Source organism: Acanthopagrus latus, chromosome 22 (genome assembly GCF_904848185.1).
Source record: "Acanthopagrus latus isolate v.2019 chromosome 22, fAcaLat1.1, whole genome shotgun sequence".
Classification (NCBI taxonomy): Eukaryota; Metazoa; Chordata; class Actinopteri; order Spariformes; family Sparidae; genus Acanthopagrus; species Acanthopagrus latus.
Genome location: NC_051060.1, coordinates 2,335,084 through 2,479,262, shown reverse-complemented (window position 1 = coordinate 2,479,262; position 144,179 = coordinate 2,335,084). Strand labels below are relative to the sequence as shown.

The following is a 144,179-nucleotide window of genomic DNA, read 5'->3' as shown; positions in this document are numbered from 1 at the left end:
AAGACACAATAGGGCTGGCTAATAGCATTCCTGTAATGGCAGCAGAAAAGCTGTGGGCAAACATTTATAGTTGGCCATACTGAGTTTAAAGAGCCTGTTTTCTCCTCCCGCCTTGTCTAATTCAGACAGGTTAGTGGGCTCCTCCCTTGTGTTTTGTGCAGCACCATTCACAGTGCCTCCAACTTTCTCCCCTGTCCTCTGCTCACTCAAGTGAACAACTCTGAACCTGGACAAATGAACTCCAAAGAATGGAAGAGTGTTCAGAGCAAGACTGGGGGGCTGTAAGAGAAGAAAATAATGTAAAAAAAGATCAGGAAGCAACAGTAGGAAATGGGAGTTAACGTTCAAAGTTAGAAAGACAATATTCAATTTCATCTGTTGGGTGAAAGCTTCATAGCACACAAAACATTTCTGGAGCTTCACAGCAACAACAATGGTGTAGCATTCTCCTAAACAACTGATACTGATGGGGACTTGTTTGAAAACGTGAAAAGCAAAAGAAAAAAAAACATAAAATGGCTCCATACAGCTTGTCTGGTTTAATCCAAGTCTCTGGAAGCCCAAAGGTCCCAAATTGATTTGAAAGACATTATTTACGCCTGGACCCATGGTAAACCTCGTGCAGGCACTTCAGATGGTCTTAGTTCAGCAGCTACAGTGAAGAATTTAGCTTAAAAATGGTAAATGTTTGACGACCGCGAGAGAAGTTACTTCCAACAGTGATGGCTCTCAAGGAGGTTAGTGCAGCCAGGGCATTTTTAAGGTCCACACATACCAAAACGATCTTTTTTCCCCCCTGTCATCCTTGGCATCATTTCAAGAATATTTGCATCCAAACGGAACCATTGTAAATGACTCAACACACAAAGCTTGAACGCTGTATACAACAGACAGAAGAAGAGAAACCAAACACAACAAGAAGAAGAAAATGGCTAGTCGGTTGTCCATAATCCGTTATTGCTCAGCATAGTGGCAGAGGAGCATAATATTTTGCCTTAGTAACCCTGATAGGCTCAATATCTTCTGCAGCACAAACTCAAGCACATAGTCCGCCACTGTTGTTGTTGTTGTTGTTATGAGACGTCACAGGGTTAAGAGGTCGAAGGCTAGAGGTCGAGGGGTGGGGTGCAATGTATGTGGATTCGCAATCCACATGAGAACGCAGGGGCAGCGTTTTTGCATTTTTTTCCACCCTGAGACCAGGTTTCAATAAAGTGCATTTACATGCAATGCGTTTACAGGATCCAGGTGGACGATCAGCCTAAATGATGCAAAATGTGCATTTACACAAAAAAGCGTTTCCATGTGGATGGCCCCTAAGTATTTCATAAGTGTGAGTACCTTGGATACGTTGAGGGGGGTAAAATTTCAAGCTGTGTTTGTTACGACAAAACCAGGTATTTTAAGCCAAATCATGACATTCTCTGAACCCTAATAACGTTTTTTGTGCTGGAACTTCAGCAGCAACAACATAGACAAATTTAAAGTTTCAACATATTTATGAAAACATACATTGCCATCATTCACTCTGGTGGTTAGGTTGGTTAGAAACTTTGAAACTTTGAATGCTCCTTCAAACAGCAAGAACCTGGGCCGCCAAATCTAACTGTACATTTGTTAAAATCCCTGTCAATTCCTTTATTTTAAGGTAAATGGAATGTCTTACTGTCTGACTGCTTGTGTTTCTTGCACAATTGGACATTGCTGATGCAATTTTATCTTGAAATGGTTTGCATGAATAGATTCATGTGCTTAGTTGTGTTTGTGAAGTTTGGCAACCTAGCTGGATGGCCCGTGGGCGAGCTGTGGACTGACCAAGTGGTTTCTGTGTCTAAACCCTAACCAGAACAATCACACAGCATTGTCTCAACATAAAATTGACATTTCAAACTGAAGAAATGTCAAGTTTCAACGTACACATCTATTCCAGTAATTGCGTTGTGGATACACATTGCCTTACAGTACGTGTTGTCACACTGGCTCATCCCTATCAGTCTGTAAAATGTGTTGACATGTGTAAAGTAATCACGATATCAGTCTGTGAAAGAGTCTCAGTGAAATCTCTGTCATGGTAATGTCTGTCTTCCTCAGTAATTTGTGCTTAGCATTTCACCATCATCAGTTTGAGGTGACCGCCAGGTGTCTATGCATCACACAGCCTGCTCAGCAGCTCAATGGCAGAGAAGTTCCCTTCCATCTGAAACTAGATATCCTGTTTTTATTGCAACAATGACTCATGATCCACATGTTCTCTTTCAAAACAACATCCAGTTGCTTTTGTTACAAGTTCAGCTAGGAAGAAGGTTCAAGCTGCTTCAGCTGCAAACAGCAAGCCTAGACTGACTTGAGCAGGTTTCTGCCACTGAAGAAGACTGGAGCAGGGCGCTGAAACCTTCACAAAAAGCTAGAGAGAAAACAATACACAGGCACAGGGGTGCCATATTTTTGCAAGCCAACTCTTAACCCTTTAATCCTCAATTGGGGGACCTTGGGGTTTTTAATCCTAACCCTTACCTAACCCTAACCCTAACCCACCTTTTAAGCCCCAAACCAATTTCCTGGGGTTAGGGTTAGGGCAATTCATGAAGTTTGATGTGTAGCTGTTTATTTGAGTAGTGTTTGGGCTGTCTTAAAGTCATAAAAACATGTTTTTACATGTTGTATCCCAGCTTCTGCTGTTTAATTTGATATAAAATATGACTGTATTCTTTCATAATTAGTGCAGTAGTGGCTCTGTGGTTGCTCTGCATGTCTTAAGTTAGCATCAACCTGGCTCCCTCCACAAAAAGCCCATGGGATTTTTCAACTGGATTTTGGATTATTGGAGGAAAAAAGCTCTGTGGTAAAAACAAGTTTATGATACATACACATTTCTGATCAGAAAGATAATCTTCACAGATCACTACCACTCTGTATTATTTGAGGTGAGAATGCAATCACTAACTAAAGTCTACCTGTAAAGACGGATGCTGAGTAGGGACGTATCTCTGGACACATTCCTGCGGTGCTCTACTGAAGAGAAATATAATAGAAGAAACAAATTAAACTGTATAAGGAAAGTAACAACAAAAATGGCAAAAAAGACAGGAAACCACAATCAAGTAAATTATAGAGGATGCATAACATATCCATACATTGCTTAGTTTAGTACTTTGTAGTACAATTCTTGTGTTGTGGAATCCTCCATAGTTTTATTTTTCATGAAACCCATGAATTAACCTTGCATCTTTTAAAATCCTTGGGTATTCCCTGTATCGTAAATGTTTAATCTTTATATAGAGACAGCTGAATAGTTCTTTGAACCTCTGGCTTAAATGGATGAATCGTTGCTAGTGAAAGCTAGTTTTTGTAGGTTTTTCCACAACACAAATCAAGCATTTTTCAGATTTGATTGGTTGTATTTTAAATTGCAGAAAATATAACAATATCACAGAGCTCAAATGTTGTCTGACCCACATTGATTTTTTTTTTTCATTTTTATTTTTTTGGCCTTTTTGTTAAAAATTATTTACCAAAATTATTATTTTTTACACATTGTTAAGGTAGTGTTAAGAGACACATCTGTGTTATTACGCATCAAAGTTCATGTGGTCAAAGATGCTTTCTAGCTTTTGTCAAAGTTTTCAAAACATCTGATAACAAATGCTCCTCTTCAGTGAAAACTGTGTGAACAGACTCAGTTGACAACTCAGTCGACCCTGATCCTGTCGATCAGTTTTCCACTTTCTATCACATTGTGAGATACGGCATTTACAATACTTTTGTTATTCTCTCAGGGAATAATGCATGGATCTTAATGAATTATATAAAGAAAAAAAAAAGAAAAAAATCTTGATAAAAATCTGGAACTAGTGGATTTAAATGTTTTATTTGATGATGTAAAAGGCTTGAATGAAATAAATGGGACTGTTGCTGCTTTGGCAGAAATGTGAGCTTTGTTTATCTATATGTTAAACTAAGTTTTGGAGCCATCGGTTGTAGTGTTATATTTGATTGACTAATATTATCAAGACTTTTGGTTTGGTTTTCCACCCAGACAACATGAAGGTAAAAAGGATGTTGGTGTCCTCTTATGGACCCTGTGCTATGCACAACTGTAGATGCACACATAGAGAGCAGGTCGTTAACAGAAACTGAACCTGTTGTTGTAGTTTGTATCCAAGGTGGGAGCATCCCAGTGCTGTTGATTTGCATGACGCTTGAAACAAATTTAAAACAGCAGAGTGAAACTACACCAGGAAGTCTATCTCAGTGTATTATGTGTCGGGTGTGTTAGCATTTGCATTGCAAATATAGGCTGAGGGGCCTGTTTGAACATGCACATGGTCATCACCAAGATTAGACCCATTCACATTGCCCTTTCAGTGCGGGAATCATATGGCAATTCTCTGCATCGCTGTCTGTGTGAAAGTTACAGATGTGGAGAGGGGGGACAGTTTCACTGTTGCTCTGATCCGCCTCTGGAGGTAGCATCAGAGTGGCAGCAGAGGTGAAACAGCATCTGTTTGAAAGGAAAAGCTGGAGGTGCAGGAAAGGGGTGTGTCAGTGTGATGGTGTTCACAGTCTGACAGCTAAACAGATCATTTAATTAATGTAATAAAAACAGAATTTCCCAAAACTTCTGTAAAAAACCTTTAACTCACCAGGTGTATGTCTCATTCCACTGTTGTATTGTGTAAGTGAGGGTAAGCCCTCCCGACAGAGACCATGGTGAACTTTCCACCAGAAAACAAAATTTCATAAAAAGACCATTTGTGATTTTATTTAGAACCAGTTCACTCAACATATATATTTTCATTTTATGTTTTAAATGTCCCCAGCTACTTCAGCTGAGGTCATCATGTCTTTTGGATTTGGTCTCTCTTTCCTTAAGAAAACTAAAAAAAAAAAAAAAAAAAAGTATGTTAAAGTTCGGGTGGGATTTCCAAAGGATAGACTTTTCAGTTGGGTCCCTAATATTCTCACCAAATCCAAAATGTATGCAATGATTTGCATACATTCTTAATCTTAGGGTTAGCCCTTCTCTTCCACAGGAAAATGTCAAACTTTTACAATCTATTCAGGTGTTCACATTTGTCTGGAAAGATGAGTTATCATGACATTACTAGCAAAAGAAAGACTCCAACTATAACTTTAACTATGTGTGGTGTTTAGGAATCTTTTATTTTTACTGTACAGGAAGAATTACACTTATCTTTGGTTTCATTTCAGTTGAAGTGTTTCCATTTGAAATTCTGGAGTATTTTGATAGTATGTTTTAAATTTTCAGCCTTGTCCACTTCGGTTGGGAAACTAGATTTTCATTTGAATGCAAAACTACTCATTTCTTGTTTTGGTGAGATGTCATATCAGTGATATTTTTAAATGCTGCCATTCTTAAAAATGCATTATTCCTTCCTACCTTAAACACAGCGCTACAATCTATTGTTCAGTCCCTTTCCCATACCCCGCCCACGCTGTGAGCGCAAGCTGTGATTGGCTGAATCCGAGTGTGGTGCCGTCATCGCTCAGAGCGCCCATTCATCTCTTCACTTGGGCGTTGGACTCCGCATCTTATTAGCAACAAGGGAAATTTCTCCATTTTGCAGCCTATCTACAGCGACTCGGCCAGCGATCTGGGATTTTATTACTTCTCCTGACCTGCCAGATTTTTCCTGGTATTTAAAAGATTCCTCCTCGTTCTTACTGGACGACTTGTCATTTTCCCTGTCAACTTTCTCTCCGTGCAGAGACAGGGAGACGTTAGCGAAGAGCTTTGAGTTTCAACAAAGAAAGCTTGTGGGTCTTTGTTCGTTTTTTGGATCGGTTGAGTTTCTTTGTTGGAGCGAAAAGCATGGGAGCGCAATTGTCCAAGACAGCTGGAAAGGCTGAAACCGCGACTGAAAAACCCGGAGAGGCTGCTGCTTCACCCACCAAGACCAACGGACAGGTAAATTATATTTTAACGCCCAACTCCTCTCATCCTTCGGAGAGAAATCTGCTCTTTTTGGAAGGGGCTGCGCTCTGCGGGCGCAATCCGTGCGTAAACGTGGAAAGATTGAATAGGCATCCGCTGTGGGAGTTTGAACCAAATGGAAAGACTTGTTTTCTATTCTGAATAGATTCTAGTTTATGAGCAACAGTTGATCATTGGAGATTTCTGGAGTATTTTTCGTGGGAATCTTTTTGAGCAGGACGCCACTCTGGTTGGACATTTTGTTATTAAAATCACGTTGATTCATAGGATTTGAGTTGCATCATGTGTTATATTGGTTGATTGTTAAATTTACTAAAATAAATGATGAAATGCTTTGGCTTTATTTATGCTGGCTCTTGCTCGTAATTGGTCAAATTGCTGAATAAGACAAGAGACACGACGCCAAAATGGGCTGTGTGCGCTCGGAGCGCCACTCCTTTTGTTACAGATGCTCGAGTAGAAAGTGGAGATGGCAGCCGGCTATCACACAAGAGGGAGGCAGTGAGAGGCGCCCCGGAGAGAGGGCGGAGGGCTGCAGTTCGGAGTCGCTCCTTTTTAAAGAGTACATTTGGGGAAGGGAAAAAAAAAAAAAACATAACTCAGACCCCTATTTAGATTTTGTACATTTTTCGGAAATGTGGTCTCCGTAATCTGCTGTCTTACGAGCATCTGCTGTTTTAATGAGCAGCTGCTTTGCTGCTGGAGCGACCGGACACCGACCCCTTGCGGTCTAGTGGAGGCATTGCGCTCAGTGTAGCTCAGGGTATGAACACAGTCCAAGGCGAAAACCTCTTCAAACATGTTGCAGTTTTCGTCTGAAGCATGGCCAGTTTGTGTTTGATCACTTCCGTATAAAATCATAAAATCAAAAATAGAAGGCAGCACTCGGCAGCTTTTGTCAGGGCTCATCTGACAGTGTCTGTTGCCCCTGGTGTCTGTCAGTAGCATCGTGCGTCTGACTGTTGAAACCATGCCGGCTCTTTACATGGCATTAACAGCTACTGTTTCCATCTTTAGGAAAACGGACATGTTAAAGCAAATGGAGATGCCTCCCCTGCAGCGGAGAATGGGAAAGAGGAGGTGCAGGCCAATGGCAGTGCCACTGCAGAGGAGAGCCCCAAGGAGGAGGCCGAGAAGGCAGAGTCCGCTCCTGCTGACAAAGAGGCTGCAGATGAGGAGAAGGTCGAAGCAGCATCTCCCGCTCCTGTTGAAGGAGATGCAGCAGCAAAGGCAGAGGACAGCACTTCACCTTCCACCAGCAACGAAACCCCCAAGAAGAAGAAGAAACGGTTCTCCTTCAAGAAGTCGTTCAAGCTCAGCGGCTTTTCTTTCAAGAAAACCAAGAAGGAGACGGGAGAGGGAGCAGAGAATGAGGAGGGGGCTGCAACCGCCTCCACAGAGGAGGCCAAGGCTGAGGGCACAGAGGAGGCAGTGGCTGCTAGTGAGGAGGCCAAGCCTGCTGAGGGGGAGGCAGCACCTGCTGCAGAGCCTGCCAATGAGGAGGTAGAGGCCAAACCAGAGGCAGCGGCACCAGTACCAGAAGAAAAACCTGCTGAGGCCAAGGAAGCTGTGCCCACAGAGGAGCCAAAGGCAGAGGAGAAACCGGCCGAGGAGGCGCCCAAGACAGAGGAGGCTGCCCCGGCCTCACAGGAAGCAGTATCAGCAGATGCTCCAGCTGCAGCTTCAGAGGCTGCTGCTGAATAAGCTCACAAAAAGGAAGAAGTTAGAAAAAAGGAGAAAAAAGATAATCAAAGAACATTTCCCTGTTTGTGTGTTGGAGTGACCGCCAGCTCCTGGCTTTGAAGAACTTGTCTACAACCAGGGATATTTTAAAGCTTTCCTTTATTTTGGATTTTTGGTTTTCATTCCCCGTTACACAAAACCCTACCCAGTCCATTGTTACTTCCACCCCAACGGGCTAGGGAGGTGGGTGGCTTCAATGTACAACAGATTTAATACATCCACACTGCCGCATACTTTTCATCAGTATTATATATATATTTTTGGGGGGAAATTTTATACAAAATGTAAACAAAATGGTATGGACATGCCCATGGTATGAAGAAGACTGAGGTTTCTAAGGGGGTGGGGGTGGAGGGGTCACGGCGGGGAGGAGAAGGCCTGGGAACTGTGCCACAGACTATAATGACAAAAGTAGTCTAAAAACTATGAGACCAACAGCTATACAAACCATATGGTTTACAACACTAAGGCCTTTTGAAATACAAGACATCCCAGAGTTAGGTTTATAGGAAGACATATAAACTCATAGGAGCTCTTCACCTCTCATTAGCTGTACCAGTCAGTGATTCAGTAGGAATACAAGTTGTATAGGCTTTATTGTTTATTGTTGGTTTTATGACCTTAATAAAAATGTAAGTATGTATAGGCGGGGTGTTTTTAACTGTGATTATTGTACAAAATTAAATTTTGTTTTCAAGAAGCACAAGATGTTTGCAGCTCTTTTTCCACTCGCTCATTTTTGTAAGATAGCAACACTCGAGGAAAAAAAAAATGGAATCTCGGAAGATCTTCTCAAGCGATTTTGAACTCAAAAACCAAGCTGTGATAGGTGGAATGGTTAACTGTTTATATACTGTGGTATGTTTCTTAATTACAGCAGGCAATGGTTTTTCAGTGGTCTCTTACAAAATTTAAGGAATCTATCAGATGCAAATGTTTGTGTAGCATCTTGACTTGCTCTCTCTTCCTCTTTTCTTTTCATTTCATAAATACTGGAGAAGCCTTGACCAGTCTGACGTAGAGATGGAATGTAACTTTGCTTACAAGAAATGCTATTAAACTCTCTTGCTTAAGGTGTTCTAATTTTCTGTGAGCACACTAAAAGCAAAAATAAATGTGAATAAAGTTTGAGCTGCATCTGTCTTCTATTTGTGTCAAATAACAATTTGACTGATGAGGTTTTAAAGGAACAGTTAGACTTTTTAAAACAATTTGTGATCTCAGGGCATCAGGAGACTTAGATTATGCTGGATGAGCTGTATGGAGCCATTTTAGTGTTTTTTATATTTTGTGTGTGATTGTTTTTGGCTTTTTTGTTCACATCTTAAAAAAATAAGTATTCAGTTGATTAGGAGAATGTTATTTTGCTGTGAACTCCAGAAATGTTTTGTGGACTATGAAACCTCAACCAGACTCTCCATTCGCAAGCTGATAGGATGACAGAAGTTTCACATGTAGATTAACTTTTAAAAGTAGATTAATGCCATCCTAGGCAGGTTATTTCTATTGCAGCAGCTCTGCTCCTTCCAATTATACTTAATGTCTGTGCTTGCACATAAGCGACCACGGTACAGAGCGCTCACACTAGTCAAACAAACTGGACTTTGGTCATTCAAGAAATAAACAATATGTGATATGTCTTTTTGAAAAAATGGCCATTAATCTGTTGTTTTAACAGCCACCAGTCAACTGGGAATGCCTTTGGAACCTGTCTGCCAATTCAAGCTTATCTCGAAGATGTTGGATGGGGTCAGTATCAGGGGTCTGTGCAGGCCAGTAACATTCTTCCACACCAGACTGGGAAAAGTCTTGATGGACCGGGCTTTGGCCTTTTCATGTTGAACATACGTTGAACACACTTTTGGTCATATAGTGAAGATGACCTAGATCATTGCAAGCTCGTTCATATAGAATATTGGTCTCGCAGATGGTGACGGAGCCCAATAAAGTCTGTAGTGATTTAGTGCTAAGTCACTCACAGTGAGTAAAAAGAGTGTGTTGTCACTTGTCTCCTGGTTAGAGCAGGCCAAACTCCACACACCAGCCTGAGCTATGTCTGATGTTAACATGACAATGACTTGATTTAGGGAATTTCATTCAAGTTGGTTTACATGATGTGGTATACAAGACTCTAATCATCAGAAGAAAAACAGATTTGAATTTGACTGAATTAGACAATCAGGCTCATAATATTTAATGTATACATTCATGTGAATTAATACATCATTTACTTTTACTTGTACTCTTGATACTTAAGATCATTCAGTATCATATACCTCAAGACTTTGACTCAAGTGCTATTTGCTTGGTTTTCACCTTTACCAAAATAGTGTCTTGTTCTAATGTGGGTTGTAAAGAAACTAGAACTATTACATTGTTAACTTTTTTGATAAATTATTTCCTCCTCTAGGACAGTAAACTGATTGTCTATTTGTTATGAAAAAAAGTCATTTTGAGGATGTCATCTTGGGATTTGGGAAACACTAAATGACATTTTTATTGCATTTTATTATTCAAACATTTAATTGGTTAATTGACAATAAAATGAATCATTGGTTGTAGCACTACTGAACAGAGCAATGACAGACTGTAATCCATGAGAGGCACGTTGCACTTTGTAGTCTGCTGGTAAAACTACATAAAAAAGGCGCATTGCGTTTCTATGAGCCAAATGAACACATGAGGTGCTGTACATGTTACGTTACTGCATTACTGAGAGAAGTAACACAAAACTATATAAGTGCATTTAGGCCTTTCAAACACTCAGACTCACCCAGGTAATGTTGTTTTCTCTAGCTTACTTTACTCCAGAGTAGTGACTAAAACGAAGGAGAAGAAGTTTTTCAAGATGTGCCTGATAGTTGGTTCCTCTACGGGGTAAGGACAAGGCTTCCAAGGCTCTCCATGGGCGCACTGGATAGCAGCAATTTTTCCAGTAACGGATTACTTTTATGAAAAACTAAAGTAAATAATGGAATACTTGAATTGCAGACCTAATGCATTAGATTACAACAAAGGTAATCCGAGTACACAAACAAATTACTTTGTAACAAGTTTATCCAGCACTGGCTACGATACAGGTTCATCTTTTGACAAGTGCAGCCAGTAGCTTACTCATCATGGGCAATAACAGATTTAAAAAAGAGAAGGTTAAATTGATGACCAAACCTGAAAGTGGTGATGCTGACCAGAAAAAAGGAAGGGTGGTAATAGTCTTGAAATTTGCCCACCCACAGCAGACTTACTAGTGAGGTAAACTAGTTAGTTTACCCTCAAGTGAATGCATGTCTCTAGCCTGGAGCATTTTCCTCTGAGCCTTTCTGGTGGCCTTCTGCTTCACAAGAAGAGCCTACTGTATCTACATATGCAAATAATTAGGGGATACTTTACCATTCAACATACCTTATACAGACGAAGAGGACACAACTTTGAAGTTACTTTCAACTATACTCCTATATACTATACCATCTATGCCACAGTTTAAAATCAACTATGCCATCCAACCAGCGATGATGGATGGTGGGATTGAGGATTATTCCAACCGATAAATTGTGTTTCAATACATTTTAGTCATCCTCATGTAGCTCTCTATCTATTTAGCCAAATGCACCAGGAAAATGTTTTCATGTCAAATATGTATCATACTGATATTTATCATTAATTAGCCAGGTTATAAAAACATGGATATCATCATATGGTTTCAAAGGACATAATATGTCAAATTCAAGTGGTGGATTCAAGAATTCCACTGTTACACTTGACAAAGACAGAGAATTCACAAGAGAGATATTTACAAGCCAATAAGAATTATGCTTCTGGTTTTGGTTCAGTGAGGAGCTGGATCCTTGAGAAGGGACATCCCCGTCAATTTATGTAGGGAGGAAAAGAAAAATTCCAGCACTGGCAGTCTGCTCAGTCTTCGTACTGCCAAACAAAAATGAGAGTTGGTCGTAAACAGTAAATACGAATTATGGTCAGTTGAAGTTTTGATCTTGAACTTTTTGAAAGTTCCATGTGTGCTGATAAAGACAATGTCAGCGAACAGTGATGCCTGGATGCACATTGCAGCTGCACAGCCACACCTCATGATTTACAGTCTCAAATGTATGCAAGTCAAAGGAAACAGTGTTACTGAATCTGTATACTTTTGTTTAGAATTACCAGATTAAATATAGATGTTATTCTGCAATAAGTTATAGTTCAATAATTCTATGTTGTCCAAAAAGTTGAGATATAAAATATTTTTGCTGACACAAAACATTTACAATTGGTGAGTGATATTCATTTAAGTAAGAATAATATTAATTAAATTGATATCATGAGGAAATGTTACTTATGATTACATCTCACTAATGTACATTGTTGCGTTATTCCACTATTCTTTGAAGCCTCTGTCATTATCAGTCACATGATATTCTTAATTAGATAAAAGCTCCAGCACAATGTATTAAAATTGTGTGTTTCACCATTCAGAGCTTTGGTATCATCACCCATCTCTAGAACAAGTACACCCACACGCTACTGTCAGATATAAAGACAATGCCTTCACACCAGTGTGTATTTCATTGTAACATCAACGTTTACATTTCTGCTTTACACCAAACCTTATTTTGGTACTATGGCTTATTCTTTTTACTGTATTTATGATACAATATACTGCTTCCTTTCTTGGTGTGTGTCGGTGCATTTTGACTGACAGTGCAAAGAGGACGGGCTCTGTATATGGAGAAGCATAAATGTGTCTGACTTTTGTCAATTTCCTGACATTCTACACACACATCAGGGCTCCAGTCTAACATCAATCACCACCGTCAGGAAGTTCATTATTTTTTTACTATCCCAAAGATAATGTAAACCAGTCCAAAATCAAATTGTTTTTCTTTTCCATTACCATTTCTAGCTGAATTATGAGTCTGCAGAGTACTTTTTATCTCTAAACTGTACATAGCTGAAGTACTTCAGTGCATTTTCTTACTGTAAACTAGGGATGTCATGCTACACCAAATTTCACAATATCGTGATAAAAATGCCACGCTATCATGGGTCTGTGGTGATATCTAACAACCCATCATGTGGTTATTCTGCTGGTAAAGTTCATGGATCTAACAAGGCAAATTAGTATGAATGATTTCTCCTGTCTCCTTGTTATTGCACTATTCTGTTTGAACAGCAGAGGGCACAGTCATATTGCCCAAGGAGACAGACTCATTCACACAAAGACCTGCCTTACTCTGCAACTGATTGGTTGGCTTTGATGGTTTAGTTCTGTTATGTAATGTTAGCTTACAGAGACAGTGATGTCCATGTTCTGCGATGTTTGAGCCCTTGTAACACTCTAACCTCTTCACTTATTCTGGAGCTGCTATCCACTGCAAGAGTGACACTAGGCTCATCAGTTAGATGAAGCAGGCCATTGGCGCACAGGGCAAGCTGCTATGCTGCTGCTCCACCACCGGTTGCTTCACCTCACAAGCCTGAAGACACAGCAGCTGAGACAGCCAGGCAGTGTGTTTACCAGCTGCAAAACTACAGCTCACTGTCCACAGCGTCAGCTCTGCTGATGGTTGCTTGATTTTACAAGCCAAATACAAGAAAGATTGTACATAGTCCAATGGCTGCTTCTAATGTGCAGCTTAAGGACAGCTCCTTTTATTTTACTAAAGAAGGAAAACAAAATTGTATACAAATAAAAAATGATCATATATTATTTAAAGGATACTGTTCAAATAAGTTGAAATATTGTTATAAATACCGTTCCGTGGACTATATATTGCAGTAAACTTCGTCCCCTGGCTTAAATAAGTCGTGATGATATCGTACTGTGTTTTTTAGGTATCACAATGTCTGTTTTTGGTATTGCTTCATACTTAATAAATAAAATGGGTAACATCCTACTACACTATGTACACACTTTAAAGTCCATGTAAAGCAGCAATACATGTGTGTTATGAGTTTGTCACACCACAGAAACATGTCATTGACCACTGAGCCAAATGTGAAAGATTGAAGAAATTGCTAAGTATACACTGTAAAGAATTTCCCTGTAAAAGAAAAACAAAACTGTAAAATACTGGCAGCAGGGATGCCAGTATTTTACTGTTATTTTACAATGCAACTACTGTTATTTATTTTTTACAGTATATTACCATTTTTTTGGATTACAGTGTATGACTGTAGAGTAACAGTGGGTGTTGTGGTTATTTTACAGCACATCCACCGTAATTTATCTAAGAGTATAATACTGTTTTTTGGATTACAGTACATGATGGTAGGATAACTGGGTTATGGTAATTTTATAGTATATACCAGTGTGTTATAAAATCTGTTACTTTTGCATTTGTATAAATCCTCACCAATTTAAAAACAAAGTATGCAGGGCTTCTCAAATACCCAGCCCTAGGCTATCACACTCATCTTGACAGCCAGTCGACATCCAAAAGGCCTACAATAAACACACAAATGTCTTGCCTTTTAGTGCTTAGAGATTATTCAACTTCAACTTATTCAACTGATAACTAATTTCACTTAATAACTTATTTATCATCATAACTGAATTGATTAAATTTTGTTCTTATTGCCAATCATTCTTAACCTTGAATAAATATCAGATGCAGACCTTTAAGTAATAAGTTTGAGAACCCTGGTATAGAACACAAGAGAATAAACATTCCATAACATTGCTGTAGTTTATTAAAAAGTGCTCATTTGTACAGCAGACTTTGTAAGATTAGTAACATTGAGAACATTTGTATTACAAAATGAGAAGGTATTGCATTTCCATATTTGGAAGAAACTGTCTCCAATACAGTCATTAGTGATAGGCTTTACTGGACTCATGAGCATAACCTCAGACATTGAATTGAAATAGCATCTAGAACAGTGTAACAGTCTAGCTTGAAAATAAGTCTTTTGCACGTGAACAATAACAGTGGATGTTGAGAAAGAAAAGGGGGGAGAAAGAAAGAGCGAACAGTGAGTACTTGACAGTAGCGTTTTGCTGGTCTCCTCAGTCACCGATGACGAGTGCCTGTAAATAAATAAATAAATAAATAAAATTAGCAACACAACATCTCTGGTAAAATATTAAAATATGACATATTAATGGAGGGAGTGAAAGAAACATAAAGATGAGGGGAGAGAAGTGGGCCAGAGCAATAAACTGTTCAAGGGAGAGAGAAAATGGTTAAAGACAGGATGAAAAGTGTAAAGAAGAGAAAAGGAAGAGACAAAAAGAAGAGAGGGTGGTTAGTTATAGTTTAGGGAGGGTTACCTCTGGAAAACTAGTGTGCAATGAAGTTAATTAAGTTAAATTAATAAATGTTAAGAAACTGACACATCAATTTTACAATAAAAAACTTTATGAATGTCAGCAACACCTGTGGCTAATTGAGCTCAAGCTCGCTACAGAGCTTGCTTCACTTAGCCCTATTTAGCAACCTGAACTAATGAAACAGACCTAATGAAACATCTGAAATGTCAACAGTTCAATAGTCATGCAGACAAAACACTGGATTTTGGGAGATAAGCACAATTTTACTTTAGCTGCTCTGTTGAACTCCACATGGACTTCTCTGGCTGGAATAATAGGCCAGAGCTGTGCTCTCCAAAGTTAAGTTCAGTATTAGCCAGTTAGGTTACATATTGTCACTCGAAAATGAGTAGTTTGATCAGTTTTGATCAGTAAAGAAGTGCTATCATAAAAATAGAAACATAAGCCCACAATCATCAGTAAGATGCTGATGAATAATGACTGGACTTGAGAAGGGATGTTAGCACAGGTCTCCACTGCTTGACAGACAATACTGTTTTATGCTGTTAAATTACAGTTTCTTATTGTTAACTGAGCATTAACTGTTAATTTACATGTGAGGGATGAATATCAGTACTTTAAAATGATTATAAAATACAGTAGGACACTATTGTAAATCCACTGTAAATATACAGCATTTTGTTACAGTGTATAAAATTAGGTCTTGAAATCATGGAAAAGCAAGCACTTCCCTCTGCTGTGAAACGCTGGGGGCGTGTCAGTTAGAGGTGCTGGAACCACGCCCACGTGCAGGAGAGGAGCCTCCTCCTTGTACTTACTTTCTATACTTCTTTCATACAGTTACTTTTCTGATAGTTACTTTATCACCACAAGCTCCCCAATTACTCCGTCTGCCCAATTTGTATCAGTTGTGAGGGATAATACCAGCTGTGGAGTAGCTTTATTTATATAATAATTGAATCATGTATGTGCACAGAAAATGATAACTCACATATTGACTCTGTCTGAGCTAGCTGCTCCCGTCTTTCTCTGTATAAAAGCAACTAACATCTGTGAAAAAAAAAAAAAAAAATGCGATCAGGGCGCTCATTTTAGGTGTTCCTCGGTCCGTGTTTTACATTACACACAAACATAAAACCCCAGTCTACATACAACTCCTTGTCATAGCTATATTGGAACACATAAAATTTTATCTGTGGATTATCATTGTGCTGTCATATGGACTGCGCTCAGGGAATGAGGCCAAATCATGTCATGATTAAATGCAATAACATTTGCTAATAGTACATGGGCATGACAGGATGCACGGTGTAAAATCACTTTCAGGATTTGCACCTTCAGCAAAATGCATTTAATTGCCCAAATGTACAATATTTATGACATGAGCACTTACACTCTCTGGCAAGCACATAATGCTGGTGGCGGAGATGAGAGCACCCGCTGCGGCGGGACGGAGAGGGTCGCAGGCGGGCACATAATGCCGGTGGCCGTGATGGTGGCACCTGCTGTCGGGGGACAAGAGGATGCAAGCCACGGGTGGAGAGGGTCGGGTCAGCCCCACTGACCAGCGTCAACGGACTCTTCAGGAATCCAGACTTTACCTGGTGACAGTTGCTGTAACTATCAGGGGTAAAGTGGACACTGCAGAGACAGGTGTTGGTGGTGATTTTGAACTCTCCACACTAGCTCCGCTTCACAAAATCGATCAACCGTTTCCTTATGTTGTAGTCCATACGAAACTTAAATAAGCTAAGGGCGCCGTTACCCTGCACACTGTGGCATCCAGGAAAGATGAATGAGTGACGTGGAGGACACATGACTGTTTAGCTGACTGGCTGACTGGTTAGCTAGATGCAAGCTATGGTAAGAGATGCTAGCAGAGACTTGAGAGCGAGCACAAAACCACCAAAGCTAATGCGCTGAACTTACTTATACCACTTCCGCTACTTGGCAGGCTTTATGCTAATGATGGCCATGTTACGTAATGCGGCCATGATTTCTGCCCTGCCCATTAAATCCTGAACTCAGAAACTTTGAAACACAGTTTGTGAGCCTAGCTCCACAATTGAATTCTAAATGGTTGAATGGCCCCTTACATGTTTTTAAGGAAATACATGCATGACCTATTTAATGTGATTAGAAGAAAATGGTGGAATTTGCTTTACACAGACTTTAATTAACTAGGAACTGTTAAATGGCGGAAGATGGGACTCTGTACTATATGATAAAAACACAACTTACACTGGGGAATCTGCTAGGAAAGAAATCATGCAAAATGAGCACTTATTTTTAAATTAATAACTTAAAGTGGCAACAGGCAGCATTCCCCTCTGTTAATATGCGTTTCCAAAGGATATTATTGTTTGCGCCGCTGTTGCAAAGACAACTGGATTGTTTCCATTTCTCTTCGAGTGACAAATTACAACAAGTCTATAACAGAAACTGATCACCAGTCAGCCCTCCTTTTTGCAGCTGGCCCTGTGTCCAGTGGCTGGCAAAATTGTATGGTGATAGTGAGGGTTACTAATGTGCTGGCAGTTTTATTATTATATGTCTACAATCAACATTTACTTCATAGTGATATGTTGAAGAAGAAAATTGTCTATTGCTAGTTTAAGGGTTAGTTGTTTTTTTTTTTTTTCTGCCAGTATACTACTACACTTTAGGAATAGAAGGATGAATGCTACATGTCCACACCTGCTGCACTTATGTCACGCTGAAATGTGCATGTGCATCTTTTGCATGTAAACATTTAAGAAACTGAAACTTAATAACAAAATTTCAAATGGCCGAAAAATCTGTGCTCTCCCTGAGACATCTCGCTCCAGCAGTGAGGTTTCTCTCATCTCCTTCAGTGGTTCAGAAAGAAAGGTCTACAGATGTCATTGCTCCGGACAGCAGACACTAGCTGGGTTAGATGGGTACATATTAAAACACTATCAGTCTATTACAGCATTCAGGCACTGTAAACTAGACCTGAAAAGGAAGTAAGTAAGTGTGTGGAAATACACAAATACAGAATAAGAATGCGCGTGAAAAGCATTTGTTAGTCTGGTCATCTTTTACAATCTGTCTTCTCTGCATGGCTGTCCTTTGTTTCTGTTCTGTCCTTTCTGTCCTCTTGTAGATAGAATGCTGAAAAAAAAACCCCGAAACTGACCCACATATCACAGATATATCTGTTTTAGATATACATTATCAAATACGAAACTTTCTTTTTAAAGAGAACACAATGTAAAACATGCTTGAGATAATTTACAATAATTAAATTAAACTACAGTGTTTCAAAATAATTAACAATAATTAATTATTTTTTCTTCACCAGTTTTACTGTGGCGAGTTGGGCCTGCAGTGTACCTGCTCTGGAGTAGGGCCAAGCTGCAACCACCCCACCTCCAAGCAGGCTGTGGTGACATGGCTGTTCTTGTGAAGACGTTATAGAAAATGAAACATGTTAGCAACTGAATTAGCAGAGCCACTTTGTTAGCGGTGATTCTTTGATAGCATTGCACAGATTGAGACAAGCTTGTCATTCAAGTGTGTAGCCCAGCTGTAGTGGACATGCAAATTGTGGCTGTGCTGGGCTGCAATGCAGAGTCAAAAACAGTCAAGCAAGGCCAGAAAATATAATGGAAAAATGCAATAGTCCAAGTAGCTGCACCATAGTCTCATATTGATCCAAAAATGTTTTTCACCTTTCATGATAGCGCTGAAGATGTCTAACGTTTCACCCTGTTGCTTCAGCAAAGTGTCTTTCATTCCCAGGAAGTCGACCCGAGTGTTTACAACTTAAGTGAGGTGGCACTAGCTGTATCTTCTGGTCATGGACAGACACAAATATCATAAGAAAGACTTAGAGGACAGTGTCTCCCACAGAATCAGATTTTTATTGTCATTGGCTGTCCAGCTGGGGTGCCATAGAGAAATGCACACTCATGATTTCCACCAACCTTGTCGGCTAAATTCCAGTTCAGCGCAGAGCTAACTTGGATCGGTATGAAATGTAATCTGGCGGCTCCTCTAGACTCCAAATCCCGTGGGCACACTAAACTAATGTAATTTTGTTCAATAAAGTTTGTTGTCTGTTGTTCCTAATACATGCCTGTACATACTTGATCTTTTCCATGTGCGCCTGCATGTTCTGGTTGATCATGTTGGAGGGGCTGATGTGTAGCTTGAAATCAGGCCCAAAGTACTCAAAGTAGTCATTGTATGGAAATTCTGCAACAGAAACATCATTGACAAAAGTAAGCAAACCAGGTACAGATGAACACAGCTGGAATAAATTTCACAGCAGGTAAAACAAATCATGAGGCATTTGGAATGAAAAAGTAGTGATAACAAAGGTGTTAGACTTATTCAGTGAGGCTCTATAACCTGCACTGATCCTCACAATGGATTGGAATGCGTGGGCAGCTCAGTTAATGTCCTGAAATCTCATTAAGGGAACTGCTGGTCCATTTGACGGCCTGTGATTACATCCCCTCTCTTTACGTTACACACACTGACTGGAACAGACAGTCTGCTGAGTCAGCTCACTGCAAACAAAGGTGGCAATCAGGCTTCCCTTTGCAGAGATATAATATTCCCTTACAACTACCCCGGGATAAAGCATCACCTCCACCCTCCATCCCAAACAGAGCTGGAAGGAAGACAATCAAGGCTTCAGAGACATTTAAACTTTTAACAGTTTCTAGATTGAACTCTGAGCTGATCCTCATTTTGATGCCTCTCACTGATCGATGAGAAGATATTCCATTGCATAAGAGTCAGTTATCTCCCTTGTGGAAGATCTGCATATGCTGCGTTTCTCTGAATTTAATGAGGATATTGTTGACTGAATATGAAATCTGAAACAATACCTTTTTTCAGATATTCTGAAGGACAAAGGTGAGTATGGTCTCAGTGGTTCTTTACAACAGAATTTGCTGTTCTATCATACATTGGCCAGCTACAGAGCCCAGCGGTAGTAATACACACAGTAAAAACACATTTGAGGTGCAATTCATGATTTTTAAAAAAAAATATTGTTGTTAATCTGTATTGTTTTCTCTCTATTATTTAATAAGTAGTTTGGGCTGTAAAATGTCAGAAAAGTTTATCTGTGTTTCCAAAACTGCTTAAATGTCCTGTTTTGTCTACACTTCAAAGATATTCAGTTCAATGTTATAGAGGTGTGATTAAAACAGAAAAATATTCACATTTAAAGTTGTAGTCTCTAACTATTTTTTTGTTATCTTTGCTAAAACTGTAATCATGATCTGACAGTAGAATGAGATACAGGTCAGCTGTGTAAAAATCCACTATCTGTGGCTCCACCCAGTGGCCATAATTTGATTTGCAAGAATCCACTGCTCCAGGCTCAACACAACCTATCAGTGCCAGGGAGAGTGTCTGAGAAGTGTTAATCATTCTCACGCATATGCTGCTAGCAGCCCCCCTCCCTCGTGCAGTGCGTACTCGACGTGTCTGCTTTCACCTGGTCAGATACGTTCAAGCTCAAACTGTAAACGATGGTGGAGAACAGACAACAACAACAGAGCTAAAGGATGCCCCACTTTTGCCCAAACAGAAGAAATAATAAGACTGATGAAGAAAAGCAGTGTAAAAACAAAGAATTTCACGGAGCCACAGAGAAAACAAGGATAAATATCGGAGCATGATTTCAGAGGTGGAGGGAGCTGCAGGATTTGTAAAGACTCAAGAGTGATGCAGAGTTAGCAGCTTTTCTGCTGGACAAGTAAGGACCCCTGCTTGATATGTTTCATTCTATGTTTTAACCACAAGGCTATGGTGGCTATTGGTGGGTACAATAATACTTGCAATAGCGCATATGGCCATATGATGCATTAGCTTGTATGCTAATTCTGGTGTTTAGCTTTGTCTTTATTTATAACATTAGTTTGTGTTCAGTGCGCTCCAAAGTGAATTGGTTTAGAGAAAAAAGTTACACATACTTCAGAGAGGCAGCATAGCATTGCACCTGGTAATGATTACCTGGTAAATATTGTTTGTTACTTGGGATGTATGCAGTGATCTGCATGAGGCACTTGTCATTGTAATTTAGTTGCATTGATCAGAAATGGAACAATCAGGGCTTATGTTGTTGTTATTTTAAATGCGCAGTCTTGTTATCTGGCGTCCTCTGTTACCTTGGTTACAAGCCTGTTGTGCACAGCAGGCTCCTCTGTGGGAGGGGCTTTGAAGGCAGGGCTGCACCACAGCAGAGAGGAAGAAGGAGGGACCTGAGAGCTGTGCTCATTGAAATTTTTTTGGCTAAGTTTACTTTTTTCTGAAAACTCCAGACTGCAGCTTTAAGAAGGTGATATCAGAGAACGCTGACATTTTTCAGGGAATGAAATGACTCAAACCAGTTAAATTTTTGTCAAAATAGACAAGGGTAGACAAGGTATTTTTGTGGAGTCACAAACTGAACCATGGAATAGGAAAGATTATTCAAGCCTTATTTTAAAGTATAACCCTCCAATTCCACTGGATGCATGTCCGTTGCAGAATGGCTCCCTTACAGTTTTGCTCTGTCGTCCAGCTGCCTTTTGAGGCCCCCCCACACAGCACCATCGGACAGCTTGAGTTGCAAGACTGAGGAGATCCCGCGATAATTGCATCATCACGCATGATGGCAGTTATACATATGTGTTATAAACACAACAGCAAGAAGTGTTTAGAAGGATTAGACTAGATTAGATTAGATTAGATTAGGATTAGAAGGATTAGAGGCAGTGCTTGTGCCTCTAAGATTTGTCTCTTTTTTAGATTGTTGTGCTGCCCAGCTCCATGGCCTCTGCCAATCTGCAGGGACCTTCTATCTCAGGCAAACTGAGAAATATTTCATCCCCGTCCAAGAGAAACTAGCTCTGTGGGCCTGGCCCATGAGTGGTTCAGCCTCAGGACAGTGGGCCTCCCTCTTGGTTTAATTCAGACAATCCAGAATTGATAGGGTCCCCTCAATGAGGTCCCTTTTTTGACAGAAAGTGGTCCATTTTTGAGACATGGTGCTCATATTTATAGGACATTCCTTTCCAGTATTCAGTAGCTGTGATCTTGGGTTTATGACAAGATATGGTGGACAGTGGGAAGGCTTTCACTTCAATTTAAGTGTACTTGGCAGCTATCTCTGCCTGCCACATTGGTTGTGAGGGAGTGCCATCGTTTCCCTTCATAGGCTCCTGGTCTCTAAACATTTGGCTCCATCCTGGTACCTGCCCTCTGTTTTAGATGTCATTTTAGCCCCAACTTTTGAGCCACTGGAGCAGGTGCAGCTAAAAAAAAAAAAAGGTGACTTTACAGACAGCTTTGTTGCAGTCTCTCACTTCAGCTAAACGAGTGGATGAGATGTGTGTTCTTTCAATAAACCAAGCCTGCACAAAGTTCTCCTCTGGGATTGCAAGAGTTTACAACCTAACCCTGCCTGTGTGCCTAAGGTGTTGGGGCGATGTTCATCGATGATGTCCTTTTATGCCCAGCCATTCTCCTTGTAGGAGCATCAGCAGTTGCATATGTTTTGTCCAGTGTAGGTGGTACACATCTACATGGATAAGACTAAATACTGTAGGAAACATGACCAGCTTATTGTGTCTTGGACAAAGAACAACTTGGGGAAACCTGTCTCAAAGCAGTGGCTCTCTTGTGGGGGTTATTCCTTTAGCTTATAGCTATGTGGGTTTGCAGCGTCTAAAGGGGTGGTGTGCACACTCTACACCCTAAATGACACTGATGGGCTTTGCTCAAGAAATCCTGGCTGGCAGAGTGCAATAGGGGCTCCTTATAAGGTCATGCTGAAAGCATTCCCAATGTGAGACAGTAACTCATGCTTCTCGTGCTAGAACAGTAATGCAAGTAACCTAAAGTTTTTACGTTGTTTAGAATTTTACAGGCCAGTCTAAATTACTCCAGTGTTAACGTAGACCCGTTATTGTGTGCTTTTTATAATATCTGTGTGTCGTATGTTAGGTCTCCACAGCAGTCACACAATATTTATTCTGTTAACAGCATAGCCTAAACCTTTAAAGTCTCTCAAGTTCAGCAACAAGTTTCCATTACACAGTACAGGCAACATCTGGGCACCTTTTAGCTCAGTTGGTAGAGCGGGCATCCCATGTACAGAGGCTTTGTTCTCACTGCAGTGAACCTGGGTTTGACTCCCGCCGGGGTCACTCCCCCCTCTCTCTCATCCTGTTTCCTGTCACCTGACCTATCAAATAAAGCCAAATGCCCAAAAAATACTAAAAAAAAACAACTAAAAAACAATCAGCTGTTAGATCAGTTGGCAGCCAGGTGTTCGCAACTGCAGCGCCTGGCTCCAAAAACTGCAGCCACCTCAATCTTGTAAGATTAGTGTTGCCCTGGTGTGCATGATCTCGAACAAGCCCATTGTGTTTCAATCACAGACTTGAAGATTTGTTGATATGACACATCATCGATGCCATCACGTAGGGGGAAGTTGACAGCATAATATTTGCCTTTTCTAGCTCCAAAATCCTGAATACAGAGAACAAAGAAAGAGATGAGAGATTCTTTTAATTTTCATATGAAATTAGTGTGACAAAAAGACAATGCTTTCAAACATGAATAGAAAAATTACAACACTTAAAAAGCATTGTGTTCTCATTCAGTTTTTTCTCATCCTTTCGCCCGTTTTATTCCCGTCTACTTGAATATGTAAAATGAAATGGTATTGAATGGTATTCAATTACAATTTAAAGAGGTGAGAGAAAAAGTTCTTCGAAGCGAAGGTCCTGACTATCATAATGTCTTACTCAAAATATGATTCAGTGCCATATACAGTACTTTCCATTTAAAATAGTTGTTAATCATAAATAAATATTCCTGACGTGTTTCAACTAAAATAAATAAAGAAACATTTTACAAAAATAAGTACGTTGTACTTTGATTTTCCTTTTCTTCATTTTTAACTCATTTTCACATCTTAACATCCTCATCTACCTTTAAATAAACTATCTTAACAAATCTGACAGCTGTACAGTCTTTCTTTCCCAATTATTTCTCACTCCCCCACTTTCTCTTGTTCAGTGAGAGAAGTGACCTCATACACAAGTCTGACCGAGACCATTTTTTGTTTCAATGATGTCAAAAGTGGAGAAAGCTGCCTTTATTTTCCACGCACTTAACTTCAATTATTAGAGGCAGCAATGAGAAAAGCCATTGTCTCAGAACATTTGAGACAAACTGGAAAAAATTCACATGAAGGATCCGTTTTTGATTGAAAGCTCTGTCCATGTTTGTTGGAGCACCATTTGAAATAGAAAAGCACCACCAATATGTAATAATTATCAGTGTTTTATCAATTATAGGTCCAGGTCCTGATAGGATAGTGTCTAGTTCTGGACCCAGCTTTTAGTAATGACCTCTGGTGTAAAACAAATAATTCAATGTTTTGCTGTCTGGTGCAAGAAGTGGAGCTTGTTTTACAGTAAACAAGTATTACAATATTAGTATTAGTATTGATATTAGTACAGTGGAACCCCGGCTTACGAAGACCCTATTCAACGAAAAATTCAAGTTACGAAGGCACTTAACGGCAATATTTCTGCATATTTCTACAGCAAAATGCCCGCGTAATGAAATCCCACAAATACAGGAAAATTCACATTAATTTCAAATTTGCCGCGACCGAAATGAAAAAAAAAAAAAATTATAAAATAGAAAATTAAAAAAAATATTATAAGTTTAAAAAAAGTTTAAAAAATATCATTGCACAGTGTACGTACGCACATTAATTAACGTAAATGTAAGTTTTAGTTTTAATGTTTAGAATTAAATTCCATAATGTTATGTACATGTACACGTACGTATGTATGCATGCATACGTATGCTTTCTTCAGCCTCCGCCACCTCCTCCTCCACCAAGAACTTCGTCTTCAGCCAGCATCGCCTCACTCAAAAGGTACATACATAATTTATTTTATTGATATTTATTAATACATTTATCATTTATAAATTATTTTCTTCATTTCAGATTGTATTTTGGAATATTCTTAGTGTTTTTTTTTAAAATATTAAGTCATATTTGTAGAAGAAATGCACGACTGGTAGGGGGCCTGGAACGAATTAGGCTATTTATAGGGAAAAAGGTGCTTCGAATTTTGACTTACGAAAGACCCTCTGGAACAAATTCACTTCGTAAGTCGGGGTTCCACTGTATTAGTATTAGTAAGGACAAAGGTGGAGGCTCACCTTTAGGTCTCCAATTCCAGGGAAATAATCCCCTTATTTATGGAAGGACACAGTCATGACTCTGTCTGTGGTGTAGAAGGCCTCCTCCACTCTGTCCCCATGGTGGATGTCTATATCGATGAACAGCACCCTCTGGTGGTACCTGAGATGGATCATTCATCAACAGTAGTCTGGGATCATCATCAGACACAGCTCCAGTGAGGAGGAGGAGGAGGATGAGCAGCTAAGTCAAGCGGTGCAGAGGGAGGTCCTGTAGTGTTTTTGGAGAACATCCTCTCTCCAAGAAGGAGAATCCACTGCCATGTTGAAAAACAAATACAGCACGATATCAAACCTTGGCAAAGCTGGCAAAGTCGTTTCTGCATATCCCAGCAACATGGACACCCTCAGAGCGTTTGTTCTCTGCTGCTGGGAACATCGCTTCAGAGCGTAGGGTGAGCCTTAGTTCTGAGCAGGTCCATTCTCCACTGAAATCATATGCTCTTGTAAAGGCTTGCAGTTCCACACAAATCCATCAAAAACAGTGAGTGAGTGTGCTGAGCGATGTGTGTGTGTGACAGCATTTGTGAGCTATTTTTCTATCTTTATCTCTAAATGTTTCACATAGTGTAGTTGTAGGTGTATTTGGTGTTTATTGTGTTGGTGTGTATATAAGGTGGTTTTAGGGGTTTTGTGCGGGTTTTGCGGTCGGCCATAGTTTTCGCTGGTCGGCATGCTTAACGCTGGTATGGAGTTTACCAAACTCAGCAGGAAACATGGTTTTAACATCTCCCTGAGTTTCCGGTGGTCACATCAGCATTACATCTGCTGCTCAGATGAACGGTGGTCATCTTTATGGATGATATTAAAAAAGTAAACAAAGTGATCGAGATACTTTTGTATCAATGTCTCCTCTCAATACACCTGCTAAACGGGTCATCATATGTGACATCCCACCATTTATCAGTGATGATGTGTTGTTGAGGGAACTGTCGAGGCACAGGAAGATTCACCCTATCAGCAAGCTGCCTTCGGGCTGTAAATCTCCGCTGCTGATATATGTTGTTTCACACAGACGGCAGGTTCACATGATCCTTAATAAGAAAGATGGTCTTTAACCTGAAAGCAGACAACTTTGAATATATTGTGTTTGTGACAGCGGGGACTCTGATGTGTTTTGGCTGCGGGAGGGAGGGTCACTTAATCCAGGCCTATGAAAGTTTCCTCTGATGATAAAACAGAGAGAAAGAGGCCAGAGGAGGCACACAGACACAGACTTAAATGGTGATGGGACAGAAAAGACACAACAGAGACAGGAAACAGTGAGTCTGGAAAAGATAAACAGAGTGAAGCAGCAGTCAGTCAGACAGAGGATGAGACGGATCAGACTGACTCACAACTGTCTGCTGAATCACTGCAGCAAGGGAAACATTATGAAGTAGAACAGATAAAAAAAGTTCCTGCAAACAACAAAAAACATGAAAAAAAATTTTGCAGACAAAGAATTGTTTCTTCTTTCTGCCTGGTCACAGATGAGAAGCAGAGGAGAGGGAGGTTATTCTGACCAGGAGATTTACAGACTGAAGAAAATAGTCCAGAAACTCAAACAGGAACTTTACAATGATAAGGACTCGGAAGCCAAGTAGCACAGTCTGTCTGATGTCTGTGTTATTCTGTGTGTTACTTCTCACATCAGAGATTATAAGTGATTTATAAATGTATATGCTCCCAACACAGGACCTGACAGAGCTCAGTTTCTAAATGAACTCAGTGTGGTTTTAAGTCAGTGTGGGCCTGAAGAGTTTTTTATTTTTAGGAGGAGATTTTAACTGTACAGAGATCGATCAGGTGGACGGAAATCATATTGAAGCTCATGCTGCTTCAAAATGTGCCATAAAACAGCTGGTGGAGGTTCACAAGTTAACTGATGTATGGAGAGAAATGCATGACAGACACAGACGGTGCATTTGGGTCCAACACAGAGAGAATCATTTTTCTATGGCCAGATTAGACGGAGTTTATTGTTTTAAACATTTTAGTTTTTAAAGGGTGCAGAATACTGCCTGTAGGGTTTACAGATCATTCCATGGAGTCTTGTAATGTCTTCATTGCAAATGTAAAACACAAGTTTGCGTACTGGCACTTAAACACTGTTTTGTTATTAGATGTACATTTTAGAGAAAACATTATATTTTTTTGGAGAGATTTTAAGACTAGAAAAGAAGATTTTACATCATTGAAGCAGTGGTGGGATTGTGGGAATGTCTCTCGGAACATAACCAAATCTATGAGGGATCTGGAGATTGAAATAGTGGAACTGCAGAGTTCTGCAGATTCCACAGGAAATCGAGGGTGCTTTGAAGACCTCAAATCCAAAAACGCCGTACTGGCAGAACTGCTGGGCTCTAAAGCACAGCAGGCGCTGCTGCGGTCTCGCTTTCAGAGCACTGCTCAGATGGACTCACCATCAAAGTCTGTTTTCAGCCTGGAGAAGAAGAATGGACAGAGCAGGCTCTGCGCTTGTCTTCAGGACAGATGCTGACTGAAGCTGGTGGGATCCGGCAGAGAGCTGTGGACTGTTACTCCCATCTGTATAACAGTGAATATGCAGAAGATGAGGGGGCCTTTAACTCCTTCTGCAGTGGGCTGCCCAGAGTCCCAGAGGAGACCAACAAGGAGCTGACTGAAGAGGAAGTGTACGCTGCGCTGCATGCAGGGGGGGAAGGCCCCTGGGATCGATGGGCTTCCACCAGAGTTTTTCAAAGCTTTTTGGAATGAGCTGAGAGAAGATGTTCTAGAAGTCTTCACTGAGAGCTTTAATGACACGTCTCTGCCGCAGAGCTGTAGGAGAGCAGCCTGGCTCTGTTACCAAAAAAAGGTGACCTTCAGGATATAAAGAACTGGCGGCCAGTCAAGAGGTCAGGCGATCTGCAGTGGAGAATTCTGCAGGAGGAACTGGCTGTTAATAGTTTCGTTTCTAAGACAAATTTCCATTTGTCTTTTCCATTAATTGTCCTTTCTGCAAATATACAGTACTAAAAATTCACCAACTGTTTGGAGTGAATAGTTAGTGTGTTATATAGTGTTTAGTGTTTAGTGCAGAGACACTGAGGTAAGGTCAGTCCAGGGATGGGGGATATTCTCCCCGATGCTTAGCGAGAGAAGACATTGCTTGTGATGTTGATGAGATCCTGTGGCCAGACCCCAACAGACGGCAGGATCCATAAGCCCACTTGCACACAATTGTGTTTTTCTGTTTACAGTAGTGTATTGTTTGTTTTATTTTGTTCTTACTTTTGCTTTATTTTTGCTTGAATTTACTGTACTGTAAAATACACTACTGTAATGTAATGATTTTGAATTGAGTATTTCATTTTTTGGTTGTTGTGAAAATGTGCCTTCTGTGGAACTGAATCAAAACAGTGAAAACGAAAGACTGCAGTGTTTTGTATAAAGTAGACTAGTGTGTTGCTGCTGATCTGAAAGTGTATTCATATGATGCAAGTGGGTATCATTTTTTCATCAGAGTGACAAATTGACAAAGGATTGTTAGGTTTGATGGCAGAGTTTTAATTTGCCATAGATGTGAATGGTTTATTTCCCAGTGTTGTGTCTTATTTGCTTGTGTGTAGAGTTTTGACATGATGAGCAAAGTTTTGCAAAACGTGTTCAAGCAACGGGCAAAAACTGTAATAGATGATCATCAGGGATAATCATTAATTATGATAAATAATAAAATCCAATTTACATTAGATCACCTTGGGGCACCGCCCTTGAAGAAGGGAAAAGATAGCCAATTCACCAAATCAGTCTCATGAAAAGGTACTAAACTGTCTGTAACTCTGATAACAGTTTTTGCTGAATGCTTACACACATGTTGCAGACTTTGGCTCACTGTGTCATAACTTAACACACAGGCCAAGTAAGACGCAGCACATGGAGATAAACTCCTAACTTATACGGCAAAATGAAACTCTCAAAACAAAACCTAACAATCCCATTTCAAAACTGTTTTGAGCATCAAACCGATAAACACATGTCCCTTTGAATTACTCTTTCCTAGCAGCAACAACACACAAATAAAAAAAAAATACTTAAAGACATGGTACAGCTAGAATTTTCTACAAAACATAGTGTTGTAAGGGAATGGTTGGAAGACATTTAGGTTATGGATCCTGTCTCCTGTTGGCATTTGGCCACATCACCTCATCCACATTACAGGCAATGTCCTCCCTTGAAAAGCAGTGGGGGAAATATAGCTTTGCATGCCATATCCAACCCTGTATGGACCTCACCTGAAGAGGCTAGCGGGCATGTGGCTGATGGTCATAAACTTTCCAGCGCCATGCTGAAAGGAACTCCTCAGATGGATTCAAAAATGGCGTGTATGGTAGCAAGTTGAGAGCAATGAATCTATTATGGTTGCCTGCTCCCTTTCTTCGTCCTCTTCCTGGTCCTGCTGCTGCTCTTACTCTCCCTCTTCCTCTTTCTGCCTCCATGTTTCCCAAGTTGGCACAAAGGAGCTGAGCTCACATCAGGTGTATTTGTAGTTCTATGGCTTAGACTGATTGGTCTGCAATTACATTTTAAATGTTTTCATGTGCGTAAGTCTGTGTGCTTTTCCAATTTTAGTTGTGTTTTGTATTTTACAGTTTTTTTGGATTGCATAAACACTAAAATCAAAAGTCGTACACAATTATAAAAACCTTACACTCAAGGAGCAAAACTCCGGACCAGATTAGCACAACTATAAGCACAATGTCAGCTTCACACTTTTTGCAAATGACTGCACACAGTAAACTGCAAAACACTAAACACACTTGTATACATCAGACACAGATGCATATCATGATGTCACATCCTTGCAAATTCCAAAGCAGTGACTTTAAAATGACCACACTCATTATCTAATTGGTTAAACACAACACTCAGGTGCACCAACACATGATTGCTTAATTGTAGACACACCAATCAGGTTCAAGAACTACAAAATGAGTGAGTTCACCTGTCTTCTACCACAATGGAACGAGTAAGACGAGGAAGAGTAAGAATGAGAGGAGGAATTCAAAGAGAAGCAGAAGGAGGTGAAGGCAGAGGCCATGCCAGAGGTCAAGGCCGAGGTGGAGGTAGAGGAAGAGGAAGAGGAAGAGGAAGAGGACAAGTCAGAGGAAGAGGAAGACCGGAAGCAGGAATACATGCCCTAAGAAGGAGAGGACCAAATTTATCAAATGAAATTCGAGCAACATTAGTTGACCATGTGGTGAACCACAGACTGACGCTGAGGGAGGCTGGACTGAGAGTTCAGCCAAATCTTAGCAGATATACAGTGGCATCTGTGATCAGGACATTTCGACAAGAAAACAGGTAAAAACAAATCTTTCTACAAAAGTTATCAACTGCTTAGTATTTACCATATCAGCACTGTTCATACTGGTTCCTGTGACATCCTATGTATTTCTCTCCACATAGGATTCAGGTTCGAGAGCGACAAGGAGGGAGGGGGCCTATTTGCACACAAGAACAAGAAAGAGCAATCACAAAATTGAAATTTTGACTGATTTAGATAAATAAATCACTCTTCAGCATTGGTCTTGTGTTGTATTTGGTAATTTTTAGTATTGTATATTTGCACTTTCTCTGTGTACTTCACTTACATTACTCAAATAACTGAGGAGTAGAATTGCTAAAAGTGTTTTAGGTTAAGTGCAGCAGTGTGTAACTGGTTCAGCCAGAATTAAGTCATATGACACGTGTGTGTTTTCATGTGGTAACAAAATATCATTTTTATAAAGTAGTGTATAGTTTTTATAATAGTGTTTCATTTTGCAAAGGATGTGAGGTGTTCTGCTAATTGTGTGTAGTGTTTTGAAAAACCGGGCCCTATATTCAAAATCGTGCTCAAGCAATTGAAAAAAACTGTAACACTACTGTCATCACCAAACCATTGTATGGTTTTGAGGGAGGTAGATGCTGTACCCATTTTGTGATCAGTCATCTACCAGGCACGTCTGTTCCTTGCTGCAGCAATAAAGCTGTCCATTGTCACCTAATCCAGTCAAAGGGGTAAGTATGTAGTAGCCCTCTAAAACAAGGGTGTCAGACTCAGGGCCACATTAGCATTATGGCTGCCCTCAAAGTTGTTGTTGGTTGACTTCATAAATGTATTGCCATATCATATTATTAATAAGCTCTCTGACTTGTTCTGCAATATTGTTTCTTGCCAAGATGACTCTGGTCAGGAACTGCTTCAAATATAAATCTTCTGAAAAACACTTTCACAATTGATTTCTTCCAACACAACAAAGCTTTCAACATTGTGGCATTTTGCTGCGTATCATTTGTGAAGTAATTGTGTTGAGAACACAGTCTGCCTTTTAATCCTTTGACCTTTATGTTATAGTTAAGCAAGTTTTCACCAGTTGGTGTCAATTTGCTTTGGGCCTTATGTTTGACACCTTTTCTCTAAAACCACAGATTGCCTTTTTTTTACATTTCTGTTTTAGTTGGAATAAATAAAAAACATGCAACATGTTAAATAGTGCACTTACAGTTTTTTTCAATTGCTTGAGCACGATTTTGAATATAGGGCCCGGTTTTTCAAAACACTACACACAATTAGCAGAACACCTCACATCCTTTGTAAAATGAAACACTATTATAAAAACTATACACTACTTTATAAAAATGATATTTTGTTACCACATGAAAACACACATGTGTCATATGACTTAATTCTGGCTGAACCAGTTACACACTGCTGCACTTAACCTAAAACACTTTTAGCAATTCTACTCCTCAGTTATTTGAGTAATGTAAGTGAAGTACACAGAGAAAGTGCAAATATACAATACTAATAATAATAATATACTATGATTTATTTATCTAAATCAGTCAAAATTTCAACAAAAGATGTCCATGCTACAACAGTACTGTGCATAACATCAAAAAAAAAATAAATAAAAAAAAATACACACCCAATCAAAAACAACAACAAAAAGAAGATACTATAAAAAATATGGGGGGAACAAAAAAGAAAAGAAAATCCAGCAGGGAAAATATTAGGGATTATCTCTTCGCCGAGCTGCATCAGGCCAGAGAATTTCGTCGACATTACAGGCGATATCTTCATTAGCAAGACAATGAGGGAAGAACCGCCGTGAATTTCTCTGAGAGTTACTGCATCATTGGCCAGAACCATGTTTGTGATTGCTCTTTCTTGTTCTTGTGTGAAAATAGGCCCCCTCCCTCCTTGTCGCTCTCGAACCTGAATCCTATGTGGAAAGAAATACATAGGATGTCACAGGAACCAGTATGAACAGTGCTGATATGGTAAATACTAAGCAGTTGATAACTTTTGTAGAAAGATTTGTTTTTACCTGTTTTCTTGTCGAAATGTCCTGATCACAGATGCCACTGTATATCTGCTAAGATCTGGCTGAACTCTCAGTCCAGCCTCCCTCAGCGTCAGTCTGTGGTTCACCACATGGTCAACTAATGTTGCCCGAATTTCATTTGATAAATTTGGTCCTCTCCTTCTCAGGGCATGTATTCCTGCTTCCAGTCTTCCTCTGCACTTCCTGCCTCTTCTCTACCTCCACCTCGGCCTTGACCTCTGGCATGGCCTCTGCCTTCACCTCCTTCTGCTTCTCTTTGAATTCCTCCTCTCATTCTTACTCTTCCTCGTCTTACTCGTTCCATTGTGGTAGAAGACAGGTGAACTCACCTGCTGCCTTTTTGTAGTGCTTGAACCTGATTTGTGTGTCTACAATTACGCAATCATGTGTTGGTGCACCTGAGTGTTGTATTTAACCAATTAGATAATGAGTGTGGTCATTTGAAAGTCAGTGCTTTGGAATTTGCAAGGAAGTGACATCATGATACGCATCTGTGTCTGATGTATACAAGTGTGTTTAGTGTTTTGCAGTTTACTGTGTGCAGTCATTTGCAAAAAGTGTGAAGCTGACATTGTGCTTATAGTTGTGCTAATCTGGTCCGGAGTTTTGCTCCTTGAGTGTAAGGTTTTTATAATTGTGTACGACTTTTGATTTTAGTGTTTATGCAATCCAAAAAAACTATAAGGTTTTTTTGTTTTTTTTTTCACTTTTCACTCACGCAAGGGTAATCAATGCCACATATCAAACTGGTATCAGTCTTCTTATCTATTTCCCAAAATGTTGAACAATTCCTTTCAATTGCACTAAAAGTAAAAAATAAAATAAAATAAAATAAAATAAGCAGACAGAGGTTTACATGTACTTTTAATGTCAACGTTTTTAACAACACACATGAATATTTGCACAGAAACAGACACATTTTGCTACTCATTATAGAATGAACAGTTTCTTTGACAAGAATAATCAGAGAACAGCATTTTTTTTCACTATAGCTCTAAGTACAAATCTTGATTGCACATTAATTTTTGGTCAAATTAACAACATGGTGGGAAACAAGTGAACAATTTTGTTGTTGATCAAATGTCATTTTATCATCTTCTAAAAAAGGTTTTAATGAAAAAGGCTAATCTTTTTCATTTCATTTTTTTAGGAAACAATAATAGTGGGTGAATTCATTTTTTTCACGATCAAGTGCTTTGAACTGAATATCTTAGTCAAACCATCAAACCATTTTATTTCATTATTCACACGTAAAAACTAACTTACATCAAGCTCCTTTTATATTTGGTAACATTGACTTTCTTGTATTAAATTCAGTCAAAGTGCTATTAATATCTTTTGAGATCTTGTAGCTTGGCATTTGAAAAAAACCAATCCAAGGAATCTCAATGAGGGAGTCCAAAGCTCATCATGGCCAGCTGAATGTCCTACCAGTGATCTGGTAAAACTTCTGATTGAAGGGGTGAAAGAACCTCTGCAGTTTAGTCACCACCGATGGGTCCACCTCTGGATGGATGCGGCCCTTGCTGCCTGCCAGGCACTTGTTGAAGACAATGTTAAATCGCAGACAGTAAAATCCCCTGGTGGCATTGAAGTACAGGTTATACCGGGTGATCCTCGAGGGGAGGTTGAGGAAGCGCTCGACTAGCTGCAGCTCCGGCAGTGGGTCCGTGATAAGGCGGTCCCCATCCACAATGTGGAACTGCTCCACAGGAAAGTACTTCAGCCAGCGCTCCAGATGTTTGGTGTAGATGCTGGTCCGCACTGCTTTGTACTTTGTGTTCACCTCACAGGTGTTTGAGTCAATGGCCAAATTCTCAAACTTGTGGTAGGTCTTGTTTTTGCGTTCCTTGCCCTCTAGCACTTGTGTGTAGTCTGACACAGCTCTGGTGGTGGGCTCGCGGACAATGATCAGCAGCTTGATGGAGGAGTTCATCTTAAAGATGCGTTCGGGGACCTCCTCAGTGATGAAGTAGGCAGGGCTCTTCTCAATGGTAATCTGATGAGGGAAAGAGAAGGGCATTTTCTCTCTGTACCAGTCGATGCCCCGGGCATAGTTTTGGTCATTGTCAAAGAAGTGGATCTCCTGTGAGGCCTTGACCACTGCTGGATGCAGGTTGAGCATCTCCAGCAGGGCGCGGGTGCCGCCTTTGCGCACCCCAATGATGATGGCCTGAGGGAGTTGTTGGACAAGGTTGTGCAAGTGGATTTGCTCTTTAGTAGCATTGCCCTTGCGTAGTTCATGGAGCAGGCCACGCTTAAATTGCAGAGTACGGAGAGGAATCTGCTCTGGCTCAGGTGGGGGCAGTCTGCTCTCAATGGGGCAAATTGGCTGTAGCCTGAAAAGAAAAAAAACAGAAAACTGAACACAAAAAAATCATTCAAATGAACTCTTTGGCAGGTTACATTACTGATGCATAGGTTCCCTTGGAAACTTCTCAGTACAAAATATTTAGAAAGAACTAAACACATGTTTGCCTTGTAAATTAGGTTGACAATGCCAGTGTTGACTGACTGCATGTAATTTAATTGTTTTTAAAATAGCTTAAACTTAAGATTGAATGTTAGATTTTTACCCCCGCCAAGAACCCCCTTGCTCCTCAGAACAGCGTTACAAGCAGAAGGGATTGAAATCTCTCCCTGTGAAATGGAAAAACCCTTCAGGACCCTCATATTGCAACAGGAGTCAATGATGGTATTTATGTAAGTAGACACAACTGAAAAATGTGGTGATTTCTCCTGTGTTACTGTTGCTATCCTGGTATTATCACAATTCCATTTACAATTCATCTGATGGAGATTGAAGTGTGGATGCGTGCAGCTCCCTCACAGCTTCACACAATGCATCAAGTCATCAAATAAATAAGAACACTGATTCATTATCTGGACATTTGCAGTGCTTCATAGGCTAAAATTAGCATTTGCTGCCAGTCTGTACTGACTTAGAGAAGCAGCAACAACTTTATTATTTCGCATTACCATTTAAGAAATTAAAAAAATAAGATTATTACCCAAGTTAGTGTAAATAAAAGTATGTATTGTGACAGAGATTACTTACCTATCCAAGGTCCCAACCCTGGCCACAAGATAGAGGACACTTCCGATAGCAAGGCTGCCCAGAACAAAGAGCTTCTGTCTCAGCAATGCCTGCTGTTTGAATAGCATGGCCCTCCATCAATCTTCAGGACTGTGTCTTCAGCCTGCAGAACACATAAACCACTAATCACCAGGGGAAGAGAGGCAGCCTAATTTCTATTAACACACACTAAATCAAGTCTTACAAGTGATTAAGCCACAGTCACACATGCCTGAATAGTGCTGCAGTGCCATTAGAGAAAATGCTAACCCAACAACCATAATTTAGTTACATTTATTTATCTATTTCTGCCAAATCAAGGATTAGATTTATTCTAATGTACAGCTTTCCCAGCTTTCAGACAGGAACAATATAAATAATGATCATAAAAAAAGTTTTGGTATGAAATAAAATTGAAATGATCATTAGATATATCATAGTATTATATTATTTTACAATTAATTGGCATTTTTGTAGCAACGTTTAAAAATCCACTATTGGTCGACTTTCCCATTGAGATTTTTTGGTGAGTTAAGTATTTGCACTTTATTTTGAGTTGATGCAGGCAGCTGTTGAACCAACTTTAAACTACTTGACAAAGACTAAATAGCAAGCAAAACTGTCGACTGTCAAGTGAACATAGTGGAGTATTAAAGACTCTCAGGACAGGTGTTGGTGGAGACATAACTGAATAAAAGGAGAGTGACAATTAAACCTGAAAATAAACAACCCCAAATGGATCCTTATGTTATGTAGTAGGGATTAATCAATGTACCAAATTTTGCTATTAAAAACATGTTGCAATATTGTCATGAGACTGTGATGACATTTACACCTGGCGATTTAACAAAGCAAGGTATAATGCATTCTTCTATTGCTCTATGTCATTGTATTGTTATGTTTATGTTATGTTATGTTTATAATAAGTATTATATGCACAAAATTGACTTTCTTTAACCACTTTTTGGCCTTTGCTGAAATGCACTTTAGCTGCTGAATGCTCTCATATATTTTCTAGCAGATCACTTACTTTATTTCTCTGCCATCAAGTGCTAGGCAGCTATTGTGCAGCGATTTTACAGGTTTACACTGATTTTAATTGGAAATACTGTAGGTGCCTGTTTCTGCTTGTAACCACAATAACAAGAGCAGTGACAGTCACTCAAAACAATGAAGTTGCAGGCCTTAAAAAACAAACCAATCTGCTAAAGTTAGCAAAATTGCCCCATAGAGCAATGGGGCATAATTCATATTACACACAATCATTTGCTCTGGTGTTAATACGATATATTGACAAGTGCAGCTTTATTCTTTCAGAAAGTTTTAACTTCAGAACTAGTCAAAGCCAGCACCAAATCACTTCCAAATGAGACAAAATCATGCATGAAAAAAGATACACAGTCAAAAAATATCGTTTTTATACTATATAGAAAATAATGAGATATTCTCACAGAATTGATCTAAAGCCATTCTTCTTTTTAACCCCATCTATTGTTTAATAGAGGTCCCAGACCTTAAAGCATTCTTGTCTTGTTTACTTCTCGATCAATGAAAGGATGGATTCCACAATCAAGCCAAATTAAGTTGATGCTTATGGCTGTTTGACCTACAATGAAAATGAAAGAATTCATCTCTTTATCCAAGAGAGGGCACTACATCCTCTCATACAGATGATGTAAATGTTTGTCTCACTGTAATTAAAGAAAATTGTTTCTTTCAGTGTTTTGCAGATTAATAGCTGGGCCTTTCCTGCATCTACAGTCACACTACAGTGTGACTGGGAAAATCCCATTTTGGAATAACAAATCTATACAGAAGTCATAGCACTATAACAAAAGGACCAAGTGCACTCTAATCCAGCCTCTAAGTTGCCATTGTTCTACTGCCGACAGAGCAGATTGAATAGAGCATCTCATAAACAAGTAGAGAGAGCTTTTGACCTCAGTGTGACTGGAAAACATTTCACTCATATTGCCTAGTGGTGACTTCTGAAGGGAGACCAGCAATTTCACCAGTTTGATAAAGCGGAGGAATAATGCCAGTTGGCCAGAGGCCAGCCCTGCGTTTGTTGAGCCCCATTTAGAAAAGAAATGTTTTTCATTACAGCTTGTATCTCAGAGTGAGTCATTTATTTCATGAAAATCTTTTTTAAAAAAAAGGAACTGTCACATTATAAAACACAAGACGACAAAAATTAAATCATATTTGTGTCTATTGAGTATATTTATGCTCTTTTTTTCTTGCTGCTAAAGCCTTCTTTCTTCTGGTGTTACTGCTTATGGTGGCTAATGTTGGCTGAATGTTTTTCAAGATAAGATGTTGCTGCTGTGCAGCGGGCATAACTGTCAGTTTGCAGACCTCTCCACTTACTCTTGCTTTACTTTTATTGCTTTTCTGTATACACCAGTATCCCATAATGGAAGGCCTATTTATGCCATAAATGGCAGAAACATTGACAGAATATCAGTACACACTTTTGTCATGTTTCAGTTCAGTTGTCACTTCCTCCTTTTGTGGGATTTCCCACCACTTTTCAGCCTCAAAAGCCACCAACCTTTAAAGAATGACCCAGCAGACACCAGCACACAACTTACAGATATATGGGTCCATCTATTTTTTCTTTTGGATAATAACAACAAATATCAGGGAGTCCACAAGACTATATACACACAAGCTGGCTAACTCAGTGGTTTTCATCCACCCAGGGGGGCCCAGGAGTTATGACATGGTGGCGCGGCAAGGCTAAATAAAAATGACACATCGTTCTTCTGCACTGCTAGCTAGCAAATCAATGGACACATTTGTGAAAGGACTGCCAGGGTAACGTGATGCAGAAGATGAATCTACACCAAATGTCACAACTACCAAAACAAAGACAAGGAAATATGACGAGGCATATCTTGCCTCCGGCTTCACCAGAACTACGGTGGATAACGGGGAGAAACCACAGTGTACTGTGTGTCTTACAACATTTGTTTCTGACAGTATGAAGCTGAACAAGTTAAGACGCCACTTGGAGATTTCACATCCTGAACACAAAGAGAAGCCCACTGATTCCTTCAGAAAAAAACTACTCAACTGTCATGCACATCAGAGTGCGCCTTCTACAAAGACTGTATATTAATAGGATACATCAGATTCATTGATGGCAAAGATTTGAGGGAGGATTTGGTTTTCTGCAAATATGTAACTGCCAGAGCTACTGCAAATGAGTTGTTCTCAGAGGCTTGACATGTACAAAGGGGGGACCTGGAGAAAAAGTTTCGGACCCACTATGCTAACTAATTGACAAGCTAATGTCACAGGCAGTAAGACTGTTTTATCTTGGTTGTGCTATTTGTTTGTTTTTATATTTTATTGAGTTTTATATTGCCTGTTTTACTTGTGTTTTAATTGTTTATTGTGGAAATTTTTGTGCATGTGTTTGGATTTTATTTTTTGTACTGCCTGTGACCAGGCACCATTTTATTGATCAGCTACACCTGGGAGGTTCTGCCTTTGCCCCTATTTTAACAGCCACCAATCCAGGCCCAAGACAGCAGAGACACAGAAAAGAGAAACACAAGAGACACGCCAGAGAACACCAGGTCTGGTCGACAGAAATAAGAGGCCTAGTACAAGGGCGTAAGTATGCAAAGTGACATTTTCCGACGTGCCCTCTAATCGCAGTCTTCAGGTTTACCTGCATGGCAACACGTTTTTATATGCTGCCATTTGATTGGCTTTTTTTTCTTTTCAGACCTTCTTAGCAACTCTATTTCTAAAAAGCAACCAGCGACAAATTTAGCGACCTATTGAGATCATCAGGGGAAAGGCGAGAAATATGTTATATTGTAATTCACATGCTGCTCAGAGTCATCGCAGTCCACGGCTCCTCTGCAGCAGCGTCGGGTCTCTCCCCTCTCATGCAGCTGTGCAGGCGGCAGGCTGGTGTGTGTGAGGGCTGGCTGGGGCAGCAGGAGCGACACCTCAGCTGCTCACTCTGTGGATTTGAGACCGGATAGCTGCCGTTTACGGTTTTGATCTGTTAATTCCCTGACTTCTTAGTCTTTGGCGGTTCCACTGGTACTTTACTGGTGATAACCTTAAACTGCTGAGACTAGATCACGTTTGATCTTCTCTCTCTACCTTTTTCCAGATTAGGATGTTCTGCTATCTTGTAAAAATGTACATAGTTCGTTTGATCTTCTCCCTCCCTTTACTGTTTTTACTTCAGATATATTTGTCCCTGTAGTGAGCTGTGATTATGTGGTAAAGATTTCTCTATCAAGCTTTTATGGCTTAAAATAATCTCCCCCTCACTGCAACACAGCTCCGGTGTTGCCCCCTCACACGGACTGTCCGGCCCCTCAGTCAAAATGTAGTATTTTCATTTTTTTTATATATTGCTTTCAGTCTATGATGTGTTAAAACCCTAATGAACAGTTTTGGAAATTCCGAGTTTCCAGTGGTCCTTGAACCCATCACGCGCAGTACGTTATATCGTCAGTGCATCATCCTGCCACAAGGAGTAGCCAGCAGCTACATTTTCATTCACAATGGACATTTGCAAATGGTTGAAAAAGCCAAAAACTACACCGTCGGCGTCCCTGCAGCCTGGCAGCGGAGAGCCCGCCATCACACTCACAGCAGCAGTGCAGTTTACTGGAGGACCTCAGAATTGACAAGCCAGTTCAAGTTTGTCTCCAGCAGTTTCCAAAGAAACAACAGCATAATAATGACTGTAAATGGTCGTTTTCAGTTAATTGGTACAATGAGAGAGACTGGCTTGAATATTCGCAGCAAGTAGATGCTGCATTTTGTTTTCCCTGCAGGAAATTTGGAGGGAGTGACTCCGTTTTCACAAGAACTGGGTATGTTAATTGGAAGCATGCTAATGATAAGGCAAAGGGATTTAGCAGGCATAGTAACATTTCTTGTCTCAAACAAACTGCCACTGTAGGGTGACATGGATTCAGTCTATAGCAGAGATGAAGCGTGCAGCGGACTGTTTCTCACACTGTTTGATTACACACTGAGGCAAAACCAAGAGCTAGCAAAGGCTTTCAGTACAATTCCAAAAAACGCAACTTACACATCACATGATATTCAAAGTTACATCATTGAATGGATGAGCACGATCGTAACAGAGCAAATTGTTAAAGATGTTGGGGAGTCATGGTTTACACTCAAGGTGGGTGGAACTAAAGACCCAACAGGCAGTGAAAATGCCACGTTATGTAAACAAGGACTTAAAAGTGCAAGAGAGGCTGTTATCAATGCAGACAACAGGTAAGTGTGATGCCCGGTCATTCACTAATGTTGTGCTCAATGAACTATCAAATGCTGGTCTTGATGCAAACAAAATTCTCAGTGTTATGACGGAGCCAGCGTCATGTCGGGAAGAGAGAGAGGCATACAGAAGCTTGTTCAAAATAAGTTAAACAGAGAAGTGCCTTACATTCATTGTTTCAACCACCAATTGCATTTGGTGATCGTGTATGCTATTTCCTCACAGAGCGCAGTTGGGGATTTTGTTGACGTGTGCAATTCCCTTTATAAATTTCTGAAAAAGCCCACTGTAGCAGCACAGTACAAAGGAGAGAAGCTTAAAAGGCTGTTAGAGCAGCGATGGACTGGACACCTTGACACAGTGTCTGTGGTGCTGATGTGAAAAATGAAGCTGTTGGACTTCACAAGGCTATCACAGAACGGAGCTTCAAATTTCTCACCTATGCGATGCACAAAGTATTGGGGCAGATGGACCCAGCCAATCGGATGCTGCAAGCCGAAGAAACGGATCTAATCACTGCAGTCTGACTCATTCAAAGTGCCTCCTCTTGCATAGAGGACCTACGATCAGATACTGTGGGCTGACAGTGGGGATGCAGGTGATGGCGCGCCTGCTCCTCCAAAACGACAGTGGCAGGCCACCAGGAATCTTCAAGACTATGTGGTGAGTGAATGCCTTGGGCAGCGTGAAACAGACATTCAACAGGAGGAGTGCAAGCGGCTGTTTTTTGGCATCATCGACTCTATTCTAAATGAAATGGCTGCATGCTTCAGCGAGCGTAATGGGAAATACATGGCAGCTTTGAACGCTTTGGACCCCGTCAGTGAGAATTTCCTGGAGGCCAACAAAGTGAAACCACTACTGGATTTAACAAACACAGAAATGGTTGAGGCACAGTTCACAGTTGCACGGGAGTTTCTGAAAAACAGGTGCACAGACCAGGACGAAGAGAAAGTGACTTTGAGTCAACTTGTTGCAAAGGAGTACATGGTGTTCAGTGCCATGCCAGCGGTAATGACTGCATTCAAACACGCACTAACATTCGGGGCATCAACTGCTACGTGCCAAAACTCATTATCCACGTTGAAGAAGGTATCTACCGAGCACAGACTCTCGCCCGTCAACTGGTCTATAGTGTATTCAGTCCTCCTGTTAGGATAAGCTCAGCTTACTTGGACCATTAACAGAAGTGGTACAAAAAATAGTACCAGATATCAGGTTTTATCCATACTTTACCAATAGAAAAAACAAAACAGAATGGTTCCAAGCAAAGCGTACCATGCAGTGGAAATTAGGAACATGAGTCAGCCGTGTAATTGACCGGTAACCTGTCCAGGGTGTACTGTGTCTTTTACCCAATGTCACCTGGGGTCACCTCTGCAAATCTGCCAAGTTACAGGTATAGCTAATGGATAGATGGCTGACTTGCAAATGGGGTGGCAATGTACTGAGATGAATAACTTGATTGACCAAGAGGAAAGATCTTGTAGTGTCCAAAGTGAAATGGGTTAATCCTATGTGGACCATAAATGTGCTGTTGATATAATGGCAATTTATCAGGCTGTACCAATAAGTCTCTTAAGACTCTCCAGCTGATCCAGAATTCTGCTCAGCTTGTATGACACAAACTAATATTAGGGATCATATTTTTACCATATTAGCCTCGCTGCACTGGTTTCCTTTAAAATACAAAATCGAAGTTAAATCCTCCCCCTCAGATACAAAGCACTTAATGGCCGGGCACCAGCATATCTTAAAGACCTCATAGTACCCTATTACCCCCTTGAAAGAGGCACAATCTTTAGCTATCCTGCTCCTCTCCTGTGGAAACTGCTTCATGTATTGGTTTGGGAGATATACACCATTTTCTAAGTTAAAGAGTAAGCTTAAAACTTTCTTTTTTTGAAAATGCCTATAGTTAGGGCCTGCAGAAGTCCTTAGTTAGGCTGCGATAGGCTTAGACTGCCAGGGGACTTTCCATGATGCAGTGAGATCCTCTGTTTTATTCTCTATCTATACACATTCATATCCCATAATGCATGTTACTACTTGGCATCTTCCCCGGAGTCTCTGCTTTCTCATCTCAGACATAGCTGTTACTACTGTCATGGCCTTTGTACATCTGCTTTTTTCCCTCTACTGTTGCCAAGTGATTGCTCATGAAGGAAATGCTGGGTCTCTGTGAATAAATCAATCGAAGAGTATGCTCTAGACCTACTCCAATTAAAAAATTGTCATGAGTTAACTTGTGTTGTGAATTGACAACATACAATTTATTATTTAATTGATTGCTTTCCTTAAGAATTTTATATTTCTTGAGTTACAGTGGAAATATTTAATATTTATCTATTGAGGACAGACAGGAGATCCTCAAAACATGGATTTGTCATCATACATAATCACAGTTTATTTAGTTGTAATATGATTGCCTTTTTCAATCATGGACGAATATGTCGAAAATGTTGTTCAACCTTATTTTGCACTAGGGTGTCACAAAATGATAAAGAATCCCCTTCTGGGGATCATGGCATTTCATTGTAATCTGCTCTGCAGTTGACATGTTTATCCCTGCCACTAAACGGCGGGAAAAAAACAGAGATCCTATGTAATTGAGAGACTTTGATTGAATAATTTGACATGATAGATTGTATCATTATCCGGTTTGCCATGAGGAAATTCATGTAAAGATGTGTCTCAGTGACTTTACATGCATTTTAGGGCAGAATTTTTTCAATTTCTCTCATTTCAGCTGACCTCAAGCCATCATCCTGCTCTCCTCTATGTTTGCTACACTTAACACAGAGGTGAAATAAAAAGCAGGTAACCAGAGGTGGGTAGTAAAGTTGTACACTTAATCTTTTAGTTTTTTTGTGATAACATATACACACAATTTATCATTTAATATAGAATGGTGAAATATCACAGACAGAGCATTATGTCCTAACATACCTAAATACATCATTCAGCCATGTCTTTAGACTTATTGTCTTCATGTGTATGGACAGTGCTGGATATGGGGTCTCATAGCTGATTGTGATGGTAACTGGGACTTGGGACATCTGTAGTGGAATGACTGAACTTTAAGGACCTCGTAACATGTGGACATAAAATACTGTAGAAGACAGAACGTAAAAAGAAACTTTTTTATAATATTGTATAAAAATGTAACAGTTTGTGATCATACTTGAGCGATCCAGATTGTGAATATGATAGTTAATGTGGCAGACAATCTAATCAGGAAATGATGATTTGTTATTGAGAGAGATAGATACAGGTGTCTGTTCACTTGTTTACCTGATGAAATAATTCCAGTCAGATCCACATCAAACAATGCTCGGGGGAAAGGGTGCTAACGTTAATCTTTGTTTTAATTTTTGAAGTTACTCACTATTCAAGTAACATAACCCCACTCCCCCCCCTACATTTGTCTTGAATGATCAATCATACAGAAGCTCACAGCTTTGTGGGCTAATAGACTGAGAAATGATTAGAGACATGCTGACAGGCTTTCTTGTATGTAATTAAAACACCGGAAAGCAATGCAGTTTACAGGCCTGATAACAACTATAATTAGTTTCCAAATACTACAATGTGGAATATATCAACATGATAAAAAAGTGTCTATTTGTGGTGACACAGCACAAAAACTGGTTTAGTTATGAAGGCACTGGCTGTGCTGCACTAATAATCTGTAGTGCTCTGTTCTCATTTCTAAAAGATTGCACTAGGGAGTTGGTAAAAATAGGCTATTTTTGTAAGACACTATTGTTGGAATAGCAAAGCAGAGTAAAAGGTCTGTAGTATCGAACACACGCACACACACACAGTTAAGTGTGGTGCCTGGAGACCTTAAAAGGGACTCATGCCATATAGTTAAAGTAATTTGCTGTCACTTTCTTTCCATCAGTTGGCCGCTGCTTTTTTAAGCAGGATTGTGAATATAGAGGAGTTTCTGTGTGAATAGTTAAATGACCAGCCATATGAATACATTTCTAATATTCACTCATTTCATTCCTGTATTCCTGTCATCTTTATCAGATACAGCTAGCTTTTATTTGGAAAGTGTAACCAGACATTGCTTACTATGTATGTATGTATTTTTGCCAAAGTAAGCCCTTCATGGGTAGACTGACAAGACAAGGAATAATAAATTCTCATTAAAGCTTAAAGCTGGGGTTGGTCAGTGTGTTCAGAAGCATTCTTTATCATATTTGTCTAAAATCTCTCAGCGTACAGCAGCTTGCTCTGACAAACAGAGCAAGAAAGGGAAGACCGAACTGGAGATGGTCACAAACAAAAACAAGTTGAATAGCTCAAGAGGTGAAACGAGAGTCCACATTGAAAAAGCTGTTCAACGATGGCGACAACTGATGGATTTGAAGGCCTGAAAATGGACGCCATGGTAGCTGTGTCTCTGTTGGATGGGTAAGAAGCTGGTTTGTTTTGGTTGGGGGGAAATGTACTATTACTCTACATTATGTAGTCAACGTTGCAAACATTAGCTCCTGTGTTTGTAACGGGTATGGAGTGAACCCAATAGCAGCACAGATGAACCAGGTATTCGTTTTACACAGATTTTATTCAGCAGGTCATCATCAGGTGAAAGCAGGAACAGGCCAAGAGACAACCAGCCACAGGCAGACGAGGAACAGAAAACAGGCAGGCAAACTCGTGGTCAGGGACAGAGGGCTGGTGAATTTACCGGGGCAGAGACGAAAGGCGATGGTCAGAGGCAAGTTGGGTCGATACCAGGTCAGCAATCCGGGAAAAAGTGCTGGAGAGTCAGGCATGACACCTGACATAGAACGGTCTCCAACATCCTGAACAGGCGGGGGCAAGGTGCAGGTCCCTGGACGAGCTGACTCATTAGCTGGCTGGTCGGGGTGTTGCCAATGAAAATTGGTCATGAGGGTGGAGTCTACAATATGGCGAGCAGGAACCCAGGACCTTTCCTCTGGACCATAACCCTCCCAGTCCACAAGGTACTGGAGACCTCTATCCCGCCGGCGAGAGTGAATCAGGCGCCGTACTGCATACACCGGACCACCATTGACGATACGTGGAGGGGGAGGTGGTGGTGCCGGAGGGACCAAGGGACTGTTGTGAACTGGGACAACCAGGATGAGGGGTTCTGGGAGGCCATGCACCGTAGGGCAGTTTCCAGTTCTTGGTTCATGCGCGCAGTCTGTCCATTGCTCTGGGGGTGGAATCCAGAGGACAGACTGGCAGTGGCCCCCAGCAGACTGCAGAACTCCCTACAAAACACAGACGAAAACTGGGGACCACGGTCCGACACCACATCCATGGGAAGGCCGTGCAGGCGAAATACATGGAGCAGGACCAACTGAGCAGTTTCTTTAGCAGTGGGGAGCTTGGAGAGAGGTATAAAGTGGACCATCTTGCTGAAGCGGTCCACGATGGTCAGGATAACAGTGTGGCCATCAGAGGTGGGAAGACCAGTAACAAAGTCCAACGATATGTGGGACCATGGGCGATGAGGAACAGGAAGAGGTTGAAGCAGCCCGGCAGGTGGCTAGCGGGAGGATTTGTGTTGATTGCAAGTTGGACAGGGTTCAACGAATTCCTGGATGTCTTCCTGCAAGGTGGGCCACCAGAAACGTTGGAAAAGGACAGAAGAGCTTGGAGGAGTGGGCCCACAGTAGCACATCTGACCTCAAGGCTGGAGGGACGAAAAGGCAGTTAGATGGGCAGGAGCCGGGACCCAGCTGTCCTTCTGTGGCTGCTCTCACCCTCTCCTCTATGTCCCAGGTCAATGTGGCAACAAGGCAAGACGTAGGAAGGATGGACTCAGGTTTCTCATCAGAATCCTCTGTCCTCTGGAACTGGTGGGAAAGGGCATCGGGCTTAACATTGCGGGACCCTGGACGGTAAGAGAGGGTGAAGTTGAAATGAGCAAAAAACAGGGACCAGCAGGCCTGACGAGAATTGAGTCTTTTGGCGGAGCGTATATACTCCAAATTCTTGTGATCGGGGGACAGGCGCTGAGAGAAGAAGGCACAGGGATGGAACTTATGGTCAGTACCAGAGCGCTGAGACAAGACGGCCCCCACCCCAACATCTGAGGCGTCTACCTCGACCACAAACTGCCGCTCAGAGTCAGGCATCAGGAGGATGGGTGATGATGTGAACCTATCCTTGAGGATTTTGAAGGCTGCTGCAGCTGGAGGTGACCACTGGAAGGGCACTTTGGAGGAGGTCAGGGCTGTGAGAGGGGCTGCCATGGAGCTGTAGCAGCAGATGAGAGGCGATGGTCAGAGGCAAGTCGGGTCAATACCAGGTCAGCAATCTGGGAAAAAGTGCTGGAGAGTCAGGCATGAGGGTGACGACAATCTGGCAAAGAGTGAGTGGAGTGAGGCTGCATGTATACTGGCTTGATTGGAGATGGTGAGCAGGTGAGAGCAGCAGGTGAAGACTGTTAGACTGATGAGGGGTGTGGCTGAGCAGCAGAGCAGGGGAGGAGCAGAGCAAACTGTGACAGTGTTAGTGTTCTTAGCGACTTATTCCGGTCATTCAAAGTACAGTCAACGTGATACATAATATGCCACGATGGTTAATGTCCCACAACATTTATAAGAAGAATTGCAATATTTTGTTAACCTGTCCATTAGTATTGTTTAGTTGGTTGACTCAGAGTTTCTGCAATCAGTTGGTCAATGGTACCCATCCAACAGTCTTTCAATGGCATAACAGTCTCAAGCGGCACATGCCGTCATGTATCGGTGGAATACCAGCAGATTAACAGTTTGGATATTAGCCAGACAAGCTGTATGTGAGAGGTGGACTAATTCTTTTGTGCTACACATGTGAAAGGCCAAGTCACTTACGAGAAGAAGTCCAAAGTTGGAAAACTATGATAACTGTCCATTATGTATTTAATTCCTGATAGTTCAAAGACAGTATATTAGAATAGCAGTATATCTGCTGGCTCATCTTTTATTTCTTGGGAAAAAAAGAACAAATAGAATAATATACATTTGGCTCTTTTTAAGTTAAAAAAAAAAAAAAAAAAAAAACACTCTCCAAAGTTGGATGGAGACAGACAGACAGATAGCAGCAGCAGCGTACTGTTACTCCTACTGTTGGATTTGTGTCAGCTGGGGACATTGTGGCATGAGGAGAGGAGGACACAGAGAGAGGGCAGAGCATTGATGAATAATTCACCACTGTGTGCTTTTTTATTGTTATTGATCTTTGCTTATGCACAAGGGAAGGATTCTTCTGTTCAGCTTGGCGCTCCGCCCTCTGCTGACCTCTGCTCAACTCTATCAAACCAGGGGCCCATTTTGTGATATTACACCTCCATTATTTATCACCTGCCTCTGCAGATCGCTTTGTCTCCAGCTGTACTATGGCATCCTGTTATCCATGGCACGTGTGTGTTTACAAGAAACACCCTCAGACACAGGTGTGCATTTAAACATGTATCTCCTTTATGCCCTGCCACTACCCAACTGCCCATATCTGAATCTAAGTAACTTAATCCATACTTCAAAGTGTTCCTGTACGTGCACGTGAATATGGGACGTGCACTGGCAAGCATGCACAATGTAATGTCCTTTTTAACAGCGTGAACTGTATGTTTTTTTTAGCTATTCCAAAGAAAGGAAAGGACATTGTTGCCTTCATCCTTACTAGTTAATTGTAGCTTTTTGTTTGTTTGTTTTTTTTGAACAAAGAGTTATAATTGTTATGATTGGACTTGGTGGTGGCTTGTCTGAGGCCTATTTTCAGTGCTTTTTGATTCAGCGGTACTTGGTGAGGCTGGGCGTGGCAATGCTGCTGGTCAGAGCTGTGCTGGTACACACCTGCAGCATACTGAGTGTAATCAGCTCGTGTACCCAGACCTTCCGTCTGCACGCTGCTAGATTATTGTTGCCAGCTCCAGTGGTGCAAGATCTCTCCCTGAATCTCTAGAATCAATGCATTTCATAAGCTTTCTTTCGTTTACTCGCCAGCATTTTAATCCTGCCTTCCTCTTCTTTCAGTGTGACCGGACCATTCCTGTGGAGCAACTCTTCTACCACATGCCACCCAGCACCTCTGCCAGCTCTCACAACCCTGATTGCCAGAGCCTGCCTCCTGTGTAACCGTGAGTCTCCACCTGCACCACCCTGGGAGCCACTGGCCTGCCCTCGAGCTCACCATCTCTTCCTACCAGCAAAAACCTTTTGTGGTCAAACACTCACCTCTCAAATTCACTACTGGTTTGGCATCAACTTTTGGGTCCACTGGGTGTATACTCCATCTGATACAATAATTTGAGTTAATAACATATTATGATATATATTTGATAATGTATACATATTCTTATGGTAAAATATAATTATGAGGTAAAAAGTCACAGTGCACAAAGCTTGGACATGTCACAATTCAAAGTAATGTAGGTTAATAATCTGTTGGCTCAGGTCCTAAGCGCAATTATGGTTTCTGTTCCTGTGCTGTAACTCTAAAGCTACTAGTTTTGTGTGTGCAGGTCAGATGAAATGCGGCCCCAACCTAACCAAGTATTTTTGGGTGATCTCAAGTATGTCCTTAGTGTATCTTTGGCAAATTCATATCTGTACTTCGAGCTGTCCACTTCTGATTGGCTCACTCTCAGAAGTTCATACCAAGTGTGAAAAGTGACAAAAACAATGGGCTGAAACTATAAAGCTCCATGAAGCCAAGACGCTACAAATTTAGCTGGTAATCTAAACCGGTAACCAATTCTACACTGTTGGTTATTTGATACAATGTAATTCTAAGAAAAACATTTTTTTATCGTTGAATTTAGTTCATATTTAAGCTTTTTAAATATTTACTTAATTGCCTGACTTCCCAAAGGCAGGCGATAATAATTCACCCTGCCAATATTACATGCCACAAATCTTCTGGCAGTCCCCGGTGTGATTTATAAACTCTCACAGCATGATGACAACTGTCACAACAGACAGATATCAACATGATTAGCTCTCTGGCTCTGCAGCTGTGAGAACAGTTGACCCTTGTTGTGATTTTTTTTTTTTAATCCCTGGACATAGGAGACTAATTACTACGTCTAAGAATGAGCCTGTGAGTTGTCTCTGTGACCTTCAAGCACCAAATCAGACAGCAATCATACACTTTGAGACAGCAGACATATCAGATACATCCCCACAAGATTTGTGCTTTTTTTTCAAGGTCCTGTGTGTAATGTGCACTTACTCCCATTTTAACAAGCAAGTTCTATACACAACACAAATAAGAGCGCGCGCACACACACACACACACACACACACACACGCACCCAATACACAAAGACAAACACAAAGACACTCTTTGAGAAGTTCAGATGAATGACAGATGTGTCCTCACAGAGCTGTGAGAACATACAGCTGAGCACATATCACTTCAAACATTATTCTGTCATCATGACCTTCTCTTCTCTTTACTTTCAGTTTTTGAGTAGATGCCACAAGGGCATGAAAAGAATTCCCAAAGTAGGCCAGTGTTGAGTAGAAATGAAAATGGCACTTGACAGCATCATGTGTTGAAATTAACCTGAGGATCTTTTTCATTTACATTCTGATCTAAAAACAATTGTATTTTATATTATATATCCTAATCATAGGTGTACATTAAAAAATGACACAGAAAACACAATAAAAAACAAATGCTTAATATTCACTAAGAAAAGGAATCTTTCCAACTCATTTCCACCTGGTATAAGCATTAGCCTGGAAATCTCAGTCTTGATAAGTAAAAATCATGTAATGACATCATCCACGTGACCCCTGGTCTGGGTTCGTTTTAAATTAGATGAAAATGTATTAATAGGTGAATCAAAATTATGTGCTGGTGCACCTAAATAAAAAAGGTAGGCACACTTGTGCAACCAATATAAAAAGTCCTTTGAGAAGTTTCCATATGGTCCTGGAAATAAAGGTAAAACAATAATTGATGTTATTGGTGTCTTACGTTAAGCTGCTTGTGTGGCTGTATTCTGTGACTTTGTGCCTAATAAATGAGAGAGTGAGATACAACTGTTTATTACATCTGATAAGCACCAGCAGGAATCAGTGCTCATAAACTATAGCTCTAAAAAGATAACTGTCGCCTGCAAACATACTTTATTTCTGTTTGCACAAAACAAAACTTGTGCATTCCAATAACAATCTGTATGCAGTATTATTATTATTATTATTATTATTATTAGTAGTAGTAGTAGTAGTAGTAGTAGTAGTAGTAGTAGTAGTAGTAGTAGTAGTAGTTACAATGACACAGTGGTTTTAGCAGACCGGAGCCACCAAAGTGTCGGTATTTGACAACCTGAGTATGAGACAAAGCAATTCAGTCTCTCAATTGATTAAATTAGAGTTAAAGCCTTGCTTTAATTGTCCACCTTTTTGCACATGCACGGGCTTGCTTGGCCTCTCTGTTTTCTCTTCTCTCTCCATGTGTCTGCTTTGTTGACAGTATGTTAACTGAGGCTGCCCAAAAAATTTAGATTAGGGATTTTTTTCACTCATAATTCAGTTTTCATAACAGCTGATAAACCATGTATTGAGCCGGATTGTCTTTAATAATTTAGCCTATCAATAAGACAAAAAAACAACATACTGTACTGTAAACCCAGATTTTGTTTCTAATTAAACTTACAAGTAATCATTCTTATTCTTTTATGTTTAGTCAAAACCTGCTGTCATTACTAAACAACATTAGTTTAGTTTAGCTGAAAGCTTCATTACACTAATCAGGTTTAGCAGAGATAACGTGGTATATTTTCTTTCACAAGAAAGGGGAGGGGGCTACTTCAAAAACCTGCCTGGTCACGAGACAAGACCAGCGTCTTGTAATGTGCGTCCAAGGGGCTCTAAACCTGGTGGGACGAGCACAGGCATCAGCAGCAGACGGTACCCTGACCAGGAAGCAAACTTACCCCAAGTCGATAAAATAACTATTGAAGCCTAGTTATCATTGTGGGAATTTCAAATAACCAGAAGCTTGCAGATAATTTGTTGACACAGCTTTTTTTTTTCCTAATGTTACTGTTTGAACCTGCACATGGTGTTAATACATGCTGATTGCAAACACTAGCTAATGTCCACTCAAAAAAGTGTCAGCTGAATGTTAAAGTTAGCTTAGTGTTAACAGTCTGAGGACGGCTCACATGCCTGCGAGTTTGCTGGACTGTATCATTTATAACCGTCTTTTTATGCAATAGAAAAGCGATTCAACCGCTGTCAGGGCAAAGAAGTGTAGCAGGCGCTGTGGACGTGTTTATGTTGCAGCGCACTGATCCACTCGACCCGTCCTTAGCCGCTCTCTTTTTCCCTCTCACTCACTCACTCTCATGCTTGTTTACATGCTGGTTTTCTCTGTAACACAGGCGTCGTTTTGGTTCTATTACCTTATTGTATTTAACAGTGACATTGTTGTGCTGAGTAGCTGAGCAAAACATTTTCTTGTTTTCTATTTTTACAGATCCTTGTGGTGTGAGGATGCTGTAAGTATTGCGAGTTTATGTGTAAGAAAAGGGGTTACCTTTTAAAACATTATCGGTTAAAACACAGAAACTATGGTAGAACTGTCCCATTTCCCTGTTAGATGATGATACTTTTCATTTAAGCATCAACATTTCAAATCATATAAAAAGGAAATTCATGGATGTTTTTCAGCACTACTTTGCAGATGGCTTAGCTGCCTTGTATAGTTCAGTTGATTTAAGTTCAGTTTGTTTGGTTTTTTTTCCACTGTATTTTTCAGGTGTTCGTGGAGTTCAGCAGGATTGTGGGCAAGAACACCAAGCAGGAATTCTATGAGAGCATCAGTTGGTACAGTCCTCGTCTCCTCGAGTTATTTCGAAGAGAGGGAATGTTGGACAGTTGTTGACACAGACCAATGTAGGTCCATACACATTATGTACTTTGCATTGTTTTTCACAGGTTTCGTAAAAAACATCATATCACAATGCTACTCTTTTACTTGTATAATTCAATCCAAACATTGCTTGGTTTGTTAAAGCTTTCTTATAGATCATTATGTGTTTTTCATTTTAGCTATCTAGTACTATGTTTGATTCCCAAAGGACTACAGAGCCAACTGTGATCCAGACACAGGTGCTCAGAGGGTTCGACCCCACAAACTTCTTCAAAGCAGGCTTTGTTCTTGCTTTCTTATAATTTTCACCATTATTTAGTTTTCACCATGACACTCTAATATTGATTAAAGTTGTTTTTCCAATGAGTAAATCTAATGTAATTATTGTCTTCTTCTGTAATTCTTTATTAAGGAATCTGATGATGATGATTCTTTCATGACCTTGACATCAGGATACTTCTCACTGAGTGTGAAGGTGCTGTGCTCACATCTTCCCAGCATCTCAGTTTAGCCTTCATAAAAATCTTCATTGAGGGAGAAGTCGTGATGGGAAACATTCAAGATCTGCCAAAAGCAATGTGCATTCTGTTTGGACTCGCATATGCACTTCATCTTAATTACCCCAAGACTCTGAAGCTCACATTTCAGTTCATCCAACAGGTATCGCTCTTTAGGCCACACTGACCTAAAGCTGAAGCTACAGACTTTGAAAAATCAGCTTACAATGTAAATAGATGTCAAGTCTACTGTGAGAAGCTGTTGACTACATTTTTTTTTTTTGCCACACCAGTAAAACACTTTCTGACCTGTGGGGTAAACCTTTTAATTTCTGTAAAACAAGCAGATGAACAGACACACGTAAAATGCAGACACACACACATACAACAGACACGTTCAACACCCACACACAATACACACAAAAAACACAGACACATACAACACCTACACATAACACTGACACTCATACACACCTACACACGCTAACTGCTTTGGAAGTGTGCTTAAGGATGTGACTTGTGTGAAAATTAAAACTGAGAGGAGTTGTAGCAGAAGGACATTATTGTTTCAGTTCTTCATCAGTCTGTACTGTAGATATTGTTCATTCTCTGGCCTTCCTTCATTTAGGCAGATGAAACAGATCTTGTTTGTACATTTGAGTGGGATTTTTTGTGAATTTTGATTTGTTTATGGATTTACCATTGATGCATTGGAGCATTAAGAGGTGTTCCTTTTTTCCATACAATTTAACTGAAACAATGTTTTATACCATATTTAAAATAAATAAATAAATAAATCCAAATCTAATCAAATTAGAGGAAAATACAGTAATTGTTATAAATGATTAGTAGCAATAACAAGTCACAATAACTAGTTTTATCTAATGATTTTGAGTACACACTACTAATAAATATAACTACTAGACTTTAAGCTTCTTTGTTAATGCAACTTCACATTTAGTTTCAGCCTGTGTAAAAAGTTAGGGTTCCATGTTAATACAACTTTATATATGTCTAGTTTCAGCTTGTGTAAAAACTGAAGTGGTACAGAGAAACAGGTTTCCACGTGATTAGCGAGTGAAGTCAACTAAATCGGTTAAGAGCAGTGCCGGCCCAAGCCTTTTGGGGGCCCTAAGCAGAATTTGATTTGGGGCCGCCCTCCAACCACTGCAGAGTCACCTGTGCAATTATTGACACAAATGAATTGGCTTATTCATTCATTCATTTATGTCACTTCTTCATTAATTCATTTAATATGTCAATAAATAAATAAATAATATTCTTGATTGGGGTTCCCCTGGTGGCCAGACATAGCAACATCCAGGCTTTGATGAATAGACTGTATTTTATATTTGTAAAAGTATACAAGGAAAGCTGGGGGAGACGACAACCAGCCAGCTCCCTGTTCTGTTTTCTAGCAGAACAGCAAACAATGCTTTCAAAATATGTAACAGGAGATACTGAAACATCCTTGGTGCTTATCTGGAGTCAAACCCCAGTCCGCTGCAGGACAAAGCCTCTGTACATAGGTCGCCTGCTCTACCCACTGAGCTAAACAGTGTCCCTGGTGCTTATCTCTTGTTCACACAGATGTACACACATGTACACAGACACACCAGGGTGAACAACCCCTTCATCCCTTTGAGGCTGAAGCAAGCACAGCCCATCAACACAGGTAAAAGCGTGTCATCTCATGTCATAGACCAGGCTATGAGGGGCATAGAGGGAGGAAGGTAGCAAGCAGAGGTTAAAGCTGAGTAATGTGTAAGTGATGAGACTCTGAGTCATGGAAACACAGCAGGGATCGCTGAGATATCTCCCTGCTGATCAACCAGCTCACGCCATTCACCTCCTCGTTCATCAGCCCAGCCTCTGATCTGCTTCTTTTTATTGACTTGAAATGCAGCAACCTTGGGCCATCCTTGCTGCGTAGCTTCAATCAAAGACTCAGCCATGGATATTTTATGTGTACGCCCTTCGAGAATAGACCATATCAGAGCTGAAGTGCGTCTATTTGAAAAACTCACCTGTAAGTGACGCTGACACAGTTAGGATGTTAGCAGGGTTTTTGCATGGAGCTAATTAGCCACGCAGCGCATATAAACCTCTTAACTGTTTTTCCAGACAACAAACACCATTTGATTCCTTCTGACAGGCCCCTGCTCTGCTTTCCAAGTGTAAGTCTTTAAAATTTCATCCACCTCTCTAAGCCAGGGCCCATGACTGTCCGCCATCATTTTCCCATCAGGCAGCTGGAATGTAGCATATCAGGTCATACCTGTCATCTGCGTTTTATTAAGCTTTTTTACATTGTTCAGATGGTTCAATAACATTTATTGGGAGACAAATCAATATTAAGACTTCCCTTCATATGAAAATGAAAATTTGTGTTCCATCTCTTAGGGTTGTTTTGATACCATTTTTTTCAAACTGAGTATGAATATTTTCATTTGAGTACTTGCTGATACCGAGCACCAATACTGATATATCTACCACAAAGATAACTACAAGGTTACAGATGCACTGAACTGAAAGACATATTTATTTTCCTCGCTGCTTGTTACAACAAATGATGATACATTAAATAAATTTCCTGTTTCAACAAAAAGCCTCCACATGGGCACTTTAACAAAACTTGACAAAATATCAATGACATTTGACAAGTTGAACAATGAAACTTATTACACAGTTAAAATAGTCAACTTAATATCTCAATTAAACTATTGCACAGTCTCCACATTTGAGTCAGTGTGATATATACTGAAGTAGCCTAGTAGTTGTATCAAGGTCTGCATGTAATGACAAACTGACTGTCAAATCAAATAAAGAAAGAACATTTCAAAAATATCGTCACTTAACATTTAATTATACAGATATATAATACTGTTGAAATGTGTTATTTTCGTCGCTCTTTAAGGAAAAGAAGGGCTGCATTTAAAAATAAAATTGTGTAAATAAATAAAATAGCTTTTTAAAAACTGTCCATCAAAGCTAATCTAAGTAACATTACACTTACAAAGTTATTTGCAGGGATTTAAGAATGCAGCAACAAAACATGCAAACAATTTCTATGCCAATTAAGTGATTGGATGGGTTTACTAGAGGTCTACAACAGCCTACTGGATTCTTTATTCCAGTGGGCATTTGATGTATTTATTGGTGTTGAGTTGTTTCTCCAAATATAAAAAAAAGCCTCTAGAATAATTTTACATCCATTGCTGCTAGGAGGTGATGTAATTGAATACTATAATCTCATTTTACTATGCTTGTCTTCTAAAGTGTAAGTACATTCTGGCTATCAGGTGTCATATAGGTGTGACTCAAGAATACATCATGGACAAGAATTAAACCTTAAGGTTGGTTGAATTTGTATTTAAGATTGCTCACAAGAAGGTGCTGTGAACACAGCCCAATGATGTCTTTATTCAGATGATGAGCTCTGTTCAAAGAATGCTGATCATATTCAGCGCATCTCTCAGGTAACTGACATGTCCATATGAAATATAGAGTGTCTGCCTGATAGGAACACCATGTCCATATTTCCATTAATAATGTTAACATTACATTTTCCAAACCAGAGCATTCCAGTCTGTTACTTCTCATCATTTTCTGATGATTCACTAGATTGGGTCATCCAGTAATAAGAAGGTCGCTGGTTTGATTCCACAGTTTCCCCAGCGGGATGTCTAAGTATCCTTGAGCAAGATACTGAACCCAAAGTTGAACCTCTGCTGCCATCAAAGTCTAAATGAGTGTGTGTACGGATTAATGTGACAAGTGTTCTAAAGTGCTTTGGGTGATCAGTAGACTGGAATAGTGCTATAGAAATGCAAGCCCATTACCCTTTTCAGATGTCCTGGGCTGATTGCCATTCCTTTGAATTACATTCACATTCAGCCAAGATTGATCCACAGACAGACAGGGAAGTGAAGAGGAAGCAGCACAGCATCCTGCTCAAAGACACTGTGAGAGCACACTCAGCTGCAGATAAATAAGTTGTTTGTTGCAGGAATCAAATCAGTGATTGGTTAATTAGGGATCTAACAATACACCAACACAACCAGTAACACTCTGAAAAATGCTGCTTCCATTCTGGGACAGTGACAATGTCTACCAAGTGTCACGTGACCATTTTTCTTGTAAAGTACATGGATTTAACCAGAGAAATCGGTTCAAATGCATTTTCCTGGCTCCTTGTCAATGTATTGTTCTGTTTGACCAGCAGACCAGCCCCACTCCACCTCTGATTGTTGGTGTCACTGATTTCGTTCTCTGTGCCTCACTGAAACTGTTTACTCACAGAGGCTTCTGTAATGTCTGTTTACAGTGGTCGTGACACACATACTCTTCACTTATTCTCTGGGGCCGCTTTCACTGAAAAAGTGACTCTAGGCTTTTTAGATAGGTGAGGGCAGATGTGCGTTACCGCTGGGCTGCCATGCCACTACTCTGGCACATCCGGCCTGTCTGCTTCACCTAACAAGCCCAAAGACACCGCTGCTGTGACAGCCGGACGGTGTGTTTATAAATGGGACAACAATGGCTCACACTCTGTTGTATCAGCTCAGCCTCTGGCTGTTTGTTTTTACAAGCCAACTATGAGAAAAACACAACCTCAGCCCAGAGACACCAGACAACCACTGAACATACAGTTAGAAAATAAGAACATGTCAGTTATGCTGACAGAGACTTTTAGGGCTCTGGTAGTCTGCTGGATGACAAGAGAAGGCGATGGGTTGTACCCGCTAACTAGTGCCTGTTTTCTACTGTCTACCTGTGTCCCCTCCACCTTGATGCTCTGGTGGTCCCACTGTACAGCCAGAGGGAGAGAGGGATTGCTACTGGCTGCTGTATTTTTTTTTATAATTAATCCAAAATAATCCAATGGCTACTTTTTTACACGTGTAGGTCACTTTTATTATACTACAGAAGGAAAACAGAAAGAACTCAAGAAAAGAATAAAACAAAATGTATACACATTATACACACCATACACATCACATTTATCATTCAAGGGACATTGTTCAAGTCATTTATTCTTTCTTTTTTCATCTTGATAAATATATCGTGATAGGTCCAACTGCACCACCTGTGTGAAAATAACTTACAAAATGTGTAGTTTTGAGTGGTGGGATGCTGTGTTGTGTACATGCTACATAAAACCATGCTTTGGGCTAACAAAAATGCCAATGAAATTAATACATTTCATCAGTCTGATCCATGAAAGGTGAATGTGTGGCCAAGCTCCTTAACATGAAGTTTACGTCATCTTTATATGCTTACTCATCAATTTGTGTTACATGTTACATACAAGCATGTTTAATTCTTGAGAATTAGATCTGTTGGTAGAAACAAGGCCAGCTGGCCCCCTGCTTCCTGTTTTGATGCTTGAGCCACCATATTTAACACAGAGATGTAACAGTGGTAGCCGAGGTAGTGATCTTCTCATCTGATTGTCAGTAAGATATAGAGTTCAAAGTTTCCTGATTTCCCAATTTAGAGACTAAAAATACTGAGAATATTGTCAGGAATTCCATGGCAACCTTCGACATGTGACCGTTTTTAAAGTTGCTGCTTACCCAGCCCAACTAGGTCTCTCCTGGTATGATCACTTAACCCTTTAAGCCCCAAGCCAATTTTTTAGGGTTAGGGTTAGGGTTAATACCCCAAGGTCCCCCAATTAGGGGATAAGTGGGGATAATTGTAAAATGTAATGTAATCTCACATTCATCTCTGCATAAAAAAAATGGTTTCTAATAACTACATGACTCACAAAACCACAGGAAAAAGCAGCTTGGCTATATGCACATACTGGATTGTCAGAATATTCCAAGAATTTTCAGGAAGTCTTAGCCTATTGAGAGCATTCTTTTCAAATACTCGGTGATAAAGGGTGTTAGTCATCAGTTGTTCAGGGGTGAGTAGGTTCTGCTGTGGTGCTGTGTGTTCAGGATCCTGTCTGGATGTGAGTGGACACTGCTGCACTGCTTCACCTTTATCCTCCTCTTCATCTCCTGGGAAAACTGACAGTGAGTTTCCCACACAGGGTGGAGCACATCTGGATGCAGACCTTTTCAGGCGAAGGACAGACACTCAACGTTTGTGTGTGTGTGCACTCTGCCAGTTCGGACTCTGAATCAGTGAGTAGAAAATCTATGAGCGAGTGGCTCTTGAATGGATTAATGATCATAAATACATCACCAGGGTGTTAGGAAATACAGTATGGGCAAAAACGCCAAGCAACAGAAACAGACTTTGCGCTGCCCAGAAGAAGCAGTATATCTGCATATGAAGCTGCTAAAGCCCTTCCTGAGGCAACTCTGGAAGCACACTTTACGTCTGAAAAGTCTTTAAGTGGGAGGTGAAATGTAAAGGTCATCAAAAAAAACAGAGTGCTTTTTCAAAGACTCTGCAGGATCTCACTTCACTGCTGTAAGAGCAGAGAAGGCATCAGTGAGCTGCACATCATCTGCTCAGGGAGCCAGTCAGCTGTTGCCAGTCAGGGTAAGAAGCTCTGCCTGGTTAGGCACATTCCTCTTCACATGTTCATTTCACTGTGTCTCCTCCAAAGCCTCAGCCTGGCATCACTGAGGTGTGAACTGACATGTCCGAAGAGATGTCAGTTGACAGAAGAGACAACAGCAAACACCAGTGCTGGAGAGTTTGCGAGAGATGTGTGGAAAGTAGAAATAAAATACTAACCTACCTTTATCTTTTAGGATTATGCTACATCACTATTTTGCAGAAATCTCTTGTGGACTATGAAACTTTACCAGACTTTCCGTCAGCATGCGGGTGAGAAGATGAATTTTCATCTTTGGGTGAACTCATCAGGCTGCAGTAGACGGTACATGCAGTCACAAGATCATAAGAGGTTCACAAATGTGCTGTGGCTGAAGCTGCGCACACTGACACTTTATAAGATGCAAATAAGCTTTGAAGACGTAAAAGCATTCCTGTTGTCCTTAAGTAAAAACTATATACAATTAAATTGCAGAGGTTGAAGGTGAATACATTCAAATATTCCAGATCTCACACAGCCAGACACTGGGAGCCTTATTCAGGTACAGAGGAAACAAAGCTTAGCTCAGTTATTAATGGGCTCAGTCTGTCTCAGACACATTTGCCATTTCTGTAATGTCACAGAGCAGTGAAGGAGGATGCAATAAAACACGGAGCCTGGAAGCTCTACTTATTACAATTAATAATTCATTTGACTGCATTAACTAGGCAAAATCCACAATTTCATATGGCAAGAGTGGAGTGTGTGTGTGTGTGTGTGTGTGTGTGGGCACACAACCGCCAGAGCAGAATTGAAAAGCCTTGTTAAAGCCTATGACGACTGCAGCAAGCACATGAGCCATGAATAATAGATGGGATACGTTGATATTGAACAATGACGCGCTGTATCTTTTTCTGTCTGAATGTGGCACCCTGGACATTTTATTAGTTCAAATTATGCCCAGAAGTAGTATTTTATTAGTTCTGTTAAGTAACCCACCATTATTTCTCTTATTAATTTAATTTAAAACTCCTTGTGTCACCACAAAAACACAGGAGAAACTCACCTGCTTCACTTTATGTACCAGTTGGGCAATACCCATTTTTGCCAAAGGTGTTCAGTTGCGAAGTTGCGAAGTTGCGAAGCGAAGGACAGTCAAGACAGCGGCATGGAGAGCCTATACTCACACAAAGAAGTGCACAAGTGCCCTGTTCACTGATGTTAAGTTTGTCTGTAACTTGTGGTACCATGTTTATATGTTTAAGGCATCATAAATGTCATGAAAGATGCCGTTAACAATTGCTAGCCTAACAGCGGCAGTAAGCTCAGCTGCAAATCATAGGACAGTCAGGACAGCAGCATGGAGAGCCTTTACTCATACAAGACTGTCTTTTTGTTGTATTTGCAGTATTTTCCTTTGCAATAAAGACAATGACACCTGGATGGACACTGTCATCACTGTGCAAGTGTGTAACATGAACACAGCACTCAGAAAATGGTAAAGCTACATATAACTTGTTTTCAAAGTACCACTTCAAATATGAAAGTTGCAGACAATGACAGACACCTCACACTGCAAAAAACACAGATGATGGTACATGTACAGTAATAGTTCACATACCTAAATGGACAGTAAAATAGACCTTAGATCTTTATAAGTAAATCCAGTTATTCACATTGTATTAATTTTTCACAGATTTTAACTTACACAACCAAAAAAAATCATAGAGAAACATTGTTAAAACACAAGCAATGTCTCATTCATTCAGATTAGACAACAAGCTACAATCTAATTTTCATCAAAATGAACTTGGCAAAATACATCTAGCCAGTGTGCAGAAACCTCTACAAAGTACATGTGAAAATGTTAAATTACTTCACATTTATGCAGTGTTGTGTCCCTAAAATCATGTCATACATGCGTGGTGAATGCTGCTAAATGTATGCAGGGCAAACATTGGTGTGGATGACACTGTCATCTACCTGCTTGCACCTGGAGAGCACTGGGAGCACAGTGTTTTTTGACTTCTCCAGTGCTTTCAATACAATCAAGCCATCACTGCTCAGTCGTCTGGTGTGAACTGCACATCAACACCAGCAAGACAAAGGAGGTGATGATCAATTTCAGGAGGAAGGCTCCTCTAACTGCACCAGTGAACATCCAGGGTTTGGACATTGAGATTGTTGAGGATTACAAATACCTGGGTGTTCACTTAAACCACAAACTGGACTGGACACACAACACAGATGTCCTGTACAAGAAGGGGCAAGTAGTAAGTAAATTTCCCTGATGTGGGATGAAATAAAAGTCTAGAGTCTATCATTAGCTGCGATCAAATTCCATTATTGTAAAGTCGTCTGACAGCAGAAAATTGCAGTTTAAAAAGAAATACACTTTAACCCCAAATAAACGACATGCTGATTCACATGTGGTAGGTTATTTTGTCCTGGGATTTTTACCTTACTAATAATGGACATGATGGATTCACATGAGATTATTACTAACTCCAAGAGGTCCACACATGTCCCATGCTAGTAGAGCTAGCCAGTAAATACTCTCCCTTGAAAAATAAAATGTGTTTGATTGCCCAAATAAATGGCTTTTTGCAATGGCTAGGTTCTGCATATTACATATGTTGCAACTTTGCATCTATATATGTTGCAACTGTTTGACTTTTGACTACTTTCAGGTTGTGATAATGCTGTGCTAATAGTCTGGTTAGGTTTAGGCAACAACAACAAAAAAAAAGACCTTCGTTAGGATCACGAAAAGACCATGTTTTCACTGAAAAACCTGGCCAAAAAAGTCTTGGCAAATATATCTGTTTCTTTCTGTTGCCACAGACACAACTACATATTGTCCACAGGTCTTGTGAAAGATATATACAGTAAATGTTGAAACATAGTCTTGAACTGTGGTCCCTGGCTTGGCAGCCTTCTTACCTTTACTTCCACATTGTAATGATTGTTAAAGCCATTAGTCAAACTCACGGGTGTTGCCAGGGAAACAGTAAACAGTTAAAAACATTTATATTTTAAGTTTAAGTAGGATAATACCCCTTTGAGGTGTCTATAATCGTAAATGAATGGACTGTGTCCATTAATTCCTGATAATGGACACATCATAGGGTATTCTGCTTTACATTACCAATTTGATCAACATAATAATGAGTTATGTCACAACTCTGCTGCTGTCAGTGACATGACAGTGTGCACAAAGGTTAACCATTCATTCATACGCCTAAATATTACCTAAATGCATATCAAAGCAAACAGAATGATTTTTTCGAAATTAGAGCATTCTAGGATCAGCAAGGCCCTTAAATCAGTGTAAAAACTTTTAATGTAAAAACTCAGAGCAGGAAGGGTTGAGTTTCACTGACTAATAGTGATTTTAAAAAATGGCAATGCAGAAGCAATTGGTATCAACTGAGTATAACACGGCTCAGTTATTGCACGGATGGCATTTGTGCTGCAGAAGTCTAGATCATTATACAGATAATAATGAATTCATAAAGAGGGAGGTAGCTATGTTCAAGCAAACAGGATCCACAGCAGATTAAAATGGTGAAAACAAGCAGGACTCTTGTCCAGGGCCTGGTTCTCACTGAAGTTGAAGTGAATAAAAAGGCCCTCACAGCATCAGCATATTCTACAATCATGTCAAAACTAACAACACACTGAACTTAAAGACAGTGATAAGTGCTGCAAATATTAGAATATCTGACTGGAATTGCATCACTGTTTTTCGACACCAGCCTTTTCTTAACCACACTGTTTTCTATTCTTGTCTCGTCTACTCTTGACTCTTGTCATCAGCACAATACAGGCTGAAATCAGCATAGACAAAAATTACTGTTGCTGAAAAATAATGGGCTGGTGCTACATTGTGTCCCCTGCCCGGCATGCACTTCAAGTAGTACAGCAGTTCACCCAAACAGGTTGAGGTGAGGCTGATGTTATTTTTTACTCTCTCCGTCGATCATGTTATTGTCCTATGAGTACATCTTAAATGGTGACAATGCCATTATGCCACAGTGCTGGAGTCAAGGGCTTGTGTGAAGGGCAGTGGTTTATGTATGTGTTTTGTTCTGTGTGTAGCCTGGTGGCAGCAGTTTATCAAGTGTACAGGGAAGGTGACTGCGGCTACACTGGTGTGTCATTTGGCTGAGATGACCCTGCTGCATTCCCTTCATGACTTACGCATTGCTCCTGTCCTTTAATATCAACTTCAATTATAGTCCAATACCAGCAGCTTGTCTGAGTTGCCCAGCGGTGATATTCCACAATAAAAAGCCACAAAGCCTAAGGCAACAGCCCTGGATATTGCTTTTGTGTGGCCTCCATCACCATATTTCTGCCATTTATTTCAGCAGGTGAATCATCTCTCCAGTAACAGCTTGTTTGTAAAAACCAATAAACAATTTGAAAGAAATAAAGATAAATATTAGATTAGTTTGCCAGCTGATAGTGTTTGATATGTCTGATATTCCACCTGTGTTGGTAAAAGGTAATCAGTTATAAGTTTACAAAATAAAGGAAAGTGATGTCTCTCGCTGATTTCACAGTGGACTGGCTGATGGGGATGGACCTTTATAGTGTTGTAATGATACTGTAATTTTTAACTTCAACACAATATCATAAAAAAACTAAATCAATATTCGATACAATTTTCGATACCACAGTACTGTACTGTAGTGCAATTTAATATGTTGTACTTTCTTGCAATAGTTGGGCCCAACCAAGTAGGGTGGGGGGTCAGTGACCTTTAGTGAGCCTAGGTCAAAGCTGTCACTACCCTGTTGCTAACTCCATTCACTTTAATCAGTAGCAGCTAGACACAGCTTGGCTTAAATCTTCAGGTGTGTAGCATTTATTCAACAGACTGTACACAAACCGCACCGCTACATTCATCACTATGACGTTTCTTTATCCCTCTCTCTCAACTGCACACTCGCTAACATTACTAACACAACCGTCACACTGATTTTTTTTTTTTTCTGAAATAAGTTTGCTACACGTTTAACATGTTTTATGTATTTTAGTTTAAAAAACATTATACATTTTGTGGAAAAAATCCAAGATGCTCTGGTGGTAACCCTGATGTGTGTTTGTGTCAAATCACTGTCAGAAAGAGCAGAGAGCAAGAGAGCCCGGCTGGTAACAGTATTAGTATTGACACTGTTTTAAATATTCAGAAGAAAATAAGTAAGTATATAAGTAAATAAGGAAACCTGATATTTTGACGACACTCACCTTTACAGTGAAGATGTGGAGGTTTCATTCAAGAATGAAATAAAACTACCATAATTAAAAAGAAAATATCTGATTGTTGATATATAGTCAACGGCATGTCTTTGTATAAGAATTTAAAGCTGCAGTACCACTATCCCATATCAATAATGAATCACATGATATGCAATGTGAAGCGCTGCTCGAGGTAACACACAGAGAAAAATCCACAGCTATGCTGTTTGCCAGTGCTCTACACAGTGTTTTTGCTTCTTTCGAACAATTCTTTTGGTTTTTCAAACCACAACTTTACTGTTTTTGTTCACTAACAACACTTTCACCAAACACATCTGCAGTAGCAGATGGCTGTGCAACAATGCCATCGTCCAGCGTTTGTGACATGGGAGATACAAATAAACAAACCTGACCAGTCAAGTGAACCCAAGACACTCAGTTACATTGGTTCAGATCGGAATTGCTTGGCTGGTGATTGGAGAAGATTTTTTTTTTTTTTTTTTTCCTGGAGGTTAAAGGTGGCGGCTGTAGCTCAGCAGATAGAGCAGGTCGACTAGTAATCAAAAGGTCTCTGGTTCAAATCCCGGCTCCGGGCAGGGCTGAGCTGTATGTTGAACAAGATACTGAACCCCACATTGCTCATCAGTGAGGGCCCTGCGATGAGCTGGCGACTTGTCCAGGGAGTACCCTGCCCTCGCCCTGAGACAAGGCTGGGATTGGCTCCAGCAGTAACACCCCGTGACCCCATGGAAAGGCATAAGAGGTTATGGACAATGATGTGACGAGGTTAACGGTTGCCCTCAAAGCGACAATAGGAAAGCAGCCCTGCCATATGGCAACTCTGAAGGGAGACTATTTCAGATTTAGGAACATATAGTTGACAATCATTGAGGTTGTCTGTAGAAATCTGTTGAATGTTAATTTAAAGAGCAGAACAACTCCCTTCCTACAGCACTGTTATCCTCATATTGTTGAGTGGCACAGCTGCAGTCATTTGGGCTCCATCAAGCATTTAGATGTGGGCCAAAGAAGTCAGCTACAGGGAATGCACTAAGCCTCTATGCATTAAGACTGAAAAGGCCAGAACACATATAACCCTGCAGACTCAAATAAGCATGGAACTGGCAAAAGTAGGGTAAAGTGTAAATAGAAATACAGTAAAATGACTTAACCTACATTCGGACAGGATGGCCATCTTTGTTGTCCTGGGGCTGATGGAGTGTGCCGTGGGTCTAAGGTTCGCCACAGTGTAATATTTGCATTGAATTAGAGGTAATTGTTTAATTTGAGTCATTTCCACTTGCTGATTGTCAGTGGCCTACAGGAGGCAGAGGCTTGAGTGAGGACAGGCAGGAGTCAGAGTCAAAACCAGGATTAAAATGATGAATCCCTTGAGAACATGCACTATTGATCTCCTTTCAACTCTGGAACGGCTGGAAGAAAGATGGAAACCAAACAAATGCTCCTATATGCAGAAGTAAACAATATTAAGCGGAACGGCAAACCTCTGATGTATAGCATCTCCTCTAAAAAAAGAGTTATGAGCATTGATTTTAACATTTTTATTTTAAATGAATAATGTTGTCCGTGGTTATTTTTGGGTGTGTTCATGAACAGTCACTTCTACTACTGCTACACTGCACTCTAGCTGAGCAGTTTATGAATTCGGAAAGCTATTGGAGTACACTGTAGGAGGGAAGGAAAATTGATGGCTAGGCCGCCATTGCCTGTACTTTATGATGGGTGGAGATTTCTAGGCAGATCTGAACATATCAATTCCAGCCCCTTCAGAGTCAAGCTAAACTTGTGCTGACAGGTGATAATTTAAACACAGTGAAACTAGTTTCAGTGCCTACAGCCTACATACACACACACACTGACACACACACTCACACACAAACAAAAACACACACATACATTCATGTGTCTCACTTTCTCTATAATCCTGCAAAACATTCTGTCACTACAAACTCAGAGGTTGTTGTTGCAGTACTTTTAATTGATATAAAATGAATGGTTTTGAGAATTGATGTTGTTCTAACATTAATTTCTGCTAAGAAATAAGTAGGCTGTATGCATATCCTGTGTATTTGTTTGGACTTCTGTATCTATTTGGTCAAATTATTGTGAGCTTTTCATCCAAACTGACAGACTGTTAATACTGTAATTGGATTGGCAGAATGATTATCACTTAATTTCAGCTTCACTTCCAATTACAGTAAACAGCTTGGTGCTTGACGCTTCTCGCCTTGTATTACTGTGTATGTTAGATATATTGTGTTATGATTTAAATGGAGTCGGTGAAATCCTGCCCCTTCCAGTGCACCTTATTGGACTTTATCTCTCTATAAAAGCAAGGTGTGTGTGTGTGTGTGTGTGTTCCTCAAATATCTCTGCAGATCAGGATCAGACTGGCTTGAGAGTTTCAACATGGCTGCTGCGTGGTTCAAGGGTGTGCACCGTCGCATTTGTTTGGACTGCAATGATATCGTTACTAATTTATTTTGTAAATGCTTTACGAATTCCGCTAGCATTGCTAACCATAGCCACCACAGTCACGTGCCCACCAGAGCCAATCACTGCAGAGCTCAAACCCACAACAACAAGTGGATTTGTACCTGCAGCGGCGCGAGCTGGACTGGGGTATTGCCTGCATTTAAATGTAAATAGTTACATATAACTTTGTACATTTTTTAAAAATGTATGCACATGTTTGGCAAACAACAATTTATATTTGCATTATAAGTAATAAAAAATAGTTTGTTAAACATATTTGTGGTTTTCACAGTAAAGAAAAAAACTTTTTTCTACTCGGATATTATGTTTCTTTTTTGTGATTTTAGGTCCATTGTGTTAATACAGTATGTCAAAATAAAAAAAAACAAAACAAAAAAAACTGTACAGTCACACATGTGAGGTTGTGCTGAAAATAATGACACCAAGTAAATAGTTTTTGAGGTGAAATACAGTTGCAAAATCAAAAATAGTCAAAAACAGCCAATTATACCCTGGAATATCGGATTTCACAACAAACCTAAATATCCCTGATGTCCCATCTTGAAACACAGCCTCATTTGGCCTCCATGAAAAAGCTACTTAACCTGCCATTTTTCTATAGGAATACATATTTCCTACGGGCAACGCACTAGTTTAGGTAAAAACAAATATGCAATATTCAGTGACTAGAGACACTTGACTTCACGTCATGGCAGTCTTGAGCTCCAGGGATTTACTACAACTCTCATTTTTCTGTGATGGAATGAGTGGAACACATACTACTTTGTCACAAAAAACAAAAAACAAAAAAAAAACATTCATTAAGTTTCAGTAATTCATTTATTATAGGTCCTCTGAAAATGTGAACAAATCTGCTGGGTCAAATATACATACAGCAATGTGAATGGTCAGTTTTGGTGATTATACAAAGTTGTATCAATCAGATTTGCTTTGTAACATGTTCTCTTAACTTCCTCTGAGTGATTATGATCAATAACAAATGATTGCTTGTCTAGGCCCATTTTAACAGGGCTCATTTGATACACCGATAACACTTGGCCACAAACACTACAATAGGAATATCTAGGGAGCTCAGCGTTGATCTGAAAGAGTGCATTATTGATTTGAACAAGTCGAGAAAGTCACTTGGAGCTGATTGTATATACTTTCAGAGTCTTATCTTGGGTAGCTGTAGCTCAGGAGGTAGAGCGGGTCGTCTAGTAATTGGAAGGTCACTGGTCACTGGTCCTCCTAGTTGCATGTCGCATCTTGAGCAAGATACTGAACCCCTCCTGATGAGCAGTTGGCACCTTGCATGGCAGCCTCTGCCATCAGTGTGTGCGTGAATGGGTGAATCTGACAAGGGCTGTAAAGCAGCTTTGAGCGGTCAGTAGACCGGAAAGACTACATGCATATTTTTTTCTGAAATAATGTCCAATGGTGGTCCATTGGAATGGGCGTGACTTCACCTCTCTATTACTGGATAAAGAATGGAGAAGTAACAGGTCTACTCATTGCTGTTTGGGCAGTTGCCATAGACTAAGTTTGATCCGTAAAGGAGAGACAGTTATTTCTAGCAAGACTGCACTCCTTTGTCTGTGAAGAGGGAATCTAATTTCAACTTGGAAAAGTGGGGGATAGTTAATATAGCATACCAGCTGAAAAGTAGTTAGTCTGGCTTGCTAGCTTTAACTTCACAAGTGTAGTACAAACTTAAAATTTATGGCTTAGAGCCCGACCTATTTTGGCCCTGAAATGGCCTATCACAGACATACTGTATTATTATCAGCATATTAGTTTTACAATATACGCTGACATGAAAACTTTACAGACCATATATTGCAGAAATATGTCCAGAGTTGAGGCAGAGCAGCTGAGGGACATCATAAATCTATAGAATATGATGTAGTTTCACCCACACCATTTAATGATTTTATATGGTTGTGTTTTAATGCAAATCGTAAAGTTGTGCTTTTAAACATTAGTCCGGCCCCCAGAAACATTATGCTCTGGAGTCATCCTTCAACAATTAAACATAGATTTCAAATTCAGGGGACATTTCAAGCAAAAAGTTTCCTTCTAAGTATCAACCAAGCACTCATTTGGCAACATTTGTGGCCCATACTCATATATAGTGCTATGAGGTTTGCAGTCAGTAACACACAACAGAAGTTGACCTCCACTCCTGATACGCAGCCTCTCAGATGACGGTCAGCCACTGAAACCACTGTTTTTCACATCAGAATATCAAAAAATAGCTTTCTTTTTTTCTCTTTTATTGGGTTGGTAGATGCTATATCCACAATATCCTCGTCAAAGCTTATCCAAATCATGGTATATTTTCTTACACACAAGTGAAGAGAATTCAAATTCCTTTTGACTTCAGGCAAGTAAGTAAATGTCTTTTAGTCTGCATATTTTTAACTGATATATGCTTATATTATTTTCTTGCACATATAAATGCAGTTGTATCAGTGAAATGACATCTGAAGATTTACAAAATGCACCTTTTTATTTGATAAATCCGTGTGTGATTTATGGATAAAATTTTTCAAGAACATCACAAATATCATCAACAGTGTCATCTGAGAGAAGCTGGGAGAAGACTGATGTTGAATCAACTTGAGAGACTCGTCCACATAAAACAACCTTTCAATAATACACTGTCAACAAAGTTTTAATTAGAGATTTAGGCATCACCCTCCATTTGATTTATGATTTTGGTGTATATTTGTGTTGTTTACACATGCCAGCAGTCTTAATTTGGTGATATTTCAGAGCAGAATTGTCACTTCATTTCACTATAAGCCTATAAAGTAGTGGAGGTGCTGACACATGAGAAGAGATATGAGCGGGAGGATTAATCATGGGCAACAGAACGTGTATAAGGAGGGAAGTAGCTCAGCTTAGCTGGAGGCAAAGAGACAGAGAAAGAGGGGAAGAGCAGTGACATGGGCACATTGATGGATGTATAGAGCAGATTTACTGCTCTGCCTACCTATGCTCAACTCAACTCCCATCCAAGCTGAAGTTGGTACTAAACTAACAGCACATGCCATGTAAGGCAGCAGTAGGTCTCATCAGCTATCTAAGCAGGACAGGTAAATGAAGAAAAGTCAAAAGCCAAGGTCAGCTAGTGAAGTACAGTCACCTACTGTGTACCGGTAAACTACATCCATATATTAGTCTAATTTGTCCACCTTCAACATGATAGAGCTTGTGGGACTGTTCCTTAATAGTCCACAAAGTATAAATATTAAACTTCTATACAGATTTTTATTTTTTCCCAATTTATTCACAGGAAATCCTGCAAGGAAAACAAAGCTCAAGGCAGTCTTGACAGTTAATTCATGTTAATTCATTTCACTTCGGAAACAGCAGTTGACATAGACCCTTTTTGCTAACGAAGAGTGCTCAGAATAATCAAGTTTGGACATGTCCACTTCCATCACCTGATGAATAGGCCATGATATGGCTAAAAGCACCAGAAAAAGCAAATAAATGGACCTTGAAAAGTGATTGTTTTGTCCACTGCTTTTCCCTCTCAGTGTTCAAACACCTTGAAAATAAGAACAGCAACATCAAGAATGCTGTCAGTCTATTTCAACTCAGCATTCAAGACAATCTCAGCAATGAAAGTCACTGGCAATATTTATACTCAAATGTACTAGATTTGAAACTTCCTCACAAGCAGAAACCACAGTGTTCCAGTTGGCAATTACAATTACCATTAAAGCTGCAAGGAGCAATGAACAGGCCCTTGGAGTCCACAAATGTTACTTGCAAAGGTTGGTGCAAATCAGCCAAATGGCCTAGGAGGAGTTGGAAAAGGTATGTTTTTCCTTTTTGGTGATTTTGCAAATGGCAACTTACCGCTAAAGTTGGCGTGGCCTACATCATACAATTCAGCTGAATTTTGGGAACGCGTAGCTTTAACGTTTAAAAATGTCAGCCATATTATGTAGGAGTTATTTGGCACCACCTGCTGGTCATTTTTGGTGTGTGAGTTACAGGAGCCAGTCTATACCCGGCCTATAAATTTCATTGACATAACAGTTATTGTGTGGGCACAGTGCCAAATATTAAATTAGACTGCCATCAAAGTGCCACCTCGTGGTGGATTGGTAACAGTTTTGTCAGCTCAGGATGGCATTGGCAAAAATTTTACCAAGTTTTGTCTTAATCTGACCAACCAATGTTGAGATATAAAATACTTCAATCTAAAGAGCACCACCTAGTGGTCATCAGCCAAAATTGTAAGGCTAAGGCTAAACTTGATTGCTGGCTTTAATCTATGTGAAGTCTTGTCTGAAGAGAATTAAGATTCCCAACAGTTGGGTGAGGATGAAGGACTGTATAATATTTAGATGGATTTTTTGGCTTGAATAAATGAAAAGATTTGAAGAGAGAGAGTGCACTCTTACCAATGGATATATGGCTGTGTGTGTGTACATGTGTGGTTATGTGTGCACATTTACGAGTGCATATTTGACTACATTTGTGTGTGTGTGTGTGTGTGTGTGTGTGTGTGTGTGCGTGTGTGTGTGTGTGTGTGTGTGTGTGCCACTGTGTTAAACTGACTCACTGATAAATCTGTCTCTCTGCGTTGGCCCAGTTGTTCTCCTTTGCCATGGTGGTGGTAACCAAGTTAGTCATGGTAATGCCTCAAGCATTTACAACCAATGATGAAGAAGGAGGTTTGTCTCCAAATTCTTCAGGGAAATTTAAAATCATCAGCAGAAGTTTTGCTATCAGGTGCACTTGAGTGTTCCAACAGGACATTGATCCAAACACACATCAAAAGTAATAAAGGAATGGCTCAATCAAGCAAGAATTGAGCTTTTGGAATGAGCTTCCCAAAGACTTGAACCCCATCAAGAATATGTGGACTATGCTGAAGAAACAAGTCTGTGCCTGGAAGCAAAAAAATGTCCCAAATGTCTCCCAAGGGGAGTTCAGCCAGATGGTGACCAGAAGCTTGTCGAAGTAGTAGGTTATACAGATTATTCTGGATTCTAATGCTCCTTCCTACTATTTTGAGATATTCGTTGATGTACCTCTCTGTATGGCCCCCTTAATATCAGAGAAATTGAGTTTGTTTAGCTGCTTATCAGGTGTAAAGGGTGTGGTAAGTGTAAGTAAGAGATGTCAGTACATACCCTCTATTCCTCATGACTGCCAGAGGCGATGATTTGGACATGGATACTTCTTTATGCACACACACAGGTCCAGTATCTAGAATACAGAAAGTAAATGTCAGACTAAAGCCAATGAAAAATCTTTTTTTTTTTTCATTTTACCTTCAAAGAACTAAAGAACTTTGGTGAAGAATACAAAGAACATAAAGTTAAATTAAAAATGTCCTGCCTCTACCCATTTTGAATTACAAACCATCACACCATGGAAATGTCTGTTCGCTGACTGATTCTCTGCTCCTGGCCTGAGGAAAGGTTAATCTAGTTTCTACTTTGTATGCCTGACATTCAGTTGGGAGACTGAAGTTAAAATGTACCCCAGATGAATATAGAGCACAACTCACTGGTGTAAATTTCTCCCCTCTCCGGTTAATCAAAACCAGCCCATTGAGTGAGAGGATGCTCTAGGAAAAGCCAGAAACTGGAAATGTAAACAGTGACCACTGCTGTGCAAAAATTGCACATGATAAACTTTGTTCTCAATTCTCAGAACAGAACAAGGTTTCCTCCTGGATTTAGATGATTGTAGATGCCCTTGTGTTATGAGAGGTGAGTGTGGCTTATTTTTTTCAGCAAATAAACTGTAAATGAAACTACACCTTATCCTTTTGCACCTTATGTTCCACTAACCTTTACTCCTTGATCCCTAAGCATATCTATCTAGGAGGAGCAACTTACTAGCAGTGTAAAGATCAGGAGTTTGGTTCACACTGGGGTCAGTGATGATAAATTGTACATTGTGTTGGTACTGCAAACACTGTGCACTTTGGAGCAAAGCAAAATACACCAAAAGACACATGCTTTAGAGGCAGAAACAGCATCCTGGGTAATGAATGGGTCAGATGATATTTTTGGCTGATTATATAGAAATATTGTAGAAATACTAAATCAGCATGGAGGTCAGGCAGTAAGTAACACGAAACTGCAGCAGAGAAACACAGACATGTTTGAGGTTATGTAGAAACCCGTCACCCGTGTCCACCAGAAATTCCACCACCTCTCTTAAGGCCTCCCTCCAGAGTCACTCTTCCAAAACACAAGAACAAACACTGCATTACTACACCAACACAGACTGCCCCATAGCTCTCTCTGGCCAGCTGGGAGATGTGTTAGTGGCTAGTTCCCATGTTCAACAGGCTCATTGCTAACCTTACCCAACAAGCGTTAGCTCATGTATTGCATGTAAGAAAAGAATGCTCTAACATTACAATGAACGTAAACAACAAACATGGCTATTGTTAATACTCACTGCTGTTAAGCTAACATGTCAGTATTGGGAAACTTTGGCTGCACTTTCTTTTCCAATCCTGTCTGACTAACAGCTTTGGCAATATATCCATCCAGCCACCAGGAAGACCCCATTCATGCACGATGAGTGCACAGGGAGAGTGTGTGCAAGCAGGCACCTACGTAGGTGCACAGAAAAGAACCTGTCCAATCTATTCATACAGGCCGAATAAAATTATTGGACAAGCTTATTAAAGTTCTGTGACTAAATGACTAAAAGGCCAGTGTCATAGAAGCTGGGAAATCTAGATGGAGTGTAAATAAAAAGCATGTCTGATAAGTACTGTAGTTTCTGGGCTGTCTTCCTCAAAGGTGTCAGCGTGTAGTATGTTGATAAAAGAATTCTGCGGAGGCAAGGCTGGGTGGAATGATAGAGCAGTCTTTATTGAAACAAACTTTGGTTAGCCTAGCATCCGAGCAGAGTGTGGCCGCACATCTGATGTTCTCCAATCTAGGTCAAAGTAATGCCAAACGTTTTGCCCTCTGCCCTATCAGAACTCCTACGCCTTCGATCTTAGGAATTCTACCAAATGCCACCCCTCAAGTCTCTACTCATGGGATCCTTCTTAAAGTCCCTTGGGCAGTACCTGCCTACTCCTAAATGGTCACTGTGGTGGGTTGAAGATCCATCTATCCAATCAACTAGAAAAGGACGTGGTCCATCTCCCATAAATGACTAAATCTGTTACTGTCACTCCTTCGGTTTTGTAAATTACCAAAATGAGCCCTCTATCCTTTTCTGGAGATGTATGTGTTTAGATATCATCCTCCATCTGACACAGGAGTCAGGCGCCATTTTAGTCCCTATAGTGGCCTTGTCCCCTGCTAACCTTTGACCCACACACAGCTGAATGCTGGCTCCAAGGTCCCTTGGAGCTGTGAGCCCCATATTGTCTGCATTCCCTACCTCACACAAGGAGGAACAGGTTATATTTAAACTGAGTTGAATTAAAGGCCAGAATGTGTTGCCGTCCAGAAACCTCAGCACTCAGAAACTAGACCACAGTGATTCAAACACCAATAAAAGGACACCAAAATCTACTGTAAAATGGACTGGTGACCAAGTGACTTTATGATAGGTGGACTGTGGGCTCTCATTCTGGTCTTGGTCAGTATATGTGCAGCTACATTTTGAATGATCTGTAACTGTAATGCAATATAATGCTTTCTTAGATGGCCCAGAGAGAAGGACATTGCAGTAATCATCGCTTCTCATGAAAAAAGAAAGTGTTAGTCTCTCAGTATGTCTGGGTGATCAATACACTGAATCAGTTTATCAGTAGGACTGAGGCATAGACATCTATAGACATCAGCCAGACAGATACGTGTCAAGCTACTGCAGAAATGAGCAAGAGTCAAACACATTTATTTAATCAATTAGGATGTTTTGATCAATTAAAAAGCTGCTGTTCAGTCTACAAGTTCTAATACTGAGAGTTAATTTTCATCCATGTCATGATTTGGATTTGCTCTATTTGGTATTTTAATGCTTGGTGTGGGTTCTTCCTGTTTCAGAGGTGCATTTCAGAGGCTAGGTATGGTTTCTCTGAAGGGCTGGAGCTCCTGTTTCACACACCTGCAACACATCTTATCAGCTTCTTAAGCTTAAATACGCTACTCTACTCTCATTGCTAGGTTGTTTTCAATTCCACAAAGTAGTAGATGGCTGAATCTCTCATGTCCTTTCTTCTATCATTTGCTTACATGTCTTTTAGCCTTTCTGCTTTCTCCTCAACCTCTCTAGTCATGATTGCTGCACACTGCCAACCAGCCTCCTGCACCTTGTCTCACTCCCCCAGTGTCTCTTTTCCTACCACAGCTGACATGAGTGAGCCCCCCTGCCACACCAGCTGACCACCAGCCTACATCTAAACGTGTGTTCCCACCAAGCCACTACCATCTCAGCTGTTAGCATCTCCTCTCCACCTGTTATCCACAGCCTGAGCCGGCAACTGCCACCTCCACACTGCACTTCTATTGTTGAGTTCTTATTGAATTCTATTCTATTATCTAATCATGTTGCAGAATTTGGGGAAAACATTTGGAGCAATCACATCAACTGCTGGAACTCTGTCATCTATTTATTTGTCGTTCTGCAAATTGTTTAAATAAAGTCTTGAAAATCATAAATGTCTGTTGCCTACACTTCCAGCACAAACACCCACCCATTGCAGTTCTTACACTTCACATGAGGCACTAACATTAACAACTGAATCAGGAAAGACTCTTGATTATTACATTTTTGGAACACATAAAATATAATAACATAATATGAATAACACTACAACAGTAGTGTACCTTTTATTGGTTAGACAATATACAATACAATTAGCATAAACAGCTATACACAGGAAGGACATTCAGAGGTTATAAACACAGGTCAGTGTTGGCCAAGAGGTCAGGCTGCTGATGTCGCTGCTGTCTCCATCCTCTACTGTTTTGACAGTGATTGTCCTGGAGAAAGAATTGCACAATTACATATCTGACTGTAAATACAGCTTTTCAGGGACCTTGAAATTACTTTCAATTTATTATAACACCACAACTTGACTTGCATTTCATGCAGTGACAAATATTCCTGAAAACAACTAGAAATAGCCTCTGTTACATCAGAATTGTGCCATTTACCCTCATTTCATATTTACCAGTTCTACTTTTTGAATGAAGTCTGGAGTTAGGTGGGTGATGGGATCTTATGTGATGGGTGGCAATGATTATCATTTATAGAGATTGTTAGGTACATTCACAGCTTGTCTGGCTAATGTCCAAAGAGCCCAGGGTAGCAGTAAACATGTGAACACTGATATATGGATTAGAGCTACAGTATGTGTTTACACTGGACTGCATGTAAATGGTAACGTTACATGTAAATATGTTTCATACGGCAGTACACTGCTATTTTAGCTAGCTAGCTTGATAACATTAGCTACAAACTGCTAACGTTAGTGATGGGCGAATACATATGACAGCAACATGGGCAGCTTACTTAGCTTAGCTTACTTAGCTATGTTGACCACATAATGCAAAATGATTATACCCAACCAAAACAAACCAGCTCATTGGGGAAAGTGGGTATTTAGGATCACTACATCAAGGCAATCATAGTTTTATCACTAACTAATATATCTGCATATATTGCAGGATGCTGTGCATCCCTTCAAACAAACAGAATGAGTGTAAACATGTTACGATAATATAACATGTCCAAAAAATGGTAAAGCCAGGTAAATTGAGGCATATCCCTACCCCCCCTTCTCCTCCCCACCTCCACCCCACCCTCCCTCACCTTCTCCCTCCCTATATAACAGTCACTTCTTCACAAAAAAAAAAAAGAAAAGAAAAGAAAAGAAAACACTAAAACTGAATCCTTGGTCCAGAATCATAGTTTCTTGGTGTCCTTGCTGACAGTAAGGTCAGTTATGGACTAGTAACACATTTAAACAATGTGAACTGAAATGCTCATCCTCTCATCATCCTTCCTTCCTTCCTTCCAATATTTGAGAATATTGTTTTTATACTCAGGACACACAAATACGTGGTAACAAATATATTTTATCCACCTTGTGTTGGTAATATTTCAGTTCTGCAATACAAATAGTAAAATACTGTAAATACTGTGTAGGAATACAAAGTAGGAATACATTTCCCAAATACTTGAAACATACTTTATTTTTACAATCAACAGAACAGTCCACAGGCAATACTGTACTACTGTACTCATTGACTACTGTATTGATATGCAGTACTGCAATTTTCTAATGAGAGTAGATTTCTTACCCATTCTCATTACTCTCACTCCTCTGGCTCTGTTTCCAATGTTGGCATCCATTGCTCCAAAACAGAAGAGCTCACCTGTTGGCCTTTTATGCTAAAGCTCTGATTGCTAATTGTAAAACTGTGTGACAGGTGTTTGCCCATGTGATGAGTCAGTGTGCATGGTAGGGCAGTTGACTTTAGAATTTTAAATAACAGTGTGTTCCTTGTGAAAACAAGAGATTTTCTCCATGAAAATTGTGCCAAATGCAGAGAATTGTGTGTAGTGTTTTGAAAAAAGTGTGTTTTAGAACTGCAATTTGAGTGTAAAGCAGGAATTGTGTTTGTAGTTTAGCAGAATTGGTTCAGGGGGTTGGTGCATGAGTTACATGTTCTGGTGATTGTGTCTCAAGTACCAGTTTTTGTGTGTAAACAATCGAGAAAAACTGTATACTTTCTTGATGTTACATTTTTTTTGTACAAATTTGATGAAAATGCTTTTGAATAGAATTACCTACCCCAGCTGCAACACGCAGCACAAGAGAGGCGCAGTTAATTGTTTGTTTGTTTGTTGCTGGCCACACGTTTCTGATGACTCTGTGTGATACATGATAGGGCCCATTGTCTTTGCATCAGTCAGTTGCTATTAGTTCTCCTACTATGTAGATCTGGGACTTTTATACCACATTTGTATTAAGAAGTAGTGGTCACATATTATGATGTTGATATGTCATGATAATGTTAAAAACAACCAAACTATCAGCAACTGTTGTGGATTTTTTGAACTGTGAAATATTTACATCATATTGACCTCAGAACTCCTGTGTGGTTCAGGTTCCAGGAACAGGAACAGTGGAACAGTGGGTTTGTATATTAGAAGTCAAGTATTGTCAGAATCCAGGCCATGTTGGAAGGCAATCATTCTGTCTTTGCAAGGGGAAAATAAATGAATGGCTAATACAATAGATAAGCTGCAGGGCACTTTTTTATGACATTCTCTGTAAAGTAAGCTTCCAGATATTTAGCGCAGCAATGCCAAATTATGAGAGTATCATATCAAAATGATATTTGTTTAAGTCAAAGAACAGAGCAATTCAAAAGAGTTATACTGTGGTTCAGTTCACTTGGTTCAGGTAGAGCTGGAGATCGCAGCCAGGATGTGTTGTGATTACAGTGCTCAAGGCTAACCCAGGAGGTCAGGGACTACAAGGTCAAATCCCACAGGCTGTAGTGCCCAGGAGGACTGTGGAGCACTTCCATCAGGTAAAAGACTGACTGCAGTGGGGGAATCCAGTATATCACACATTATGGGGTCATACATAAGGCAATGGACCTGTGCTTATCCCTGGTATCACTGCCGATGTGGAGATGACTGTGCCTGCAGGACAATAGACTCAGCCAATCTTACCATGCTTACATATTACTGTGATAGAAATGTGTTTGCCAAGCCTTGCAGAACAAATATTCATTTAATTTATGCAAATATGCACAAGAGTAGATTCATTCTTATTATTAAAATGAGAGCTCTGTGTGCAACAGATTGTTATGCTGGTGAATCAGCGGCGTTTTACACCTCTTCTCTAATTATTAACAGCAACACTGAACTTGGATGAAACAGATGAGACGAGAGAGCACTATTCCCTGTGGCTGGCACACAATGTGAGTCACAAAGAGAAAACACGTTTTCACACTTTCTGATACAGTGTTGATTTGTGGGTCTCTTGCTCTTTCTCTCTGCCAGTCTCTATTCTTATTCAGCTCCTCTTGGCGCACAGGCAAGATGGAAGTTTAATAAGTTAAGTTAATTCAGTTGGTTTGATATCAATGTAGACACCAAATCAATGATGAGACTGGTGAACCCAGTGGCATAGCTAAGACACGGCTGTAATTAACAAACCCAGAAGATAGTTAAAGTCATTGTGAAGAGAAAAACACTAAATATATTACCCAAACAGTCCAATGTAAACTTCAGTTTAAAGACCCAACTTATTGAGCCTAGCTCTGATATTTCCTAAACATGATATGGTAAAGACAGTTGGACTAAACTATTGGCTTGTTTGCAGCCCAGTTTATTTTCAATAACAGATGCTCACAGCACTGTACAGTTGTGATGCCAAAAATATTACATTTTTTGTTCATTTGAAAATATTGTTTTAAGCACAAAAGTAAAAATTCAAAAATACACATACTTAAGAAGAAAAGAAAAGAACAAAAACATAAGACATAACTATGAGGACAAGTCAACTTAAATATGTATACAAGCAAGATGTTACTAGTAGCCGTAAAGCACATTTTTTAAGGTACTAATATAGTATGTGTATAAACTTAAGAACAGATCAGACATGATCAGGGTTGGGAATTCTAGGTGCAATATCGTAGGCAACTGAGCTCATTACCTCAAGGGAAAAGTTTTAAAAAAATCAGGACTGATGAAAAAATCAGCAAGAATTAGAGCCTACACAAATGGAACCTACACAAATGGCAAATGAACCTGGTAGCTCATCACCAGGCAGGTAAATTCATTACATGACTACACATGCAAAGCATGTGTGTCACATTGGCAGAAAAAAGAAATAGATGATATGATGATGACAGGCAGATGATATTAAATGACAGTCTGTCCTTCACTGTGGCCTGGGAGACATTTGCATATACAGTGCCAAACATATGTTGTCACCTCTACGAGCAATCTTCTCATTGTCTCTGCTACCTAGATATTCAAAGCTACTGTAGATATGTCTACAGAACAGATGTCTGATGAACCAAGCCAAGGCTAGGCTACCTGCATAAACCTCGTGAGGAGGCCCTCAGTCTATAAGTGTCTCTGACCTATTTTACCTCTTAGTCCTCTGGCTAGAGGGGAGAGATTCTACATCACCCCTTCCTATGTCAAATCAAATCAAATCAAATCCAACAACTTTATTTATCCCAGCAGGGCAATTCAGTTTGCAGCCTCAAGTCACAGAGAAACAACAACACAACAACACATACAGCATCCACTCTGTCAGTACTGCAGGTTGGCATGGGCGACCGGAGCTAGCAGCAAGTAACAATAAGAAATAGATAAATAATGACGCAAAGTGTGGCCACAGAGTCAGGGCCAGCAGCCTTACATATATATTTACCCTCTTAAGGAGATTTGTGATATTTTCATGTTATATCACAATATCATTCTGTGGGGACAGAGCTTTGCTTGCTGTAACAGTCATTATTACTGGCTGCAGATGTTAGCTTGGGTGAAAATGGCATGATTAGTAATTGCTGTGAGGCACGTCCAGTTCGTGTTTCTCAGAAAGTTTGTAAAATCTGACAATTAATCCGATAGGTCCCTTTTAGAAAATACTCTGTGAATCTTTTTATTACCTCAACATGATCTCTGCCTCTCTATGACATACCTCCTATTGGTAACATTAACCACAATTCAAAGCATGAGAGCAGCGTTGCAATGTAATCAGCATAGGCAGCAGACTCTCGATTACGCTCTGTCTCTGCAGTGATGCATTGTGATGCAACTGATAATCAAGAAATTTCCACACCTCCAGTGTCCATAATGTCCCCTGCTGCTCTCCTAGTTGCATTTGTTAATTAGTTTGGATTTCTCTTGTGGGGCTATTGCAGGTCAAATAATTAACAATGACAAACAAATGTCATGTCCACTAGCTCTTATCCCACCTCTACAGCTGTGGGGATCTCTTTTTATCAGGCCACGGGAGGCTAACTAAAACTCCTAATGCGTTAATTTATAACATGACCTGACATCAAGCCTAGAGAGAGAGAGAGAGAGACAGAGGGAGAGAGAGAGAGAGAGAGAGAGAGAGACAGAGGGAGAGAGAGAGAGAGAGAGAGAGATAGAGATAGAGAGTGAGAGAGAGAGAGAGAGAGAGAGAGAGAGAGAGAGAGAGAGAGAGAGAGAGAGAGAGAGAGAGTGAGAGAGAGAGAGAGAGAGAGAGAGAGAGAGAGTGAGAGAGAGAGAGAGAGAGAGAGAGAGAGAGACAGAGGGAGAGAGAGAGAGAGAGAGAGAGAGAGACAGAGGGAGAGAGAGAGAGAGAGAGAGACAGAGGGAGAGAGAGAGAGAGAGAGAGAGAGAGAGACAGAGGGAGAGAGAGAGAGAGAGAGAGAGAGAGACAGAGAGAGAGAGAGAGAGAGAGACAGAGAGAGAGACAGAGAGAGAGAGACAGAGAGACAGAGAGAGAGAGAGAGAGAGAGAGAGAGACAGAGAGAGAGAGAGAGAGAGAGAGAGAGAGAGACAGAGAGAGAGACAGAGAGAGAGAGACAGAGAGACAGAGAGAGAGAGAGAGAGACAGAGAGAGAGAGAGAGAGAGAGACAGAGAGACAGAGAGAGATGTTGTTTGGGAGAAAAACTGCAGTGTCACCACAAGTCCACTTTTAGCCCTCTTGCATCAGGTTGCTGTGTATGAGCTGATACAGCCCCAGGAAACAGATGTCCTTGTGTGCTGGATTGTAATTGTTAATAAGTGAGATTTTCTGGTTTCATCAGAGCCTGAACTTTGTGGCACTGTGTGCTGGCTTGATCTCTTTGTGACAGACAGGAAGACTAAACATATCAATGCCAGTCAGTTTTAATTGCAACTTATTTAGCCTTAATGTGAGAACGTGTATGGACAGAAAAGACTGGGTGAGAAAAGAACTATGGGATTGTATGACTGTGACATTATATGAAATATATGAAGAGAGTTTTAAAATTCTAACTAAAACTTCGATTTAGAAAAACTTGAATTTCCTCTGAGAGGCAATTACTGTATCAGCACAGAAAAAATAGAAACATCATAAACACAACCGGCAATCACAGTCATTACTGTTTTTGTTTTGAGGCCAGTGGTCATCTGGCCCTGATTTGTTTAGGGCTAGACAACCATAGGCCTATAATATCAGGGCCTATGATTGTCTTTTTTTCAAATAGAGCTATTCAAGTAAATTCCTGTATTTTTCATATTGCAACAACCGTACAGAAAACCAGAAAAAGGAAGCTTTGCTTTAAACATTGCACTCACCACAGCAGGCCATCAGAGACTCATCCATTGAGTGGAAACAATGGATTGCTTCTGTAACTTAAAAGGTAAGCATTAGTTACAATTTGTGTTTAGTGTTTACTGTTACGACAGTCTCACACTCTTGTACCAGGGCTTCCCCTAGGCCCTGGTTGTAACAATTAGGGGCTTATCCAGGATCTGAATGTCCATCAGGTGAGGTAGATGTGGTTTGATTTAGTTTGTTTGTGTAAGTGGCCTTTAGTTAAGTGTAGTGGTCATCTTTTTTGTTAAGTTACTGTTGCTGCATGTTGTCTTTCTGACTGAGCACCCTTACCAGAAAGCTGCATTTTCAAGGATTTGCCATGTTAGTTATTTTGCCTTTCTTATTTGTGGTGGTAATCCTGGGTGGGGGATTGACTGATTCACTGAGTTTTGCGTTTAAAGATGCCTCGAGCTTGGCAAGCCACTCAAGACTAGCTAGGTGAGTTAGCCCCCTTTTTGTGGGCAGGTAAAGTTGGGGTGTCTACAGTCTCCCTTTTTTTTATACTTCACACAGCAACATCATTTTGTGTGAGATGGCTGCTTTTGTGTAGGTCACGTTGTGATGTGAGGCCCTTATTAATACTTGTGTGCAGTAACTTTTTGTGACCTTTTGGTTGTGGTAACTGGACTCCACTTTCGTTGGGTCACTTGTGTGTAGTAGTGGCTACATAGTGACCCCTTTTGTGTGGTGGCTGTTGCGCTCCACGGTTCTGTTGGTCACCTGTTATTTTTGGTGTGTTACCACAGTTGGTGTATCTGCTTTTTGTGTTCTCTTCTCATGGTGGTGGCTATTTTGTTTGGGAGTGGCACCCACTAACAAGGTTGTGGGACCTGTACAGGAGTGTTGCTTTTATGTAGATTGGTTTTAAGGGGGAACAGACTTGTGATTGCTCAACACCCGATTGCATTGCATGAACTTGAACATTTCTTTATGGAGAAATGTTCAATTTTAAACTGGGGGGGGGGTTATGACCCTAGAGGTCAAATGTTTTTATTTGTCTGTTTTAATGTCCCTCTTTTACCTGTTTGAGTATGAATGTGTGAGACTGGTTGCAGGTGTGTCTGACTGTAGGTTGCCCTGTGGAGCTGATTGGCTGCTTTTCTGGAGCCATAAGTTTCAAGGCGGGCTCCTCAAAGTTACTGGAGGCTTTCCTCCATTGTCATGTGTCTGCCAGCACATGTGATTTTGTACAAACGATGTTTGTTAATAAAAACTATTTAAATAAAACTAGTGCTGCTGGTGCTTGGAGGATGGGAGGGGAGTCTTGCACTCATGTTGTGCCAGGGTTTCCCCTTGGCCCTGGTTGTAAATTTGATTTTTGTGCGTGTGAAGAAATAATAAAAAAATATAAACCCTTGTGCATTTTGCACAGTTGAAAACTGTTGTGCTGATTAGAGAATCTATAAAACATGGTGGAGCTAATGTGATGGTCTGGGGCTGCTTTGGTGCTGGTAATGTGGGAGATTTGTAAAACGTAATGTAAATCGTAAAAACGATTTTGAATAAGGAAGGCTATCACACCATTTTACAACGCCATGCCATACCCTTTGAACAGTGCCTTATTGGAGCCTATCTCCTCCTTGGGGAAGAAGCAGTCAACTGATATTCTGTCTGTAATGGAATGGCCAGACCAGTCACTAGTTCTCAACCCTACTGAACTGTTGTGGGAGCAGCTTGACAGTACATACATACATGGTATATAAGAAGTGCCCATCAAGCCAATCCAACTTGTGGGAGGTGCTTCATGAAGCGTGGGGTGAGATTTCTTCAGATTATCTCAACAAATTGATAGCTAGAATGGCAAAGGTCTGTAAGGCTGTAACTGCTGCAAATGGAAAATTCTGTGATGAAAGCAAACTTTGAAGGACAAAATTAACATTTAAAATAAAAATCATTACTTCTAACCTTGTCAATGTCTTGACTGTGTTTTATATGTGCTGGTCCACTTTTTGGTGCCAAATCAGCCCTGCCCCAATGAAGCATGGACTCCACTAGACCCCTGAAGGTGTGCTGTGGTATCTGGAACTAAGATGTTTGCAGCAGATTTTTTAAGTCCTGGCCTCCATGGATTAGACTTGTTTGTCCAGCACATCCTACAGATGCTCGATTGGAGTGAGATCGGGAGAATTTGGAGGCCAAGTCAACACCTCAAACCCAACCATTTTTGCTTTGTAGCATGGCGCATTAAACTGCTGAAAGAAGCCACAGCCATCAGGGAATACAGTTTACATGAAAGGGTGTACATGGTGTGCAACAATGCTTAGGTCTCAGGGCTGGGATATGGCCTAAAAACTGAATCTCAGATTTTTTAAAAACCAAACTCGATTTACGATTTAATCTTTTTTTTTTTTCCTTCTCAAAAACAAACCACAAATGACAAAGATATTAAAAGCATTGCTTTTATTCTAATGCTTTCATTGTAAACAAAATTACCCTGCCATTTGAAACAGTGCACCTTTAAACTCACTTGAAATATAATGTGTCCCTTTTGGATAAATGCTTTTGTAAACATAAATTTAACACGTCAGATTGCAGGTTTTTATAAAAGCAGATCAGTTTCTATATTGATATTGATGAAGTGTGAAAATAACTTTCATCCCCTCATTTTTGCAAAAGGTGCCTTTTGTTTACAAACAGTATTTTGTATCCCTGAAGATATGTAAACTTAATAAAACATCTGCATGCACTGCATAGTAAACATGACACATTGGTAAGACACAAGCTGTGTGCTTGCTGTCTTTTTAACAGTGGTGGCTGGCCAATAGGGGGCGCTACGGCGCCACCCTCCCTGATGGAGAGTGATTTTTTTTTTTTTTTAATATAAATGTTCATTTCAAATAAATAATTACTGCTCATTCTACAAATAAATATGTTTTTAACTATCAAGAACAAGCCAAATATATACTTAATTTGCATCCACAGTCATTTCCTCCTCCTCTCCTGCTAAGCCAATGGTAGACTGTTGCTGAGACAAATAAACATATAGCACCAAATAATTTAGCCAATTAACATCGTCAAATTTGATAAACTTGGGGCTCTGAATATATTGCCTCAAGCCTATGATTAAGTATCCTGGCAACCAGAAACAAGTGTGGGAAATTGAGATGGCAGCGTCAAGTAGACAAGAACAAGAACACATAGGGCTTCAGCTACCGATAAATTTTATAAAATCTCTCTGGCTAAACCCCTTTGAAAGGAGATTTTTAAGATAAAAACTACTTAGGCAACTGGATGAAGGACACAGGATTGTAGTGAGAAAACACAATGAAGAGGTGGACATGGACAGATATTTTATATCAAAGATCACTGATTGTGTGAAATTCTGTGGAGCTTCTTAGCTGGCATTGTGAGGCCATGATGAGACTGCATCCTTCGACAACCCCGGCATTTTTCAAGGATTAGTCGATTTTGTAGCATTGCTGGACTGTGTATTAGAGGGGCACCTAAAGACCACCACTGTCTTAAAGGCACCTGAAAGACTAGTGCTGCGTAACACTGACAGCCTGAATAAAGTCCAAGAGCATTTTTACAAGTTCATCCAGCTTCCAAATGTGACCACTGACACAGTCGCCACAGCGGTGTTGGAAAGGCTGAAGACTATTCTTCCCGAGGGACAACGGGGAAAACTAATCGCCCAGGTCTATGACGGAGCTGCCATGATGAGAGGAGCCACAGGTGGTCTGCAGCACAAGGTTCACAACGTTTAGGGGAGTGCCCTCTATGTACACTGTTATGCTCATCAGCTGAACCTGATAATGCAGCAGGCAACATCCCACATCACTAGTAAGCTGTAGCAGTGTTCTATATACAGGTCATGAGGTGTTATACCTTTCATATCTTTGTTTCTTTGTTCTTCAGTTCCTGTACAATTATGACAATATGACAATTTTCTATTCACTATTCACCACACAGCTACTTAAGAATGTAAACACGCTGAAATGTTTCAATCTAGTTTGTTTCATATTTATGATATTTAACAATAAGCTGTCTTTGTATTTCCATACAATTATATGGTCAGCTTGTAAGGAGATAATGATGACATTTAGATGGTGAGATATGAACATTTAATTCTACTGTTTATTATGTGTAATGATTTTTAAAAAACAATATATGTATCATTTCATAGGTATGTGATACCATTCTGAGGCATGCCAAGAAGAGGTTCTCTTTGACCAAACACCTCATCAGTGCCTCTCTGCTGCAGGGAGACTTGTTCCCCCAACATAGCGTAAAGTTCCTGGATTCAGCAGTAGGAACCACTGTGACACTGGACGAGGCCAAACTGAAGACAGAATTGTCCCTGGTCTGTGAAAATGAAGAGTTCAAGGCTTGCAGTGGTGCACTGGCTCTCATGCAGGTTTTCATGGAAAACGACCTCTAGGACACATTCAGTGAGACCGTAAGTCTTCTGAAGATTCTCATCACCACACTGATGACTGCAGCAGAATCAGAGAGGTGCTTCTCTACTTTGAAGAGGATTAAAACATTCCTTAGGAACACCATGGCACGAGACCGCCTGGACGCACCGGCTATGCTCTCCATGAAGAAAAACCTGATACAGACATTCCTGACTTTAACACCAAAGTCACTGAGAGGTCTGCTACTCAGAAAGACAGAAGAGCAAAGTTCATGTTCAAATAAAAGCTGTCACTCACTCACACACTCACTCACACACACACACACACACACACACACACACACACACACACACACACACACACACACACACACACACACACACACACACACACACACTCACTCACTCTATCACACAAAAAAAACACACATATACAACTCAGTGTTTGCACACTCCAGTTGCTACAATTTATGCTCCTTTGCCAGTTTTTCTGTGTTAATCTTTAATCATCATCCACTGGTAAATATTACATTAATATACAATTGTATTGTAATTGTATATTGTAATTAGTATTCACTAATATGTTTAATCCAGTTGCAACATTTTATGTTCCTATGACACAGTTTTCCTTTGTATTTAGTTATTCTTAATCATTATCCACTTGTAAATGTCTCTCAAGAATTTAATTTTGTATTACGAGTATTCACTAATATACATCTCATATCACTGTCATTACAGGTCAATTAAAGGGCAATTAAATAATTATTGTTTATTCCTAGAACAATAGTATCTTTTGGTTTGGGTTCTTTTATTGAGATAGTGACTGTAAGCTTTTGGCACATACAGCCCCAACTAAACATTTTCACCAGCCACCACTGCTTTTTGAGACTTTCACACACAGTTGGAGGTGGAGAATTGGCACAGGATCCCCGCATCCAAACGGCGGAGTGAATGGGGCTAGTGATGGCAAAGTGACAGTCAATCTTGGAAATGGAGCTCCTTCAAACAGTATTTGTAATAAATTTCAAAGAGGATCTCTCCTCAAGGTCAGCTGTAAAAGTGACAGCCTTCAAGCAGAGCTCAGGTCAGCTCACCATCATCAGCTAAGGCTTCACCAAGAACCCATTTCCAGCTTTATCAGCATGTCCCACTGCCTGTCCCACCAGTGGCCTGCTCAGATGGGAGCATGACACAGACACATGTGAAGGCCCTTTAAAGTCGGGCCAATAAAAGATGGTCAGTCTCCATGTAGACTGGTAGAAGACTCATAATTGAGGGCAGTCAATTACTTGGCAGCTTCCATAAAGACTTAAAAGGTTGAACTTTAGGATTGCTTTTTTTGTGTGGTGCTTGGTAAAATGTTTTGTTGGCTTTACTGATCCCTTATGACCCCTGTTTGATCTGGATCTAGCCAAGTTGATTCTTTTTTCACCTTAACCTATTTAAATTGATTTTTAACTCATTTGTTCAGACCTCATCTTGATCCCACAAAGCATGACATGTATATATGATATGGTGCTAATGGTGATATGTAAATATAACCATTAGCTAAGAGGCATTGCTAGAAGAGCTGCTAAGTCCAATCAGAGAAGATTAGCTGTACGTTTGTAAGTGCCCTGTAACTGAGGCTAAGGGTTGCCATCGATTTTACAAGCTGTTCCTATTACGTATATGACCCCAGTCATCAGTGAAACTGGTCATTAAGGGATTACCTAATTTGTATCCTTCCATCTAATTTATGAAGCAGAAAATATGAGCAGTTGTTAAACAAACTGTCTGACTGTCGTGTGCTGGAACTAAAGAACAATGCACATTCATATCAAAGAGCACTGTTATTGTGGGTCAAAGCCATTGGTCATTTAGCATGTTTACACAATATTGTGTATATTCGTCAGGTTAAGCCAACTGTGTTTGAGCTTATGATTCTGTTAGGCCTGATGTCATACAATGACGTCTGCCTTCATGTACTGTCCTTGGACAAACATTTTTTTTCTTGAATAAACTGAAACCTTCTTAAAAGAATGGAAAGAAATATGTCAAATAATGCAGACATGCACTTGTCCATGCAAGTGTACAACTTAAACAATGGAGAAATACACCTTTAACCTCTCTTGTCCTTTCAGTGTCTTTGGTGCTCAGCTGGCTGTGTAAACATGAGCATGCTGTGCATAGTTTACTGACATCACACTACATGATGTGACCGCTTACTGATGTGCAGAGCTGGTAACAGTCCAGGCTGCCTTGTGCAGCTTTAATGAAAAATGTAATCCCTTGCTATCTCAGACGGCACTGTTACATTTGCCTAGACAGTCCGTCAGACTTGGGTGACATGCACAGTCCTCCGCACAGGGATGCTGACATGTGATATCAGCAGGCTTGTTCTGCTTTATTCCTCAGCCCCCAGTGATAATTTCCACGGGCTGTGCAGTCAATCATCCCGCGCTGCCCTGTCACCAGAAGCAGCCCCAGTCTTCAGTTTGACTGCACCGCCTTCATGGAGAATAAACACTGCGCGTTCTCTGTCTTATCCTGGTCTACACGGTCCTTCGCTGACTGGCAACAGCTTGTCTTGTGACAGCACTGTGTGCAGCAGCGGTGTGTGTTTGCTAGAGATAGGCCTGCTCTGAGATTCCATATAATCACCCTCCCTCAGCCTTTCTTTACCCTTTCATAATGCTGTGTCAGGCTTCCACACCAATTCATGCTAATGATCTTAGCTGATGCAATTTGTAAGGCACATAGATGTGACCAGCAAACCTGAGTTATGCAAATGTGTTTTTTCAATTTTCCCTCTGTTTGTTTGTTGAGTTTCTATTGTCAAGTGTCTTGTTCGCTGATAGGCTTCGAGGTGAAAAGGGACAAGAAGTATTGTTAGCGCCTGTGTATGCAAGGACAAGAATAATCAGGATATGGTGGAGGAATAAATAAACAAAGAGATGGTTTGTTAGAAATCAATACCTCATCTACCATGCACCAGATACGATTGGCAGCCTCATTATACCATGAATGTCTTAATTATGGGTTTGTTCTTCAAAGTTTCAGTTCATCTAAATTACATGAGACCATATTTTTTTCACTTATGTCTTGAGTTGTTTTTGGTCATTAAGCGTGTTAGGGTGTCCTGACTTTGTTTGAACAGAAGTGTAAGGGAAAGTGTAAGGGCTACATGGCCCTGCAAATGGTGAATTTTTAAGAGGCACACTATTCTGCTGTTTCAATTCCCTTTCTTTATAACAAGCATACAAAAACTGATACCAGTTTGCTTAAGTCTAACTAAAATAATTCAAAGGCTAGCTAGCTAAAGTGACATTGTTATTGCTGAGTTGTGCATTTTGACACATTTCAATGTTGCATTTTCTTCTTTGATGACATATGAGACCTGAAAATTAACTTAAGCCCAACAGTAGGTTGCTGCACTTACCACGTAAACTTACCACTCCTCTGACATCAGTGCAGACTGGCAGGGTAGGAGCTTGGGTTGCTAATGTTAGCCTATAAAGCACCACTTGTGGTCAGGTAATGAATTTTAGGTTTTATTTGATGACTTGATTGATAGCATGAAGTTGTGAATGAGCTGCGATCATCCATAGTATTCTGTCTCTATCAGGTATATACATGGCAAATAGCATGCGATAATGCCAGGACTGCCATGGTAACACAAGAGAAATCACCACAACTGAACATTGGTCATATCTGTTTACATAGACACCATCAAGGACTATGGTTGACTGTGAAGGTCTCCAAGGGCCCACTCACAATAGGCCAGTGGTTTTCAAACTGGGGGGCACAGCAAGGCTAAATGATGCATCGTTCTTCTGCACTGCTAGCTAGCAAATCATAGACGAGTTTCTGAGAGAACTGCCAGGTTAACTTAAAGCATCAGATGAACGACACCAAATGTCACAAACAAAACAAAGACAAGAAAATATGACAAGAGATATTTTGCCCTCAGCTTCACCAATACAACGAAGGGTAATGAGGAGAGAGCACAGTGTGTTGTGTGTCTCAAAACATTAGCCACTGACAGTATGAAGCCAAACAAGTTGAGATGTCATTTGGAGATTTCACATCTCGAACGCAAAGAGAAGCCCATTGATTTCTTCACAAAAAAATACTCAACTGTCACGTACAACAGAATTGCTGACATTTTTAACATTTTTTTATCTACAAAAGGAGGGCCCTGCAGAAAAAGTTTGGGAACCACTGCACAAGGCAAGCTGTAGTGTGCTTAAGCACGTATGAACCCCAAAGTCGAGTTTGTTTGACTAGTGTGAGCACTCCGTACCGTGCTCAAGAACAGTCCATTTCCTTGGCAATGGTACAGTTGAAAGAGGTGTTCTTTGGCAAGGTATGACTGCACAAGCACAAGTACAGGTTCCCAGCATGGACATGACATAAAGTATGATCATGCTTATTATGCTGGCTTGCATAATCAAGCTTCCAGGAATTACACAAAATTCGCACACAGAAGTCAAAAAAGTTAGTCATGTTCTGCATGACTTCACAGTGACATGCAAGTACAAGAGGTTCTAGTGTTCAGGCCCGGTTGTGGCTGGAGCAGTATTTGTACAGGCAGTGATTTCAACCGCCAAGCCTTTTACCTTTGCTGAGGGGAAAGGGGTATCTGTGATGCTATTGGTGCACTTACAAATAAACTCACAGAATTATTACCCACCTATATTGTCTACTCTACCTGAATCAGTGTCACACTTCTATTTTTAGACAGTAGCCAAGGCAGCTTTATTTTTGAATAAATCATAAAAAGTGCATCAGACACTAACATGTATGAATGAAATCTGGTCCTGTAAAATAATTGACACCAGATCCCAGTCTGAAATTAGAACTACACTCTACGATGACAAAGACCGTCCACACACTGTTGATGGTTCTGTCAATGCATGGCTCATTGAGTGAAAAGCACTATGTTATGACCTGGCTGCACAAATGTCAGTGGAGAAATTTCTTTGTAATAATGATACATTTTATTTGTAAGCACCTTTCAGTTCACCCAAGGACATTCTACAGAAACTTAACAAAAGAAAACAGCAGACAAACAACAAAATTAAGCATACAAATAAAGTGCACATAAAACAAATAATGAAACCATTACAAAACATCAGGGAAAGGAATTTAAAAAGGTGAGTCTTTAGTTGTGATTTAAAAGTAGTAATAGATGTGCACTGGTGCAAACTGTGGAGGAGAGCATTCCACAGTGGGGCCAGCCTCAATGAAGGGGAGGGGAGAGGTGGAGAGGAGATGTGCATCAGAGGAACGTAGTGAATGGAATGAAGGGGTGAAGAACACAAGATAGGTAGGGAGGCACCAGGCCATGAAGACATTTAAAAACCAGGAGAAGTGCTTTAAAAGTGATCCATTGCTGGACTGGGAGCCAGTGCAGGTGCTGAAAGGTGGGGGTGATGTGTTCCTAGGACTAAGTGTGAGTGAGGACTCGGGCAGCTGTGTTTTGGACATAGCGAAGTTTTTTTTTAATCTGTGGTTGGGTAAGCTGAGGAGAAGGCTATTGTAGTAGTCCAATCCAGATGTAACAAAGGCATGAATGAGTTTCTGTGACAGCGTGAGATGGGGGGGGGGGGGGGAGTCTGGAGATGTACTTAAGATGGAAAAAGGCTGTTTTTGTGATGTTTTTTGATAGGTGAGTCTAAGGTGATACCTAAATTTCTAACTTCAGCAACAGAGGATGTAATGAAACCAGGGATGGAGAAGCTCAGATGGGAGATTTTGCTGAGAGTGGCTGGGGAAGCAATGACGATGGCCTCAGATTTGTCCAGGTTAGGTTTGAGGTAGTTGTAGTTCATGTGGTCCAGCTGTTGATATCATGAAGGCAGTCAGTCAGGTTGAATGGTGGTAGAGTGTCTGATGGTTTTGTGTGAATGTGGTAGTTGTGTGTCATCGGCATAGCAGTGAAAGTTGAGGCCATGCCAGTGGATAATGTGACCGAGAGGGAGAATGTAAATGATGAAAAGTAACTGACCAAGAACTGAGCCCTGGGGAACACCATGGGAAAGGGGAGATGTGGGAAAACTAAAGCTGCTAATTGAGACAAACTGTTGTCTGGCTGTGAGGACTTGAACCATGAAAGTGGGGTGCCAGTGATGCCAAGTAATGTTTCCAGCTGGTTCAGTAGAAGGGTGTGGCAGATAGTATTAAAGGCAGCAGTGAGATCCAGGAGAGAAAAGTTTGGTGAGAACAGGGAGATTGGAGATTGGTCTATAGTTGTTAAAATCCTCCTGGTCAGTTCCAGCTTGTTTTCAGTATTGGGGTGATAGCAGCAGTTTTTAGACAGGAGGGTACTGAACGAGACAGAAGAGACGTGTTGATGATTTTTGGTCAGATTTTTTACAGTTGTAGTTATTTGTCTTATACAAGAAAATACTATAAAACTGGGCACATAAGTATGTTTATCAGCTCCCTTGTGCTTATCATGAGAAAAAATCATGTTGAGATGTGAGACACCTCTTTATGTACACCGGCAACTGTTGACTTACACAGTTGGTGACTTAACAGTGCGCTTTCGGTTCGATCTAATGTCAATCAATAGGCTATAGGTCTATAAGAAATCTGGACACTTGTCCCTCCCCTTAATGTATGAGCCTGCATTTGGCATGGTAGGATCAAACAACAGGGATATTGCATGTGCATGTGTATTTATGTGTCCTCCTAAATAGAACACTGTGAGAATGGATCATTCTTTATTTCATCAATCAATCTTCAATCTTTTCTGTGGCAACTGAGGTTGGGGTGGGTCTTCAATGTCACAGGTCCACCTCACCATACCCTCCTCTTCCACTGCTTTTCCACCTTCGGCCTTCAGTCAGCTGTCACGGCAGATGTTCTTTACGCCCACTCCCTGCTCAGAGCACCACGGCCACACATTCCTCTCCTAAAAGCTTTGTAGGATACCAAAGTGGTCATTCAGTGCTGCGGCTATATCGCCACAGGACATCCCACTTAACCTCCTGGCTGTAATGAACTCAAAATATTAATCTAAAGTTAAGATGAGGACTTCAGAACTTTGAGATAACGATCACGAATCACGAATGGACGTCTACAATAACGGTGCCTTCCAGGTCATTAAAAAAAGACCCACAGCAAAATATGACATGAAAAATAGCACTGTTATCGTAATTCCCAATTTCTATTCATGAGCACACACCTACAATCAGTTAATGAGTTGTTTCCCATTTTTCAGTTTCCAATTTTAAAACAAAAGTGGGATATAAGTCCTTCTCTGTTTTTCGTTAGCTGTTTTTTAAGCAAAATATGTGAAACAAGTTGTTGTCCAGCCTATTAAGTACAAATTGCAAATACTTACATCAGAATCATTCCATGCAAACTTACCCCGAATTTATGGATTTTAAAATTATTTAAAGTTCTGAATATTTGAGTTTTGGCCCTCTGAGCTGACATATGTCAAAACAGTTTTGTGATTTTTTGTATCCGTGTTCCAAGCCTCACCAACTGTTTAATTTTCTCTGGATCTGGCTGAAATTTGTCCCGAGCATCCAAGAAACCCCAAGGATGCTTTGCAATATGCACATTTAAATGGTTGTTGTGCAGTGTTTACCACAATTAATTTAATAACAATGTATCATTTTTTATGCAAACAAAGACTCTTAAAAACTAGTTTTCGCTTTCAGTTATTTGGTCCTGCATAAAAAAACTGATTGAGTTAAATAAAGATTCAGAGCTGAATTCCACCTTTTAAGATATTTTGAGTGTTACTTTAATTTCCTTGATTTTTAATTTCATGTGTAATTGCAGACTTGTGAAAAATTAGATGTTATATTACAGTTAATAACTTTTTAAAAATAGCATGTTTTTTCATACTTTTCATTGGCTGTAATATTACATTCAGTGGTTTTACTTCATAGGTGGATACAGTAATTGTACTGTGGTGATATATTGTGTGATACCTATTGTCCCATGTCCCAGTTCTGAGCAGAGTTATGCTGAACATTTTCCTAAGCTCATCATACTATTTTACAATGATTTGAAACAACAATCCAATCAAATTTTAAATGGCTTTCATTGCCTTTTTTAAGTTACATAATTTTCATTTTTAAATAAAAGACCGTTTATTTTGCTCACCCACTTTACATTGACACTACAATGACTGACACTGAGGGCCTTGATCCATTAATATAAAGTTTCATAGAGTTCATAGAGGCACATTATATAAACAGCAAAATATTCATGTGATTAAAACAGCTGTCTGTGGAGCTTATGCTCGAATACAACTTTAGAGTCTGACGTTAAAAATTAGTGGCTGAGGCTTGTGTGATGTGTGTCTCTCTGAGGCAATATGGATCGTTGTCTAGCCCAATACTGGGACAGACCAACTTTGATATGTCGGGTCATAGGTGAAATGACTCTACACAAGTGCAAAGGTAGTTTGAAAAACAGTCAGCTCTACTGTAAAGTTAAAAATGTGGTTAGTGGCACCCTAGTTTAACTAACTTTTAGCCAGCAGTTCCTGTAGGCTGATGAATGTCTATACCAGACACAGAAGTATTATGTGGGCACACAGGAAGAAGCGATGGATGCCAGGATATTCTCGATCTATCCCAGCCTCACTTTGAGTCCAGTTAACAAGACAGCTGTAGTTGCATGTTGAGAAATCTTGCTGAGTATAACTTTAATTCTGTAATGCTGGCATATTTTTCCAGAAGTGAAAACTTAGAAGGAGTTCAGGGAGTATTTTTGGAATCTTCTGTCTTGTTCCATTTATAAATTGCCTGTTTAAATGACACACTGCACAGCACTGCAATCTTTAGCATTGCATAATTTCAAAGAGAATGTTATTACTGTTTTGAGACAGTGTGGATCTCTCCTCCAGCTCAAGAGTCTCCAGGGAGTGCCAATTAGTTTGTTTTTCTTGTCTTTGATCATCCGAGCTGAGACGGTGCAACATCATGCCACACTCAGGTGATGATGAGATTATCTCCTTTGTCTGCATGTGAAAGCAGACACTGAGAAGAGATTACATCTGTTCTGTCATTGTGAGTCCAGCTGATGCATCGAGCCAGGTGAAGATTCCAGTAGTAAAATTAACAAACAGGCTTTTCGAGGGTATCTTTATCAACCCACTGGGCTTTGAAGCAGATTAAATGGAACTGTGAATATATGAGAAATGTCTCACAAAAAAGAACAACTGCAGAGTTGGCTTTAAGCCACAACAGGATTTTTAGGAGGGGGGTTTTGGATAATTTGGCCCTGGCAGTGTGCCCCCTCCAGAGGGCTTCCAAGATGAGTCGAGCATGGCTGTGTCCTCCTGCTGTGAGAGACATCCATAAAGATGACAGAAGCCCTGCAGGAGATGCTGCAGAGGGCACAGGAGCAAACTGATCAGGGCTGATGGCAGCGCCTATGCATAAGAAGTGGCAGGGGGAGCTATGCTCCTGTTGGCAGGAACTGGGCCCACTTGGCATAACTCCACTTGCTGGTGGGGTGGTGATAACTTTAGATTGCTGAAATCAACAGGCGTAAAGCTTTGTAAATGGACATCAACAGGAAAGATAAATGGTGATAAGTAAACAGGCCAAAGCCAATGTCCTGCCTGCCTGATGGATTCAAACACAACTCTTAAGTAACACAGCTTCTCTAAGATGACCAGCTCACATCAGGCAGGCTATTGGCAAGCAGCTTTATTCCTCAAAGTTTGCTCTAACTTCCTCTAGGCTCTGTGAACGCTTTCCTGTCACATCCTGAGAGCAAAACTAAGTAACTATGATAAATAAACAACCTCAGGTTTCAGCTTAAAACATTAGAACTCCTTCCATGGTCCCCACTGAGGTGTTATGACAGTGTGTTTAATAAAGCATGAAGAAGTCATTAATAAGTAATGCTCTGCTGTGTTGACAAATAATGTGGAGAGCATCAGCTGGGGGCCTGGAGTAAATCACATCAACACGAGCAGCCGAACATTAAGTCAGTGAAGTCGAATCAGGAGTTTATTCAGCGCAGAGAGCTCAGCCTGTGTGCTGTGTACAGCCATGCATCATGAGCAGAGAAAAACACAAGACCCTCCTGCCAGCTGGAGTGCAAACAGGTCTATCTCACAGAATGTAAATATAATGTCCTCAAGCTGGGGCTGGTATTATTGCATAAACAAGTAAGCGCATGCTACATTTTGAAATTAAAGCTGCGAGCAGCGATGAACGGGCCCTCGCAGTCCATGCATGTCGGGGCATGTTGCTGTCAGGGCGTGCTGCTGTTGTGGCATGCTGACATCGGTACTTGTTCAAGCAACACTTTCCATTGAGGAAGTTGTTCCATTTATAATTTGGTTGCTTTCTCCCACTACGATGAAATAATGTGTGCATGTTCAGGCAGTGAAGCTGGAAAGTAAGAGGGCTGAAACAGCTTAAAAGGGGGAACAGTTCGAAAGCTGAACAGTTTCTCCAGCTGAACATAAAGCTGAATATACGAAGACGCTGAAAAGGCAGAAAGATGAATGTTTAAATAAGCTGAAAAAGCACAAAAGTTGAAAAGTAAAAGGGCTAACAGAGCTTAAAAAGCTGTACAGTTTCTCTGGCTGCATATATGCTGGAACAGTAGCAGAGACAAATTTGAAAATGTCTACATAAGAATGAATGGGGAAAATGCCTCTTAAAATCCTGTGATTTTTGAAAGAAATGTAATGGTTATTGGCAAAACATTTATATATTGAGTCACAGGAGACATTGCTGAACTATGTGATGCTTTTTTTATTTGTGACATTGTGGCTTATGGGGGAGCTGCTGGAGTGCTTGTCGATCTAGGACTTCTACAGCCAAAAGTATAAGTCCTACATCTGAAATAGGACCATCAGCTGAAAGCCAACAAGATGTCCTGCATTTCTATGTATATAGTGTCTATGTGAAGTAAAAGATGTGGGATCCAAATCAAGCTAAAGAGAATTTTTTTCTCCAGTTCTTCCAGCTGCTCTACACTCTAGTGATGATGTCACGCACTGTAGCTCATGCAATACACACCCATTATAAAATCAGACTACGGCCTAAAAATCCTTAAAACTAAAACTGTGATAATTTATAACCGTAAATAATTTTTAAAAACTGATTACAAGCCCAATAGTTCAAAGTCTTCTGACTCTTTAAAAGTTGGAATGGTGTCTCTACCTCAAAGCATAAAGCACAAGAAGAGGTTCAAAGTCAATGAGTTTTAAAGAGGATTTTAAGATCATCCCATTGACTTTCCATTGAAACTAATTAGACTGCGACCAGATCGCCACCTATTGGCCGATTTGCACCAAATTTTACAAAGTCCATCATTAGGCCATACCACACAATCATGAACATTTATGTGATAATCAAACAGTATTTTGTAAAGATATGCAAGATATGCAGTTACAATGTAACTCAGTCTGAAAAGCCTACCTGCTCACTGCTTGCAGGTGTGTGTTTTCTGCTAACGTTACTGGTCCAAACATTGCTTCATCACTCGAAACACTGCAGGACCTCAATGGCAGAGGTAGGTTAATTATTTAAATAAAAAAAATACATAATTAGTTAATTACATAATTTAAAGTATTTAGAATTAAGGGAACATTGAGGGAAATTAATCTGAGCACTGACCATCACAACCAGTAATTACCACAGAACATATGCACAAAATAATCACAGAAAACCACTCTGTACAATATAATAGAATGTATTAATGTTTGCAAACTGATCAAATCAAATATCCTTTAATCAACAAAAATCCATCATTCAGCTACAGCAGCTAAGCGATGAAACTAAACTCTAAGATGAACTCAAGCAACAAATAACAAACAAGCATGTGGTGTGTGTGTGTGTGTGTGTGTGTGTGTGTGTGTGTGTGTGTGTGTGTGTGTGTGTGTGTGTGTGTGTGTGTGTGTCAGTCAGAGAGACAAAGACAAAAGAAACAAGATGGAGATCATGGAGAAAGAGAGCCATGATGGCAGAGAGCCAAGATCGTTGACGATCTCTTTGTGGTCGCTCATAAGATTATGTTTATGTGTCACTTGGAATTTATGTGCATTCATGTACATGTGGGTAAGTTGAGTGGGGAGGAGGAGAAAGAGACAAAGGAGCTAACACTGGAAGTGTAGCAAAGAGGGACAAACAGCTGAGAAGACACATTACTCGCCTTCCAAACACTCAGCGGTCGGTGAACAAACTCAGGCTCAAATCAACTTTGGCTGATCCTTGACAGGACTGTGGTTTATTGTACCTCACACGCCAGCTAAGCTAACACTTTAGCTCCTCAGAGTGGAGAGGCTCGAATCAGTGTGTGATAAGCACAAAGAAAAACAAGCAACAGTGAGTGTAAAATAAAAGCAAATAAAAAGGACTCAGCTGTCCACAAACTCACAATCAGTGTAGCCTACAAGGATACAACACATGCTAACTTCTAGTGTCTTTGCAGACACTAATTAAGCCTCAATTGTAATGCGCGTCTTCTTTACTCCAGCTCACTTTCTTGGCATGGATTAAAAGCATTACAGTATCCTGCAATGGCTCTACTAACAGCGGAGTAGACGCGGGCAAAACGGGCAAAGCTGTGTTTTCTGAGGAGAAATCCTCCTTCTGCAGGGATGTGAGGGAGGCTGGTTGTGCAGCTCTTCTCTTGATCTGGAGTGTTTTTGGTATACACAGAGCAGTTCAGTGGGTGAAGTTAAAGAAAATGCTCCCTTTAGTCACAGACGCGCAGATGAAAGCTGATGCTTCCAGCAACGTTAGGATGAGACTGGTGATTAAATGAGTGTGTAGCAGTTCTTATCTCCTCCGTATGTCACAGTGGAACTGATAATCTGTTCAGGTGCGCTCTCAGACAATGGGATATGGGAGTTGTCAAACCTGGGGGTACTGTGACAAGCAGGCGCCACCTACTGGACATTAGGGTCGGTGAACTTTCCCTTGCTTACCAGGCTTTGTTAGTGCAAAGAATGTCAGAACCATGTGGTCGGTCCCAACATACACAATTAATTTTTCATTGACATCTAATAAGACAAAAAGAATCTGGGAAGCAGTGCGCATTACTACATCCAGAGAGAGTTCCATCATGTGGCTCCCCCTGAATTGACATTTCTGTTTGTGTACAGACAAACCAATCAGGAAAGGTGAGCTTGAAGAGGTGCTTCTCACTTTGGACAGAGCCAGTCAAGCTGTTTCCCCTTTGCTTCCAGTTTGATATCTATCATTTCATCTTCTGAAAATTCAGACATTATCTAATCACCCCCACACCAATGGAACGTGGGTTGAAGTCCACAAAAGATTTCTGAAGCTTCAGTAGAAACTTTGACTTTTTATTTGGCATGAAGATGAGAAGACAGTGACTGAGGTTTTATTTTTGGGTGAACATTTTGTTAAACTCAAAAGTGAATAAACATATGTTGAATTATTCCCTTAACACAAAGACATCACATAAGATCTGTGACATGACATAAAGGAGCAGAAACCACATGGTTTAACAAAGAAAGAGACAGGCAGCTGACAAATCACAGGCAGCACTGGCGTGTAAGCTAATGTTCTGTTTTTTCAATGCTAAGCTAGGACCTTTAAAAAAAAAACAAAAAAAAAACATATATATATATATATATATATATATATATATATATATATATATATATATATATATATATATATATATATATATATGTCATGTCATTTGCCCATGGCCATCACTTTATTTAAAAATCCATTCCAGTGATCACAAAGCTCATATAAGCTCTGCCTCATAACCCAGACCTTGATTGTCATCATTTGCTTTGTGTCACACAAGCATTAATATTATAGTCACATGCTTCATGTGCAGCACATGTCACAAATGTGTTGCTCTTGTTGCTCAGTGCTGAGGACTGGTTTCTCTTAGGTTTAGAAATAGGTTTGTAGCCAGCCCACCAATCACAACTGTCATATCTTTACCAATTACATAGAGAACATACATCAGTGACATCATCTGTGTTACCTGCCTTAAACAAATAGAGCAATGAAGCTGCAGCCTGCAAGATTTTCAACACACTAACCACTGCTTACCCAGACAAAAAGCCATGTTGATATGCTACATTGTAAATAATACTTTTCTCTCAGTGTACAAATACCTTTCTGTAAACAGAGATTAGCCAAGAGTCATAACATTAATTTTCTTAAACGGTACAACCCATTATTGTGACAAAAAGTAGATGAGCACACTGCCCTCAGCTCTTATCCTCTCATTGTGTGTAAGTAGGCAGTGTATAATCCTGGGGAAGAGGCTGATTCAGCACCATGGACAGCAGCTATTGCCTAATGAGTTTCTTCTTCGACTTTTCCCTAATTTTCTATGCAGCTCTGCATCCACGTCAGGACTTTCTCGAAACAGTGTACACCAATTTCAGTGTTTCCTACACAATTTATTTATTTATTAATTATTCAGTCTGCCATAATAGCAGCTTTGGCTGCAACATACTGATTTTCAATTTTTGGAGCGGTGCATCCCTCCTCACTCACTAAAGGCGGTGCAGGAGAGGAGGAAAGGAGAAGGAGTATTTAATTGGCTTGACCAGAACTTCCTGTGCAAAGAAGACGACTGGGCATCTCAGATCAAGATATCATTCATAGTGAGTATGAATCCTTTTGCACAAATTGAGACATTCATTGTAACTCTAGAGGAAGAGGAACAATGTAATGTCAGCCCCTATATGGAGAAGAGTTTGAAAACAGCAGAAAGTGAAGGCGTGCATGTCCGTGTTTAATCAGGTAACATCTCTAAATTTGTTTAGTAAGATTTAGGAACATGATGTCTAAGAGAAAGCCTGGGGGGAATACAGAGCGATGTTGGAGCTCTTTTCTGGAAAGAATTGTTACATTTCTAGCTATAAAGTCTCTTTTCGTCCAACAGCATGGCCAACTGCCTGTGCATGGTCTGCCAGTCACAGTCGGATGCTGTACATTGTTTTGATGGGCACACTGGAGGGGGTGCAAATACTAACAAGAGAGCAAATCAAAAACAATGCTGAAAAATTGAAGGGAATATAATGGATATAATGGAGAGAGCTAGGCAACATGGTATTAAAATAAAATTGTGATACACAACACAGTAGCTAGTATTTTTTTTTTTATTTTTTTTTTTTACCTCAATATCAATACTGGGACCATATTGTAAGTATGACTATTAGTACTTTCATAAAAATGAACACAATGACATTTTTGATAAATAGTCATCAAGAGGTTGCTGGTTACAGTGGCTATGGTGGTTTAACATTTAGAGTGATACAGGGCTATTGAGATTGATATTGGATTAGGCTTGATTGAATTGTTGGGCCCAGCAAAAACATGTGCTCTTCTAAGTGACAATTTGGTTTTGCACTAATTAATTAAGTAACACTGTTACATGTAACTAGCTCCTCAACAAAACTGACTGCACATGTCCAATGTGTATTACTGAGACAGCTTTAGCCTCCACATACTTAAGATTTCAGTTTTCTCTAAAGCTTAACCAGATCTCTCAGCTTTTGGCGCTAGGATAACTATATTTCACAGTGAACGCCTACAGTCCCAGTGGTATGATCATTTTCCACTGCTCTGACTTCTGCTTAATGAGGCTGACACCTTCATGCTCCACATAATGAACCCACCTGTGACTGTGCTAACTTATGCAGTCTCAAGTCTTTATATGTAGGTGGGAAATATGTGCCGCTGTGTTGCATCATTTTTAATTCATTGCACCATAGTTGGTATGCATTTGAGAATATACTTACTTTGACAACAGCCATCAGAGGAGAGATGTTAAATTCTGTTACGATGATGAAAATATAATGTTCATTTGGGTTACATTCAATGACTTTAAATATGTATATAAGAGATTCTGAGTACGTGGGGTATGTGTAGGTATATCTGTGTGTGTGTGTGTGTGTGTGTGTGTGTGTGTGTGTGTGTGTGTGTGTGTGTGTGTGTGTGTAAATATATGTATATATATATATATATATGTATATATATATATGGATGGATGTACATACATTTCTTAATAAGATCATGAGATAAATGGTTCCTACTGTTTTGAACATTAAAACCTTGTTTCTTTTCATGTTCTGAACTTATCATGTCATGTCATCGCCTGTAACCGCTTTATCTCTCCTTCAAGGGGTTTGTTGCTGGAGCCAAAGGCAGCGTACACCCTGAACAAGTCGCCAGTTCATCACAGGGCCCTCACTGATGGCAACTGCACATCAGGAGCAATTTGGTTCAGTATCTTGCTCAAGGATACTTTGACATGCAGCTCAGCTCAGCCCGGGGGAGCAGGGATTTGAACCAGCAACTTTCCAATCACTAGCCGACCCGCTCTACCCGCTGAGCTACAGCTACATTCATTTTTTGCCTCACATATTCAAAATAAAATGGACTAATCAGGCTACATACTGTACAGTCTGCCCTACCTCATTGTTGCAGGTTGTAGGACTGTGGGCATCCTGAGAGGAAGACTGAAGGCAGTGCTTAGGGCTGAAAAAAGAGCCCCTTTTCAGCAGGTTTTTGGATGAAAAAAAGTGATTCCATTTTGATTTGCAGCTAAAATTCTAAAAAGAGCCTCTAAAATTAAACATGAAATTATTCAGTAGCAAAGTGCATTTATTGTAAAGATGTTATAATAATCGTATCATCTATGTATCAAGGAAATAACTTAAAGAGGTCATATTATGCTTTTGGGGTTTTTCCTCTTCCTCTTTCTTTTATTGTGTTATGTAGCATTTTTGTGCATGTAATAGGTCTGCAAAGTGATAAAAGCCCAAAGTCTACAACAGAAGGATTTACTCTCTCCCACTGATAACACTGCTCCTGCAATGCCTGAAACGCCTGGTTTGGAGTCAAGCTAACTTATGTGCATCACTATGTAACAGGTGTTATTCAAATGTCTATATCTATTATAAAATATATACACTCCAGTCAGTCAGCAGACATACACTTGCTACTTCTGCTGCAGAATTATTTTAGATCACCCTACCTTGCTTGGCATGACCCGCCCTACTCTGTCTCTGATACATCATGCCCTAGAAGTAATGCACATGTGTAACTCTCAACAAAGATTGAACAGATGCAAGATGACTCACTCTGTGACTGTTCAAGACACAGTGTGAAAAGGGACGCTGAAGCAGTGTACCGTATGAGAAAAACTGTGTTTTTTGAAAATTAAAATATTCAAACCTTTTCTACTAGGTCCCCAAAATAAAAGTATGAACCTGAAGATTAGCATAATATGACCTCTTCAAGATTAGTGCAGTAAAGAGATTCATGAAAACCATCTCTATTTGTATAACTATAACCAAACTCACCATACATTATTTGTTAAATGTATTAATATAAATGCTGAAAATCATATTCAAAACATTCTGTACAGCCTGTGATTATTTTTTTTGCCCTGCTCTTGGGACCTACACCCTTGCTCACTAAGTTAATTGATTAATTAATTAATTGAGACCTGCATCTGACCACACAAACAAATTGTCTTTTCCAATCAATTCCATATCTTGGGGCTTCCAGAGACTTGGATTATGCCAGACAGCCTGTATGTGAGTCCCTGTCTTCTTCAGTTGTTAAGGAGAGTGCGGGAATGACAGAGTTTTCATTTACTGGATAACAATTTCCCATAAAATTAGTGAAAGATTGTCTTGGTTAAAAGAAACCAGAATATAGAATGTGAAAAGCGATCCCCAAAAGTCACACTTTTTAACACTTGATCTCCTCAATAAGACATTTTGTGATGGAACAATAACATCTGGCTACATCCAGCTTTTGTGGATCTGAGGAGATAAAACAGGATTTTTACACTCATAGGAGTTCACTGGTCTGGAAGTATTTTTGCTCATCCGGACAAACTGTCCACTTGCTTCTTCCTGTTGTTGGGAAAGTTTTAATGCCCTGTTTGCGAGAATTAGATATTCTACTGCTGCCATGCTTTGTGATTGAGCTTGGAAGAATGGCTCGATTTTTACTTAAAAATCTTGTTTAGTGCAGCTTTATGCATATCAAGTCAAGGCAAAGCAATGTGTGGCTCAGTTGTCTCCATTAAAGATAACCCCTGAAGGTCAAGACTTTCATCCACATATTAGATGAACTGATGCAGGCATTCGCTGGCATTTCATAAATGATGGTTCTGCTGCACTCATCTCCAATCCAATCCCTTCTCGACACCCTCCTCCTCACTTTCAGCACCCACCACCTCCCTTATCTCCGTTGTACTTGTGAGGAAGAAGCAGTGCCTAATCATTGAAAATAATGTTTTGTCCTCAGCTCAGTGGAGATAACAATGGAGATACACAAGGGCACACACATGATCTGTGAATATCTTTGTTCATTTCAAACACACTGTTTAAAGAGCTGGCCTTCGTCTGTGCCTGCTGTCACCTGCAAATCCATCAATGATACACCCAGTCATTCCTAATTTCCAGTTTGCTTACATATTTGAACTCTCCTTTATTCACCAAATGCTTCTTGAGAGAAAAGTAAAAACGGCGACTCGGCAGAACAGCATTGAACAATGAGAACTCTGGCCCCATTGTGTTTCCTTCAGCACTTATAACTGCAGCCTCAGAGTTTTTATCATATCTAGCATACAACTACAGCTTACCCAAGAAGAGTCCAGGCAGACAATCCCCAGGTGATGTAGAAATTGTTCCCCCCACATGTGAACAAATACAACCTGGGACAACCTGGCTCCAAGCTTCCTAGATTTCTTTTTACTGGCTGATATATATCCAGTCTTACTCTGTTTCCCCCCAAGGTCAACAGAGCAACAGTATTGTGTCGGAGATATTGCAGGCATGGCAAAGGATCTCTGCAGATAAAACATCTAGGTTACATCCCAGTAGATGTTCTGTACCCTGATTTGAAACACATTTTCACCTCATTCTTTCCTGTGACAAAAAACTTTTGATGTACTGGATGTGATTCGGAGGAGAAAGTCTTGCCCTGAGGGCACACAGGAACAATTCCCACCTGTTTCTCTACTGTGAATTGGAACCGATTGCAGAATGTTGAATCTATTTTCACTTGGTGGAAACTGAAAGCTGAAGACTTTATTGTGTTTATCTGGCTTTGGATTTTTAAGTTAACTGGAATACAGCTAGAGTTGACTGTGTTTTGAGAGGATTATTTCAGGAATGATTTTTCAAAAGGGCACTCAGGAAGAGAAGATATACTGAATGGTGAATTTTAAATGCACTGCCTACAACCAGGGCTCGTATTTAGTTGCGTTAATCATAGTTCACTCTTCTGGAAAGACTCAAATTACTGCACAAGTAAAAAGACATTTTCCCTGTGAAACTACCTTGGTAGTGGTTTTAAGTATTTTGCCAGGCGGTTCTATTTTTTCTGTTTTAACACTTTATTTTCAAATATAGGCTAACTGCCTCTATGATGACAAATAACTGACAGGGCTGATATGGATGTCAATTAGTAGTATGCAAGGAGATTGAAAACCGGCATTTGAAACCAACATAAATCTTTGTGTCACATTTTAGGTTGAGTAGTTCCATTTTCTGCCACTTCATACTTCCTCTCCCCTGCATTTATTTGATAGCTTCAGTTACTAGCACCTCTGCAGATTAAGATTATTCAGTAAGTGAAACCACAGACTAGTGACAACAGAAAGAGAGAGAATGGTGCAACAAAGCCAGAATTGTAACTTTTTTTGATCAATTTATTTTATCTGCAATTGGACCCAAAAAACACAGACACTGGTAACAATCAGAAAAATGCTGAATATCGGCTTTGACAGTTGGCTGAGCAAAGAATCTGTCTATTTCTACAAGACAGTCTCAAGTCATGTCATTATTTGTTCAACAAGTTAACATCAGTTGGCTATAGTTATCAGTGACATGACTCTTTTTAATTCTAATCACTTCAAGTCCTTACATACAAAACTTTAGAATATATATATGTAACCTATTGCTGAGTTCCACATCAGGGATAAGCTTCCCCATCCAGCACTGCAGCAAGTTGCTGTATTACTATACATGTAGCAAAATTCAGTTAACTCACTGATGCAACACTGTCCTCAATCTGGGTGACAGAAGTTAACATCTATGAAATCCAAGACCAGTCTTTGTTTTGTGGCATCTAAGTCTCCCTGCGAGAGCAGACACCCATAGTGGCTGGCTCCTGATTTCAGATGGCACAGCTAAGTGAAAAAAAAAAAAAAAAAAACAAAAAAAATATATATATATATATATATATATATATATATATATATATATATATATATATATATATATATATATATATATATATATATACCAAGCTTTGTCACAATGGAACACATTAAATATTAATGATTTTTTCTATTTCCACTGCAGAATATTTCCAGTTTTCCAGCCTCTATGGCCTTTGACACATCCTCTATTGAATCCCTTTGAGCATTTAAACGCTGACCTGAATGTAGAATTGGGGTACTGACCTGAGACTGCAATAAACCTGTGAGGACTGCTGCCTCCTATTAAATGACTCCAAGTCTGGAAATGAATCCACAAGGAAATACATGCAATATATATTTTTTCTCTACTAATCGTGCAGCAAGGGCATCTAAAATATAGTTGACAGAGTTGATAATAAAGATGGCTGACTGTCCAAACTATGTGTTTGGCTAAGACCATAAGAATGCAGAACATCTGCATGATTTAAATGAAAAAAAAGTGTTCACAGGAGGAAAAAGGATGATTTCCTGTCTATAACAACAGCCTCAGATCTCAGTGCAAGAAAGACCTGAAGTAATAGTTCAATGATTGTTGTGTCCTAGATCAACCCTATTTGATTTACTGGATCTAAACATGCTGGCATATTTTTTGAAGCATGTTCACATTGTAAGAGCTTTAAATTGACATGGCAGACCCATAATTCAATGCTCCATGCAAATGGGGTTGCTACCAGTTGCAGAAAAGGTGTGGATGGCACTGCTAAGGCATTCTGAACTTGGTACTAGTGTTCCAGATTGACTGTGCTGTGTCTGCAGATGGGCATCTTGTTTTGTTTATTTTTAAAAACAGCACACTAGTAAGATGTAGGCGTAGTGTCCACATGGTGTTAGTAAAGCCTATACTCATCCTATACTCCTAGCACTGATTTCCTGTTGTAGCTCAGTGGGTAGAGCAGGTCGACTAGTGATCGAAAGGTCGCTAGTTCAAAGCCCGGCTCCGGGCAAGGCTGAGCTGCATGTCAAAGTGTCCTTGAGCAAGATACTGAACCCCACATTGCTCATCAGTGAGGGCCCTGTGATGAGCTGGTGACTCGCCCTGAGACAAAGCTGGGACTGGCTCCAGCAGCAACACCCCGCAACCCCATGGAAAGGGATAAGCGGTTACGTACAATGACATGACATATATACAGCACTTTCATAGTTTTGTTGTTGTCTGTCCAATACTTTTTAAACCAAACCTGCTCCATTTCAATAATTACAGTGTATTGTAATCTACCTGTAACCTTAAAAAAAACTCTCTTGCTAATCTCCCTGTCCCCACTGTAACAAAAAAAAAAACCAAACAGACAAAAAAAACATATCAAATCAACCCTTAAAACCTCTGTGGGTTTTCAGGGGGGTATTAACTGTTTACATTAAGAGAACATACTGATAACACCCAGACATTACTTATTCTAATGAAAGGGTATGATCCCCTCTCACTGTGTGAATTATTTAGCTTGGCATTAAATGAAAGTCATTCAGGTACCATCTGAGCCACATGAGAGCAGCAGAAACAGCTCCATCCTGTGGTTTCATTATCCCCTGTGGCAGCCAATCTAAAGGGCTTCACTGACCTCTGACATCGAGCTGATAAAAGTCGAAAAAGATCACTCATCTATTCTGGTGCATCTTTTAACACGTCTGTCGGCTTAAAAACAGGCACAGCGAGCAGCATTTTTATTATACAACACTGTCACATCCTGCTTTGTCACATTACATTATTAATGAGCATAAAAAGCCCTCGGTCTGACCAGAGACCTCTGCATTACATCTAGCACCACACATTCCCATCAGACTCCATAGACAAATTAAAACAGACTGAATGTAAAAGGCTGATCCTGGATGTTAATTTCAGCAAATGATTATGCTGTCACTCATACTGCAGTATGTTCAAACAGCATCAGTTTAAAGAACACATTGCTCTGCTTAGGCTTCTCAACATTTCTTCTTTGATGGCTATTTTTAATTTGGTGTTGATCCAACATGCTTCTCCTCCTGCATCTACTTGAACCTTAATTACAGGGGTCTGCATGTTTAAGAAAGCAAGGTAATAGAATACGGCTGCAGGTCATCAAATTTAATAGTATGACTCATCATTAACACTTGGCAACAGCGATCGATCGGGCGTAAGTGAAAAGAATACTTGAAAACAAGGATGGGCTGGAGACTAAGTGCTCCATCAGATAAATGAGAGCTATAACTCACAGTTGGGGCAGAAGGAGGCTGCTGGTGTTTTTCTCACTCCAAGAAAGGTTCAGATTACTGCTCATCAGCGTCACTCTCCACAGACAGCAGCCACACACTAAATGCTTCCTCTGCCTAACAGGATGGTTCAGGTTGATTACTCTTTATTTGCTGATCCCAGACAGAGCTGCAGCCAGCCACAGAAAGACGTCACAATTTATATTTATATTGTTTTGTTGTTATTATCATCTCTCTACATGAACAATTGAATGCTGTTCAACCCCCCCACTGATATAAGAAATCCTTTTTTTGTCTTTTACTTAACGGCATAGGTGAAAACAGTCCGAACAGAACAACATCTCTCAAAGCCTTGTTCTGACTGTAAGGAGTAAAAGGGAAATACTGAACCCTTGATTTATTTGTTGTTAGGTAAATTAGGTCACTTCTGATGTATAGAGTCTACAGATAAGAGAACCATCATGCATCATGCAAAATACCCACCATGTATAAACTTTAATTGTAAAATATGAACTCCCTGAAACCCCTTAAATTCTGAGCAAACACAGGGGACATGGCCTCTGAATTGCAATGGCACTTCTGGCAAATATTTGAAGAAATCTGTTCATGACAGGTCATAAAGTGTGTTATAGCAAAATAGTAAGTTGTATAGTAGTAACTCCGACACTTTCATTTGACGAAATCCCAAAGCAGCTTGTAACAGTGTGTGAGCAGGTAATTCCAGAGTATATGCTGTATGACTCTGGGCTTGCCTCCAATAAATTACTACTTGTGCCTGCTACGTTTGCAACTTCCTCGAATTGTCAAAACTCTCTGTTCACATTCAACACAGCCTCAGCAACTCATCTAAAGCCAAGAAGTTGTCTCCACAATCAGCACCAGTCTGTCAACACTGCTAAGTGTTTCATGCTAATTGTTTGTGTCCCTGGCACTCAAGATTTCACATCTTTAAAGGTCCCATATTATGCTGTTTTTCATCAATTTCACACAGCTGTCAGAGGTCCAACAGCTCTGTATTCGATATGCATTGCCCCAAACCCATTTGTGGTCCTGAATTCAGCTGTCTAAAAGTCGCTCTACAGAGCTCTATTCAGAGCAGTCTGTTTCTGTGCCTGCACCTTTAAATACTAATGATCTCTGTCTGTCTTCACCTACTTGGAGATCCCTGCCTGCTACATCACTCTCAGGGAGAGGATTCCCCTTGAGTTAGCAGTAGCATGCGCTAATGTTTGGATATATACATGTATCACTATGGCTCGCAGAGATTTTTTCGTTCAACCGAACCAGTTTGACCCAGAATGGGACCCAGAAGGAGAGGCTGCTGAAGAAGTACAGACTCTGTGGCTGCAGCAGGACCTTTCACAATGGTTAGTGTGTCTGTATAATATTAGTTTGTTCGTATGTGTTGTTATATTTACCACCATGTAGCTAATGGCTAACAGCTAGCGAAAGCTGTGTTTTTCTCCAACTCAGTCTCCAAACTCTTGGACACTGTTCGCATCATCTCTGTCTCCAGTCTGCATGTTTCCAGACTTTTTACTGTGACAACCAAGCTCCATCGTAATATCATTAACATTAAACTCGCTTCAAACGCCATTGCATAGCGGACCGAAGCGGAGCTAACTAGCTAGCCGATTTCCAGCTGATTTCACCAGACTCATAGGCAATTATATATACTATTAAACCGTGGCAACACTTTTCGTTGGCTCGGGTGCAGTTGCTGGGTCCGGTATGGTTGGGACTGATACTTTTACGAGGGTCAGTGTCGAGGCAAAGCCAGCTTTGTACTGACCCTCGTTACTGAAGCAGTCCGATGTGAAGTGGTTAGCACACACATACAAGCTAACACGAACCACAGCTGGCACGTTGTCATTAAAAATTAAACACAACCACTGTCTCCTCTGCTCTGTAGCTGGGACAGAATATAGGCACTGATGTTGATTTATACAACCAACAACAGAGCTATTTGCATGTCTAGCTTTGAGGGACAACATTGTGAAACACTGCTGTCTCACTGCTGGACACACCAAACTTCACCTCGGGGATGAACGCCCCCCTCTCAGATATCTCCTATCACCGCGCAGAGGGGGCGTTACGTAATGAAATTCATTACGTAATGAAAGGAGCTGAATCTGAACAGCCTGGAGGAGCTCCGTGTTACCAGTGGGTGGGCTGCAGAGACAATGCAGGAATCACTTGTTTTCATCATTCTGGGAGTTGGCAGGCTCAGGGAGGACCAGCTTATATATGTAGAGACCAGACAAAGTTTTATTATGATATGTAACCTTTAAAATGTACTGTGCAGTAGTACTTGCAAGCGATCAATCCCAGCCCTGCAGGGGATGCAACACACTGCCAAAGACAATTGGTAACTATAGTAACTTTAACAGCACCTCCCTATAGTAGCTCTAATTGATAACAGTAGATAGTTACATAGAAATAAGTATCACACCCAAATCACTGGTGCTTCATGCAGACAGAGGCACCGACAGCCAGACAAAACACATGCACAGACCCAAGTATGGCCAATGCAGGCTTCGGGTGTAAGGGTGTGCTGGGATGTCACGAGACATTCCCTAAAAATGCACATTCGAAGTCATATTCAGTCCTCCGATAAAAAATATGCCCTGAGCTGAAATTACTTTATTCATTAATGTCAGAAAACATCATTTTAAGGAGAGGAAAAAAAAAAAACATTTCAGACAAAAAAAGAAATTTCCCATTTTGTACTTTTTCCACCAATTCTGAAATGCTTTGAGGTAATGCACTTACTGCAAAACTTTATCAACCTGTCGCTCATTTAGTTGTAGGAGACCATTGCTCTGAGGAAATGAATCAGCTCATTCTAGAAATATAATTATGAATGATTTTTGCATTTTTGCATTGCATAGGACAGCATTATTTCTATGCATGTCTATAAAGCTAGAGTGTTAAGTCTTTTCATGACTGGGTTTCAGCAGTAAGTCAAAGTTGGGTGGAAAAACTGAACTATCTGCAGACAGACACTGTCAACACAGCGAGCGGGATTAAAAGCTCATACAGACACAGACGAGTCCACGCTTTGACTTTTTGTCTGTGCTTCCTCTGCGAGTGCTTGTTTTTAAATTAGACATCTATACTGAGCTTATAGCTGACATGACAGAAACACCAGCAGAGCTGAAAGAGTTTCATGTGAGTTTGACCTATAATAGTGATGAAATACTTCAGAATACAATGATGTAACACATGTCAACGTCAATCCACCAGAATTGCCGCAACACTGAGCTCAGTGTGAGGAGAATCAAAATACAGATTTTAGTGCTGTGTGAAACTATATTCAAACTTTTATCTAAAGTATCATATGTGCATTAAACCACATGCAGAGCCTGGCCAACACTGGATATTTTGGCCTGATGGCAATACTGATATGAGGGAGTAGAAAATTATATAAGTGATGTATTGCCTGATTCTCTTTATTTGCTGTATACATTGTAATAGATGTAATAGAGGCAGGACATTTAACAGCTTAACAACAGACTGTATTGCCCATGATGATTTCACTTAAACAGGAAACACCACTGGTAATTTAGTAATCATAAATCTAACAATGCATCTTTTTCTGCATTATGAGAAGGGCTGGGCACTATGGCCTGAAAACCATGTTACGATATGTTATGGCTATATTGCAATACTCAACATACATGGTGATCATAAATGCTAGGTCTAGGTAACAAATCAGATATCACAGTATTTTTAACCCAAAACCTTGATATCAATATTGAGACAATATTGAAGAGAAGACTGGTTTTGGTACTTTGATAAAATATCAACACAATGAGATTTCTAATGAAAAACAAATCAGTAATATGAATATAATGTATGAGAACAAGTAGAATATAATATCAAAACAATTTGGAATCTCAGGGCTTTCAGACACGCTGGATGAGCTGTATGGAGCTGGTAAATTCCCTCAAAATCCAGAGTTAAAATCTCTGGTTTGCTAAGAAATAAAGAGAGGCGTGAGAGCTTAAAGGTCTCATATCATAAAAAACACATTTTCTCTGGTCTCTACATATATAATCTGGTCCTCTCTGTGCCTGCCAACTCCCAGAATGAGGAAAACAAGTGATTCCTGCATGGTCTCTGCAGCCCCACTGGTAACACGGAGCTCCTACAGGCTGTTCAGAATCTGCTCCTGTCGTTACGTAACTAAAGGAGTCATTATCATAGTCCGGCCTCCTCTGAGCGGTGATAGGAGATATCCTAGAGGGGGGCGTTCATCCCCGAGGTGAAGTTCGGTGTGTCCAGCAGTGAGACAGCAGTATTTCACAATGTCGTCGCTCAGAATTGGAGACAAAAATTACTCTGTGGTTGGTTGTAAAAATCAACATCATTGCCTATATTCTGTTCAGCTCATTTACATTTCCACCTGTGCTGTCCCTGAATAAAAATCTGCCCTGAGGCCCAAAGGATTTCAAGTGAATCCCCCCCGATATTTACACAACATTTGATGTGGAGATGTTGTTGATTTCAAATTTGAACGGTTGGGCGTATTCTTTGGCATGCTAGAGCTGCTATCAGAGGGACAGCTACTGAAGCAAAACTAGCTACATAAATTCAGTCAATTAAATTTCACATTTTCATTTAGATTTTCATCCAGCCCTGTTTTTTTTTTTTTTTTTTTTTTTCAAATGACAATGGCTGATATACTGGCAAAGCCTTTTAGGAAAAGGACCTTTCGAGAAAAGCTGGAGTAAGTGAGAACAGCTGGACTGACCCCTGTCCCAGCCAGGGAAAGGATTTGTGCAGCACTTCAATAGAGCAACTACAAAAGGTAAACCTGGCTTACAATATCGGAGGAACATTGCAAATTGTATTGTTGGGGATGCCTGTTATTTGCTCAGATGTACTGCACACTGTCTCTTGAACTCCTTATAAAAAACGAAAGCAGGATGGACTTTGTCTTTAGATGAGCATCAGCTTTCGTCATTTGACAGCTATTTATATATCTTTATATTATTGTCACTATTGCTTGCTTTTCATCGCTGCTGGTGTGAATCATTCACACAATACAATCAATAGGTTATAACAGGCAACACAAATCCATATTTTCACAATGTTTGTTTATTATTCACATGAAAATATAAATTAACCCATTTATTTCAATGGCAGACGACAGTGCATATGGCAGTTGCACGGGTGTGTTTCCGGCTAAATGCAGCTAGAGCCACGATCACCTCATGTCGTCTTTCAACCACTATTTGAGCCCTTTTTATGAGATGATTGGGGGTTTTGTCTAGTTTCTACTGTATATGAAGAGAATTAGAAAAAACATTTTTGAGTGAATATATGCTCTGATTTTCCCAAGGGACATAACGAGAAGTTTTTGTACATGAGTTGGCGTCAGTGAGTTGGATTGAATAGGAATTAAGAGGATTTCCTTGGAAAATGAATAATGAATGAACAATGTTGTCAATATATTATTATGTGCTGTCACTAAATATGTTTTAATCTGTGGTGAGGTGTTGAGCCTTGTGATAAATCACTTTATTTCACTCAATACTTTACTGTCACTGTGAGTATGGGGTGGTTACCTCGAAAGACAAAAGCCTGATAGTCTTAGTGTCATAGTGAGATTATAAAATACTTGGCTCGCCTCTGCCCACAGTGCAGTTTTAAGTTTTAAAAAGTACATTTTTCAGCTATAAAAAGAAAATAACAGTTGAGAAGGGCATGATTTGTGGTGAAAGCTCTGGAAAAATGTAATGTTCTTTGTAGGGCTGTGGCTGCTGCAAGAGAAGATGGAGGTGACATGGAGGAGAGGATGGACAGACAATGAGAAGTCCAGCTAGCAGGGGGAAAACAGGAATGAATGCTGTAACATCTGACATAATTTATGTGTTTAGAAGTCAATTACACAATTACACAGCAAACACAGCAGCAGTAATAAATATGGATCCATGCAAAACACCAGCGAGACTTCATTCAAAGCAGTTCAGAGGGAGAGCTGCTGCATTTAATCGTTGGCACTAAGGCAAAAATAAGACAAGAAAACACTATCAGTGTTCCATCTAGGTTTTGTCCCATGTCCCCTGAAACATGACATACATCACCAAGACTGGCGGCTTATTTTGCTGTAGTTTTTAAAGGTTCAAGAGAATTTGGTTTACAGGAGAGTATTGATAGATAGAGATTGTTGATCAGAAAGCTATTTTATCTATTTTTATTATTATTTTATTCTAACCACAGGATAAACATCAAATTGAAACAAGCCTTCTGTCATAGAAAGCAGAAGAAGGAAAGATCATCTAATTAAATGAATCCCAGGCTTGCACTGTGACTCTGCTGTGGAAGGGCACGGAAATTGCATCAAGCAAATCTGGGGAATGGAACCCATATGGCTAATGGATTTGGATTATGATATTGTTTTGGAAGGCTCAACAACAAATCGTCCTTCAGATGCTACAGCATCACAGCCCTCCACAAATCATTACTGCAGGATATTAGCACACACTTGATCAGACCCAGGAGAGACGCATGGCAGTGTAGAGAAGACAAGCCTTTGAATAATGACAGCGGTCACCTTAGTCATATATCATCATCCTGAGAGAAGATGACTTGGATAAGGGTCAGCATGGGGGGCTGACAAATTTCTTCACCACCCTCAGATTTCAGTCCCACAGAGCCACCCTCCACCTCTCTGTGTCTGCCTCTGAAATTGCTTGCCAAGCCAGAAATTAATCCAAGTTGTAGTTACCCAAAAAGGTCTTTGTAAATTGGACATAACAGGTTGACCATCATAAATCTGGAGTGATGACACAGAATGCCACAGGGCTTTAGTTCCACTGCTCACTAAAGCAAACAGGAAGTGGTGACCGAGGTGGTGTTGGTACAGTAGGTAGGTCTTTGCCTGAATGTTGGATGCGTTCAATCAGTGCTTTTGCAAAAGTGAATGTGAGTGAAATGTAATAACTGGCTAAGGCGAGAGGGAGCAGCCAGATTGACACAGCAGAAAGGCAGCAGTAAAATCAGACTGAGACTCTCCTGCTCTTTTTTCTTTACACAGTTTAGGAGCTGACAGCCTCCCGGGCTGACCCTGGTGGTTTCATCTGCGCTCCATTTGTCACTCAAAGTTGGTCATCGGAGAACATTCACTTCCACTGCCACACAGGAGTCACAAAGATGAACAGGACAATATGCTATCCTGGCTGCTTTTAACTGTATGCCATCGTGACCACTGCATATTAGAACTTCAGCAACACATCCTCCATACTGTCATGCATTGTGGGGTAATGTGGAAGTTTATTTTGAAGTGACAGTAGGGCTGGGCAATATGGCCTTAATCTTGATATTTTGAAATGTCCTTAAAAAAAAAAAAATCACAACTGTTAGAACTGGGCAACAGAGATATTTTGACCAAATATCTCAATATCGATACTGTGATAATACAAGACACACATGTAGGCGGGTAAAGAATAAAAAGCAAACTTTATTACATAAAGCTGAAAAATTCAAAGTCTATGAAATCCAAAATCCAAAGGAGAGGCAACAACACAAGGTAAATAACAAAACCAGAGAAATCCAGAAAATAAAAGCAAGACAAAGTACAACCAAAATGTAGTTTGAGTAAAACCAGGATAAAAATTGGGCATACAATCCAGAAACAAGCCATGAGGAGATAGGGAGATGGGAAACAATAGAGACACAGAAACATGCTCAGGGAAAATGAACAGGAGAACTAACAAAGAGAGCAGAAGACTATGTACACAAGGGAGGTAGGGATACATGGACACAGGTGAAAAGCATGAGGGAGTGGCAGACAGTCACAAAAAAATCAGTGAACATTGACAAAGAGAGGAAATGATTCACAATCATCCTTGAGCAGGAACCCAAAAGTTGCTCCTGATGTGCAGATGGCACCTTGTGTAGCAGCCACTGCCATCAGTAAGGGTCCTGCAATGAGCTGGTGACTCATCCAGGGTGCACCCTGGCCTTCGCCCATTGAGTAAAACTGGATTTGGCCCCCTTAGGGGGAAAAAGCGGTGATATCCTGCGACCCTCACAAATAAGTGGAAAGAAAACGGAATGGAACAGAACAGAACATTCATAAAGTGAATATAATGACTAAGTGGGTAAAGACAAGTATTACAACAAGTATGACAGTTGCAATACAACAATATGCAAAATCTCACATGGTATACAGTCGCATATCACAATATGGGCTGGGCAAATTTTTACTATACTAACCCAATACTTTACCAAGGCCCAGTCACTGTATATCACATGAGAAAACCTTTCATGTCAGCCTGTTGTCTTCCAGACAGATATCACCTGTTCTACACCTGGATCATACATATCTCTCAGTGAGCCTCACATGGTTCCCAAACCCCTGTGCCCCACTACAGCTAACCTTGGCGCATATTTATGCTTATACAAAAGATCTTACATTGCAGCTATGGCGTGATTCACACAGAGGGATATTTTGAAGGCCTTGAACCCTGGCAGAGTAATCGTGCACCAGACACACAAGCTTGTAAAAGAGTAAGTGGTAAAACTGATACGCGTTAGACATTGACTTTTACAAATTGATCCTACCAAAGCCAACCCCAATAGGCAGGCTGGGCGTAAAAGTCAAATGTCTGGCCTGTGCTGAACAAGTGAAACTATGCACCTATCATGATGTGAAATAGTATGTGTAGCTCTGCTTTTATTTTGACCTCATCTCACGGTGTATGCTGGGCACTCACTACATCCACAACTTAATTCTGCCTCAAATACACATGCCTCCCACAAGCAAGCCAGCTGCCTGTTATCAGAGTGAATGACCAGTAAGTCACAGATCATCAGTAAATCAAGAACAACATGGCCTTTACAAAGACGCACAAGGTTGACCAGGAGAACTATCAGTTCAAATCTGACTGGACTAATGATTTTAATCTTATTTTTATAGGACCACACCAATGCTTAACCAACAAGCTTGATATGAATGCAGACTGTGGCTGTCAGCAAAGCCGAAACAACAGCTCAACACTATGTAAACTGGTTGGTTTTATGCCAGCTACCTTACAAAATCCACACAACACACAACATAACAAACGCGCAACAGCTAGATTCAACCATGTCCGGTCCGGCTCCGCTCCATCACAGCTCCGCCACGGCAGCAGAGCTGACAGGTTTCACTCTGGTCTAAGTGTTTACTTCCACTGGGTCCAATGCAAATTCAGCGCAGAGCAGTAAGTCACATAACAAAACAACACCATAATATCCGGTTAGGTTTCAAAATAAAACACTACGTGTTGACACCAGCACACAAATCTCATCTCATCAAAAAAAAGCACTTCTTGCAGTCCTTCGGTCGAGAACACTTAATGTTTTGGTGCTTACAACCTATACCTATGACTGTGGTCTCGCCTAATTATGCAATTATCGTACAAACTCCTTGATCTTGCGACTCCAGCTGACTCAAAATGGAGTCAGTGGGGGTTGCTGGACGGATGACAGAGTAAAACTGTACCGGAGGTGGAACACAACAGACATTCTGTGGAATCCTAGAGTAAAATCATACTATCAGTTAATTTTTACTATGAAAATATCAAAATTGGCACAAGGGAGCACAACAGCTGCATTATTGCAAATGTAATTGATCCTTGCTAAAGCGAACAAGCTATTCCCTGGTCTTGAGTTGAATAAAAAAGTGTGCGATTGATATGGCTGGCAAAGTTTTCAGTCATGGTGAGAAATACAAGAAAATGGTTGTGAAGTATTACAAAAAAGCTGAAGAAAACAAATTGGGGAACCTCGATCTACCTGCTGAATAAGCAGGATTCCATTTAGGAAATTCATATGCACCCAGAGGCTTTCCCCCACCAGATACAACATGAGCAGCTTGTAGACTGTGCTAATTAGGCCAATGTCTCTCCAGTTTAGTGGTATCCTTGGGTCCTCATTGTGTTTTTTTTTAGTATTCGGTTTATAATAGACTTAGACCACATATATGGTATTTTACCAGATTCAAAACATGTTTTAAATAATTCAAACTAAATGTGAAATAATATGAATGACTTTGATATCTCATTTGGTATACCTTCAATTCCAGTTGCTTTCCATTGTTTTACTTTATTGATTGCCATTTGAATGCCTTTTAATACATGCCTCTGTATTACAGGTTTTCCTTTCTTCATGATACCTTAATCAAAATCAGACATGTCACTAGAGAAATGATTTCTCTCCTCAGACAACATGGTCACATGGTCACAGGGTTATCATCAGTTCCCAACACCTCCAGTGGTACTTCACACACTCACCTTGGACCTTTATTAATTTCATACTAAAACCTTATGGATTTGATGTTGGATTTTCATCAAGTTAAACACCTGTCCTCTTTGAAAACACCTTTGACAGAATGTATCTCTTCTGTAAAACATTTGCTGGCTGGTTTTATAAGCCTCAATAAGAGTCTTCTTTTCCATATGATTACTGAACAGTTAAGGAACATATGTTCAGCTTTGTGCGTAGACTGCAGTAAATCTTTTGGCTGTTTAATCCAGTAAGGTTTGTTAGTTAGAATAATTTCTTCCTGTTTAGTGGTTGTTTCCAGTTTACCGTCCACTTCGTCAATATACAAAAACTACGGCAATTATCTATATTTTCCTGTTCCGTTAAGCAGACTGTTTCTAAAGATAACTGATTTAAGTAAAGAAGTTGGCTTGTAAAGTCTCGTTTACCTTCTTTTTTGTCAAAGTGAATTTTAGCAACAGTAAGGAATTAGGCACTTAAGTTTGGCACTTAAGCTTTTTTCCAATTAGATTCATATAATCTTTAAACTCAGTTAAAAATATATATATATATATATATATATATATATATATATATATATATATATATATATATATATATATACACATATATATTTATATACACACACACACACACACACACACACACACACACACACACACTAGGTATATATATGGGTACACCTATAGGTATATTGGATATTAGGTACACCTTGCTAGTAATAGGTTGGACCTCCTTTTGCCTTCAGAACTGCCTAATTCTTTGTGGCATACTTTCAACAAGGTGTTGGAAACATTCCGCAAATATTTTGGTCCATACTGACATGTTAGCATCATGCAGTTGCTGCAGATTTGTCAGCTGCATGTTCATGATTCAAATCTCCTGTTACAACACATCCCAAAGGTGCTCTATTAGATAGAGATTTGGTGACTGTGGAGGCCATTGGAGTACAGTGAATTCAGTGTCATGTTCAAATCCCATGATTTGAGTTTTGTGACGTGGTGTATTATTTTGCTTGAAATGGCCATGAGAAGATGGGTACACTGTGGTCATAAAGGGATGGACATGGTCTGCAACAATACTCAGGTAGGCTGTGACATTTAAATGATGCTCAATTGGTACTAAGGTGCAAAGAAATGTGTGAAGAGAAAATGTGTGAAATGTGCAAAGAAAAATATCCCCCACACCATTACACCACCACCACCACCACCAGCCTGAACCGTTGATTCAAGGCCTGACCCAACCATCTGAATGTCATAGTTGAAATCAAGACTCATCAGACCAGGTTTTTCCAGTCTCCTGTTGTACAATTTGTGAGCCTATGTGAATTGTGCTGTAGCCCATCTGCTTCAAGGTTCAATGTGTTGTACATTCAGACATGGTATTCTGCATACCTTGGTTGTAATGAGTGGTTATTTGAGTTACTGTTGCCTTTTCATTATCTCGAACCAGTCTGCCCATTCTCCTCTGACCTCTGACATACAATGGTCGCTCACTGGATATTTACTCTTTTTTGGACCATTCTTCAACCCTAGAGATGATTGTGCGAGAAAATCCCAGTAGATCAGCAGTTTCTGAAATACTGACCAGCCCATCTGGCACCAACAACCACAACCATGTTGTTCTGAATACAACTCAAAGTTTTTAAATACATTTCTCTAAGGTCAATTTTCAATTTTAACAGTATGCTTATGGCAGGGCCATCCAAAGTTGGGCCTGTGGGGCAACAAAAGTTTCTCTAAAAATAAATAAACAGTTAATTATGCTCTTTTTGTATGTCAGATCCCTTGTCATTAACTATGTTGCATAATATGATCATGTGGTGACACTTTGCAGGAAGTCAGGCAGTTAGGTAAACATGGGAATCTAGAAAAAAAATTGCATTTTAGCAGTGCAGTACAGGTGCACCATTAAGAAACACAAAAAACACTTGGTTAGGGTTAGGAAAAGATCATGGTCTGCCTACGAAACCTACAACCTACGAGCTGCAGCTGTGCCAGCAAACACACTGACCCCTTCAGTCATCTGTCACGGTTTAATGCTGCTCCTTTCAATGTCACTTCTCCCCTGGAGCCACTCTTTTACTTGCAGGAGTGTGTCTGGGCTCGTTAGGTAGAGCCGACAGGCTGGCAGTGCCTGCCGCTGCTCCAATACTCAGCCTGTTTGCTCTACTTATGAACCCAGAGGCACTGCAAGAGTTTTATGAAAATTGTATATGACTCACTTTCTAGTCTACTATAAGTTATCACTTAAAATGATCGTTATTTAGTTTCTGGAAAATATCTACATATTTTATCCAAATGGGTTGTCAGGCAGGCCACACTTTACAGTCCAGGAGAAAGTAATTACAGCTTAAGTTGTTATAAACATGCTCTTGTTTGTGTTTGAATTTCTCATATGCTTCAATGAAACAATGCACACTACACTTTACAGCCAGTGGAAATGTAATTATGAGTTAATGTTAGTCATGTATTGACCAATATGTGCCTCGTTGACTGCTGCTGGCCTATCAGCACATGAGATGGCATTCACAATGCCTTTCTCTGCCCTGTTGACCTCAGTGAATCCCAGGTATAAGGACCGCTCCTTTGATAAGGATGTAAAACAAAGCACACCAGCAGCACTTTATGCATAACTGATGGGACAGGCCTGCTGCCAGAGCTAAAGATGAGACTGAGATGTAAAGCACACTAGAGAGAGAAGTGATCACTTACAGAGCAAGAGGGCACACAGGGACAGGGCACAGTCCACCATGTCTGTTTGGGGATATTCTGGAGGAAGACGGAGCAGAAAGTCAAGTATGAGAGCATCCCAGCAACTTCATGGTCTCTTTTTTATTTCATTACATTTATTTTAAATTTACATTTTAATGACATTAATATTTGTCACAAAAGCGAAATATTTTTGTTGGGCTGAGTTCTGAAAAAATCTCCTCAATGAGTTCTACTGAAACAGTTTTTTTTTTTTTTTTTTTTTTTTTTTTTTTTCAAAAAGAACCTTTTTCCTTGTAAAGACGGTTGTATTAAAGGTTTTAACCATTTGTATGATTGAATGTGTGCTCATTCACAGATAAGTGTTATGAAGCGCTGAATGACTTTAAAACAGTTCAACTATTCCTTTATAAAGACAGATAAAGACATTTCTTGTTTCCTTCAGATAGAAGGGAGAATAAATATGGGCGTTTGTAGCTCAGGGGTAGGGTCAGTGTGTTGTTATTGGAAGGTCGCTGGTTTGAGTCCCCTGGTCTGCATGTCGAAGTGTCTTCAGGCAAGATGCTGAACCCCAAACTGCTCCTGATTTGCTGGTCTGCACCTTGCATGGCAGTCACCACCATCAGTGTATGAATGTATATATGAATTAATGTAAGTCGCTTTGGACAAAAGTGTCTGCTACATGCTCGAAATGTAAATAGCAACAACAACATTTTCAAATATGGTATCCGTAATTGACAAAATTGTTGTTTTACACTACACTATCAGCCAGAATTTCCAAAATAGTGCATTCTTAGTTAGCTTTGGTGACAGTTAAAATATGAGACTGTCTTTATAATACAATAATGGATACAAATGCTAAATACTCAGTAACAACCAAAGTGTGATGTTAGCTTCATGCCTATCATAATTACTGACCAAAACTCCTTATTCTGCATTTATTGTACTCTGTAATGTCCCAGTACTAGAGTAATTCCTAGTAATTCTACTACTAAAACCTGTCATTATACTGATTCAAATAGTTAAAGATTTATTTCTGAGCAATTTCTTCAAATTACTACATATTTAACAGTCTGTAAATAAAAAGGTTTCAAACTGAAGCATTTTATTTTTCAGAGCCATAATTTCCAACTACTTTGACAGATGAAATGGTTCTTTTCAGGAAAAAAAAAAGTGTATAAAGTCTCCATCTGTCCTGGTAATGTGATCCCCCCTCTGTGGGTCTTCATGAGGCTTCTCCCAGTTCTGCCCTGTTTAAAGGATTGTGTTTGAGGAGGCTTTCCTTGCTCAGATCGAGGGTCTAAGGACAGAGGATGTCGCTCACTGTACAGATCGTAAAGTGATTTCTGATAAATTGACTTGACAAAAACATATTAATTAATGTGGAATTTTCTGATCTGCTACTACTGTGATTAAAAAGATTCAGTGTGACAACAAAAACTGCTGTTACTCCGGCCTGTAATCTTTGCTGGCTCCTTTGCTTCACAGCTGTTGGCTGTATAGAGTCCAGCGGTGCAGACAGGGCATGTTCAAAGCAGACATGTGGTGCAGAACTGAGATAAGCAACATATCTTGTGGAGCTTACATAAGTACCAGTCTCATGCTGTTAGTATCAAACCACAGCACTATGCAACACACCTAATTTTGCTCATTACTCTGCACCTCTGTACTCTGTCTTTTCCCCCTCACTCTCACCGGCTGCACAGAGCTTCAGCCACTTAACTAATAACAAAAGCCCTATTAGAGAGCTAATACAGAGTAATGGTGACATGCAGCAGCACTGAAAATAGCACCTGCCACATAAGACGATAATATATAATCTTCTGAGAAAAGAGACTGATGGTTCATGGACACAAACACAAGGGAAAGGTCAGAAATGTTGAATGCTGAGACTCTGGATATGCGGACCACTGAACTGATTCTGTCCATCTGAGAGGAACTGTGCCACAGAGAGGTGTTCACACAGGAAGACACTGAAATCAACATCAAGCTGACGGTAAAGACACAAGGTCAACAATCTGTCAGTTGGATCTGCTCACATGCACACATAAGGATTCTTGTGCCATTGAAAATAAAAAACCTAATGCTTGATCACTGAGCTGCTGTAGGAACAAACTCAAGTTTGTTGTTTGTAGCTGCAACTTGATCATTCGCGAGAAAGAGAGCGAGTTTCATATTCACCATGATAATCCTCAGATATACCACAGAGGAATATCGAGTCTCCGCAGGAATAATTCTCCAGTGAAAGAACAGACCATAAAGTGCTGTGAGGGCACTATACGTCCGGGACACAATGCGAATGTGATTCTCTTTCTGTTGAATCATCTGCCTCCCGCATGCAGAGCCTGTTTTCTAGAAGCCTGAGCTCAGCAGAAGTGATCAGAAGCTGGCGGGTGTTGTGTTTACCTGCTCGGCATCCTCCTCGGGACACGGCGCTAACCTTCCAGGAAGAGGCGAGATGCAGCCGAGGTCAGAAAGCCCCTCCAGCTCTCCCTCTGAGCCGTGTGGGATCAGGACGAACCGGACTAGTAGCGGCAGGTGTGGAGGTGAGGAGGGCTTCGATTCGGATGGTCCGCTCGGCGTGCGCGCCTGGGCAGCCAGGTGCGCAAAGGACCTGCAGAAAGAACCAGTCACCAGGCGTCCTGCCGCGACGACATCCTCACATTTTCTCCCAGGAAGCCTTAGGTCCACTTATACCGGGGCGCCCCCCTTCTAGCACCCCGCGGATCAATGTGGCGGTGGTCTCCGGTGGAGCTCGTTGTTTTACTGCTGACGGGAGGAGAAGGGAGCGCGGGGAGAGCTGGGGCGTGTTCCTGAAGGAGGAGGGGGAGGAGGGGGGGGAGGAAGGGCGGATGCGCAAAGATGCGCTCTGTGTGAGAGCGCTCGGAAGTTTCACAAGTCAGGGATAACCGAGCAGTTTCCAGATTCCTGCGATATACGGAGATATTTCAAAGTGAGCGGCTGAGCTCCAAACGGAGCAGACTGCATGCTTTTATTCATTCAAGACAAGACAAGTCCATTTTAGAGTGAGATGAACAGTGGCTGAAGGTGTGTCACTCGCTGGACTGGTATACCGGTGCTATGCCGCTGTCACTCCACTGACACATGACGGTATGTGCTTCTTGAGACTGTTATGTCATTTAAAAGACTGATGGATCCTGATAAAGACAGAAGATGACTGGCATAGACACTGGGATGGTTTATAACACGTGGCTTTATAGTATGACTGATTTACTTCTTGTTTATTGTGATGAGAACTTATAGATCGTGCATAATGTCAACACAGCAACTGTCCTGTGTTGTCTTTGACAGAATCAGTAACAATTTTATGCCCCATAAACACATTCAGATGTAACATCATGTCCTGTAAACACAGTGAGTTCTCCATCCTTATCCTAGTTTTCAGTGTTTAATATGATGTTTGCAGAGATAATGGAACTCCAAGATGCACAACACAAAGTCCAGCAAGTAGAGCTTGTACACACTACTGTCAAAATGCATGGAAAACATCATAAGAATGTGAAACTATGGAAATTACTCTGACAGTGAAATTTTGCTCACCCCCAGAAAAGTAGAACTGGTAAATATGAAATGAGGGTAAATGGCACAATTCTGATGTAACAGAGGCTATTTCTGGTTGTCTTCAGGAATATTTGTCACTGCATGAAATGCAACTCAAGTTGTGGTGTTATAATAAATTGAAAGTAATTTCAAGGTCCCTGAAAAGCCGTATTTACTGTCAGATATGTAATTGTGCAATTCTTTCTCCAGGACAATTACTGTCAAAACAGTAGAGGATGGAGACAGCAGCGACATCAGCAGCCTGACCTGTTGGCCAACACTGACCTGTGTTTATAACCTCTGGATGTCCTTCCTGTGTATAGCTGTTTATGCTAACTGTATTGTGTATTGTCTGAATGATAAAAGGTATATTATTTTTGTTATAGGTATAGTTAATTATTTACATGTGTTCCAAACTATGGAATAAACAAGAATCGTACCTGATTCAGTTGTTATTATTAGTGCATCACGTGAAGAGAAAAAACTCTAATGGGTTGGTTGTTTGTGCTGGAGGTGTAAAGAAACGGATTCATTATTTTCAAGACTGTATTCAAACAAGTTAGAGGTAATGTTAAACATGGAGTAAACACACAAGGACAAATAAATAGGAGTCAGGCAGAGTTCAGCAGTTGAAGTGATGTAGTCCAAATGTAGTCCTTGAATTCCAGCCTGTAAAGCAACAGATGAGCAACATGATTAAACCTTTTTAATGGAGCAGAGCTCGGCACACTGTGAACATATACACTGTCAATGGTCAATACTTCAAACATTCCAGGACAAAACTTTACAGATGGCCCTGTTTCTATAAAAATGTGCCAGTCCTTTGTCTTTCTTTATATTTTTCTACTAATATGCATCAAAACACAAATTCAAAATGTGACTCTGGTTAGGGCACCTGTGTGTCCAAGTGACATGCCTGGTCAATATACTGTACAAACACAAAAAGTTGTAGGTGGTGTTTATCAAGAAAAAAGAGCACCAGTAATGTTCTCTGCTAGATGCTGACCTGCTTGTGTAGTCCTTGAAGATCTTCTCCTCGACAGATGAACATCTGCTCCCTGACCGGTCGCTCGCCCACGTCCACGTCCTCTGCCTCCGCTTCCTCTCCGCCGTGATGATGTGCTTGGCTCTGGCGTTTCTTTGTCATCAGAGTCAACGAGGCTGTCACTGTGGACGCTCCAACATGCAAAGCATTGTATCATCATGAGTCCAATACAATAGTCATGTTCGTCTGTGAATCACTGAGGGAAACAAAATTAAAACATGTAGCAGGCCCACCACTAATCCTTATGTTTTATCTTAGCCATATATAACGTTCCCGTAGCCAGCTGCTGCCAAGTTACAACATCAAAATACAAGTTCCAAACAATTTCTGAATGCTAAATAAGCTAGCCTGACAGCTATCAGTGCTAGCAATGGCTATGTGGTTTGTACGTTCAATATGGTAATATTAGGTGTTTACTTATAGGTGACTGAGACATGAGGTAGGTACATGTAGTTAGATGTTGTGATGAAAACAATGCACTGGTACCCTACTTTCCACCACTCGTGAGGACTTTGCGGTATTCAGTAGTTGTTGGACTGTGTGCGTTCATGGTTCGGTGGGAGCGGCTTGGAAAGAGGCCTGAGTGCAGGGGGCGAGGTTCACTGGATATTTTCAAAATCCAGCCGTGGCTTGACGTTTTTTTCAACTTAGCCAGCTCTAAGGTATTAGTTCACCCAAAAAATGCAATTTACCCATGCTAATGGGTGTTCCAAGTGCCATAGACCCCAATTTTTTTTTCTGGAACTTCACAGCGAAACACTGTTCCGCATTCTCCTGAACAACTGAGGAAGCTGGGGAAATGTTTTGAAATATAAAAAGCAATTGGAAAAGAAAACTAAAATATCATAAGGTGGCTCCACACAGCTTGTCCAGCATAATCCAAGTCTCCAGATGCTGCAAGATTATAAATTGAATACATTAGTATTCCCGTTTTAAAAGGGGGTGAGTAGATGATAATTGAATTTTCCTTTTTGGGTAAACTCTGTCCTTAAAGTCAATTCCAAACAGGGAGTCTTAGTTAAAAGCCTGGTGTCTCGCCATTGAACAAGCTGAATATGATTTAAATGTGACTCACACATGAACTTGAATAGAATAATGCAGCAGGAAATTACAGGCTTTCTTTGCTGGCATGAGATGGGACTGATCTTAGCTTTACGAAAGAAGCAAGACCAAGTCAAAATTGTATTCTAGTATTGTTGTGAAATATTTTTTGAAGACGTGATGAACTAAAATGATCCAGTGATTCTCAAGTGAATAAAAAGGCAATGATTAGAGAAAAGCTTGTCAGAAATGAACATATAGTTTACTGCTTTACTTAAATGAACTTAAAAAAAACCCTTCTAATCACTTTCTCATGATGAGTTCTAAATTGTGAAAATAAGTATTTCAGAATAACATTATGTCTTTTAGAAAATGTCTAGATTCTTAAATGTTTGAAACACACATTAGTTGTCTCATAATGTCCACTGCCACCTCTCATCTTTTCACCCTCTGTCTGTGCTGTAGTTCCTGTTTCTTTCAGGCCCCCTCCAGAAAAGCCCAGTGTGCTTGGTTTTGTCAGCTCGCACAGGTTTGTGCAGGAGCCTCCCACCACGTTTCTGCATCAGCCGAGACACCAGGAAAGTGCCAAACTGTGTTATTAAAACAAACATGCTAACTTGTGTTCACCAAGTTCCCCTTATTTTATGTTAAAATTGTTATGTACTTTGTTGCTATTTAATATCCATATTATATATAATATCGATACTCTTTGCTGGAAAAAAAATATTAAGACCTTAACCTATAAAGAAAGACTGTTCTGAGATTCTGTAGAATTCTATAGAAAACGAAATTTGTTTTCATAATTCCCTATGCTGAATACACACCAAAACCATACACTCTAATTAAGAAATAATAACAACATCAGAAAAAAAGAACTATTTGTGATAGAGTGTTCAGGATGGGTTCAGGAGTTTCAAATCCTGCTCTGTAGTCTAGCGGTATGGCCTCTCTATCTTTTGCCAGATGGTAACAGGGTGAACAGGCTGTGGCTGGAGTGGGTGTTGTCTTTAAGTATCCTTTGGGCTCTGGGCAAACATTTGACTTCACTGATGCTCAGTAGATGGGTACCAATGATGCTCTGGGTGGTTTTGATCACCTGCTATAGAGCCTTTCTGTACTGTCGCGCGTGTGTGTGTGTGTGTGTGTGTGTGTGTGTGTGTGTGTGTGTGTGTGTGTGTGCGTGTGTGTGTGTGTGTTTGCCCACGCATGTGTGTGCATGTGCATATGAACTTTGGCATTCCAGCTGATATACAGCCTGAGTGTGGAGTGAAATGGACTTTATGTCATATCCACAATATTTGAGCTCCCTCTCTGATTGCTTATATCCTCCTAAATAAGCCATCAGTCTGACACAGCACATTTCAGTTTGCTGGTAAGCAGCTCAATCTGCCTGTTCAGGGGTCCTGCTGCTTCATCCCACACTCACTTTACAAAAGCTATTTGAGGAAGGCTTGTGTCTTGCACGCCTGCTTTTGGCTGCCAGATGGTCCTGCGTAAGAACTTTGAATTATTCAGCCATCCCACAGCAGATTGAAGCTGTCATGCGTAAGACAACTTGGCTGGCCTTGTCCTGTACTCTGAAACACCAGTGGATGAGTGTGTACTGCTACTACAGAGACGCTACCAGGTTATGCAACACAACATTTGAATTTCACTAATGCACAATTTAGGCCTGGCTCAAAATGTACTGCATTACTTTTTTTCCCTTTTTCAGATCAAACTCAGAGTGTTATGCTTTCAGATAAGAGCGCTAAGAATCATAAATTATTCACTTGATTCAGCTTTTATGTGTGAATACTGAGCTTACAGTGATGCCAGCACATCTAGAAACAAGCAGTTAAACTCTTTAATAGACACAGTACCTGTTTGTGCCATTATCTAATGCATCACATTAAGTCAGAGACTGTCAAAACACAATTATGGAAATGACTAAAGTTGGACAAGAACGTGTTAAAAGCTATAAACCAAAACATTGTCATAAATTTACTGAAAGACATCATGTGGGTCCTTAGACATTTAATGTGCTACAATTACCATCCCAGCCATTAGTGATATTAGAGTGAAGCTTTACCGATGGCAGGGATCATTATTAGAGCCATAATTTAGCAAGATATCTCCTGTCACTTAACCAGAGCCACTGACACTGTGAATACATTCCATTACCAAAAACAGCTGTATAATATATCACCACATTAGGGAGGATACATGTTCCATATTTTACTTTCCCCTCATACCCACCTCATTTGCCTTCCAACTCAAACCACTGTCTCAAGGTTGAGACAATCTGAAGTGAACAACATGGATGTGGTCATGTCCCTATTTTCGTTTGCTGTCAACGTGTGGGTAGGTTTGGGGGGGGGGGGGGGGGGGGGGGGGGGGGGGCGTGTAATCCCTTCAAAACAAGATGAAGAAATCCACTTCACATGGAGGGTGCTGCTTGTATACCTGAGTGTGTGCGCTGTAATCACCCTGAGAGCGGCCCATTAATCCAGTTGGGAGTTAGGGTGCTTTGATCTCTGCCTGAGTGGCTCCACAGAGAAGCTCTTGAGCTCTCCTCCTCCACTAAGAATCACTCAAAATTACAAAGGACACTACCTTATTTGAAATGGGTTAATAGTGCGTCTTTAGTCGAGAGGCCTATACTGCTGAGACGCAAGGCTCATTTTGAATGAGTGCTCCAATTTGGGCTGAGGGCCCCTTCACAAGAGAGGAGCAAGGTAGTTATGTACTCGACAGCCTGTGTGAAAAATCTGGAAATATTTGAAAACACTGTAATTGCATAAGGTTTTTTCTACAAGTGTCTGTACAAGTGCATCTGACTAACAATAGATCCAAAAGCTGCTGTATGTCAGTAGACAACAGAATTGAATTGACGGAATATAAATTGAAGCAACATATCACATTTTCTCGTACAAAGTTTTATCAACATTACAACAAATCTGTAGTTTTGCTTACTTATTAAGTTGAATCATTTAATGTTGAAACAGCATGAGTTTATTTTTTTAGACACTTGTAAAAGCTGTAAACACAACATTGAGATATTATCACTTTAAAGAGCAACACCAGGGGAATGTTACACATCAAAATCTGTATACAGGTGTGAGACAGTTATTATTTTGTCCCTGGTGCCAATGTTCTGTGCTTTCTACGTCCTCCATCTACCCCAACCATGTCTCTACTCTGGAGGATTCAGAAAGTCTCTGTAGGTTCAACACTACAAGCGTACATTACACAGTCATTTGATCCAATAAAAAAAAAATATATATTAGTGTGGCTTGGTTGTAGGTTACTTTTTTTCATGAAATCAGACTATTACTTTTGTATTATATCTGCAAAAGACTATTGATGAATAGTAATTTTCATTCCCTTATCCCTGTTCAGGGAGTGTCACTTGTATCTGGGGTTGGTGGAATTGTAGAAAAGTATCCAACCAAAACAATCTCTTTTATTGGGTTCAGGGGTTGTGTGTTTTGTGCTACTTAGTTAGCAAGTTGCAGAATAACGTAGTTCAGCGACTGTGTACTGAAAACTGAGCAGATTGTTGTCTTCGAATAATTAACCACACCTAGCTTTAAGGGAACTTCCCTCAACAAAATTCTTCCATTCACAACACTCTGCATTCAATGAAACCACGCAGACATACAAGGTACATGGTAATAGTATTTGGTAATATGGTCGGCATCTTCACATCAAAAGCTCTTTATCAGGGAAACACTGTCCATTCACGGTGACTGTTAGGGAGCACCAAGAATCAATGTTGTCAACACTGAGCGACGAGCTGTACTACTGTGCTCTGTCATCGTGGAACACGGTCCACCTGTTGGTTATAAAACACCAATTCAGGGAAAAGACAGAAACAACGATCAGGACTGTTTGTGTTTGGTCTGTGTTGGAAGAGAACTTCTTGTCCTCCAACCTAAGAACCACTTGAGAGAAGGGGAGACACACAGTTAAGGAGAAAACAGGAAAAAGTGCCTAGTGCTTATCTTAACATGACTGAATACCCTTTGCAGTGTGCAATTGTGCAATGCAATTGTGATATCAAATTGGACTGACAGCATCCACTTGTGATCCTGTTTTGATGCCACAATGGAATGAACACATTAAATTGTGATATAGTAGAAGAAAAACATCCAACTGTGGTGTCATAGTGGAACAAAACACAGCTAATTGTGATTTCTCAGTGGACTCTATACATGCAATTCACAGTGGACGGAACCCATTTCCCCTGTACTTTTATCTTCAGTTGTACAGTTATATTTGTGTATTTACTGTATGACTTAAACTGTAAATAAACAAAATGTGGGAAAAGTATTTTGCCTTTAAACCTTTTTTTTTTTATTTCAACCACTATCCTCTATCCAAAATACAGTCTGGCATTGAAAACAAACTGCATTAAAGTCAGTTAATTTTCAATTATGATGTCACAGTGCAATGAACACATTCAACCGTGATGTCACAGTGTAACAAGCACATCTTTGTGATGTGATATATGAACATACAATAACCAATTTGTGATATGACAATGGAACAAAAACATCCGATTGTGATCTCACAGTGAAGTAAACGTATCTAATTGTGTTGTAAAAGTGGACTGTTAACATCAGTTGTGATAGCAGAGTCCTGACACCTGCACACATAGGATGCTGTATGTGTCAAACTTGAAGCGGAGAGGGTAAGCTGAGCTCCCACAGACGCAGAGAAAGGCGAGGCTGTAAATATTCATGGTGGAGCTGTCAGCATGCCATGCCTCTCTGCTGGCTCCTGTCACTCCATTGATCTTTCATACATGACATTCACGTTGAATGACTGCCCTGCTTCACCTCAGTCACATGGGAAGTGGTGCACTATCTCCCACTTGCTTGATGTCCGTTCCTCTAGGAGACAGTAAGCTGCTGATCATCCCCTACATCCTGGCCTCCTCCACCCCCTTCATCCTTATATGCACATTTGAGGATACAAAAACCTTTTAAATAGCCTTCCTGCCGAGATATGAGCAGAATTATAGTTTAAAAAAATGAAAAAAAAAAGAAAAAGTAATCAACTGGATTTCAAGAAACAACACTGATGATGGTAGGTCGAAGACATCTGCATCAGTCAGCTTCAGCCAACGCAGTGGTAAATATGCCAGTATTACATGAAGGTATCATTGGTGCAAAAGGTTTGAGCACCTGTAACAGTGGAATTTTTAGCTGTGTACAGTGATCGTGTATGTGTGGTCACATACTCTACGAGTTGTACACATGTAGATTTTTTTCTCTCCACAAATACAACATTGAACATTTACGTATTGCACAAGTTCACATTGAGATCTGCACATTTTTTCACATTTTGTCCACAACTTCACATTGTTTGATACAGGTGCACACATATGTTTTGCACCAAACATACTACAACAATAGGAGCAAAAATGTGAGTGTGTCAGTTTTTTAATATGCCACTTGTAAAATAGGATTTGTGCGCCTGTAATCGAGAATTTGTGAATGTGTAAGTGTTGTGTTGTATTTTTGGATAGAAAAAACATCTACAAGTACACAACTCATAGAGTATGTGAACACACATATACATGGATACACATAAACAATTACTGAACACAAGTACAAATTCCACGTTACAGGTGCTCAAACCTTTTGCACCAATAATACCTTCATAATGCACACCTTTATCAGTTTTTCTCACCCACTGAAAAAAGGAGCTATCAGTAAGCTAGGTGTAACAGACATGGTAGATTAGCACCAGTGATACGCCTCAAATGGTACCTAAAACTCCAATCTCTAAGCTAATATAAATGACATCATATTAACCTTAAAACAGATCTGTGAAACGTGTATTGTCCTGGAAGAAACTCTTCAGTTTATGTGAGTGGACTTCATTTCTAAACTAACACTAGTTTGGTTGCTGTTAGTGGGGTTGGGAGAGGCACTGAAACGAGCCCTATATGAATTCACAAAAGAAATTCACAGTTCAATAGTATTAAACAACTTTAAAGAAATGGTCCACAGGCTTGTACAGGCAACTGAAACAGATGAAGGTCTCATTTTTCACCTCATGTTACAATCCACTCACATTCAACATTCAATCACACATGGTCATTAAAAAATCGATTTATTCACCTTGTTGGATGGAAAACCTTTGATAGTATCTATTCTAATAAAAATATAGAGGTCATCCAAATGTATGTTCTTACCTGAAAATCTTTGTTTTTGCTGTAAAATCTGCTGACTCATTCACACAGCTATGAAATTACACATTCAAGCCCAGGAGAGAAGTGGTCATGCATGTAATTAATTACATGACTCTGTGAAAGTAGGGCTGTTGAAACCATCCCTAGTCTCCCTTATAATATTATCATAACTGAAAAGAATGAACTTCTATAATAAACCATAGTTTTCCTTTGAATACATTAGTGTTGTCTTCTGTGGTATTATTGGTCGATTTAGACTGTTTCTCACATTTTACAAAGCCCTGCCTTTATATAATACTTGATATCAATGTAGGGTGACCTGAGGCAACCGTCTCTTCTGATGTCTAATTCCAGTTTGTTATGCACTGTTTATATTATCTATTCAATCTTGTACTGCGAATAGAAAGACAACATGCTGTTCCTGGGGGGAAAAACCGTGGAATCTGATCAACATGGAGTCTGAGGACGTTGCTGTTTCATGTCTGTTTTTACAGAGCATTACGGTACTGCTGAGCATTTCCACTCCTGGTAGCTAGGGGAGCAGATCCTCAGTGTGTGCTATGAGTCACATTTGCATATAGATTTTCGTGATATATACTTTAATAAGACACAGCTTATACTGTTATGTATACACTGTATGTGATGACATTTCAGCACCCATGATTATTGATTTCCTGTGCACACTACTGTTTTTCTTAGGTAATAATTACCCATCCACACTGCAAGGCACCAGGCCAATGTAATGTAAGTGTAAATGTAAACCTGTTTTCTTTTTGCATTCAGCATGCAGTAGAGCCTGAGACACTTTGTGTGTGTTGATGCTCCTCTTCTCTCCCCTCTGGCCCTTGTTCTGGTCATGCTTCATGAACCCTGGCTGATGTACAGGTGGATCTCAGAGATGGAGGGCCAGGCAGCCAGGGGCCATGACTTGTTTGCTGAGAGGATGAAAAAAACCTGTCATTATCCTCTGCAAGCCATTCCTCTCACGCTGCCTGAGACCTGACTGTTAATTGCCCCGAGAATTCCTCCAAACAGAGACACTGGGAAGAACCATCACTCACATGGCTGTCATGGTCAATCAGCTTCCATGACACTTAGAAATAATAATAAATGGTAAAGCATGATTTCCCACTAGGTGTTGTTATTTTCAAGGAGAAGGTGTTACACTGAGCAACAATTCTAATATACACTATATTACCAAAAGTATTCGCTCACCTGCCTTTACTCATTCTATGAACTGAAGTGCCATCCCATTCCTAACTCATAGAATTCAATATGATGTCGGTCCACCTTTTGCAGCTATTACAGCTTCAACTCTTCTGGGAAGACTGTCCACAAGGTTGAGGAGAGTGTTTATAGGAATTTTTGACCATTCTTCCAAAAGCGCATTGGTGAGGTCACACACTGATGTTGGTCGAGAAGGCCTGGCTCTCAGTCTCCGCTCTAATTCATCCCAAAGGTGTTCTATCGGGTTCAGGTCAGGACTCTGTGCCAAGCCCAGCTCCTGAAAAACAACCCCATACCATAATTCCTCCTCCACCAAATTTCACAGTTGGCACAATGCAATCTGAAATGTACCGTTCTCCTGGCAACCTCCAAACCCAGACTCGTCCATCAGATTGCCAGATGGAAAAGCGTGATTCATCACTCCAGAGAACGCGTCTCCACTGCTCTAGAGGCCAGTGACGGCGTGCTTTACACCATTGCATCCGACGCCTTGCATTGCACTTGGTGATGTGTGGCTTGGCTGCAGCTGCTCGGCCATGGAAACCCATTCCATGAAGCTCTCTGCGTACTGTACTTGGGCTAATCTGAAGGTCACATGAAGTTTGTAGCTCTCTAGCAATTGACTGTGCAGAAAGTCGGCGACCTCTTTGCACTATGCGCTTCAGCATCCGCTGACCCCTCTCCGTCACTTTACGTGGCCTACCACTTCGTGGCTGAGTTGCTGTTGTTCCCAAACGCTTCCATTTTGTTATAATAGAGCTGACAGTTGACTGTGGAATATTTAGGAGCGAGGAAATTTCACGACTGGATTTGTTGCACAAGTGGCATCCTATGACAGTTCCACGCTGGAATTCACTGAGCTCCTGAGAGTGGCCCATTCTTTCACAAATGTCTTGTTTCACAGTCTGCATGCCTGAGTGCTTGAATTTATACACCTGGGGCCAGGCCAAGTGATTAGAACACCTGATTCTGATCATTTGAATGGGTGAGCGAATACTTTTGGTAATATAGTGTATATCTATCCTGCAACATTCAGTTTATGCTTGCATTCTATGATAATTGTCAAAATGTTAAACGGGCATGTCATTTTCATTACAGATATACTGTATGTCATTCAGCATGTTATGTGGCATTCACGCGATGTTGGCCGAATGGGAGAAACGGAGAAGGATCCTTGTGGTCTGACTTGAGTGTTGTCTTAATGTCGAGATGGTTACCTACATTGCTAGTGATACCACTGACATCTGATTTTGAATTGTTTGTAACAAAAATTATTGGAGTGGAGTGGAACAAGTGACACCTTTTCTTTTAATTAGCTGTATAGGTTGAACTCTAAAAGTTAAGGTTGAGATTCAAAATTGTTAATTTACTGCAGCTGTTTACTAGCAAGCAACAGCACACTCCAATAGCATGTGTGTCTGTGTGTACAGAGTCAAGTTGTAGGTACACTGGTGGGACGTGTTTGGTTAATAGCAATAAATACTACTGAGAGTACTGAGAGAATGGCCAAAGTAATGATGCCCCAGGCCACGTTTTCACTGTTACCTCACACTGTAGTTTTGCAGGTAAACACGGGGGTCTCTTCAGCTTCTCCTCCCATCTTCTCCTGCTTCTCTCTCTGAATGTGCTATTCAGTCAGACAACAAAAGAGATAATAATCAGTTATCAAACATGCTGACTGTTCAGTGTCTCTTATCGTTTGATGTGAGTTTCATAGGTGAATGTCATAAAAAACATGTGATCAATTGAATAATTTTACTTTATTTAGTTTAGTAGTTACATTTAAATGTAATTTGATAGGAATTAAACACAATTTAATTTTTACTCAATAAAATCTGCTACTTATTAGTGAAGTATATTCAGTGTTTTATTACAGTTTCAATGCATGAGAAATAAATGCAATTTATAAAAATACTACTCATTAATTCAATGTATTTAATTCTAAATAAAGTCATTTACATGAATATATTGCAATCAAAACTTCATTCTGTGGACATTTCAACTGGAAAGAGTGCTTGCAGTTTAATTCATCACAATTTATATTTAAGATGCTATTCAATCTATTACAAATTAGTCCTTGAATCAATTTACATATTTTAGCTTTTCACTATATTCAAATGGGTCACGTGGGGCATCTGGATATAACTGTAAAATGTCAGTCTACCAGTCTTCTCATGCTACTTTAGCCAGATAAAGTATCAAACCACATATTGCACATGGATACATGATACGTTAAATACACTTTACACAAATACACAAACAAATCTAAGGAAGAATCTCCAAACCTCTGTTAAAACTTTCCCACTAACATTTTAAATGCTTCCTAATAGAGATGGCCTCATACCACTTTTTCATGTCCATTACCTACATGACAACACTGAGTACTTGCTGATATAAATCTGATACAGCCTTTCCCCCTCTCTTTACAAAAAAGCTATAGAAAAAAGCACTTTGGTTAACCTATCCATTTATCAGTGTGCTTAAATGTAGAGCACATATCGATGCATTTATTGTCAGTTTTGAGAGTTGAATTCATCAGAAATAATGTCACTGCCAAAGGTATATCTTTGAAAAGCAAGTACTTGTTCTGTTTCACAAATTCCACGTTGTATAGAATAATTGAAAATATTCACAGACCTAATACATTTGTCTTTAAATTAAGTAGATTAAATAGTATGCCTTTAAAATGAACGGATACTGTAAATGTAATTTGTCATGTACAATACAATATAAATAAAATGTGTTTTTCATTAGTATTCAATGAAATTTTTAAAATTAGGTCACTGTAACACGTCATGTCATTGTCCGTAACCGCTTATCCCTTTCCATGGGGTCGCGGGGTGTTGCTGCTGGGGCCAATCCCAGCCTTGTCTCAGGGCGAGGGCAGGGTACTCCCTGGACAAGTCGCCAGCTCATCGCAGGGCCCTCACTGATGAGCAATGTGGGGTTCAGTATCTCGCTCAAGGACACTTTGTGCAGCTCAGCCTTGCCCAGAGCCGGAATTGAACCAGCAACCTTCCAATCACTAGTCGACCTGCTCTACCCGCTGAGCTACAGCCGCCCTGTCACTGTAACATTTTGGTGATAATCACTGGACATGCACCTCTCTGTCTGTGCCTCAATTTCCTGTCAGCAAACATATTTATTGCCCCGATGTGATCTTCTGAGAACATTGCCTGAAGACTGGCATAGGCCTTTTCTGGAGTAGGGGATAACAGACCTACCTATTATTGCAGTAGGTATGGTACTTGGTCAAAGCTCCTGTTCTGCAGGGCAAGTTATTGTTTTGTCATTTTAACCATGAACATTTTTGGAACTAAAAAATGCCAGCGCAAAAACTCCTAACGCACTGTTAGATACATAGGGGAGACAGGGGAGACCGGGATGGCATCACCTTCACCAATAAGGGATAACATAAGAGCCATGCAGTGGCCTAAGTATCGGCGGTGCAACTGGTGCAGCTGCACAAGGGCCCAGATGCCGTCAGGGGCCCATGAAGGAAGAAAAAAAAAAAAAAACAGCCGTCCAGAATTGCCACAGGCCCTGTTTTTGTGAATGAAATAGCTGGGGGTGGGTCGGTAAGGTACAGCTGAGTGGCCTTGATGCCTGTCAGTCATGATGAGCCGCGTCTCATCACCTCTCTGCTCTGTCTGCAGCTGAGCACAGTCTGTGACTGTGATAATAGCCGGGGCGTTTATTTGTTTGAAAAATGAAAATGTCACATTCTTCGCCAGCTTCTCGGTGAATTCTCTGGCATCCTTCGGCAAGTGAAGTTGTTGCAGCTGAGGAAACGATTAAGTCAACCAGCGTTCGCGGCAAACTCCTCATCTCTGCTGTCACTCAACAGTGGCGGACATTTGTTTCTCCATCGCCCCGATCATTTTGCGGAACACTCTCTCGTGGTGTGCCTGTTTGCTGATCACTCATCCCCACATGTTTATCTCAGGCTCCTCTCTAGCCTTCTTCCTCCCTCCACCAGGCAGCCTGGCCCTGCTGCTGTCCTCCTCGGACAGACGCTGAAGCACAGTTAGATTTTTTCGCCAATCTCTCACATTCTTGACTGCATCGACAGAGAAACGTGTAGGCGCAGCAAACAAACAAAAAAACAAACAAACAAACAAACAAAAATGTGATCATTTTTATTTATACCACTCCTCCCCTGATCTTGCATGTGAATGTGCATGGCTGTGAGAAGAAGTGTGCAGATTTTACAGCAAAAACATACATTTTCAGGTAAGAAAATCATTTTTTGGACCAAATCTATATTTTGAGTAGAACTGACACTGTTGAAGTTTGAATTAGGTGACTTGTATTAGTTAAAGAGTAAGTTCTTACGTAAAATGTGTATCATTTCATCTTTGCTAATTTCAAACCACCATGCTGATACAGCTTGCTAAACAATGGCTGACAGGGGTGGGGATGGTTGTAACACCTTATAAGAAAATGTTACAACCATTTAGGTACCATGTGGTACAACTAACTGACTAATTAGTTTTACTCTCTTTCAGGTCAGCAAGTTTGCATATTTGCAAAGGAGTACAACATCAAACGTCCCCAATCATAGGATGGGAACAACATGGTAGGTCCTGATTGGCTTTCGGGCTTTTTGAAAAGGCACCCTAACTTGTCTGTGTGAAGTGTGCTGGCAACTAGCTTGGCCAAAGCTGCAAGCTTTAACCGTACTAATGTGGAGGCATTTTCAAGAAGCTTGGGGGTGTTATTGAGGGGTATAGCTTTGATGGATTCGACATATGGAATATGGATGAGACTGGTGTTACCACCGTCCAGACACCAGACCAGGTAGTTGCACACCGTGGAGTGAAGCAGGTTGGATCAATGACTTCTCTGAGAAAGGTGCCTTGGTCTCAGTGGCATTTGCAGTGCAAGCATTGGGAAATTCCATCCCATCCGTCTTCGCTTTCCCTCGCAAGAGGTATAAGGATTTCGTCGTACACCTTGGACTACCTGGAGTTGGGAGCGGCATCGGATCAGAGTGAATGCAAGAAAATGATTTCCTCTTGTTTCTGGAGCACTTTGCTAAGCATTCTAAAGTCAGTCCAGAGAAGAAGGTGTTACTCCTGCTTGACAATCACAGCTCGCACGTTTCAGTAAAAAGTTAATTGCTGCAAGGCAAATAGAAAACTCACCTGGGGATGCCTGGATGAGGATGAATCATGCCAAGACAATTTATGATGTGCCATCACTTATAAGAACAGTTCTGCCCACTGCTGCATCTACTAGCAACATACAGGCTCGATTCAGATCCACAAGCATTAGGCCACTTAACCAAGACATTTTTCAGGACCATGACTTTGCACCCTCCCAAGTGACTGACCGTCCAGACCCAGCTTTAATGGCCTCTGTAGTTTCCCAGCAAGAATCCCCTGTAACAACAACAGCAGCCTCCACCCTGCTGCTGATGTCTTTTGCAGCTACAGAAGCTTCCACTCCGTCTAAGACATCCTCTGCTGCTTGCTCCTCTGCTCCTGCTGAGCCCATAACTAAAGTGTCCAGTCCCTCTACTGTAAGACCATTTCCCAAAGCAGGGCCAAAAAAGACTACAGATACCGGAAGGAAATTGAAGATATGATACACAAATGAGACTACAACAGAATTCTCTAAGCTCATGTATGTAGTGTAGAGTAGGGGAGAACATTTTTTCCCTCAATCACCTCAATCCAAGCTTCTGCTAAGGTGAGTTGTTAGAAAAACCTTCTTTTTAGTAAACTCTGTGCACACAAACAATGTTCTCAATGTTTGTGTTCATGTGTAGAGACCCTGGTGATACTACGAGCAAAGTTTCATGTTGTGTCGAGCCTTCTTACTGTTTTAAAAATAGCGATTTTGATGCTATCGTAACAGTGCCCCTTGCACTGAGAAAATGAGTTTGACCCAAAAACTAAAATACGCCAAATCTTGAAAGTGCCTCTTTCATCATAATTATGCTTTTACATGAAGGTTTGACTCACAAACATTCACAAAAAAGCCTAGGATGCATTTTGGGGAGAGTTTCACTTTAATTGTCGTTCTCCTTGTCCTTCCTATTGTCATCTCCACGCTCGCCAGCATCTCCACCTACCAGCCTCCGGCCTACACACTTCTGCCACCCACCACACTCCTTCCAGGAAACCCCAGAGATGAAACTACTTTAGGACCTCGTCTGCCTAATCACACCACCACCACCCAGCCTGCCACTATGCTTCTCTGCATTTTCTGGAGTTTCCTGACCTGGAGTAACCCCACTCTTCACTGAGCCCTCATCATCCTGCTTCAACTAGCTCCCCCTGAACTGCACTTTAACTCATCTTTGTTAAAAAAAATTACCCTTAAACCTTCTCCAGCATTGTTGTCCGCTTTTGGATCAATCTAGGAACATTCAAACGGTCAAAAATTGATGGATAACATGGATATTGATGACCTTAAAATTGCGTTTACAAAACATGTAGGGCCTAAGCAATTGACAATAAATATATTTTGCCAGATTTTGATAGCAGGTCTGAAGAACGTTTTGTGGTATGTTGCCCTACTTCAATTTTGTGCTGCAAAGCCCACTGTCCTTACAAAAGATGATTATTGTTTCATCTTGTGAATTTGTTAACATGGATGAAATGGAAAACACTAAAACTGGGCAGCACTGAAATCACTAAAGTAATTGTAAAGCAATCACCAAGAAAATAAAACAAGGTATTTTGGCCATAATGAAATCTTAGTGAAATGGAAAAGCACAGCTTGCGACTAGAAGATATTTGCTCTAGATCACAAATAAGGATTTTAGCAGGGTATCATTTTGATTTATGGATGTCAAATACACGTTAATAAGTTACAGCTTTGGTGGGTTCAGGTTGCCAGGATCCCATCTTTCATATCCCTTGTCTTTCGAGGGGGGAATTCAGCTCAATGGCTTTAATAACATGCATGAATAGACAGCCTTCTTTTTGTAAGATACTAGATTATTGCAGCATTTTTTTTTCTTCTTCTCTCTTTTCTGCTATTAGCAAGCAATCAATGGCCAATTGCCTTTTTAATGCTTTCTCCAGGATCTTGGTGAAAGTCAGACACACTTCAAGGCATCCGCCTTAACTTCCTCAATGGCTGCCCCTTCATTTCTGCTCAGAGGTGGGTACAAATAATAAAGATAATGTTCACTGAGTAATGATTTCCCATTTTCTCCTTACTTGTATGCAGTTATTAGTTAGATCAGTACGGCAGTGAAAATTAATTTTCTCTTCACTTAGAGGGGGCATTACCATGATTAATTTCAGCATGGAGTGGAGGAAACTGGAGGATTGCTGCAATATGAGGAGTGAAATCAATTTTGTCTGATGTGGAAGACACGTGGAATGTGGGGCATAAACAAGTCTGAAATTACCCTCTCTGTCTTCTCCTCTAATAGGAAGAGAGCAACATTTGGCAAGGTGCTTTTGTGCCAAAATTGTGACCCTCTTTGGCTTTCATTGGGATGAAAGGAACTTGGAAACGAAATTCTCTCTATCTATTGGCCATTATTTCAATATCACACACATCACTTGTGGTGCTTGCAACTGGAGAATCCATTATTTTTAAAGAAAAAAAGAATTCAGTGCTATTTCTGTGTGGTGGTGCATTGTTGATTCTCTACGTTTATTGGAAATAAACAAATCAAGTTTCATCCTCTTCACAAATTAATCTGCTACCTGTCTCATGTGAGCTGCGTACAATCACCAGGTTTTACCAGAAACTGGTAAGCCTACACAAAGCCAAAAGACACCACAGTATTACACTACTACAAGGATCAAATTGCAATATGCAATGTTTGCAATACAACTCAAATGCCAGAACAAATTATGGCAATGTACTTCACAGATATGTTGAAACTTTAAATGTCTTTATCTTGCAGCTTTACGTTACTTTAAGCTCACTTTTCAGACTGATGTAGTGGCAATGTTGTGCTTTTGCACTGGTAAGGTTTAGTCACAGCAACTCGCAGATCAAATATTCATTATGATTTGAGAAGGCTTAGCTCCCATACAAGAGTCACATGACATATTACAATAGTAAACGTCATTGTCAAGTTGCAGTCCGGAGATTAGACATCAAGGCTGCTCTGAGAGATTGAACTGAACCTGGTGGTGTCATCTATCACCCTCGCTCTGAGAGGCATGACGGCCGCAGAGGGAGCTCTGTCCTTGGTTACCAGCTGTTAGAGCAGGACACTCAAAGTCATCTCCCCTGAGAGATCACAATGAATGGCTGAAATCTTTGCTGAGGATCTCCACAGCAATTCCAATGAAGACAAATGAGCACTAATACTGGCTGGTTTGAGGGACGCTCTCTGCCATACCTCAAGTGGATGGGGGAATGGGGGCCAGAAGAGCTCCGGGGTAGACAGGCTGAAGTCCTTGGCTGATAGGGCCATTTGAGCTCTGTGTCTTCAGAGATGAAGGGGAAGAATGAGATGGACGTCCAGTGGTTTTCATCAGCTGTACTGATGTGGAGCATTGATATATGACGGGAGCTTTAACACTTGGTCAGTTGGATCAATAGTATGAGAGTTGGCAGAGCTGAGGAGGGAACCAGAAGCTGCTGCTCACACTGAGAGTGATGGTGGGTCTTCTTACCAGGTACTCAGACACCT

At 40.3% G+C, this 144,179-nt stretch overlaps 2 protein-coding genes and 2 long non-coding RNA genes across 6 annotated transcripts; 2 read left to right on the top strand and 2 right to left on the bottom strand.

Annotated features, from left to right (window-relative positions):
* Positions 1–5,520: 5,520 nt before the first annotated feature.
* marcksa (myristoylated alanine-rich protein kinase C substrate a) lies at positions 5,521–8,830 on the top strand. The gene is made up of 2 exons (XM_037087539.1): positions 5,521–5,929; positions 6,974–8,830. The coding sequence occupies exons 1-2, from the start codon at positions 5,834–5,836 to the stop codon at positions 7,658–7,660; spliced, it is 783 nt and encodes a 260-aa protein (XP_036943434.1). The 5' UTR covers positions 5,521–5,833; the 3' UTR covers positions 7,661–8,830.
* Positions 8,831–14,459: 5,629 nt separating this feature from the next.
* On the bottom strand, positions 14,460–16,870 carry LOC119012825. The gene is made up of 3 exons (XR_005072612.1): positions 16,363–16,870; positions 15,961–16,019; positions 14,460–14,726 (listed from the first exon to the last, which is right to left on the bottom strand). It is a non-coding gene; the product is annotated as an uncharacterized LOC119012825 (long non-coding RNA).
* A 16,542-nt stretch (positions 16,871–33,412) lies between these two features.
* On the bottom strand, positions 33,413–125,275 carry LOC119013124 (heparan sulfate glucosamine 3-O-sulfotransferase 5). 3 transcript variants are annotated; one of them, XM_037087510.1, is made up of 5 exons: positions 124,914–125,275; positions 122,511–122,567; positions 72,666–72,741; positions 35,616–35,757; positions 33,413–34,896 (listed from the first exon to the last, which is right to left on the bottom strand). In XM_037087510.1, exons 4-5 carry the CDS (start codon positions 35,720–35,722, stop codon positions 33,966–33,968), a joined length of 1,038 nt encoding a protein of 345 aa, XP_036943405.1. In that variant the 5' UTR covers positions 35,723–35,757; positions 72,666–72,741; positions 122,511–122,567; positions 124,914–125,275; the 3' UTR covers positions 33,413–33,965. The 3 variants fall into 3 exon arrangements, with proteins under 3 accessions (XP_036943405.1, XP_036943404.1, XP_036943406.1); XM_037087509.1 differs by lacking the exon at positions 122,511–122,567; XM_037087511.1 differs by lacking the exons at positions 72,666–72,741; positions 122,511–122,567; positions 124,914–125,275 and adding an exon at positions 49,113–49,149.
* LOC119013125 lies at positions 48,835–52,964 on the top strand. Its single transcript, XR_005072695.1, has 3 exons — positions 48,835–49,015; positions 52,369–52,390; positions 52,651–52,964. It is a non-coding gene; the product is annotated as an uncharacterized LOC119013125 (long non-coding RNA).
* Positions 125,276–144,179: the final 18,904 nt, after the last annotated feature.

Bases quoted from the DNA above. Each gene is read 5' to 3' on its own strand.
- marcksa (XM_037087539.1), top strand. From the start codon at position 5,834: ATGGGAGCGCAATTGTCCAAGACAGCTGGAAAGGCTGAAACCGCGACT. The intron at 5,930-6,973 runs GTAAATTATATT...TTCCATCTTTAG, and splicing joins CCACCAAGACCAACGGACAG to GAAAACGGACATGTTAAAGC.
- LOC119013124 (XM_037087510.1), bottom strand. From the start codon at position 35,722: ATGCTATTCAAACAGCAGGCATTGCTGAGACAGAAGCTCTTTGTTCTG. The intron at 34,897-35,615 runs GTAAGTAATCTC...TTTTCTTTTCAG, and splicing joins AGGGTTGGGACCTTGGATAG to GCTACAGCCAATTTGCCCCA.